Source organism: Babylonia areolata, chromosome 1, assembly GCF_041734735.1.
Source record: "Babylonia areolata isolate BAREFJ2019XMU chromosome 1, ASM4173473v1, whole genome shotgun sequence".
Taxonomy (NCBI): domain Eukaryota; kingdom Metazoa; phylum Mollusca; class Gastropoda; order Neogastropoda; family Buccinidae; genus Babylonia; species Babylonia areolata.
Window position 1 is genome coordinate 12,020,099 of NC_134876.1, and position 122,500 is coordinate 12,142,598.

General features: G+C 40.2%; 5 protein-coding genes across 9 annotated transcripts in view; 2 read left to right on the top strand and 3 right to left on the bottom strand.

Annotated features, from left to right (window-relative positions):
• LOC143291707 (ADAM 17-like protease) overlaps positions 1 to 10,759 on the bottom strand; it is a 19,319-nt gene extending 8,560 nt beyond the window's left edge. The window contains exons 1-7 of the mRNA XM_076601734.1: positions 10,720 to 10,759; positions 7,399 to 7,520; positions 6,716 to 6,785; positions 5,261 to 5,399; positions 3,431 to 3,532; positions 2,969 to 3,031; positions 1,019 to 1,095 (exon numbers count right to left, since the gene is read on the bottom strand). Of these exons, the coding sequence (XP_076457849.1) occupies positions 1,019 to 1,095; positions 2,969 to 3,031; positions 3,431 to 3,532; positions 5,261 to 5,399; positions 6,716 to 6,785; positions 7,399 to 7,520; positions 10,720 to 10,759 (613 nt within the window). The remainder of the gene's footprint in view (positions 1 to 1,018; positions 1,096 to 2,968; positions 3,032 to 3,430; positions 3,533 to 5,260; positions 5,400 to 6,715; positions 6,786 to 7,398; positions 7,521 to 10,719) is intronic.
• Positions 10,760 to 12,961: 2,202 nt separating this feature from the next.
• LOC143291175 (ADAM 17-like protease) lies at positions 12,962 to 31,713 on the bottom strand. The gene is made up of 11 exons (XM_076600892.1): positions 31,526 to 31,713; positions 23,806 to 23,941; positions 23,000 to 23,133; positions 22,309 to 22,397; positions 21,130 to 21,236; positions 20,355 to 20,434; positions 18,874 to 18,998; positions 17,090 to 17,182; positions 15,590 to 15,664; positions 14,026 to 14,164; positions 12,962 to 13,195 (listed from the first exon to the last, which is right to left on the bottom strand). The coding sequence occupies exons 1-11, from the start codon at positions 31,659 to 31,661 to the stop codon at positions 13,080 to 13,082; spliced, it is 1,230 nt and encodes a 409-aa protein (XP_076457007.1). The 5' UTR covers positions 31,662 to 31,713; the 3' UTR covers positions 12,962 to 13,079.
• Positions 31,714 to 34,405: 2,692 nt separating this feature from the next.
• LOC143279555 (uncharacterized) lies at positions 34,406 to 91,216 on the bottom strand. 3 transcript variants are annotated; one of them, XM_076583638.1, is made up of 22 exons: positions 91,108 to 91,216; positions 90,137 to 90,373; positions 88,670 to 88,798; positions 84,061 to 84,227; positions 82,554 to 82,656; positions 81,532 to 81,690; positions 80,934 to 81,019; positions 79,934 to 80,065; positions 73,795 to 73,920; positions 73,156 to 73,311; positions 70,911 to 71,067; positions 62,394 to 62,576; positions 61,007 to 61,082; positions 58,146 to 58,226; positions 52,730 to 52,894; positions 50,609 to 50,688; positions 49,799 to 49,864; positions 48,276 to 48,380; positions 47,090 to 47,127; positions 44,445 to 44,572; positions 42,718 to 42,818; positions 34,406 to 41,665 (listed from the first exon to the last, which is right to left on the bottom strand). In XM_076583638.1, the coding sequence occupies exons 2-22, from the start codon at positions 90,312 to 90,314 to the stop codon at positions 41,544 to 41,546; spliced, it is 2,538 nt and encodes an 845-aa protein (XP_076439753.1). In that variant the 5' UTR covers positions 90,315 to 90,373; positions 91,108 to 91,216; the 3' UTR covers positions 34,406 to 41,543. The 3 variants fall into 3 exon arrangements, with proteins under 3 accessions (XP_076439753.1, XP_076439760.1, XP_076439744.1); XM_076583645.1 differs by having other exon boundaries at positions 70,968 to 71,067; positions 80,904 to 81,019; XM_076583629.1 differs by having other exon boundaries at positions 80,904 to 81,019.
• Positions 91,217 to 91,402: 186 nt separating this feature from the next.
• LOC143279573 (uncharacterized) lies at positions 91,403 to 106,948 on the top strand. 2 transcript variants are annotated; one of them, XM_076583664.1, is made up of 9 exons: positions 91,403 to 91,541; positions 94,008 to 94,134; positions 97,009 to 97,141; positions 98,105 to 98,384; positions 99,668 to 99,782; positions 100,547 to 100,711; positions 101,235 to 101,349; positions 102,337 to 102,476; positions 102,870 to 106,948. In XM_076583664.1, exons 1-8 carry the CDS (start codon positions 91,501 to 91,503, stop codon positions 102,462 to 102,464), a joined length of 1,104 nt encoding a protein of 367 aa, XP_076439779.1. In that variant the 5' UTR covers positions 91,403 to 91,500; the 3' UTR covers positions 102,465 to 102,476; positions 102,870 to 106,948. The 2 variants fall into 2 exon arrangements, with proteins under 2 accessions (XP_076439779.1, XP_076439772.1); XM_076583657.1 differs by having other exon boundaries at positions 102,337 to 106,948.
• Positions 106,949 to 122,183: 15,235 nt separating this feature from the next.
• The window catches only part of LOC143279593 (protocadherin Fat 4-like), a 99,850-nt gene continuing 99,533 nt past the window's right edge, over positions 122,184 to 122,500 (top strand). The window contains exon 1 of one of the 2 annotated variants that reach the window (XM_076583667.1): positions 122,184 to 122,333. The gene's annotated coding sequence lies outside the window, so the exon portion shown is untranslated. The remainder of the gene's footprint in view (positions 122,334 to 122,500) is intronic. The other variant, XM_076583668.1, reaches the window with a different exon arrangement.

Genomic DNA, 122,500 nt, shown 5'->3' on the forward strand with positions numbered 1-122,500 from the left:
CATGTAAACCCACTGACATGACAGGGACACTGTGTTGAAACACTAACATGTAAACACACTGACATGACAAGGACACTGTGTTGAAGCACTAACATGTAAACACACTGACATGACAGGGACAATGTGTTGAAACACTAACATGTAAACACACTGACATGACATGGACAATGTGTTGAAACACTAACATGTAAACACACTGACATGACAGGGACACTGTTGAAACACTAACATGTAAACACACTGACATGACAGGGACACTGTGTTGAAACACTAACATGTAAACCCACTGACATGACAGGGACACTGTGTTGAAACACTAACATGTAAACACACTGACATGACAAGGACACTGTGTTGAAACGCTAACATGTAAACACACTGACATGATAGGGACACTGTGTTGAAACACTAACATGTAAATGCACTGTCATGACAGGGACAATGTGGTTAAACACAAAGATGTAAACGCACTGTCATGACCACGATACTGTAGTGAAACACAAACAGGCAAAACAAGCTCTGTAATATGTCTGCCATTGCCTGTACTGAATTCTATTCTCTCTCACAGACAGCAAAGTACAGACTCTCAACTGAGATGCTATTCAATACCAACATAATTCAAGCAAGCTGTTATAGATTCAAATGCAAAAGTTTTATGATATTCTTTATGATTATCATACAGACAATATCATAGTAAGTGCATGAATCAAAACAAATGCAGGGTTATTTTCTCATCATCATATCATATTGTTCATATTACAAGGTGATTGTGCTGTATTGTACTGTATATGTGTATGACAAAGAAGTGGCAAGGACAATTCAGAAATGAAAAGCATCTATCTATGTATGACACATGCACATGTGTCTGATTGTGAGCATGCACACAAGCATGATTAAACATGCTACAATTCTTGTGGATACACATGAAGCAACACATACTTTGTTCACTAAGCTGTACGGTTTACAAGTGAATGACACACCAATACAAAGCGAGTGGCGATGATGGTGAAATACTCACGCTGATCACAAGCACAGGACACTTTGCCCCGGGCCTCACAGAATGGTTTGCACACACCACTGCCGTCACACTTACCTCTGCAACAAACACCATCACATACCATGTACCTTTTTTTTTTTATTGACAAGACACTGCAGCAACCTAAGTACACTTCCACTGCTTCTTCTGATCTCATTTCAAACATCTGCAAAACACACACTATGAAGATAAAATGCACACACACACACACACACACACACACACACACAAATGCACTCAGACACACATACACAGAGCATATACCGTAAAGTTCGGTCTATTGAGCGCACTGGTATATAAGCCGCACCCACTAAATTTTGGAAAAAATTGAACTTTATACATACATAAGCCGCACCGGTTTATAAGCCGCACTTATTTCCGGTACCAGAACACATACTGATACTAAGAAAAGCTGTCGATACTGTAGGTTATGAAATAAACACAAGCGGGAACAACACAAAGAAAAGCAAGCGAAAATACTGCTAGTGCCACAAAAAAATAATAAATAAACACAACGAAAATAAGATCCATAATTTAGGGATAGTCACATTTATTCAACGTCATCCTGCTCACTGAATCCACTAAAATCTTCGTCTTCAGTGTCCGAGTTGAAGAGAACCAGCACAGCTTCCTCCGCCATCTTGTCACTGACTTAGCCTCGCTTTCACTTCATGAAGGTGGAGGTCACTGCTGGTTCGTCGCTTGCACTGTCGTCTGCTAGGTCGATCGCCTTCAATTTGAAGGCTGCATCATAGGCATAATGTCACGTTTTCGGCATGATGAGGGTGTATGATTGAGCAGAGTAGAACTGAATGCTGATCTGAAGGCTTTAATGTGTGCGGATTTGATTTATAAAACGTGAACAGTTAGCACACTATCCTGAAGCTCATCCAAAAATTCAAAGACAGAAATCATGATTCTGGTGAGCTGAAGGGCAGCTAAGAATAGATGAGAACATGACACTCCTGGGATCGTTAAAATCCGCAAATAAGCCGCATCATTGTATAAGCCGCAGAGGTTGAAGCTGGGGTAAAAAGTCGTGGCTTATAGACCGAACTTTACGGTACTCACAGGCCACTTTCTCCGTATCCTGTTCAATACATCACACCCACTCCCTTTCCTACTTCCTGTCTGCTCTCTCACCCCTCCTACCTTTTTTTTTTTTGGTCTCACATATCACTCTGTCTCTATCACTCTTTGTCTAACATCACATCTCCAAGAAACACAAGATCAGAATCCTGCATGCACTGGTATATTCCATCTTCCTGTATGCTTGTGAGACATGGATCCTCATGGCGGATTTGTAAAGAAGAATTCAAACCCATGGTAATGGGGTGTTATCGCAAGGTGCTTAACATCAGCTACACTGATCACACCACAATGAACAAATGTGCCAAACCATCCAGCAGCACACTGCACATTATGAAGATCTGCTGACATCAGTTAAGAACAGAAAGCTAGTTTGGTATGGCCACATAACAAAATCCAATGGCCTTGCTAAAAACAAAAAAAACATCCTCCAAGGAACTGTTAAGGGAGGGAGACGGAGGGGGAGACAAAAAAACGATGGACTGGCAACACTGCAGAATGGACAGGAAAACCATTAACAGTGACCCAGACTTTGACACACAGCTGACAGACCTGGAGGAATCTAGTGAACAGTTCTGTGCGGTGCCCAAATGACTCTTCACAGACTTGAGGGAGAATAACAAGTAGTTGAAGAAGATCACTATCCGTGAAAAGATGTAAAACCTGTGATCAATAATAACTTAATTATTCGCTTGTGCAAACAGTGACTTTATTTTTTCCCTGAAATAAAAAAAAAAATTAATGTAAAGCAGATAAATACAAATACAGACAATGGAACACACAAGCCACCAACACAGAAACGTGTACACATCAGCAGATTAAGAGCAACAGTTAATGACTCACAGGTCCAAACAAGGTGCTCCCTCGTCTTTGTAAGGTGGACGTGGACAGTCCAAACTGTCCCCACAAAGCTGCGTCAAGGAAAACCTGCCTTGAAGCAAAACGTTTAGAGACCCTACTATACTGCCTGACAGATTTACAAGTCAACAATGATGTATACCTGGCTGAAAATGCCAGAAATATTAAAAGCTCAGTGGCCGAATAATAATGCAACGGTAATCACAGTGTGTGCAAGTTACATACCACTGTTTAATTTATTTTGGAGGGATAAAATTTGTGGAACATGCATGTCAAAGCAGTTATTGTTCAATGGACATGAAAGATGATTGATAACTATGACAGTTATCATGATACTCATACTATGCCAATTCAATTTTACTTTAAACATCTAGAATGTTGAAAGAAATGACATCACTGAAGGCTGTACTAGTGGTACAGGTGTTTTACAGGTGATGAAAAGGATACGTGCAAAAGGAAGCGTTCAAGCAGGAGATCTCATTCTCCCCGAAACAGGGCGTCTTGGACAGTGCCATCTGACAGTCCTCGCAGCATTCGTGGTTCACCGGGCTGTTATCACAGAAACACCGACACTTCATCACAGTCTGTCCCTCCCTTCCTGTCATTGTCATACACTGCCTCATGACATCCCTCTCTCCCTTCTCATCATCAACAGACACTTATGTCAAGCTTGAAACCAGAGTGACAACACTCAATGTGCTCTGGTGATTGTACTGACTTAACGTCACAAATCAGTTCATGTTGCTTATTGCCCAGCCAATCAAAAAGTGGCCGGTTTCAAGGCTGGAAGCTGCTGCTGAGAAGGTGCAGAAGATAAGACATCTTAAAAGGAAATTTTCTATCTATAATTACGTTTAAATAACATACTTACCGTGACCCAACTAGTGCAGACTCCGGCAGGGGTCTGACATTCCTGTCCTGTGCAAACTACTATCCACCTATGCGGAGAAAATGAAAGCAACTATGGCCGATAACCTCCCGGAAGTAGGTAACCTCCCCTCTGTCCCGCTGGCTAGCACCCTCTTTTGACGGCAGCCATCATGACTCCTGTTCCTGTGCTCTCCATATGGCTAAGTTTCTTCATATTTTCTGTCTGTCTGTTGATTCTCTGGCATTCTTGTTTGTCAAATTATGTCTCCAACCAGGTCACATAATTATGTAGCTCGATTGGGCGATCGCGCTAAAATTAAGGTGCGATCGCAATCGATTCGCTGACACTCTGGGCCCTCTACTCCTGGCCCTCTCAACAACGCCAACCCGCCGCCTCCTCCACTTCCTCCGCTCCCTCTGGTCGACTCCAGAACTCCACCACCTCCAACACCTCCTCTGGTGACTTCTAGAGGTATGTTGCCACACACTCAGGTCAGTGTTGCCTTTAATGTCATTTTTATCCATCCGCGAACGCACTCGACGCGATCCGCGTTTTCTCGGCCCTGCCAGTCGGCAGTGTACGAGTCGACCTCCTCTATCTCTTTACCCATACCCACAGTTGCACCAGTGGAATGTGCCACAATCCCTTTGGGGAAATAAAACAAAATGAAGCAGAAAAAACCCAAAACAATGTATAAAACAACAAAGCCGAAACCAAAGGTGTGTTTCATTTGAAAAGACAAGAAAATAAAACATACAGTAATGTTGTTGTTTTTTGAAAGTCTGACTTTTCCTCCAATATATTCAGGTAACACTTTAACCAGACCAATACTTTATACTTTTACTGAGTCTTATGAACGAGAAAAAAATGTAACTCAACACTGCGTTTCTTCTTCTTTGTTCGTGGGCCGCAATTCCCACATTCACTCATATGTACACAAGTGGGCTTTTACATGTATGACCGTTTTTACCCTGCCATGTAGGCAGCCATACTCCATTTTCAGGGTTGTGCATGCTGGGTATGTTCATGATTCCGTAACCCAAGATCTTTAACGTGCGTATCTGATCTTCTGCTTGTGTGTACACACGAATGGGGGTTCAGGCACCAGCAGGTCTGCATGTATGTTGACCTGGGAGATCGGAGAAATCGCAACCCTAAATCCACCAGGTGCCGTTACTGAGATTCGAACCCGGGACCCTCAGGCTGTGTTTAAAAAAAGAGTATCTCTCTCTCTCTCTCTCTACACACACACACATATATATATATATATATATATGTATATACTGACTGCGAAAGATTCCCTTTCTTTTCAGTAACGTTCACTCCATTTGAAAGAACCCCCCCCTCCCTCTCCTGCCACCACCACCACCACCACCACCCCTGTCAACAGAACCGACAGACATTACCTGCAGGTTGACGTGCCAGACAGCTTACACTGCGAGGTGCAGCAGGGGTCAAGGCCAAACATCCCCAGGTAACCAGCGTCGCACTCCTCCCCCTCGTCTATCAGGCCATTGCCACACGTCTTCTGGTCGTCTGGGCTTTCTGTTGTTGTTCACACCAACCAACTGTACAGTTAGGCTCAGTTCATTTGGGGAGGAGAGAGGATTAGGGTGGGGGTGGGGTGGGGGATGGGGGAGAGTAGGGGGTGAGCAGGGTTGTTTTTCATTTGGTTTTTATGTTTGTTTGTTTGGTTGGTTGGTTAATTTGTGTGTGTGTGTGTGTGTGTGTGTGTGTGTGTGTGTGTGTGTGTGTGTGTGGCTGTGTGTGCATGCAGAAAATCATTTGGAACAATACCAAGCTTCTTTAAATTCTAAATTCCCGGCACATGAATACTTTTGATTATGTGTAACTGATACAAAAAAAAACCGACAAAAAAACACAGTGTGTGTGTGTTTACTGCTACATTTCAGCACCCACTACTCCCTTTCATCAGCCAATGTCTCAATGAGTATTCTTCACATAATCAACAAAGCCCCCCATTTCGTAATATAAACAGTAGTGGGGCTCAGATACGGTTTGCTACATTGTGAAGACAAGAGAGGCAAGGCCCTCAAGACTCACTTGTGACTGAGAGTAAAACACAAAAGCTTTTTATGTATTGAGTATAATTTCAAAATGTAACGCTTGAGATGAGAAAGATCAGTTTAAAGCAAATTAAGTCCTCTAGCATTAATTACAGAGTAATTTCCCTTTTTTACTATCTGCACCAAAACGTTTGCAAAATAAATAAAACTTCCATGCTTAGCAAAAGAAGTTCCTGTTTGAACAAAAAATGATAATAATGACTGCTCTTGCTGTTGGGTCAGAATATCAGATCAAAGTGCCAAGTTTAGAGAATACAAAAAATATAAATATAACAGTAAATGCAGTTTGCATATAATTAGGCTTCATTCTTTTATTTTTTTGTGCCCATTCCAGAGGTGCAATATTGTTTTAAACACGATGACTGGAAAGAACTGAATTTTTCCTATTTTTATGCCTAATTTGGTGTCAACTGACAAAGTATTTGCAGAGAAAATATCAATGTTAAAGTTTACCACGGACACACAGACACACACGCACACACAGACAACCGAACACCGGGTTAAAACATAGACTCACTTGGTTTACACAAGTGAGTCAAAAACGACAAAAAAACACAGTGTGTGTGTGTGTTCACTGCTACATTTCAGCACCCACTACTCCCTTTCATCAGCCAATGTCTCAATGAGTATTCTTCACATAATCAACAAAGCCCCCCATTTCGTAATATAAACAGTAGTGGGGCTCAGATACGGTTTGCTACATTGTGGAGAAAAAGTGTACACATCTGCTCACTTAGGGACCACACAATTCTGACGCCATACTGGGACACTGACCTTTGAAGCATCCCTTCGCTTTGCTGGACAGAACTGCTCCAATATCACCACGACTGCAGGGGGAAAATTTCTGGGGGGAGAAAAAATCACAAGAATTAAAAAGACATTGTCAATGCATTTGTTTTGACATTGTGCACAAATTCACCAATTAAAACTCCTGACCATAAGTTAATGTGTGTGACAAATACAACCAACCAAACTAAAGAATAAAATACAAATTAGTGTGAAACCATAACAATGTGATCACGAAAAACAGGATTTTTTTTCTAATCCCAGTTACTGAATTACTATGACTGGCATTACTCGTATGCAATCTGACCTTGATAAATCTGAATATTTCACTACATTATCTCACAAGGCAGTAGAACAATTTCATGCAGTTGATGCAGGTATAAACTTTAATAAAAAAAAGGGAATGAAGCATTATTGCCATTGTGTCACGGCTGTGTATATTACTACAGAAATTCCAGATGCTGCTACAAATAACTAGGACAACAAAGCATAAATTTATATGTGTGATGTTACACCAGATTATTTCTCAGTGCAAAGGGTATCTTAACAATGAAAAAAAAAAAAGACAAATCAAGACTTTGACACACACAAAAATATTTCATTATTGTCAGGATGTCTTCTCTACAGGTGGATTCTACAGAGCACAGCTTCTCACAGCAAAAAGCGCTCACATGATTGTTGGAGTTGTAGCCGCTGACGGAGTAAGCGTACATGAGGTATTTGCCACTGTCGAACATGGAGGATGGAGTGCAGGCCTCTGTGTCGGGGTCATGCTCTGCTCCCCAGTTGTGACCTGAACACAGGTGTTCCCACACAAACCAGCTGTTCTATTTCACTGTTCATCCTGGCCCTCTCAACATCATCATGCCCATGATTATGTAATAATAATAATAATAATTTAATTCAATTCATAAAACGCCTTTCCAAGTAAAACATAGAATAGAATAGAATAGAATATGTCTTCATTACCAAGTGTACCGGGGTCACAAGGAATACTGGAGGGACTAGTACATAAAAGGTACAAACATAAATTGAAAATCATACACAAACACAGATACAGCAGAATTTAGGACACATACATGTGCATATCAATATGAGAATTTGTGCACACACACACACACACACACATTTAAACATAAGCTGCATATCACATGCAGATGGGGCTGATGACTAGATCTTCAGGTAAGTGGTTGTTGATTGCACAACTCTCTTTAATCATACTGGATTTGTTTGAGAGACCGGGCACTGACTGCTTTGGGGGAAAAGCTATTGGGGAAGCGATTGGTTTTTGTCTTTATACTTCTGTACCAACGACCAGAGGGAAGCATCTCAAAAATCCCAAAAGCTGGATGTGATTCGTCCTGACTGACTGATTTTGCTTTTTTGAATAGCCGCTTATAATATATGTTGTCTAGAGAAGGTAGATCAGCCCCGGTAATCTTGGTGGCAGTTTTTACGATTCTGTTCAGGGCTGCAACTTCTGCCTCGGAAATGTTTCCATACCAAACAGTAATAGTGAAGGTTAACACGCTTTCAGTGACTGCCCAGTAGAAATCAACCATGATTTCTTTTCTAATTCCGACACTTTTTGAGGCACCGAAAAAAGTACCGGCGCTGTTGTGCTTTCTCGACATTTTTTTCCATATTTTTCTCCCATTTCAAATCGTTGGAAATGATCAGTCCGTGAAATTTATATTCTCTGATGATCTCTTCTTGCTTGTCTTTAATGACAAGCTGAGTTTGCTGTACAAAGTCAGTACCAATGATTAAAACATGCATTTAAACGTTAAAATGAAAAACTCACACACACATACACACACCAATACACACACAATAATCACCACAGACTATACACACTCATCATACATGTCATATGAAAAAGCCTAAATAATGCAATATCATATCACAATACTTAAAAACCCTCTCACAATACTTTTAGCAACTCCTGATATCACGATACACAAAAATCACACCACAATACTGGAAATTCAATTCCAACTCTTAATGCCAGTCACACACATCACAATACAATAAAAATCTACATTTCAAATTACAAAATTTAAAAGCAGTCACACATTACTCTGAAATAGGCAGTTATCTAATTTCACACCTCATGGGTCCACACTGAAGTAAAAACAGTCTTGCTACTTAAAAAAAAAGAAGATTTTTAACGTACTGACATTTCTGGGTTTTTTAAAACACTCTGGGTCACACACACACACACACACACACACGCGCGCGCGCGCGCGCGCGCACACACACATGAAAGAAGAAAATACATAGCATATAAAGACAGGAAAAAGATGAAACTCACCCAGTTCTGGTTGTCACCACCAGTGCATGAAACAAAAGCACAAAATTATTCTTCAAACTGTACACGCAGAGCAACAGTTTTTTTTTCTAGAAAACATACAGAATAAGGACACAATCGAAAAGTGTCTGTTTCTGAAAACTGCTGACAACTTTTTATCTCAAAATAACATCAGAAAATTTTCAGCAGCTGTGCTGTGGAGTGGACAACAAATAATGTTTGCTGTGAACACTGAAGTAAAGCAGACAGAATTTCTCCCTATTCTACAACTGTCACCAACAATCTTTTTCTCTTTTTCTTTGTAAGGGGATTTTGCCGTGAACACTGAAGTAAAGCAGACAGAATTTCTCCCTATTCTACAACTGTCACCAACAATCTTTTTCTCTTTTTCTTTGTAAGGGGATTTTGCCGTGAACACTGAAGTAAAGCAGACAGAATTTCTCCCTATTCTACAACTGTCACCGACAATCTTTTTCTCTTTTTCTTTGTAAGGGGATTAAGACCCAAGAAGGTCTGCAAATATGCTGACCTGGGAGAGCTGTAAAATCTCCACCCTTAACCTGCCAGGCACCAGTTTTTAGTTTCAATTTCTCAAGGAGGTGTCACTAAAGCTCAGTTTAATTTTCCAGTCAAACTTGGGAGAAAGAGCGAGAGCGGGATTTGAACCCAGACCCTCACAGACTCTGTACTGGCAGATGAACGTCTTAACCATTCTGCCACCTTCCTCCTACTGTCTGGGTTGAACTCAAACCCAGGACCCTCAACTGGAGGCAGCCGGAGTGAGTGCCTTTTCTGGAGTGGAGTCTGTCACAACGTCCTCCAGCTGCTGTTAGCCAGCATCTGCCCTCATCATTCGGAGTCACCATTAACATATGATGCAATGTTTCTGATCAATGTTTGTACTGAATACAGGTAAGTGACAGGTGTGTCCTTGACATGTGCTACCTTTTGAGCTTCACAAACACACCCTTGCTTATTAATCAGAGTCTACACTGATCTGTCACATAATTATTTGCCCATCATTCTACCTGTCATATATAACAATGTCTGTACGCATTGTGTCCCCATCAACACACACACACACACACTACACACATACTACACATACACACTACACACACATGCACTCACACACCACACAAACACTAACCGTGAGCAGTGACCAGTTGTGCCTGTTCCGACAGCACAGTGTCCCCATCAATACACACGCACACACTACACATACACACACACATACACTACATACACACACACACACACACACACACACTACACATACACACACACACACACACACTACATTCCCACACACTAACCATGGGCAATGACAAGCTGTGCCTGTTCTGACAACACTGTGTCTCCATCAATACACACAAACAACACATACACACATTACACACACACACACTGCACACACACACACTATACACACACACACACACACACTAACCGTGAGCAGTGACAAGCTGTACCTGTTCTGACAGCAATGTGTCCCCATCAATACACACACACACACTACACATACACATACACACATTACACACACGCTGCACACACACACACACTACACACACACACACTAACCGTGAGCAGTGACCAGCTGTGAGTGTTCTGACAGCAATGTGTCCCCATCAACACTACACACACTCACACTACACTCACACTACACACATACACTAACCATGGGCAGTGACCAGCTGTGCCTCTTCAACTGTCCCCATCAATACACACACACACACGTTTTTCATCATCTACCAAGCTAGCTCAATATGCTGATGATATTGCTATATGGATTCAGACATCCTTGAGGAAAAGGACAAGCCTACATTACATCAATTATGTACAGAAATATTTTCAGGGTGAACTTGATAGACTGAGCAGCTATATGCACTCTAATGGTTTTGAGTTTTCTGTAGAAAAAACACATTTGATCCTCCTGGTTATAATCCCAACAAACTATCACGATTTTTTTTGGGAGGACGTGAAATATTTTTCAAGTCGGAAATAAAATTTCTTGGGATCCTATTTAATTCAAAACTAAACTGGAAGAAACACATTGATTCAATGGTGACTAAAGCAGTTAAAAGTTCAAATTTCTTAAAAATTGTAAGTCACTCTCCTTGGGGACAAGACTCCAAAATTCTTTTACATTTAGCGACATCTCTCGTAAGATCAAGACTGACCTACGGTCAAGAAATTTTCTTTTCTGCTCCACCGACGTTTCTAAATAAGCTGCGAATAATTGACAGTAAAGCTGTGAAACTGGCTTTAGACGTACCTGTGCATACTAAGACATCAGAAGCCAATAATCTTGCGGGTATTCTACCACTAGATGAAATCAGAAAATTAAGGTCTGCTAAATACATTGTGAGATGTACAGCAGTGGATGATTTTGAGGAATTAAATATTAGGTCTGATATTGATTTTCCAAAAAATGCAGAAAATAATTCAAATGTACAAACCATTCGCACATATGTGTCAGATATTTTAAATTCTTCAGACATTGATTTGCATGATATGGCACCTCGTGTTCTGGTGCCACCTGTCCCTCCCTGGGAGTTAACAAAAGCAAACGTCAACATATGTGCTTCTGACACAACAAAAGAAGAATCTCCACATATAATAGCAGCATCTGTCAGAATTGAATTAGAAGAAAATTTTGATTATCATTTAAAAGTTTACACTGATGGCTGGGTCCTGGATGATAACAGTGCAGGATCTGGTTTTATCATTCCTGACCTAAAAACAGAAAAATCATATTATTTAGGTAAGGGGCATTCAATTTTTACAGCTGAATTGGTGGCCATCCTTATGGCTTTAAATCATCTTGTTGATATACCAATCATAGTAAGTAATATCCTATTTTGTGTTGATTCTCAATCTGTTTTTAAAAGTTTACCCCTTTTTGAGAATAATCAAAGAGAAGATTTACTGTTTGAAATTAGGTATTTACTGCACTCCCTATCTGTGAAGGGTACAAATGTTGATTTTGTTGGATACCATCCCACACTGGATTCCTTTATAACGACCAAGCAGACAGGGCAGCAAAAAGGGGAGCAAAAAATCATATAGATAGTATAAAAGTATATTGCCCATTGTCATACAAGGAAATAAGCAATATACTAGAAAGAGACTTTTATAGGTGCTTGAATTCAAGTCTAAAACCTCGTCAGTTGACTCTCTCAGACTATGGTCTGATTCGCAGACCAATTCTGAGTTTAGCTCTCAGACTATTATCAAATTCATTACGGACCAAATATTGTTCTAATGTCAAGTGCATATGCTTTAGTAACCTGACAACTGAGCATATAATTTTTGACTGTAGCTTGATGAAGCCTTATGTACACGAAAGTGTGTCTTCACAAGTGACTGAGAACACTGATGTTTTTGACTTTTTGCATTCATTATCAGTTGTTTCTCTTGTCAGTTTAATGACTTCTCTTTTACGAAGTCCTTTAAGTAATTTCCTGTAATTGTATTTAGATTTTTTTTTGGGGGGGGGGTCAAATTTCACCCACATTTCATCCTCATTTGCCCAGTTTCTCCCAACCCTCCATTCATTCACATCTCCCACCCCTTCTAACTGATAATACTCAAATGTATTCATAAATAGTTTAACAAAATGTCTTCAATCACCGATTTGTGTGACAGGACATTAAACAAAATTCCTCCACACACACACACACACACACACACACACTACACTCACACACACTAACCATGGGCAGTGACCAGCTGTGCCTGTTCTACTGTCCCCATCAATACACACACACTACACACACACACTACACTCGCACAAACTAACCATGGGCAGTGACCAGCTGTGCCTGTTCTACTGTCCCTATCAACACACACACTACACACACACACTACACTCACACACACTAACCATGGGCAGTGACCAGCTGTGCCTGTTCTACTGTCCCTATCAACACACACACTACACTCACACACACTAACCATGGGCAGTGACCAGCTGTGCCTGTTCTACTGTCCCCATCAATACACACACACTACACACACACACTACACTCACACACACTAACCATGGGCAGTGACCAGCTGTGCCTGTTCCGACAGCACTGTGTCCCCGTTACTGTTCTGCGTGGTGCTCCAGCCTGTGTTGAGCGCTGTCTCATGGTTTTCGATGTCGCGAGCTGCACATTTCCACCACTCACTCTAAGGCCTTAAAATGGACTTTTAAACTGCTTGATAAACTTCTGAAAAAAAGAAGAACAGTAATTCTTCCAGTGGTACAAGCTGTTTTACAAGCAGCGAAAAACCGTTGATACCAGAAGTGATCAGTTTAATCATGTTGGATGCTTGCTTTTTACATTTACTTCAATGGATTTGTGCAACTAGTCATTCTGGTGACACACACACACACACACACACACACACACACAGACATACACAGCACACCACAAAACAAATAAATACACCTGAACACACACACACATACACACACACATACACATGCTCAGGCATCTGGCCTGCACAATCTGAAAATTCCTCCCTCAAAAATAAACAATTGATAAATATTCACCAAGAAACCTTTTTTTCCTATAAAGACTACAACCTTTTATGTCCACTGATATTCAATAAACAAACTAAAAATGAATACAAATATATGACAAAACCAATCAATAAAACAATCAACAACAAAAACATCATTCTATTAACTCTTTCACCACCACAGGTGACTTGTTGACATCCAGGGGTCATGTTAACAAGACCGTTTTTCACACTGTAACAAAGCTGGACAGCTGCAGCCAGTTTCCCGCCAACAGAACGACGACAAACCTTTGCCCCCTGACCTAGTTTAAGTGAAAAAGTCCACTGTATTGTTTTGACATGAACATGACTGAGAGTGTTGTTTCCAAAACATTTGGCACTGGGGAGTGTTTTTCATACAGAAACTTGGCGGTGAAAGAGTTAATCCCCAAAACAAGGCATCACTGAGGGGTGATGCACCCCATCCACCCACTGGGGGAGCAGATGCCGCCAGCAGAGCCGATCGTCTCGGCGGCAATGTAGGCCAGGCCCAGAACATTGCCCGAGAACTGCTGATGTGTGAAGAGGTGAGCCAGGCAGAAGTCCTTGAAGTACAAGTCACGACCAAACATCTGAAACCATTAACACACACACACACACACACACACAAAACATGCCACACATGTGATGTCTGACATGCAATCAGTGGCTGTAAATATGTGTTGTGATTGGTGTGTTGACATGCGATCACTGCTGTCACTGTGTGTTGTGGTTGGTGTGTTGACATGCGATCATTGCTGTCACTGTGTGTTGTGGTTGGTGTGTTGACATGGGATCATTGCTGTGACTGTGTGTTGTGGTTGGTGTGTTGACATGGGATCATTGCTGTGACAGTGTGTTGTGGTTGGTGTGTTGACATGCGATCACTGCTGTCACTGTGTGTTGTGGTTGGTGTGTTGACATGCGATCACTGCTGTCACTGTGTGTTGTGGTTGGTGTGTTGACATGCGATCATTGCTGTCACTGTTTGTTGTGGTTGGTGTGTTGACATGCGATCACTGCTGTCACTGTTTGTTGTGGTTGGTGTGTTGACATGCGATTATTGCTGTGACTGTGTGTTGTGGCTGGTGTGTTGACATGGGATCATTGCTGACTGTGTGTTGTGGATGGTGTGTTAACATACGATCATTGCTGTGACAGTGTGTTGTGGCTGGTGTGTTGACATGCGATCATTGCTGTGACAGTGTGTTGTGGTTGGTGTGTTGACATATGATCATTGCTGTGACAGTGTGTTGTGGCTGGTGTGTTGACATGCGATCATTGCTGTGACAGTGTGTTGTGGCTGGTGTGTTAACATACGATCATTGCTGTGACTGTGTGTTGTGGCTGGTGTGTTGACATGCGATCATTGCTGTGACTGTGTGTTGTGGTTGGTGTGTTGACATGGGATCATTGCTGTGACTGTGTGTTGTGGTTGGTGTGTTGACATGCGATCAGTAGCCCTGTCTAGGTGTTGTGGTTGATGTTGATGCAGATCAAGATCAACACTGTGCCCACCACTGGCTTCACTGCTGATGGGGTCCTGTGGGAGCCGCTGAAACTCCTCCAGGTGTGTGTTGTGTGTGTGTGTGTGTGTGTGTGTGTGTGTGTGTGTGTGGCTGTGTGTGTGTGTGTGTGTGTGTGGTGTCTGTGTGTATGTAAGTGAGTGTGTGTGAATTGTCCACGTGTATATGTGTGTATGCTCCTGTGCAAGCATGTGTACGTAAATCCATCACATCCAGCACCCTCTGCATTTAACAGAACTTCCGCTATCAAACACATCAAACCCAAACTACACTATAGGAGTGGGCACTGGAAGTCCTTTTTTCTTCACACACACACTCATATTCACTCACACAAACACATGCACACACACACTCAACTATGTACACACACATCACACATACACACATAAAAACTTCACAAACACACACACACACATATACTGCACACACACACACATACTGCACACACATACACAGACACACACTACACACACACACATACACACCACACACCTGGAGGAGTTTCAGCGGCTCCCACGGAACCCCATCAGCATTGAAGCCAGTGGTGGGCACAGTGTTGATCTTGATCTGCATCAACATCAACCACAACACCTAGTCAGGGCCACTGATGTCAACACACCATCCACATCACATATTTACAGCCACTCATCACAAATCAACACACCATCCTCATCACATATTTACAGCCACTCATCACAAATCAACACACCATCCACATCACATATTTACAGCCACTCATCACAAATCAACACACCATCCACATCACATATTTACAGCCACTCATCACAAATAAACACACCATCCTCATCACATATTTACAGCCACTCATCACAAATCAACACACCATCCACATCACATATTTACAGCCACTCATCACAAATCAACACACCAACCACAACACACAGTCACAGCAATGATCACATGTCAACACACCAACCACAACACACAGTCACAGCAATGATCCCATGTCAACACACCAACCACAACACACAGTCACAGCAATGATCCCATGTCAACACACCAACCACAACACACAGTCACAGCAATGATCCCATGTCAACACACCAACCACAACACACAGTCACAGCAATGATCCCATGTCAACACACCAACCACAACAAAGTAACAGCAACTGATCCCATGTCAACACACCAACCACAACACACAGTCACAGCAATGATCCCATGTCAACACACCAACCACAACACACAGTCACAGCAATGATCCCATGTCAACACACCAACCACAACACACAGTCACAGCAATGATCCCATGTCAACACACCAACCACATCACATATTTACAGTCACTCATCACAAATCAACACACCAACCACAACACACAGTCACAGCAATGATCGCATGTCAACACACCAACCACAACACACCGTCACAGCAATGATCCCATGTCAACACACCAACCACAACACACTGTCACAGCAATGATCCCATGTCAACACACCAACCACAACACACCGTCACAGCAATGATCCCATGTCAACACACCAACCACAACAAAGTAACAGCAACTGATCCCATGTCAACACACCAACCACAACACACCGTCACAGCAATGATCGCATGTCAACACACCAACCACAACACACTGTCACAGCAATGATCGCATGTCAACACACCAACCACAACACACAGTCACAGCATGTTTTGACACTTCCCTGAAACTCCTAAACAGTTCAAACACACATCCTGGAGCTCACCATGACCCCCCCCCCCCCCACACACACCCCCACCCTCCTGCCTTGGCAACCATCATAAGCAATGTAAATTATTAATAAGATGATTGATTAGCAGGCAAATAAAAAAAAATCTAGTTCTGTTAAATGATTTTTGTGTGACTAAAAAGAAAGAAATCATGCTGCAATCACGCATACTATCCATTCTCTCCGTTTCCCTCCCACACATAAACACACACACACACACACACACACACACACACACACACACACTCACACGTACACACACACACATTTACCTCAGATATTTCAAACCCCAAGCCAGTGATTTCATAGCCGATATCGAAGACAGTGCTGCGATAGATGGCATCCACTCTTTCCATCACCGAACCCTGAAAAAAGGATGATAAGTAAAACACAGATAAAATCAGATCACCTCTCAAAGTATTAAGTTTAGCTTCTTGTGTCTGATAATCATCTAACATGTTACAACAAAATGATTCAGCCATAGTAAATCTTTCATGCCAGTTCAAGTAAGATCCTGGTGACTCCCAACTTTCACAAGATGATTCAGTCAATGTCCCATGAAAAAAAAAAAGTTTATCTATCTACACACACACACACATATATATATATATATATATATATACACACACACACATACACATTATATATATATATATACACACACACACACATATAGAAATATATCCAGAAAGAGAGAGAGAGAGCCAGACAGACAGACAGTGGGACAAACAGACACACACGAAGACACACAGACTCAGAGACAGAGACAGAAATAATCTGAGTTCTCATTGTAGTTTTTTAGATACGTACTTCAACAATAACTTTAAAAAAATATAGAAAAAAAAGAAGAAAAAAAGAGGTTTCGTTTTCATCTCTCCCTCTCTCTCTCTCTCTCTAATTCTCTGACTGTCTGTCTGTATCTATCTATTTGTATTTGTATTTCTTTTTATCACAACAGATTTCTCTGTGTGAAATTCGGGCTGCTCACCCCAGGGAGAGTGTGGCGCTGTACTACAGCGTCACCCTTTTTTTTTTTTTTTTTTTCCTGCGTGCAGTTTTATTTGTTTTTCCTATCGAAGTGGATTTTTCTACAGAATTTTTCCAGAGACAACCCTTATATTGCCGTGGGTTCTTTTACGTGCGCTAAGTGCATGCTGCACACGGGACCTCGGTTTATCATCTCATCCGAATGACTAGTGTCCAGACCACCACTCAAGGTCTAGTGGAGGGGGAGAAAATATCGGCGGCTGAGCCGTGATTCGAACCAGCGCGTTCAGATTCTCTCGCTTCCTAGGCTGACGCGTTACCTCTAGGCCATCACTCCAGTCTAGCTCTCTTCCTCAGAATACAAGAGGTCCCCATTTACTGTCTTTGAATGGTTTGGAGGGTCTGGAGGCGCCACGGCAGAACTGGTCACACACTGGACTTCTGATAGTGTTCACCAGTGATCAGGGTTCAAGCCCCTCTTTCGACATAGTGTTGACGGGCGCAATAGCCGAGTGGTTAAAGCGTTGGACTTTCAATCCGAGGGTCCCGGGTTCGAATCACGGTGACGGCGCCTGGTGGGTAAAGGGTGGAGATTTTTTCCGATCTCCCAGGTCAACATATGTGCAGACCTGCTAGTGCCTGAACCCCCTTCGTGTGTATATGCAAGCAGAAGATCAAATACGCACGTTAAAGATCCTGTAATCCATGTCAGCGTTTGGTGGGTTATGGAAACAAGAACATACCCAGCATGCACACCCCCGAAAACGGAGTATGGCTGCCTACATGGCGGGGTAAAAACGGTCATACGCGTAAAAGCCCACTCGTGTGCCTGCACTTATTTCTCCACCAGTCATGCTGTTTTACACATACGCACATGCACACACACACAACTAATGAATATTTTCTTAGCGCTTTCTCCACACACACACACACACTTGCAACTACACAAGTATACAACAACAACAACAAAAAACACACACACAAAAAGAGATCAAATACACACATACAAAACCCACAAACAATCAAACGACGATTTTTCCATGCGGTCCGAAAGGATCCAGTGACTCACAATGTAGGCAGCTGTGCTGTATATGTTGTTTCCGCCGATGAAGCGGTAGAACTTGAAGTCTGCCACCGCTATCACTCTGCAGGTGCTCCAGTTGTCCGGCACCGTGGCACGCTTCACTCGCGACTCTGAACATCATGAACGGTTGTGAGCACTTGTCTAGATGTTGTCAGCTCTAGTCTAACTCAATGGCTCTGAACATCACAAACTGCTGTGAGCACTCGTCTAACTGTTGTCAGCTCTAGTCTAACTCAATGACTTTGAACATCACAAAATGTTGTGAGCACTCGTCTAACTGTTGTCAGCTCTAGTCTAACTCAATGACTCTAAACATCAGGAACTGTTGTGAGCACTAGTCTAACTGTTGTGAGCTCTAGTCTAACTTAATGACTCTAAACATCAGGAACTGTTGTGAGCGCTAGTCTGTTGTGAGCACCAGTCTAACTGTTGTGAGTGCTAGTCTAACATAATGACTCTGAACATCATGAGCTGTTGTGAGCACTTGTCTAATTCAATGATAGTCTAACCGTTGTGAGCACTTGTCTAATTCAATGAAACGCAAAGCAAATGAATGACTGGACTTGATTTACATAGGGCGCGTAAACATTTCCACACACAAGTTGTGTGTTCACAGCACACACACACACACACACACACACACACACACACACACACACACAGAAACTATAATGCCTGCACAACTGATAACACACATATACACAAATACACACATAAACACAAACACATACAATGCAACGGAGTTAGAATTTTTTTTTTTTTTTAATTGTTTTAATTAAAAAAATTAAATGTCCATGAATAGGAGAACACACAAAGTCACCTGACTAAAACTACAGGTGTCTGCAGCTGAAGAGTTCCAACCTGGACTGGACACACCTGCTTGCACGCACGCACACACACACACACACTCTCTCTCTCTCACTACTCTCTCTTACTCAAACACACAAACAAACATCCACAGACACAAACACTTGTGAATGGAGAGAGTTACCACTCTTTACTATTTGTTAATCATTTCATCTCCTGGCCTCATTATTTGTTAATTTCCAACTGAAAAACCACAGAGGCAACCACGTGTTTCTTCTGTATTGTCCATGTGTTCTGTGTGGCTTGTTCAGGATTAAAGAGGCTATGCCAGTCTTGAATAAAAAGCTAATTTGTGTTTGCACATTTCTTCTGTCTTTGCTGCTGTGTGCACATGTCAAATGATCCATATAAGGGCAGGCCCGCGCTTCCTTTTGTGAGGAAGTGTCTGGGTTTGTTCCAATGTAACTTTTATTTACCTGTGTGCTAGCTGAATCGGTAGCGTAAGCAGCACTGACTTGAAGTTGTGTACCTTGTGAATGGAGAGAGTTACCACTCTTTACTATTTGTTAATCATTTCATCTCCTGGCCTCCTTATTTGTTAATTACCCATACACAGTGTTCATGAAAGACCAGCCCTAATTTAAAGTTAGAAAACATACCTTCTAATGTCTCAATGGTCATCCCAAATCTGGAATAAAGATCTGGATCATCAGCGTGACTGGCACCACAAAAGGAGGGTCTGGAAATGCAAAACAGACTTTTCTTCATTTTGTCTGGGACACTTTTCTTCCTTTAGTCTGGAGTATAAAAAAGTAAAATAAAATAAAATAAAATAAGGTAAAACCACCAAACTGAAACTGACAGCAGGAACTCAAAAACTAAACATATTTCCTATCAACAAAAGATAGCTTGATGATTAAAACTCAGTTGTAAACAATGTTGTTGTTTTTTTCAGGCAATTTTTGGTAACAGAAATGGGGATCCTTGACTGCTGAAACAGGCATCTTGCTGTGCCTCAAGAGATCTCTTTCTTCCATGCACAAAAAGCATTACTTTATTTAGCTAAACCATCTGCACTGATTTGAAAAAAAAACACAAGAAAAAAAATCAAGCAGATTCAACAAATTGTTAACAAGGTCCTGTCAAATTAACATTTTCAACAGTTCTGTTCAACATTCAACTTCTTTTAAAACAAACAAAGAGCTCAGTGTGAAAAAATGTCAAGGCGTTATGGCATTATCACAGGTTTTTTTCTAAACATGTTCATACATGAACAGCATTTCTGATGTCTGCAATCTCTGACACACTGAAGTTCAATGCGAGCATAAAATTCAAAATACGTATTTTGCTCATCCCCAACCATTTCATGACTGACGAACACACTAACAACAGTACATACACAGTCATTTCAGACTGAGTACACTGTGAACTTACCCTTTTCTGTTCTTGTTCTCTTCCCAAATGATGTCTGACGAACGATATGCTATCATCTTCCCGTGATGCTCCCCTATCTCCTTCTCCTGTATATGTCGCTTGGCTTCCTGGTGAAGCAATGCACAGCAATCACAAAATTACATTTACAACAAAAAAGATTGTCCACCACACACACACATGCTCCATTTCTGACACTTTCATAACCTATTCAATTCAAAATACTTTATCTGCTTCAACCAAAAACAGAAAATTTTCTTTAGGCTCACTTAAAATAAAATGCCCCTCACTGACACACCCTTCACTTATGATGTCTGACGAACGATATGCTATCATCTTCTCATGATGCTCCCCTTTCTCCTTCTCCTGTATATGTCGCTTGGCTTCCTATTAACTGGACTGAGAGACTTTTTGTTTTGAAAAAAAACACAGTAAAAATTTTTTTTTTTTTTTTTCTTTTTTCTTTTTTTTCTTTTTTTTTTTTTAAAAGAGAAGCATTCACACAGCTCTGAATCTTGTGCAGAGAAAAATCAAAGCACTTTCACACCAGTCATTTCACACGCATGCATAACTCTGTATCACAGCCCAACTTGTTATCACTTAATAATTTTCAATCCAAATCCAATAATGATGATCACAATGATACTGCATACTAATGCTCTATTTGCCAGACAGGGAATTGTGGCAATGAAAGTTTTAGATGCAAAAGTATCAAGTGTGTATTAACCGAATGTATAATATATGAAATGGAGTGCACCACTTAGATATATCTGTACACCATTCACACAAATGAAACAGATAAATAATGAATAAAGCATGGCTCCCAGTATTGTTTCAAAGGGGATAAAAACGAGAGAAAGAGAGAGAAAGAGAGAGAGAGAGACAAAGACAGAGAGAGAGACACGGACAAAGAGACAGAGAGAGAGAGAGAGAGAGGTGACAGATAAACTCTTCTTCCATTTGTTCAGCGCAAGGAAACAGACAAATGAAAACAAATATTGAAACAAAAGACTTACACTCCATGATACAAAACCCCAACAAATTCAAACCAGAGAATACACATAAATTCAGTATAGGTAAACATCACCGAAACACATGCACACGCACAAAAAAGGTACAAAAACATAACCTTGTTTAAATGCAAACATCTATGCTTATCACTATCTTGCCAAAACCACATACCTCAATTCCATATACAACTCCATTATATGTGATTCTTCCTTCAAACACTCCGTCTGAGAAATATCCATGGACATCTGACAAAGAATCATCTGCACAAACACATACACACACACACACACACACATGCACGCATGTACGCACGCGCACACACACACACATGGACTTACATGCACATGCATGAACACACACACACACGCACACACACACACACAATATAGATATTATTAAGTCATGTGGCACCACTTGACGTTCAATTCAATACAGGAAAGAGCAAAACTATATCAACTAGTTTTCAAAAAGAAAAAAGAAAATACAAATGATGTTAAAACATTTCTATCATATTAAATTTTGGCACATTATTTTCTTCTTTTTTTTTTTTTATCAACTATGCAATTATGTGTTCATACTTTCTTCAGAGCTATGGTCTTCAAAATAATTCATATGTTTCTCCACATTGAATGCCTGTATTAGTGTATAAATCCTAATAGGCAAGATCACCTTTTGCAAAAACACAAAACATTTGACTTTCATAAAAAAAAAAAAAGCCAAACGTGAGACAGATTATTCCGAAATAAGCTAATAAAGAAAACTAGAAAGACAGAAAGAAAAGAGTGGGAAAGAAAGGAGAAGAAGTAGAACAAAGTTTCAGTGTTTCTTCCAACAGCAGTGATGATCATGTCGTAGAATTCACCTTCACATGTGCCCACCAAAAACTGCTCGGTGTCAAAGTCGTTGACCTGATTTTCCCCTGTGCCGTCAACAACAACCAGACGGAAGGAAGGTGTGAACAGATTCTTCCTGGGGTACAGATGGCAAACTAACGTCCTGAAAAATAAACATAAAAAAACATCCCGTTTGTTTTTCACATTGTGCACTTCACAAAATACTGAACACATTTCACATTCGGGAGGGGTGGGGGTGGGGGTGGGGGGCAGAAAGTAAAAAAAGCCAAACAAGACTGAACCAAGTAGAAATGTTTGAAAAAAAACAACCCACACACAGTCAGACTAAGAAACATCATTCATAGCAGAACGTGAGATTAACTGAGATAATAATATAATTAAATATACTGTCAGTGGATAAATGCTTCCAGTATAGCCTTTTCTATCTCTGCCTCTCATGTTCTCTTTTCACTAGTAATCTCTCTCTCTCTGTCCTACTGTATATGGAATGTGGCCTGTACATGTCTTTATCTCTATGGTTTTGGTGTGTGTGTTTTTTCTCTGATTAGTTCTTTTGTTTTTAGTTTTGCCCACAGGGCTGGATGTAAATTTTTTTTTTTAAAGTAGTAATGCACTTTCCTCTTGAAATATAATTGTTTCATTTCTCTCTCTCTCACTCACTCTCTCTCAGTCTTTCTTTCTCTCCAAGTCAACACACACTACAGTACAATGCATGTGCAAATATGTAGATCTCTGCACATCTTTACATATCTACCACTTGGCTTTAATTACACAAAACAAACAAGGCCAAAGATGGAGCAGAAACATGGTTTACATGTTGAAAATTCTGATGGTCAGTTCGTGTCCCTGACGAGGCCGCTGGTGGTGGGGGCCCAGGCTGCGGCGTGAGCGGGCCAGGACATCGTGTGAGTGCAGCACCTCATAGTACCTCAGTTTGTCTTCCAGAGCACCTGCACAACAACAACGCTATTGTATTAATGTACCCCTGAAAACAGAGTATGGCTGCCTACATGGCAGGGTAAAAACGGTCATACACATAATAAAGACCACTTGTGTACATACGAGATACGAGTGAACGTGGGAGTTGCAGCCCACGAACAAAGAAGAAGTATTACTGTATTGTATTATATAACTCTTTTTTGTCACAACAGATTTCTCTGTGTTAAATTTCAGATGCTCTCCCAAGGGAGAGCGCATCGCTACACTAACAGTGCCACACATTTTTTGGCATTTTTTTCCTGCCTGCAATTTTATTTGTTTTCTTATCGAACAGGATTTTTCTACAGAATTTTGCCAGGGACAACCCTTTTGTGGCTGTGAGTTCTTTCACATGCACTGCTCATGGGACCTTGGTTCTTCGTCTCATCGAAATGACTAGCATCCAGACCACCACTCAAAGTCTGGTGGAGGAGGAGAAAATACTAGCAACAATGGGATTCGAAGCAGTGCACTCAGTTTCTCTAGTTTCCTAGGTGAGCGCGTTACCTCTAGCCAGTCTAGGCCATCATTCCACATCACACCATATCATTATTATTGACACTTTTAAGATCCTACATATCTAAAAGGAGCAGATGCCTCACCTTCACATGAACCCAATATGCTTATCAGGCCTTGAGAGAGTGACCAAGCTCTAGGCACTTCACAAACATAGCGTCATTTGCACAACAGGCTGCCTGCCTGGGTAGAGCCGACTGACAGCTGCCTTTAAGCGCTCATCGTTTGTTTCCTGTGTCATTCAATCAGGCTCCAGTCATGCATACAGACAATCACACACATATACAAGAAAAGTGGATGTCATGACGAAATTTTGCCGGGGACAACTCTCTTGTTGCTGTGAGTTCTTTAATGTCTATTAAGAGCATGCCGCACACAGGACCTCATCTTATCTAAATGACAAAGATCCAGACCTCACTAAAGGTCCAGTGGAGGGGGAGGAAATTCTGGCAAGTGTGGGAGGTTTAGGCAGACTGAGTCCAGTGCACATCTATTTTTAGCTGCCCATCGCAGCCCCCCGTTTCCATCCTCCACCCACTTCACACCACCCTCCTTGCAACATACCACCACTTTCAGGTTCCTTCCCTCACTCTCCTTCTTTGCATTCATGGCTGAAAATGCCAATGTACCCTCACACTGGTCAATGAGTGGGCTTTTATGTGTATGACTGGTGTTACTCTGCCACATACGCTACCATACTCCATTTTCCAGGGTGTGTGTGTGCTGTTTTTGTTGATTTTTTTTTTTTTTCAAATTTTTTTTTTCGAACAGGATTCTGACATTCCTGTTCCATGTTCTGCATATTATGCACACATGAAGGAGATTCAGGCACTAGCAGGTCTGACCATCTGTCAACCAAAGAGATTCCAAAAAATCTCCACTCTTAAACCATGATCAAGCGCCCAACAAGGATTTGAACCCAGGATCCTCATACTGAAAGTCCAGTGCTTTGACCACCCAGCTGTTGCACCCCTCATTCTATCACTCCCCAAATGCCAGCAGTCCACAGAACACCCTCAATATCCGGCCATCCACTGGACAGCACTGTTCACTTGCCACCACCCCCATCCCATGGGACACTACCTACCGTCGTACCGGTCAATGACTGTCTCCCCTATAAGATAAGATAAGATAAAACAAGAATAAGAAGATAAGATAAGATAAGAATAACTTTATTATCTCCAACTGGAGAAATTTGGTCAGGTGCACTATCACAACATAGACAAGTAAACAACATGGGGACCATAACTGTAAAAGCCAACAACAGCCCCTACAAATATTACAAAGATACAAATGTAAAAAATATCACATACATCGTTTCATACATACATCCACACACTGCAGGTAATAACTAGTATTCTTAATGTAAAAACAGAAAGAATTAAGAAACATTATTTGAATATAATTATAAACATAGCCTACTATACTGCACATTGATTATAATAGACAGATAAGATAAGAATAAAGATGAATTGCGGAAAACCACAACCAGATAATCAGCACACACCCGCACCGCACCCCCACCCCCCCCACCCCCACACACACCCACCCACCACTCACCCCACACACACGGATAACTTGCTTAAACAAGAGTAATAAACATATGTTCTCAAATAAAAGCATTTCACATATTCGCTTTTAAAAACATTGCAATTAATTATTACATCGTATGTAATATTACATGTGTAATAACCCCTTCCCTCCACCCTACCTACCCTCCCCCAACCCCACAGAGGGTGATCATCATGTTTCTCCAATGACAGCACCCTTTATGTTAATTTATAGACACCCAAGACCTTGACATGAACTCATTATCAGCAAGGAAGTGGAAAGGAAACTGAAACCAACATCACCACAAAGCACAATTATGTTAACTCGGATATGGTAGGGACATAGAAAGCGAGGTCGCGAACAGGAAAGTGTAATGTTCAAAATGAAGCTTCTGGGCTGAACAGGCTGCTTTGCTTAATGCTCCCCCCACTCTCCCCTGACCCTGTGTCAGTGTATGTGTTACCTCACAGGTGAACCACACAGCATGGGAGGTCCTGTTCCATTCCTCTTATGAATGTGTGTGTGTGTGTGTGTGTGAACAAAAGCTGAGATTAACTTTTCTTTTTAATGCAATGTCAATAAAAAGTGGAACAGGTTAATCACACACACATGCACACATGCCACACAAACAACACACACACACACACACACATGCATGCATGCACCCCCCTGCCACCCCCCCACCCCCACCCCCCACACACACACGCACAAATTTTGGCTGTAAAACTAAACAAAATCAAAAAGAGAAAATTATATTATATCTATATATATACATTCATCAGTTTAAGATTAACTAAAGCCTTCACAATAGATCATTTCTCAGTCACAAACTATAGAAAAATCTAGAATAACACCCAAAATGCCGACATAATTATGAGGAAAGAGTAGAAAGGGATGTGAGTGTGTGTGTGGGGTGGGGGGGGGGGGGATTCTTCTGACCAAGGCCACTGCACGTCTCTGTCTGGCGCAACCATGGAGACCACTGGTGCCGGGTTGGCAGGCATGTTGATTCCCTATTGTGCCCACCAGTACCACACCCACCCACCCACCTGGCCCTGTCATTATCCTCCATTGTGCTGTGACAGCGCACACATCAACTGTGTATCATGGCAAGCATTCCTCCCCTGGATAAAAATCAATTTAATTAAAGGAAAAAAATATGAAGATGATTTAAAAGCCATATAAATTAGTAATTGATCAATAAAAGAAGCATACATCCATCACACAGCAATGATCAAAATCACCTGTACAGTTCTGAGCAACAAGGATTATCAATCACAGCTTTAAACTGAATGCATGATTGTGAGATACTTTAAGCACAGTATTTAAACAGTTACCAGCTCAATGAATATCAAATAAATTAATTTGCAATCTCAAACCTCTAAAAAAAATTTTTTTTTTACCTACATCACAGTACATGACATCTCTCTCTCTCTCTCTCTCTCCCCCTGTGTGTGTGTGTGTGTGTGTGTGTGTGTGTGTGTGTGTGTGTGTGTGTGCCAGTAGAGGAAATTGGAAAGGTGATACCACAAATGTCAAAATGATCACAAAGCTGGTTGTTTGGCATTAGGGGGTGGGAGTAGTCGATCCCACCAAACACACACACACACACACACACACACAAAAGGTTTGGAAAGGAAAGGGTGGGAGGAGGGGTCATTGGGGAAGGGTGGAAAAGGGACAAGAGAAGGTAAGAGAGACACAGGTAAGGGAAAACAATAACATTTAGAGGGGGGAGTGGCCAGCAGGAGGAGGCCATAAAATGATAAATTACCCCTGAATATATCAAACTGCATTCTCAATCTAGAAACACACACACACACACACACACACACACACACACACACAAGCATCCTTGGCATGGATCCAAGGCACCTTAGATGGGAGGACATTCACACACACACACCCTGCCTCAAACTATACTGTGAAGGAACTAGCCAGTGTCTATATTTACTGCTGCTGCAATGACTTGAGCCTTGAACTTGACACCCCAATCTCAAGTGTTTGTGCCAGTTGTTGGTGGTGTTCAAGCTTCAACTGCTGTGCTGGAGAAATTTAACAGACACTGACACTGTCTCAGGATGACTGACTTCCTTGTCATAATATCAGCATCACTTTCACAGAAGCACAGTAACAACAACAAAAATTTTTTAATGAAAAGGTCTTACAACCTTTCACAGCCTTGGTATAGAAAAATGCCAACAGCAAAGTGAGAGCTGTATTATCAATGGTTTCTCCACTGCAATGGGAAATCATTTACAGCTTAGTCTTTTGTGAAGGACTATGACTCGCAAACTAGGAGGCAAAAACTGCACTGGCTCTTAGTGCTGCAGCCTTGGGGGCTAGGTGGCCTTTGGGAACAATCCCACCGCCTACTGTCCTAAAACCCTCTTGGCCAAGAGAGTGGGGATGTAAGTTGGGCAAGAGTCTCCACTGTAATCAAATTCTAGCCCAGAAAGTCGGGACAGCAGTTACCTCCTCTGCTGTTCTGGTGGTCAAAGTCGGACACGACTGACTGTCATACACAGGAAGATGGATCCCAGTCCTCTCCTTCCGCTGATTTAATCTTCCCTACCTGAGACAAGTACCAGTTCACGCCAAGGTGGAATGAGGAAAATCAGAGTAAAGTGCCTTTTCCAAAGATACAACACCAAATGGAGCCTCGAACCCGGGGCAGTGTTGAACAGTGGATCAACACCAAACCAACTCTGCCACAGCACCCCTCTTATTCAGCAAGATATATTCGTAGTAAGAAAAAATAAATGATTCAAATAACTTCACTGACTTAGCTCTAAATCTGACGGATATGTGTTCTGTTCTGAAGAACTAAACAGTTTTTTGTTTTCATATAACACTGTTAATAGCATTAATGAATGAGAGAAAAAAAATTAGCATGGAGAATCTAGGTTTCAATTACTACTTTTTAATATGATAACAGATAAAAAACCCAAAATAATTATTTAGATATTGAAAAAATATAACTGCTTCAAGGGATGTATATAACTGTTTGATGAAAAAAGCCTGAAATTATCTGCAGTAAACACACACACACACACACACACACACACACACACACACACACACACACACATTCAGTAATTTACACACAAACACACATTTCCATTCATTTGGACAATTATCTATGAAATGTAAATGCAAATGCGTGCGTGCGTATGTGTGTGTGTGTGTGTGCGTGTGTGTGTGTGTGTAGGGAAGTGGTTGATGGTGGCAGTGACAAGTAAATATATATGCCTTTGTGTGTGTTTAACTGACATGGGGAGAGAGAGAGAAAGTGAGTATGAGACTGCGAGTGATATTGAGACACCTAGGCAGAACTGAACCATGATCTTTCCATTCACATAATGTCTCCAGGGATGGACTGCAACTGATACACTACCCTTCTTTTTCAAACATTCATTCATTTATTGATCATTTTCATCTTGACAAAAGCAGACTGTCACTTATTAGTTTTGTACACACCCCTGAAGATACAGAAATAATCATAAAAAAGAAGTATATATTACCATTAGTATTGTCACTTTTGTACAGGGCTCTTGTAAACTGTATTTTCTGAGCCTGCTCTTCTTAAGTCTCACTCTCACACTGATCAGCACTTAGGCACCTTTGGTTAAAAAGTGTGTGGTTTTTTAAGTTAAAAGCAATTTATGTACTATAGCCTTTTACAGCCGTAAGGACAGTGAAGTCATATCCACTGTGTCTATGGCTCAACATAGGAAGGCAGGGCAGAATCCTCTCTGTAATGTCTACATGTTTTATATCAGTCTGTTTATATAAACAGACATGGTTACGATAAAGTGATTATTGGTAACCCGGGCAATTTAAGAACCCATATATATATATATATATATATAGTTGATGTTACTGAACAGATGGCATTAAACAGACTGCAGCTCAACATCCAGTCTGTTATTCTATTATATGAAATAACGGTGACTCTACACTCTCTTCCACTGCTTTAACTTTCCCTGGCTGAAATCAGGTACCCAGTATGTGATTCACACCTGGGTGGAGTGAGAAAAATCTGAGTGAAATGCCTTTCCCAAGAATACAAACTGAAACTCTGATCACTGCTGAACACTGGGTCAGAAATCCCACGCTTAACTGATTCTGACATAGCACCTCTGCCCCCCCCCCCCCCCTAACCCTCCCTTACCCTGCCCCCCCCCCTCCTGTCCACCTCCCCTCCCCCTCCCACCCCTGTTATCTACCTCAGATCAAGTTTAAATAAATGGTGGGTTCTGAAGTGACCAGTCAATCACTTCTTATCTCCATAAACCCTTCCATGTTTTGGTTACAGTGTCTGATAATCTGCTTCTACCATCAGAATACAGTTAATTGCTGTGAAGCAAATCAAGTTAATACAGTAATGACACAGGTTTCATTGACTCAGTTCTCAGATACCTTTGGGTTATAGGGCTAGCCCTTTAGTTTGCCTTTGCATTCCTGGAAGAATGATAAGGGTTTTTTTTCCTATCTATTGACTTTGTGTGTGTGTGTGTGTGTGTGTGTGTGTGTGTGTGTGTGTGTGTGTGTGTGTAACTGCATGCGTGTGTGCGTGCGTGTGTGTATACATGTGTGTGTGTGTGTGTGTGTGTGTGTGTGTGTGTGTGTGTGTGTGTGTGTGTGTGTGTGTGTGTGTGTGTGTGTGTGTGTGTGTGTGTGTGCGCGCGCGCTCCTGTGATTACCCCTTCCCCTCCCAATATACAGCAAAATTATTTTTGGTTCATTAAAATTTGTGGGCCGAGTGTTCTGGTACTGTGCAGTCTTGGTGAACAACAGCAAACAATGACATTATATTTAAATCTGAAATTCCTAAGTGAAATCTCACTATGGGGCAATAGCCGAGTGGTTCAAGCATTGGACTTTCAATCTCATGGTTCGGGGTTCTAATCACGGTAACGGCGCCTGGTGGGTAAAGAGTGGAGATTTTTTCCGATCTCCCAGGTCAACATATGTGCAGACCTGCTAGTGCCTGAACCCCCTTCGTGTGTATACGCACGCTGAAGATCAAATACGTACGTTAAGATCCTGTAACCCATGTCAGTGTTCGGTGGGTTATGGAGACACGAAATTACCCAGCACGCATGAACCACGACAGAGTCATGGGCAAGTCGATGTTGGTCGTGTAACGGAAAGAAGAAGATAGTACTTAACGGGAGTTAACCCTCCATCAGTCATCGAGATAGTTAACCCCACATTAGTCATCCAGATAGAACTTTGTGAAACACACAAAGATCTATACCTTATTACCTATAACTCCAAAAATATCGTCTGATCTCACGCCGCAGTATGCAGAATTAAACGCTAATGCATATCACAAGCAGTCGAAAGATTGTGTACAAGTGTGCTGATTACACCAATTCTAAAATTGTTGTTTCTATCGTCCATGCACGTTGTTTCAAGATCCATTTTGCCCTATGCTTCACATAATGATAATGACATTTTTATAGAACAGAAACGAAACTTACCCTGAGAGAAAACAAGGAGACATGTGGTCACCACCCAAATCAACATGAATTTGGACATAATCTTTGAAAACACTAAATCCGGTTGCTTGAAGTGATCATTTGTCTTAGATAAGTCCTCAAAAGAAGGAAGGCCCATGTTTAAGACATTCGTTGTCCGTTGTTTCAGGGTTTCTCTGGGCTACTTTCAGACTGGGCCAGTTGCCGAGCCAATCACGCTGGGTTTCCGAGCACTTCCGCAGTCAAGTTCGCGCTGTAGTAAAAATTGCCGCGTAGACTGACTACCATGTATGTGGACTGCACCTCCCCCCCCCCCCAACAAATAAATAAAACGTCATTGATCTCAAGCTTTACAACATCTCGATCTTATGGAGGAATGCCAATAGCCGGTTGTTAATGTTGATCGCGACGGCAACAGCATCTGTATTCATTACATGCAGCAGCCCTCCCTTACTGTATTTCATTGTCGTCGCCATCGTCGTGATCGTTGCTGTTGTTATCTGGTGACCGTTAGAAAGAGAGCGTTTCTGCTGGCTGTATACCTCGACAGGGAAATCCATGAAGGATTTGCTGCGCAATCTGGTACATCATGATGTTAATTTGGAATATGACTTTACTTGAGATACGTTTTTGACAAGCTCGGGTCACTTATCCTTCTTCTTTTCTTCTTCAGTGTTGAGGGCCCACAATCAGACTTGATTATTCTGGCACCTATAACACCTAGAAGGGTGATCAACTGAGGTGGTTGTCGGTATTTATAAACTAATATTACATTGTGTTTTTTTGTGTTTTTTTATGAGCACTTTCTGTGATAAATCAGTTTCCCGAGGAGCGTTGCATTACTTTTTCACTGCCTACATGATATCCTGCTAATCATGATAGATAGCTGCTGGGAGCAGAGCTGAGTTAAGACATAAATTCAAAGTATTGATACGTTTAAGGGGAAAAAAGGGGTGATATACAGAGAGATTCAAGTGTTTCCCTCTCAAACTCAGCTGCTCGTCTGATCTTGAAAGTCTCGGATCTCGCTGCCGTGACAGCCCGATATACTGTGACACTCTGGCCCTCTGGCTTCCAATATCTGAAACAATATGACTAAAGAAAACTTGTATATGTTTCAATTCATTGAATGGTTCTGCGCAATCGTACCATGCCTTTCTGTTCTTGTGAAAATTAACAGTACATTCCGCGGCCATGGCTTTGTCTCACTGCAGTGACACGCGCGCCGCGGGCACACACACACACACACACTGACATACATACGCGCGCGCGCGCGCACACACACACACACACACACACACACGTGCATGCACGGGCAATGGGGTCGATATAATTATGTTAAAATTTAAAAAGTGGAAGGAAAAAGTGCCCAAAGGAAAAGTTTTGTGTTTGTTGCGTGTATGCATGATCTGATCTTCATTAAGTAAGGTTTTGAGACGGTAATATTTTTCTTCAACGCACCAAATCGAATTATTTTCGAAATATTTGAATAAAAACATTTCTTCGCTAATCTATCCCAATATCATTTCTTTAAACGCCGACTCTCAAAATTTCACCCATAAACACCCATTTCTATTTGATTTCTGATTATGAAGAATATGTTGTTATGCTAATGGGGAAAACCCGTAGGGGAGATAAGTATGAATTGGGCTAAAACCGGTTAACATGAGAATTTTACCCCACGAGAAATTTACTCATGAGTAAAAAAATTTTTAAAAATATTTTTTGAAAATCCCTAGGAAAATTTTACTGTATAAGCAGACAAAATGTACTCAACCATGAAAAATCAAGTCTGCATGATTTCACTTTTGGAATACATTTATTGTGCAAGAATTTTGCTCCCAATCCATGATACCAGATAACTTTGTTATACCATTGATTTCTGAACTGAACCATGCGCAGAGTTCTGTTGTCGCCTGAGACAGACGGACGCCAGCAACCATTGATTTCACACACACATGTACCTGGACATATGCACACACATTCACAAGCATATGCCCCACACCTGCAAATATATGCACACAAGTGCATTAATTGGGTCTCTTGTGAGCATCGTGTAACAAAGGATTTTTGGATGATTTCACTCCTGTCTTTGACAAAAGGTGCATGTGGGCATCAGTCTCTTTGAAACTGATTTATCAATGTGAGTTACAGTGCAGGTTTAAAGATAAGCATGAGGACTTTGGTGTTTGCATGGGTGTCCAGTGGACTCAGTTCCAGAATGCAAATACGTATACAGACACATGAAAACATACACATGCTTGTGCATGCACATGCACACTTGTGCATATACACACTCAAATACATGCACTTACAGACAGAAGTGCATACCTGAATGTGCCCACATGCACGCACACACACATGAGCTGTCCTCACTGACATGGATGGTGGTGTGTCCCATCATTTTCTGCACACAGACACATTTCCATGTGTCTGGAGAAAGGTTGTTTGATGGAAGCCGACCTGGAGCAGCTTCTTGGGAAATTGAGAACCGTTTGTTCAGTGCCAGTCATTAAAGAGTTCTGGTCATTGACGTTTTCCCAGACCCATCCTCCTCCATGCCCCTTGGCCTGTGCTGTAGACTTTTCCTGGCGTATGTTTTTCACCTCACCTCCTCTCGAGAACACTGTGTTAGGGTCACTGGTCTCCCTCCTCTGGTTCTCTGTCACACCCCAGCTGTGTGTACTAGTGTGAGGCTGCTTTTGAAACACTCACAGAATGAGATCTGTGTGCAATATGCCAGTTTTGGAAACATGTTCTGTATTCGGTGGTTGGCTGTAAGCACAATACATTGTCAGAAACACACACACACACACACACACACACACACACAGAGAGAGAGAGAGAGAGAGGACATGTTCAAAAGAACCACAGAAGTTTAGTTCTCTTTGTAATCCAAGAACAAAATGGCTGCTTACAAATTCTGGCAGTAAGAAAAAGAAAAACAAATTAAAAGGAAAAAACATCAAAACAAGCGGTTTCTGGAGCAGCTCAGCCAATCATGACAATGATACACCAACAAGTAAATTTTAAGTCTGAAGTAAATAAAACAGTCAGCATAGAATCTTTCTGGTTACATGTTCTTAAAAAAGTGATCCACAACATCATCATTACAATTTCATAAAAATCATATCAGCATTCCAACTTCAACATCTGCAAGATGTTATGCTGGGGAAAAAAAGTTTAAAATACAAAAAAATCTAAAGCATAAAAGAATCATAGGTAATACACAGATCTGCACAAGTAATGCAGCAATTTCTGGCAGCACAGTCTCTTTGGCATTTATGCATGTTAAAGACTGGGCAGGAGCAGATGAACATTTGACCCACTGCTGCCCAAGATTAATAAAACTGATCAAACTTTTAAGTAGTTGAAGCCTGGTAAAAGAATGAAGAAGAAAAAGATCATGGTTTGTATCCTAATAAAGGAATGAACACAAACAAAAAATATATGATTTGGAAAAGTAAAAGATCATGGTTTGGGTCCAAATAAATGACAAACAAAATAACCATGGTTACACAATTTTAAAATCAAATCTGATGATCGCATTCCAACCTAAACATTCGCATAATGTGTAATACTTTCTTCAAGTTTGATTATCATTGTATTCCAGAGTATAACAGAATCAGAAAAATGTGTGTCTGCTTCAACTTCAGTATGTCTTGAAGTTTGATTATCAACGTATTCCAGTGTAAAACAAGATTAGAAAAGTGTGCATCCACTTCAACTTTAGTACGGTGTGTAAAATCATAAGGTAAGTAATATAAACTTTCATATCCTTTGTGCTATGATGATTCCAAGAGTCAGAGAAGGTGTATGATTCACATTCCAATTTCAGCTTTTGCATTGTGTAAATCAGAGGTCTGCATACACAACAAATATAATTATAGCTGCCAAGCCTTCCAGGTTTTTTTCAGCACAATTTTTCTTTCTGGTATATCAACAGTTTCCAGAAATAAAATCCAAAGAACAGACTTAATATACTGTATCAAAATGACCACACACAAAATTCCACTCCTTTCAGGTACAAGAAAGAAGTTTGTAAGGCACTGGAACAACACAGACAGAGATCTGATATTAACATCTAAAAATAAATAGGAATATGCACAGACAGTGGCCACATGTCTTGAGTTATACCACAAGAGCTACATCACAAGAACTGATAGTACCTTCCAATATTAATAGTAAAACATCTTTGCGTTATACCACAAGAACTGACAACACCACACATTACCTTTCAATAACAGTGGCAAAATGTCTTCAGTTATACCACACGAATTGACAGTACCACATATCACCTTTCAGTAACAGTGGCGAAATGTCATACCACAAGAACTGACAGTACCACACACTACCTTCCAATAACAGTGGCAAAATGTCTTCAGTTATACCACAAGAATTGACAGTACCACACATCACCTTTCAGTAACAGTGGTGAAATGTCATACCACAAGAACTGAGTACCACACACTACCTTCCAATCACAAGAAGAAAAGAAATAAAAGGATGGAAGATGACAGACATACACTTCCATGCTGTTTTGTAACACAGAATTTCATTGATAAATGTGTTTTAAAAAGTCACACACTCAGACTTCTTCATAGCATTCAGGAAAATTGGACAATAATCAAAAACATGATCTTTTTCTGTAGGTTCACATCTGCCACACTTCCTTGCAGTGTCTGTGTCATGAGAATATACTTCTAGCAGAAATGTTTTGACTTTTCATAATATAGCACACATTTATGTTGTAGACTGCTAGCAGGAATGTTTTGACTTTTCATAATATAGCACACATTTATGTTGCAGACTGCTAGCAATAATGTTCTGACTTTTCATAATATAGCACACATTTATGTTGTAGACTGCTAGCAGGAATGTTTTGACTTTTCATGATAGAGCACACATTTATGTTGTAGACTTCTAGCAGCAATGTTTTAACTTTTCATGATACAGCACACATTTATGTTGTAGACTTCTAGCAGGAATGTTTTGACTTTTCATAATATACCACACATTTATGTTGTAGACTTCTAGCAAGAATGTTTTAACTTTTCATAAAACAGCACACATTTATGTTGTAGACTGCTAACAGGAATGTTTTAACTTTTCATGATATAACACATCTTTATGTCGTAGACTTCTAGCAGGAATGTTTTAACATTTCATGGCATAACACACACTGACTCTTCATAACAAAAACAAATTCATTTTAACGATATATATATATATATATATATATATATACATGATACAGAAAATCCTATGAGAAATATACTCCCAGAGTACCTAAATCAATTTTGCTCATTTTGCAATGAAAAAAAATTCAGGAATCTAAATCTTCTTAGGATTTATAAATGCTGAATGATTCCATATTTTTTTCATCCATAAAACAAAATTAATACTTCTTGTTGAGACTAGTTATTTGAGTTACTGAAGATGCAAGTCTCATTGATCTTCAACTGTCTAAAAAAAAAAAAAAAAAGCTGTGGAGATTTAGGGTTCTTGTGATTATAAGCTTTCATCAAGGTAAATTTCTAGGTGAGATTAGTCTTGTAAGTTTTTGAAGATGCAACTCATAATGAGCTTCAACTGTCTCTTAAAAAAAAAAAAAAATAAATAAAAAAAAAAGCTAAGGTGATTTTGTATTCCTGTGACTATTATAGTTCAACATGGCAATTCAAATAAAAATACATTGCAATTTTTTGTCACTACTTGTAAACAGAATGATTAGTGTCTTTGGCATCTGCGAGTTCTTGAAGAAAGGACAAAAATAAAGCTAAAATTGAAGATTTATCATGGCACACAGGCAAATCATGACATGCAACCGAAAATCCGTATGTGCAAAGGCACATTAAAATAAAATCATATAATGTTATTAACAGTCTGTATAAGCAGACTGAGATACACAATGAAAAAACAATAACTCAGTTTCCGTCACCAGCACATGTGTACCAAGATACACATTCCAATTTACCACCATATTTGCCTACTAACAATAATAAAAACAACAACAACACACAGATACACACATTCACACACACACACAAACACGCCAATAACAAAAAACTACAAAAAGCAAAAGAAAAAAGCAAACAAATCAGTAATCTACTCTCACTTAATCATTATTAACCTCTTAACTGCTGCTAACAAGTATGTTCATCAGTGAAGACCACCACCTCACTAAGACAAGTCAGTGCTTACATGGTCAGACACTACTGATTGATTTATATGGATACTTATGTAGCACCTATCCTCGGTCGGAGACCAAGCTCTAAGCGCTTTACAAACATGGGGTCATTTGCACAACAGGCTGCCTACCTGGGTAGAGCGGACTGACAGGCTGCCACTGGGCGTTCATCAATCATTTCCTGTGTCATTCAATCAGATTTCAGGTACACACACATACACACTCAGACAGACATGTAACATTTTACGTGTATGTCCGCTTTTGTTTATTTACCCTGCCATGTAGGCAGCCATATTCTGTTTTTGGGGGTGTGCTTGCTGGGTATGTTCTTGTTTCCATAACCCACCGAACTATTCCCTGTTTGGATTTTCTCCTCTTTGACAGGGACTGAATAATTTTTGTTCAGCAAAATCAATGACACCACTGGTAACAGTAGTAATTCATACCACACTGATTTCTTCTTCTTCTTCTGCATTCACTCGTATGCACACGAGTGGGCTTTTACGTGTATGACCGTTTTTACCCCGCCATGTAGGCAGCCATACTCCGTTTTCGGGGGTGTGCATGCTGGGTATGTTCTTGTTTCCACAACCCACCTGAACGCTGACATGGATTACAGGATCTTTAACGTGCGTATTTGATCTTCTGCTTGCATATACACACGAAGGGGGTTCAGGCACTAGCAGGTCTGCACATATGTTGACCTGGGAGATCGTAAAAATCTCCACCCTTTTACCCACCAGGAGCCATCACCGTGATTCGAACCCGGGACCCTCAGATTGACAGTCCAACGCTTTAACTACTCAGCTATTGCGCCCGTCCACACTGATTTCATTTCACCAAGGTTCAACACTCAAAGGGTAAACAGATCATCACTGAAGCCAAGGAGAAGTTGTAGCTACATATCATAGCGGGTTTACTGGGAGTTTACATACAATAACTAGTTTACCTGAAATAAAACAGATCCAAACGAAACAAAAAAGGTAAATCAAACAACATATGGAGCCAATCAAACGTATCAGCAAAACACACACACACAAAAAAAACAACCACCAACAATGATACAAATTTCAAGGCCCAAAGTTGCCACCGGTGCTCAACAGCTAAGTTGATCTAAAATATAACAAGGGATAAAATGATGACACCGGATCATGTGCTTTAATTAAGAATACATGTTCAGTTTGATACAAGAACAAGTAAACATAGAGCAAAAAACAAAACAAAAACAACAAAAAAACCACACACACACACACACACACACACACACACACACACAAAAAAACACAACTGTATTCATATCTGCAACAATCATTTAACAGGAACTAGAAGCAGGTAAAATGGAAAGAGCTGTAAGTTTTTCAATATCTGAAACAGTGGAATGAATCTAATATTGAAACAAAACAGATACAAATTTCACAACTCAACAGAGAAGAAGGAAGAAAAATAAACATATTCTTTATACACCTGATTATGAATATTTTGAATCAGTCTGATGACAGAGTGGTGTTCCGAGGTGTTAACATTCATTTACCCTGTGTACATCTGATTACATTACCATACTATCAAGGTCATCCATAATGGCAAAACAAAATAATGCATATATATATATATATATATATATATAATCATGTGTGCTGTAAGGATTCATATGTTCTGCTTTCTATTTATTCTCTCATTTGAACAGCTCACTATTTCCTTTCACATAAATAATGCAAGATTGCAATACAAACATGTCAGGTTGTTTAGAATTTGCCTAATAGCAAGTACAAACTAAAACAGGAAATCTGTGTATCATTAGGCTGTGAAAGCACAGAAACAGCATTTTAGAAAACAATATATTTGTGCACAACAAGGCACTTCAGACTTCAATGTGTTTTGCTGCACAAGAACAAAGGCCCATTACGCTGCGAAAATGGAAGTGAGAAAGAAAGGCACTCAGAAAGCACTTGCTCTTCTGCTGCTGTGCTTTATCAGACAATGTAATTTGGTCCATAACAGTTATGTAATGATTTGTTTTCAACATGAAATGTAACGAAAATGGAACAAAACTGAGTGTCACTTATGTTCAAGATCCTGGTGATGATTCCATCGCCATCACAAACAGAGAAGAGAAATGATGTGATAATAACCACTGTCAGGCCTGAGATTCAAGATGCAAGCACTTTCATGGCACAATTTCATTCATAGGAAAGTGACATAACTTATGTCTGATCTCTGAACCACTTTATTGTAAAATATATTGGTAGTTAGGTTACATGATCCTGATCAGATACAAGGAAAGAATAGCTTTGTTGCCCCTCACAGAAGCCTGGGACATTTGAGCAAACATTCATTTTCATCACAGACGCTCTAACAGAAATACAGATAGAAATATATTAAAACAAATTCCGTGTCATGCCTGTCCCACTTTCTTCCCTTGATGCCCTCTTTATATCAGGTCTCTTTTGCTGAAGAGAAAACATCTGCATATCATAATTCTTATACAAAATAAAGAATTTATGTACGTTTTAAAACATATATGCATAACAGTCATGAAAATGTGCAGACAGATTATCACTAAAATGAGAATAATTAAGTTGAAAAATCTACATATACTTCCGACACCAGTGATAAACTTACAACTGGGTACACAAAACATCTTGTTTTCTCAAGAACATTAAAGCTTGCAGATTCAGGTTATGGACCTGTAGGGGTATTAGCCTTCTTTGATAAGGCTGCCCTTTATGCAGATTTTAAGAAAACTACAGATTCTAGGAACAAGCACGGGTCTTGCAAAAGCAAGTAACAAATCCATATCAAAGAAACCAAAAAGAAAGAAAAAAAATCAGTCAATGTGGCACATTTGGTTCTCATCCAAAACAATCATGAAAATGAAAACAAGCAATGTAAGAACATATTTGATTTTCTACCATTTGGAAATATGATTTTCCACCACAAAATGAGTTTCAAATCACCCTTTTAGTCATTTTCTGTTTGCATTTTCAATTCTTTTTTTCAATCTTTATAAATTTCTTTTACGAATTTCTGATGCTTTTTTTTTTTTAATTTAAATCAAAAAAACCCAAAACAAGACACTTTTGAATAACAAGACAGGTATCTAAATTTCTACTGAAGAATGGTCTCCCACCCTCATAAGTCATTTCAGAAAACAAAATCTAGTATTTCAGATGTCCTCAGGTTTTCCAAACAATTGTTTTAATGTAATGATGAAATCTGCAGGAAATTATCTTCCTCCGTAGTACAACAATGATGGGTGACTGCTGAAGAATTACCATCCAAAGTGAAATAATTTTCAGTTCTTGACCAAATTTGTTTATTTTTTAAGGGAAACATGAAAGATGACTTAGCCTCATTTCACCACGGATGATCACACATGTTGCATGCCCTCCCAGTGTCTGTCAGTATCAACTGTTAAATGCATGTCCTGATACATAAGCTAGGGTAGGAGTTACCCATACACAATCCCTCCCTGCTATGAGTCTATCCAACTGAACACAACTGAAAAACAAAAAGAGGTGAAGACACGTCTGCGTGTCAGTATGTGTGTTTTGTTCTGAGACAGTGAACATAGTTTTGGCACAACAAAACAACACCAATCTCTTGAAACAGTCTGAGACTAAAATGACAAAATCTTTTCCATCAACAGCTGTTGTCAGAATCGCAAAAAGGAAATAATTTGAATGTTGATGTTCAATGCTCAATACCTGCAATACTGTAAACTGATGCATATACTTGATATCTACAATACTGAAAACAATTGATCTCCATTTTCTCAGAAGCGCTGGAGAGCAGCAGCCACACGCACGGTGAGCCACAGGAGCAGTAAGGCGATCAGTGTGACAGGGGGTTGGACTCCAGCCAGAAGACTTGCTGCTGCACCAGGGCCACCTTGTCCTTCACTTCCATCCAGAAGGCATCTCGGTCGTCCTGGCCCGCCATTACCGTCACCGTCGCTGTGGCAACCAACACTTGGTGAATAAACAGCAGGCAAATAGCACCACTTGGACATGGATATCAGAGTGATCTGAACAATCAAACAGTCATTCACATAAAATGTTACATGTCTGAGAGTGTGTGTGAGCGTGCCTGAAATCTGATTGAATGACACAGGAAACATATGATGAGCTTAATAAGTGGCGTCCTGCATATATTGGATCAGAACAGGTACTGCTGAATACCACAAAAGTGACTCAGCAATAGTGCAGGGTCTCCTCTTGTATGGCTTCCTGCTGAACTAACTTTGGAAACTCCCTGTGGACTGCAGGTGCTGGGACAGCAGAAAGCGAATCTGGGTATGGCTCCATGTAGGGAACTTGGGATGAGCAGCATGTGAATAATGCCAATGAACTGGTGCAGAAGAGATGTCTGGGAGCTAGTCTTTTGGATCAGATAATAATCAATGCCCCTTGTGCATCATGTGCTTGGCACTCATAACAGAACCCATGGCAAGAAGAATGCTGTCACTGAAAAATTCTCATAAGGCCTGACTAAGCCTGTTGAGTTACGTTGCTGGTCAGACATCTGCTAAACAGATGTGGTTTAGCGTGTATGGATTTGTCCAAATGCAGCGACGCCTCCTTGAGTAACTGAACTGAACAGAACTGAAAAATTCTGTGGAAAAAGAACTATGACATAGAAACAAACATACACATAGACAGGAAAAAGAGAAGAAAGAGCATGGAACAGCAGTGTGGTAACATGCCTTCCCCAGGAAGAGCAGTCTAAAATTTCACGCTGATTTAAAACCTGATTAGAACATAAACTATCCATCATATCGCCACATTCCTTGCTAAATCATTCTGTCTGAAGACTCTCTTCTGATCGGCAAAAAACATGGGACCACCAGCACTGCTGTCACTAACGCCCTTCCCTGTAACATATATCACAAAGAATATTCTCCTCTATAATCAAATTCTCGCCCAGACAGTCAGGACAGCAGTTGCCTCCTCTGCTGTTCTGATGGTCATAGGCGGTCACGACTAGACTATCATACATACACACATACCACTGTGTAGTCCAGCATGTGTCACCATGTCCTGTCGCTCCTTCAGGTACTTCATCTCCTGATCAACATCCATCGTCAGGCCGGGCTCTCCCAGCAGATGTCTGAAACAAACAATGTTTTTTTGGCTGTCATATTTTGTACCAAAGAGATGCTAAGTTTGGGTGTACTACTTTTAAAAAAAATATCTTTGTTTAGGCCTGAAAGAAGGGGTTGCAGGGAGGATTAAAAAAAAAAATATCCCAAAGAAACAAAACATCAACCATTTCCCCTGTGGATGCAATATGCATTACTTCCTAAAACATAAAATTACCCAATAAAATTTTTCAAAAAAGTTGCTTTGAGCAGAAAAAAAGGCCATTTGATTTGAGTGTGGTTGTATTTTGCTGGGCCATTTTTCATTACATAAAAGCAAGCAGAGAATAAAACAATGTTAAAAAAGATATTAAAATATCTAAACAATTATCACAAGCAGAGAATAAAACAATGTTAAAAAAGATATTAAAATATCTAAACAATTATCACAAGCAGAGAATAAAACAATGTTAAAAAAGATATTAAAATATCTAAACAATTATCACAAGCAGAGAATAAAACAATGTTAAAAAAGATATTAAAATATCTAAACAATTATCACAAGCAGAGAATAAAACAATGTTAAAAAAGATATTAAAATATCTAAACAATTATCACAAGCAGAGAATAAAACAATGTTAAAAAAGACATTAAAATATCTAAACAATTATCACAAGCAGAGAATAATTAACACAAGCAGAGAATAAAACAATGTTAAAAAAGATATTAAAATATCTAAACAATTATCACAAGCAGAGAATAAAACAATGTTAAAAAAGACATTAAAATATCTAAACAATTATCACAAGCAGAGAATAAAACAATGTTAAAAAAGATATTAAAATATCTAAACAATTATCAAACAACAAACAGTCTTAACACAGGGATGGTTTAAAAGAGGCAATCTGGTATATGGCAATGACTTACAACAGTCAAAATAAATCATGCATCAGAAAATCATGTCACGGTTAGTGATAATTTGGCATCTAGTGGAAATAAGCCTGTTCTCTTTTTCATCTGACTTCGGTGTATGATGACTAAATTGTGATATTACATGACACTGGTCACTTTTATGTTGCTGCTGCATCATCTGCCATGGACTGCATACTTGTGCCGGACAGCAGGAACAAAGGACTTGCACATGTTACTGCCACACACTGTCTGAATGTAGATCTCCTGATACATACCAGACACCTGTTTTCATATGGAATCATGCTGTGTGGTCTTTCAACTGTGCATGATAGTGGACTGCCCCCCTTGGGCCATGTGGAGTGTTGACCAAGAGGTAACACGTCCGCCTAGGAAGCGAGAGAATCTGAGCGCACTGGTTTGATCCCCACACGCACCAGTATCATCTCCCCCTCCACTTGACCCTGAGTGGTGGTCTGGATGCTAGTCATTCGGATGAGATGATAAACCTAGGTCCTGTGTGCAGCATGCACTCAATGCACGTAAAAGAACCCACAGCAACAAAAGGGTTTGTACCTGGCAAAATTCTGCAGAAAATCCGCTTCGATAAGAAAACAAATACACATGGAGGCAGAAAAACGAAATGCTTTCTCCATGGGGAGGGCAGCCTGAATTTCACACAGAGAAATCTGTTGTGACAAAAGTGTAATACAACACAATACAATGTACAGCAAGATGGTGGTCACCTGAATGTGACAAGGGCATCCTGGGACTGCAGAGTGACAGTGATGATGATGAACTTGTGCAGGTTGTTGTTGTACTTCTGGGGATCTTTGGGACGCACCTCCCACGGGAGCACCTTGTGTCTGCACGACTGTGGAATATAATATACATATATAGTGTTTTGTTCAAGGTACTTTTAAGTCCATAAAATGAAAATACTAAGTCTGATTCTAATGTTTACTGTTGGAAACATTTTTGTGATCCACTTTCCTTGCAGCACTTTTGTAATAGTGTGCAACTGTGATGCTAAACAAGAGAGGCAAAGCTTTCAAGACCCCATATGGTACCTACTAAATCCAACGCTAGAATTATGGCATAGACAAAAAAAAGGTAAAACAATACAGATCATCTTGCAACAGGACATTTCAAAGTGTACACTGTTGTGACCTGTGCCTTTCATTGCCAATGTGGACTTTTCAAATGAAATTAAGTTTTGGTCATAACTAATTAATGACCCACGTTTGATGAAAACTCTTAAGAAAACCCAAGCTCTATAATATTTCTGTGTGTTTTTTTTCCATTATGCCATGTTGTGACTTTGAATTCCAATTCCTGCTTTATAGGCTCAAGCACTGACCGATTTCTTTGTTTCAAACATCAAAACATCATGGCAAAAAGCAGCCAAACACTTCTCCCTTAACAGCGAGGAAGATGACAGGAAAACTGGTTTCAGTTTTCAAGAACAAAAGGGCTCAAAGCACAGGTTATTTAGTTCTGCAGTGTCTATGAGTGCTCATTTGAGTAAAAAAAAACAAAAAAAAAAACAAGAGAGGCAAGGCCTTCAAGACTCACTTGTGATACAATTAAAAAAAAAAATCTAATCATTAAAATGTGTTCTGTATTTGTTATTATAAAGCTTTGGGTTAAAAAAAAAAAAAAAGAAAAAGAAAAAGAAAAAAGAAAAGAGAAAAAAAAAAGGTCCTGACGGCAGATTTGAACCCCGCATGTTCGGGTGAGAAGAAACTGTCTTACCCAATACACTATCATGGCTCCTTAACTGACGTTCAAAAATTTAACATTTGAACATGCTTTTTTAAAGGGCGATAAATCGATTGTGGTATTTGCAATGAGAACGCTGTTTAAATCATATTATTCTGGTGTATCTTGGGCACTCAAAAATCTTTAAGGGCAATTAAAACTTCTTTTTAAGTCCGCGGTAAAGGAGACGTGGCTATCGCCGCAATCACACTGCAATATTTAGCCATTTTCTCTGGATCTAGATAGATGTACAAGTTTAGTTACACCCGCCGGGAATGTACGACACAGTTGATTCAATTTCTTTTTTATGTTCATTCTAGTTTCATAGTTTTAAAGTTGATATGAAAATTGATTATTATGTTAAACTAATAACATGTAGAGCCAAGTACAAGTACTTCTAAATGTCTTATGAAGTGAAAAGGACTTAATTTTGAGAAAAGTCAAGACTGGAAATTTTTATGTTTCATCAAGGGTATTAACTCTCATGGTTTATCATTTTTAACTGTGAATTCTGACTAATTTTGTTGATATTTTTAAGGCAGTTTGGGGCATAATCCAGTAAGTGATGAGGCGTTCACAAATCTTTCTCTGAATAAATATTTAACGGTCTCCTTCTCCAACTTTCCATCACATGTTATCATGTATTGTCGACTGAATATAGGATTGAACGGGCAGGTCAACAACTAGAAACAAAATGGCGTCCTTCACGTTCGCGAAGATTATGAGCACGCACTTTGAATATGTATAAATATGTGTACGCAATTGATTTTTGCCCATGACCTTCAGGGCTCAGCCAATAGATCAATAAAGTCCACTCGTAGTATTGATTTTAGTATTTTCCGAAAAAGACCACTTCGGCGAATGAACATAGTGAAAGCCCTGTACACTGAGAGTAAAACACACAAGCTTTTTATGTACTGAGTATAATTTCAAAATGTAATGTTTAAGATAAGAAAGATCAGTTTAAAGCAAATTAACCCCCCTAGCATTAATTACAGATTAATTTCACTTTTTTACTATCTGCAGCAAAGACATGCACCAGAAATATAACTTCCATGCTTAGCAAAAGAAGTTCCTGTTTGAACAAAAAATGATAAAAACGACTGCTCTTGTTGTTGTGTCAGAATATCACATCAAAGTGCCAAGTTTAGAGAATTAAAAAAATAAATAAATATAACAGTAAATTCAGTTTGCATATAATTTGGCTTCTTTTTAAAAAAAAATTTTTTGTGCCTATCCCAGAGGTACAATATTGTTTTAAACAAGATGACTGGAAAGAACTGAATTTTTCCTATTTTCATACCAAATTTGGTATCAACTGACAAAGTATTTGCAGAGAAAATGGCAATGTTAAAGTTTACCATGGACACACAGACACACACAACTGAACACCGAGTTAAAACATAGACTCACTTTGTTTACACAAGTGAGTCAATAAGAAGAAGGAAAAAAAAGGCCTTGTACCATTGAATGAAACTGTTCAGGTTTATTACTTAGAAATAATCATCTATTTTTGTCCTCAGCTAAAACACAAAAAAATAAGGTAATAATAAATAATTTATATAAAGGAAATGTGGGAAGACTATGAAAATACCATGGAAAGCTAAGACAAAGAGGGAGAGGAACGTACCTGAGCAAACAGCTGTGATGAAGACTCAATCTCTCCATCTGAAAGTATGCATAAAAGAATTACACAGTGACCACGTTTGCTCTGCATTATCTATCTGTTATTGTCCCAACGCCTTCCTCCATTGCAGTATTACCCCTTTCCTCCCTTCACCAAGACTAAGGAGGAGGAATAGAAGGAGAAATGATGACAGAGAGAGAGAGACAGGCAGACAGACAAGGGGAGAAGGGGAAAGAAAATAGAAAAAGGGGCATATTTTCCCAGAAACAAAATACATTTTTCCCGAATACTTACCTGACAAAACTAAACACCCTGTCCTTACATGCATGCATAGCTCAGCAAAAAATTTTCCCTATTAATTTTTCATCTCACTGGGCTTATAGGGTGGATGCTAGGAACTCAAAGCATATTGCTGTGAACTTGACGCAGGCAGAAAGCACAGCACAGTCACCCACACCCAGCTAGAAAGGACATGAATGTAGCTACTGCCTGTGGTGAACATGACCATGTGCCAGACGTCTGGGCACCACGCGATGGGAAATGTTGGTCTGAGATGTGGCTCTAGAAACCATCACTTTCATCAATCATGTGCAGTCAACTGGCAAAGAGGTTCAATCATGTGCTGTCAGCTGGCAAAGAGGTTCAATCATGTGCAGTCAACTGGCAAAGAGGTTCAATCATGTGCAGTCAACTGGCAAAGAGGTTCAATCATGTGCTGTCAGCTGGCAAAGAGGTTCAATCATGTGCAGTCAACTGGCAAAGAGGTTCAATCATGTGCAGTCAGCTGGCAAAGAGGTTCAATCATGTGCAGTCAACTGGCAAAGAGGTTCAATCATGTGCAGTCAGCTGGCAAAGAGGTTCAATCATGTGCAGTCAACTGGCAAAGAGGTTCAGCAAGGGCACTTCAGCATGTCGGGCAAGTTGACAAAAAATGAAAAGTATGCAGAGGAAGACCATGATGGGAAGTATGTATACATAAGAGGACAGTGTTCAAAGCATTAAAATTTACAAAGAATATACCTCCTCTTTTTTTATGCTACATTGTGAACAAAGAAAATCTTATGACCTTACCAAACAGGTGCCAGTGCTTTTTTTTTTTTGCTTTTGCTTTTTTTCAAAGAAGCAGAATCCTGATGAACCCACTACAACACCAGGTAAAAACACCAGGTACAATGGCAGGTTTTCTCACCGTGAATGATGGTGGCCCAGTCACGAGCAGTGGTCTCCATGCAACTCAGCAGGCTCGTTATCGCAGGGGTGGGACACAGCAACAGCACAGGCAATAAACGGGTTGCTGAAATTGCAAAATCCACATTATGGTTCCACTGAGTGAGACTGAAACTCATCTCTGTTCTTCAGCATCGTATCAGTCACAAACACTGCCTAAAAATCAACAACACACACACACTCAGGCGTGCATGCATGTATCCCCCCCCACCCCACCCCTCAACACACACACATATGTGCATACAGTGTTTTTTCTTATTTGCTTGTATATCTTTTAAGCTGTTGAGACAACTACCTTCCCATTCAGACTGCACTGTTAATATTGTGTCATAAAATAAATATTTTTGTGATTTTTTTTTTTTTTTAACAAACATTTTCTGTTGCCTGTAACTTGATAACTGTTTCAATGCTAAGGGAAATGTAAGCAATAAAAAACAAAACAAAAAACAAACACAGCAACTAAAATAAAATTTTAAATCTCAAACAAGAGTGGCAAGGCCTTCAAGACTCACTTGTGATAAATTAAGTCCCCTAGTATTAATTACAGAGTAATTTCCCTTTTTTACTATCTGCACCAAAACGTTTGCAAAATAAATAAAAATTCCATGCTTAGCAAAAAAAGTTCCTGTTTGAACAAAAAATGATAATAATGACTCCTCTTGTTGCTGGGTCAGAATATCAGATCAAAGTGCCAAGTTTAGAGAATACAAAAAATATAAATATAACAGTAAATGCAGTTTGCATATATTAGGCTTCTTTTTTAATTTTTTTGTGCCCATCCCAGAGGTGCAATATTGTTTTAAACAAGATGACTGGAAAGAACTGAATTTTTCCTATTTTCATACCAAATTTGGTATCAACTGACAAAGTATTTGCAAAGAAAATGGCAAAGTTAAAGTTTACCACGGACACACAGACACACGGACACACACACACACACACACACAGACAACCGAACACCGGGTTAAAACATAGACTCACTTTGTTTACACAAGTGAGTCAATAAACTTAAAAACACCAATAACAACAGTGAGAAAAAAACGTTAACACACACATTAATTCAGCAAGTGTACATACATATTTCAGACAAATCCTAGCCAATATAAACAAAAACAGCAACAGCAACACAAATACTACTAAAAACCTCCAATAAACGTAACTGCAACAACAAGAGAAGAAGGAGAAGCAGCAAAAAAACTAAACAAAAAACAAGCAAAAAACTTACACACACATTAATTCAGCAAATATACATTCATGTTGCAGACAAATTCTCAGAACCCCTTCTTCTAGCTTGAATGTGTATGGTGTGCTGTACTTCACTCTTTCTTCCCTTCTTTAAGACTTCCAAACAATGCTGTACATGCTTACATTCATCATATATCCTGATGTCAGCCATGTCCACAAAGACAGACATCTGCAGAGCTTATTGCTGACTTAAAAGACACACTCAAACATACACCACCAACGAAACATGCCCGTGAGTACCTTTCATTGGGTAAACCGTTGTGTAGTTGTTGAAGAAAGAATGCTGTGGTCGCACTACCTCTCGACCTGTTCAACAAGCATTCTGTCAGCACAACAAATACGATCCTCCAAAATGACATGTACATATGATACAGATGATACAGCTTACAGTCATCACACATGTCTAATGTCCATTCAATGATTTCCCATGGGTTAAACTTAAACGAGGTCTTAAATGTCAATACTATAGAGTGAGTGTTGTCCTTAACAGTAACCAAAACTGAAACATGTCTTTTAATACTTTTTCTTGCTGCCCATCTTCCTGACCTTCTCATGAATTGTTACAGAATTTGTGAATTTAAAAAAAAATGTAAATGATAACCCAAGGAGATAAAGATGCAGTAAAGCTATTGAGATCCAGGCTGGGTTCAGACTGCATGACAAGGCTGTTACATGCTTCCATATATCATATACTCTGATGTCTGAAAAATACATCAAGCAACATTCAAAGTTAATGACATCATCCCAAATATGTAAAGAAATTGGCACATGAATTTAAAATGTTTGCAGTGGCATTTACTGACACTTTAAGAGGGTACCATTTTGCTCACTGTTCATGAAATACCTGCATTTTGTCTTATTTTAAAGACAGACTACTTCTTATCATTCTATATCAATCATTATGAGTATTGATGATTCAGGACAGAATACTTATCATCATATTTGATAAAATCGGTTTGTATATTGATGACTTCGGACAGAATAGATCTCGATCATGTGAATTAATCACTAACAAATAAGCACTAATTAAGCAGCCGGGTTCTGACTTACGTATTGCATATTTTCTTTCCAGAGTGAGAGGCTTATTAGAGGCATCAGATGTGTTGCGGCGAACCACCTTTCCACTTGTACTGAAAAAGATCAATAATACTGTTATGTTCTATATTGATGAGTGAAACAAACTGCATGTATTAACCAGTTCTGTGCCAGAGAATTTTGTAAAAATAAAAATTAAAAAAAATTTTTAAAAAAGTGCTCTCCCCTTGCCAGGGAATTTTGAGGATTTGAAGGTAATAAATCACAAAAAATTCTAGCACAAAAGCTATGGGTGATACAGAAAGAAAGTAAATGTTTTTGTGAAGGAAAACGAGTGTAGATTCTGCTTCTGGGCTTTTTTTCCCCAATTAGGTTGATTGTAGGTAACTGTCCAGGCATGTAAAGTCAAGATATTAATTTTTGTGCAACAAAAAAGTCTATTTCCACCTCTACATAATGACATCCATAAAGAAAAGAAACAAAATACAGCTAGAAATAGCAAGCCTACTGTCAGATTATACCTGTAGAAGAAATTAAAACAGGCTATAAGCTTATGAAAACAAATCACAGCTCTTGCAGACATGTAAGAAAATCGCTGTCCCAATAATGACAAAAGTGAGTAAAGTCAACGTAAATGGTCAATCACAGTCCCAGAAACTGAACTGGCAAGCTTTTTGACAGCAAAGGGCATTCGCAAGTGAGAGGGTGAAGTTCTCTGATGACATTAACTCCCTTCAAGTTGCACGTGAGCCGATTAAAGTGTCTGCTGAGCATCCAGTTTGCCACCTCTTCAAACAAGTCAACCATCTGGTTTAGTGACAAAACGCATTAAAAACAAAAACATAAGTGTTTCAAGTCCAGTGCACGTTCAACTGTGCATTTCATGAAAATCGTGAAGCATTGGTGGTTGTCTGTTTCCTGCCGTATGCATTGTGAGTTCACTGGCCAACCAACTGCCACACCCACTTCACACCCTCTGGCTAGCACTCGACCTATAGTCTTATATCACTTCTTTCCCTCTCCTCCCCCTCTTCCAATGCTCGCTGCAGGTATTCTGTCGGTCATAGCCACTTGTTAAAAAACGCTGTCTGATAGGACAGACAGACTGAACTACCATCAAATGGGCTGCCAGTTTCACCATTGTCTTTGTCATTCACCTTCATATTCAAACCAACCATCAGACAAGAGAGATCCATCTCCATTGCTATGGCTATCCATATTACAAGCACAGCTTTCAAAATTGTGTAAATCTGCTGACTGGGACCACTCCCTTTACTGGACAAAGTTTTCAAATGCCCCCTTTTTTTTTGTATATGATGCAACCCCCTTTCCATGCGCTTTCCATGTGGTCCAGTTAGCAAATTATTATCAAGTAGAAAGGGGTCTTTTACCTGATGCCTGTTCATTTAAATAGTATTTTTATAATAGAGACACATCGTTTGCATCAGTTTGACATGGTACAGTATATGACACCAAACTAACTGTTCAGAGTCTGTTTATGTGAATTAAACCAAACTCCAATGAAGGAAAAATCGGAACATATGCAGGTCATCAGTGGACGTCTTATAGGCACTATGGCAATACTTTTTGTAGGACGTCAGCTGACGTCTTACAGGCACTCAACTGGTTAAAAACCTAAATTAAGCAGTGAAAAATAAAGCATATAAACAATAACTGTGCTCTCCTTAAAAATGTATGCAATCAGACAGCATAGGTTTGCTTCTAACATTTTTTCCATACACAAGCCAGGTATACAATGATGGTGCACATGTTTAAGAGAAAGTAAGAAAAAGAGAAGAAATGGGAGTGTGTTTGAAAGTGTATGTGTTTGGGAGATTGCATGTGTGTATGCATGCATACATGTGTGCGTATGTTAAAAAAGCATGCATATATACATTTGTGAGCACATTAATGCATGAATAAATGGGGCAAAAAAATTAAAAAGTATGCTTTCTCTTTCTCTCCCCTTTCACATGCTCACAAATGTGCATGCAAATACACAAACACCCAATTTTCCCTCACACACACACACACACCATATACTATTTCTTGTTAGATTAATCAATATCATGACAAACATAGCCACATACAAAAAGACACAAGGCGCATGAATGCACAGACACTCAAAGTGATTACCTGTCAGGGTTAGGTATGTAGCCCTGCTGGTGGGGCCAGGTTTTCCCACTTGTTCTGTCCACCCTCATCACTTTCCACTTGTCCTCATCAGTGTGAATGACATACAGAATGTCACCCTCCTGCACCGCTATAGTGTCACCCTCACCATCCTCCTTCACGTTGGACCTTCGGCACAAATCATACCATCATCCTAACTACAGAGATAAAAGTAACAACAACCATAACAAACAAGAGAGGCAAGGCATTTAAGATCAAGACTCACTTGTTATACGGACTTTATCGAATAAAGGAATCATTGGAAGAAAAAATAAATAAAAAGAGGAGAGAGAAAAAAATCATCAAAAAATGTGTTCTGTATTAAATGTTATGAAACTGAAAAAAAGAAAAAGAAAAAAAAAAGATGCTGGATCGGAATTGAACCATGCAAGATACACTCAGAAACAAGAAGATTTAGCACAAGACCAAAGTGCATCTGACCACTGTTATCCAAAATAATATTCAAAGTTTTGTTTTTACTAGTGAAAGGTGATAAAATCGTTTAGCACCGTGTTAGTTTGATAAATCTCAATTATTTAATATTTCTTTTTTTATGTTCACGATAAAGGAGACATTGAAATCACCTTAGGCACAGAGCAACATATTGCTGTTTTCTCCAGACATGCACAGACCAGCGTACGCAAGGCCTACCGAAACTGAGAATGCTCTGCCTTTGGGGTGCCGTCAGTTCAATTTTACTTATGACATTCATTCTAGTTAATTCAGTATCCACTCTAAAATATTCATGTGCAGTAAACATGTTGATGGTGTAGTTCATGTCATTCTAAGTGTTCTGTCAAGAATTTGTTGCGTTTTTTCCTTGGAAAAAAAAAAAGATTTCACACCATCTTTAAACCCAAACAAGTGTTCAGGCAACTAATTGGAAAGAGCTTATACATTTTTTGGATTTGAAACATCAACAAAATAAACCGTTCATGATCTGGACATACAGCTTAATCTGGAAGACTTAAAACTTAGCATTGGTATGAGTGGAAAGAATTTTTTCACTATGTTTATTCCAAATTTGGTATTGACAGACAATGTATTTCCAGAGAAAATGAATTTGTTAAAACTGACTACAGACACACAGACAGGCAGGCAGATAGACAGACAGAAAGACACACAGACAGACACATAGAACCAAACACCAGGTCATTACATAGCCTCACAAGTGAGTCAACAACAATCTCTATCTACAGCACATTAACTAAAACACTGCACTATATTAATAACAATAACAACAACAACAATCTCTGTCTTTTGTACATTGAACAATACATTGCACTATATCAACAATCTCTATCTAAACAAAAACAAGAACAATCTCTATTTACAGCACATTAACCAGTACATTGAAACATATCAACAACAATAGCAACAACAATTGTCTATCTAAAGCACATTAAAAACAAGAACAATCTCTATTTACAGCACATTAACCAGTACATTGAAACATATCAACAACAATAGCAACAACAATTGTCTATCTAAAGCACATTAAAAACAAGAACAATCTCTATTTACAGCACATTAACCAGCACATTGAAACATATCAACAACAATAGCAACAACAATTGTCTATCTAAAGCACATTAAAAACAAGAACAATCTCTATTTACAGCACATTAACCAGCACATTGAAACATATCAACAACAATAGCAACAACAATTGTCTATCTAAAGCACATTAAAAACAAGAACAATCTCTATTTACAGCACATTAACCAGTACACTGAAACATATCAACAACAATAGCAACAACAATTGTCTATCTAAAGCACATTAATTAAACAAAGCACTGCACTGACAACAAGAACAAAAACAATCTCTGTCTACAGCACTTTAACCAATACATTGCACTACACTGACAGTAATAACAACAATAATCTCTATCTAAACAATAACAATCTCTATCTCCAGCACATTAACAAATGCACTGCACTATATTAACAACAATAAAAAGAACAATCTCTACAGCACATTAACAAATGCACTGCAGTATATGAACAATAATAACAACAATATCTACAGCACAATAAATAATATATAGTGCTACATTAAAAAACAATATAAACAATCTCTATCTAAACAATGACAAGAACAATCTTATCAACCAACACACTGCACAATATTAATATCAGTGATGACAACAACGTCTGCAGCACATTTAACAATACAATGCACTGCACTAACAATACCAACAACAATAATAATCTACAAACATTTACTAAAAATCTGCACTATATTTACAACAATAAAAACATCTGTCTACTAACATTTACTAAAAATCTGCACTATACTGAAAACAACAACAATCTATATCTAAAAACATTTACTAAAAATCAGCACTATATTAACAACAACAACAATCTATATCTAAAAACATTTACGAAAAAATCTGCACTATATCAACAAAACAAGAGCAATCTGTATCTAAAAAACATTTACTAAAAATTTGCACTATATCAACACCAATAACAACAATCTCCATCTACAAACATTTACTTAAAAATCTGCACTGTATTAACTATAAGAACAATCTATACCTAAAAATATTTACTAAAAATTAACACTATATTAACAACAATAACAAAAACGATCTCCACAAATATTTCCTAAAAATCTGCACTAAATCAACAATAACAACAACAATCTCTATTAACACCACTTTAACGAATTCATTGCACTATAGTTTCAAAAAACAAAAAAAACCAAGCAACAATAATTTCTACCTACAGCATATTAATTAAACATTGCACATATCAACAACAATAACAACAATCCTCATTGCACTAAATTGGTAACAATAACAACAACAATCTCTATTCACAGCACATTAACCAATACATTGCACTAAATCAACAACAATAACAACAACAATATCTAAACAATCACAACAACAGTCTCTATCTACAACACATTAACTAATACACTGCACCATATCAACAACATTAACTCACTCGGGATCGATAGTGTTCACTCTTGCTTTTCCCTACAGATGGCCACATTGTTAGGGTTTGGAAAAAAAATCACATAAAATACAAAACATAAAGTAACTGAACTGGCTGTACTTGACCCACTGACCCCTCTCCCTCGTGTGGACACCACCCCTCTCCCTCTTCGCTGCCTTCCGAATCTTGAGTCACTGTCAGTACCTTCTTGCTGGTAGTTTTCTTCACTGCAGATACTTTATTCAACATCTTCATCATCCTTGTCAATGTTGAAACCTTCAGTTTCGAGCATTTCAATCACTTCAGCAGCAGTAAAAAGCCACTGTTGTGATCAATTTTGCTCCGAAAATTTCCAGTGTATTGCCTGCGACACCATTTTCGATACGTATGCAGATCAGCTTGTCATGTGGGGGGCCAAAGTCAATTGCTCGCCGGCGAGCGTGTTGTTACGGAATCTCACAATGAAACTTTCCATTTGGCCCTTGATACGTTCGCAATGCCCGGTGTAGCTGTGATTGTTATGCTACCTCATAAGGAAAACTTGGAAAAAATTTTAATTGTTGAAACTGCTATCGCATTCTGTCATCCGGAACTGCACCTTATATCAGGAACGCTATAGCGTTCCATCGTCCGGAGTGAGTTAACAACAACAGTCTCTATATACAGCACACTAACCAATAAAATATTAACAACAATAACAATATCTACAGCACATTAATCAATAAACTGCACTATAACAGTAACGTTAACAACAACAATATCTACCTAAAACACTTTAATCAATAAACTGTACTTTATTAAGAACAATAACAAATAACAATCTCTACAGCATATTAACCAATGTACTGAAGTTCTCAATTGGTTTTCTTCAAACCTATCCAACTGCTTCCAGATTATCTCTGTTAACAATTCAAAGTCTGATCCAACCCTGATCTCCTATGGTGTGCCACAAGGCTCTGTCCAGGGCCCCGTTCTGTTCATTCTGTAAACTGCTCCTCTTTCTGATGTCATTTCTGGTCACTCTGTTCTCCACCACTCTTTTGCTGATGATGCTCAGCTACAAAATTCTGCAGAACCTAACCAAATAGCCTGATTCAGTCATTGCAAGATTGCATTCTTGATGTTATATCTTGGAAGACATTCAACAAACTGAACTTAAGTGATGACAAAACTAAAGCTATGATTATTTCAGTCGGGTTTCTTTCCCTGCCTCTATTGTGGTTGGTGATGTCACAGTTCAGTTTTCTAAATGAGCAAGGAACCTTGGAGTCATTCTTGACCCAAACCTCAGTGTGCACATTCAGGTGGTCAATCTGATAACTACAGTCAATTGTGAACATCACAATTAACTCTATCTGTCAGTACCTCTCTGTTGAAACTAAAAAAGCTCTTGTTTCTGCTTTTGTGCTGTCACAAATCGACTACTGTAATTCTCTTCTGACAGGCTGTCCACATAAACTTCAGCGAATTCAAAAACTTCAAAATAATGCTGTCTGTCTGACTCTCAGAATCCCATGTACTGGTCACATTTCCCCCCTCCTCCCTACTTTACACTGGCTCCCCATTGAAGTGAAAATTAAATACAAAGTTGCTTGTCTCTGCTATTCTGCTTTCTACTCCACAGGACCTACCTATCTTTCTGATCTTATCAATGCTCACACTCCCTGGAGAACTCTTCCTCTGACTGCTACCTTCTGAAACTCCCTTGTGTCAATACAAGAACCTATGGTGAACATTCTTTCCTTTTTGCTGCTCCTCACACATGGAACAACGTTCTTCATCATATCGGTGCATCTGATTCTATCTCTGCCTTTTGCTCTTCACTAAAAACTCATCTTTTTAAAACCTGTATGAGCACTCTAAGTTTCCTTCTTCTCCAGCACCATCCTTGTCAGCTCACTTTGGATGCATGACAAATGAGAGAGGGATATTAGGGGGGAGGGGGTCAGAGGGTTGGGGGGGAGGGAAGGGTTTTGAGATAAGAATGATCATGAATGATTTATGTAATTTGTAACTTTTTCTTTCATGTAAAGCGCCCTGAGCTCTTAGAGAGAGAGGAAGGGTGCTATATAAATGTACATTATCATTAATATCATTATGACATTAAAAACAATAACAACAATATCTATCGACATCATATTAGCAAACAGCATTGTATCAAGTATAAAACATACATCCTGAATGCCGGACATCAATGTGCAACACACATTCTTGTATCAGTTATCTTCATTCCATTCCCCCAAAACACTCAATATCTTAACAGGTTTATCACATGACAACACTGATACGAAACACAGTGAACAAAAACCCTGAGAACTCTGACTGGATGAAACCCTACAAATCAATGGTGGTGTTCTCTAGAGACCTAGCGGATCTGACAAACAGGTGGCCTGATGAGCACTGTGTAAGCTGCAAACCTGCTGGCTGACCTGATGAAGAAGTTCCCTGTGCCAGTTCTGCTCTCCGAACTCTGCTGTGGGGCTGCAGACCGGGCAGTGGCTGGCTCGCTACTGAAAAAAAATATAAATCACCATAATTAATAACACTTATAATAATGGATACTTATTGGGCGATTTCCTCCCTTAAAGGGAGATCAAAGCACTTTGGAATAAACATTAAATACATACACACACAGATGCTGTAACTTATAAAAGGAAGAAGAAGAAGAAGAAAAGAAGATGTAATACACAAAAGCATATAACAGATTCAAAGGCTACGCCTATTTCATTACTTAATCACACACACACACACACACACACACCCACACCCACAGACAAACACACAAACATTATTGTCATCATGTTAATGCTACATGTCTGCATAAGTGTGTATATGTGTGTGACCAAAGACTGATTGAATAAAACAGGAATCGAATGGTGAGCGCCCAGTGGCAGATGTCTGCTGACTCTACCCAGGTAGGCAGCCTGTTGTGCAAATGACTCTATGTTTGTAAAGCACTCAGAGTTTGGTCTCTGACCGAGGATAGGTGCTATACAACTATCCATATCATTGTCACTGCTATCATTAGGGAAACAACAAATTAAACACAACACTACAGATCTGGACTGACCGAGGATAGGTGCTATACAACTATCCATATCATCGTCACTGCTATCATTAGGGAAACAACAAATTAAACACAACACTACAGATCTGATTCCATGTGAACAGTTCTGAACATTCCTAGGACAGCCACAAAAAATGCAAATACAGAAAGAAAAATTTAATTTGTGAAACTGATGGGCTTTCATTATTTATATATGTATTACCTCCTGAATCCAAAAAAGACGTTACAGATCAAGAAAAAGTGATACTGCAGAGTGGAGCATTCCCTCACAAACGGTTTGAATAACACCTTTTTATCACCTTGAACTAGACTTTCCTCTGACCTTGTCTTTCAATAAGGGTCATGCTTTGGAGTGACAAATCACTGTTCTGACCCAGATGAAAACCAGAACATTATGAATCTGCAGTGTTCTTTTGATTATATTGTGACCTTGACCTTTACCTTATGATCCTGACCCTCCACAGCTTTATGCTCTCACCATGACCAATCACCAGACTATACTTGATGAAGACTGGATACAAGAACTAGCCGTGGCGAAGTGGTTAGCGTTGCGGACTGACGGCTGGGAGGATGTGGGTTCGAATCCCAGCGGAGGTGGGTTTTTTGGCCCGTGGCCAGCTCCTACCCAGAGTGGAGTGTGCTGTCGGCTTAAATGGGGAGACTGGGACCACACAGTCAAGTGTCATCCACTTCAAGGATGCATCTTTGAGTGCGTTGCTCTAATTACCTGACCAACACTGCAAGAGTCTTAGTCTCAGGCCTGGTTAATGCCGGGATATCATTATGACAGGAAGAGTAGAGTACAGCCTTGTCACGCAGTCCCAAACCAAAATGAACCTCCATAGCAACATCGTCATCATCATTGTCCTCCTCCTCCTCCATCATCATCAATATAAACAAAACAGTCTCAAAGTCTCTGGTCTTTCATGCCCTGCTCTCATGCTGACCTCAGTTTCGATACCCCTCCACTTCTGTGCTTGGGGCGAGTCCTGTCAATGTCTTCAGTGTCAGCAGATTCACGGGGAGCTGTTGTTTGAGGGATGTGGTGGCGGTCTCCACTCTGGGAGGGACGCTCACTCAGTCTGGCTCCGCGACTAAGCCATTATTTCGTTAGTAGAGGGCTTAGTAGGTGGTGTCCTAAGTACGTTAAATCAGAACAGGCACCACTGAACACCACCGAAGTGACTCAGCAGCAGTGCAGGGTCTCCTCTGGTGTGTGGCCTTCTGGTGACCTAACATCAATGGCTTCCTGCGGACTGCCGATGCTGGAACTGTGACAGACGAACCCGGGTGTGGCCGTGTATGGGGGAATCTAAATGAGTGACGTGGTAGTAATGCCACTGAAACGGTGCAGATGATGGGGCAGCAAAAAACAACAACAACAACAAAAAAGACTGGATACAAGAGCCTAGCTCTATGATGACAAGCTGCCTCTAGTTTCATCATGCTGTGGACTTGACCACTGAATTTCAGTAGCACCCATTCTCTGACCCTGACCAGTCACTGTGCAACGTTTCATGACCATTCAGCACATGACATAAGTTCTATCATACCTACAAACTGTTTCTATTGTGCCATGTTATGACCTTGACCAATGACATCTGACAATGGACTGCAAGGTCTTCATGAAGTGAGCTGCAGAAAGAATTTTATTCAGTGTTCTGCCAGGTTTGGCTTCTCTATCAGATGTGATAACTGAGAAAATTTAGTATGTAGGCACCCATCCACCAGCCTGTTTTCCTATTTGCCCACCCATCCATCCATCCTGCGGTGTGTGTGTGTGTGTGTGTGTGTGTGTGTGTGTGGATCATAGTGTGAGTATGTGCATCATGGTATGTGTGTCTATGTGTGTGCATGTGCACATGTCACAATTTACGTTTCTGATATTTTTCTATCACATATAAGTGATTTTATGATCAAAGCATAATTTTGACATACATAATGTTTTCCATTTTGTCATAGAGCAAATCCTTGAAATTCCATGCTGAGAAACTGTCTATTTCTGACTAATCTGAGCTAAAACAAAATGTGACAGGATTCATATTATGATTACAATTCATCAGCTGTCCATTGGCAGTCATGAAGCATTTATAAATATTTGTAAAAGATAAACAGATTATCATTTATATCCATAAATAATAAACACGTGATTAAAATGGAAAGAACAAACAAGCAAAAAACAAAAAAAACCAACAACAAAAACAAAAAAGCAAAAACAAGTACCAGATGTCATTCATGTAAACAATATCAAAGGTAGATGATGACACTGATGACAGCTCTGACACAGTGCTGGCCACATCTGTCAAGAAAAACGTTCAGAAATTTGTCATTATACAAATAAACACAATCTGCATCATCATCTAACAAACACAATATCATTATACAAATAAACACAATCTGCATCATCATTTAACAAACACAATATCATTATACAAATAAACACAATCTGCATCATCATTTAACAAACACAATATCATTATACAAATAAACACAATCTGCATCATCATTTGATATAAACAATATCATTATATAAATAAACACAATCTGCATCATCATTTGATATAAACAATATCATTATATAAATAAACACAATCTGCATCATCATTAATTTTAAGAAACACAATATCATCATACAAATAAACACAATCTGCATCATCATTTAATAAACACAATATCATTATACAAATAAACACAATCTTTATCATCACTTAATAAACACAATATCATTGTATAAATAAACCCAATCTATATCATCATTTAATAAACATAATGTGTGCTCCGTTGGAGATCATGTCACATGCATTTACTGAAAAGATCATACTCATAGTGTGTGTGGTGTATGCAACAGCTGATTGGCTGGAGCTTTGCACTGTCAATCTGAAGGTCCAGGGTTTGATCCCAGTATCGGCACCGGTGGGTTAAGAATGGAGTCTTTTCTGATCTCCTAAGTCAACACATATGTAGACCTGCTAGTGTCTCAATCCCTTTTGTGTGTGTATACACATGCAGAAGATCCAATACACACATTAAAGGTCTTGAAATTCATGTTAGCATTTGGTGGGTTATGATCATGAGCACAAAAACAATCCAAACATGGGAGTTACAGCCCACAAATACAGCAGCAAGCGTGGGTTGTGTTGTTTTTCTTTTTTTGTTTTGGTGTGTGTGTGTGTGTGTGTGAGTGTGTGTGTGTGTGTGTATGAGAGTGTGTGTGTGTGTGTATATATACATGCGTGTGTCTGCATGTGTGTGTGTGTGTGTGTGTGTGTGTGTGTACGTGTGTAGGTGTGTGTATGTGAATAATGCAGCAATAACCTGCTGCTTCCAAGACCCTAATCCTAAAATTTCCAAACAGAATGAAATGCTGAAATCGATGACATTCACACGAGTGATGTTTGGGTCAGTCGCACACATCTTGGTGCAGTTTTCCTTCCTGCCACAGATGTAGCTGTTGGCACTGCCATAAAGATGAACGGTTCTGAAAAGCGACTGTTTTGTCATCACCACAGAACAAAATGAATTCTGTCTGCCAACAATACTACTTGGTACACATACATCAACAATACCAAGCATTAACAACAAAAACAACAAATGTTTTACGGTTGCTGACCATTGTCACTCTCATCAGCTGATTCAGCATCTTCTGGTTTCTCCTTCTTCTTCATGGAGGTGGATACGTTGACAGTCAGTGAGTCGTGTCGGTTCACACCACTCTGGTTCTGGGACGCCGGGTTGATGACAGACTCAGGCTGAGAGGTGCCGTCAGGCATGTTGCTCTGACTGCTGCCCTCCTCTACACACAAGGCATGAGACAGGAACTGAAACCATTGGGGGAGGGAGTGTTCCTTGCTTTTTCTTTTTTTTTTATGTACATACGGAGGATGAACTCTGTGTGTCAATGAGTGTGTGTGTGTGTGTGTGTGTGTGTGTGTGTGCATGTCTGTGTGAGAGAAAGAATGTGTGTGTGTGTGTGTGTGTGTGTGTCTGTGTGAGAGAGAGAATGCGTGTGTATGTGCATGTGTTTGCACATGCGCATGTGCATGTGCGTGTGAGTGTGTGTGTGTGTGTGTGTGTGTGTGTGTGGAATACTGAGGAAAGTGAGATGGACAGACAGCTAGCAAGATAGTTAGTTAGCTAGACAGACAGATAGAGAATGAGAGGGAGAGAAAAGAACATGGAGGAAAGAAAAATAGAGAGAGAGTGACAGAGAGGAGGAGGGACAGACAGACACAGACAGAAGACAATGACAAAGCATCTAATGATAAAAAAACAAAGAACAAGCATACACTACTACAGACAGACTGTACCATGCTATAAATAAAACACTGACAGCCATCAATGCTGAAACAGTACTTACATGCCTGCATGCATGTGCGCAGTAGTGTTGCTCTCTCTGCCTCAATCTCATATTCGTGTGTGCAAACAAACTCGCAACATACTTAGACACTAAACTTACACCACAATAAGCAATCAAATGCATAAACAAGTGTATGATGCAAGAAATGCAAAACACATTTTCTTGCAATAAGATAACGACTAAAACACACAGAGAACCAAAAAGGAAAAGTGAACAAAAATGTCAAATGCAGATTGGATTGATTGCAAATACTGTTTCGTCACAACAGATTTCTCTGTGTGAAATTCCAGGTAGTCTCCTTTCTTGTCCTTTTTTATTTATCTCCCTTGTTTTCAAGTCTGTAGATTTCTTTTACTACCAAAGCAGACTTATCTACAAACTTTTTTGCCAGGGGAAAAAAAAGTTTGAATTGTTCTTATTTTTCCTCTGGAGAAAGAGCAAAGAAATGTTAATGCTCAATTTTGTGGAGGATGAGACAACATCAAATCTACAAACCTTTATAAACCCAAGTTAATTTTTGGATACTTTTAAGACCTTAAAAAAGTACTTCAGTTTCTCCAAATGTTTCTGAACCTTTAATGACCATATGAACCCTGCCTTGATGTAGTGTAACAACTTCACATGTAAGTGTAGTCTGAATCTATTCTAATTTTTCCTTCCCAAATAATCTATTATTTTCAGTAGACCCACAGTCTTTGGTGGTAGATCCTCTGATTTGCTACAGCCAATGAGTGAATGACTGTACTGCTCCAACAGAATTTAAACCGCCACAGTGGTGTACAAGTAATCACCATCCATCAGATGATACCAATGCATGCACAGATACAGATCTATCACAGGCCTGAACTGACTGACTCCTAATCCAGACCTGCTAGGAAAAAAAGTATATAAAAAAAAGTAAGAAGCAAAATATTAAAAAAAAGAAAGGGGGAATGGAAGCAAAAACTACACTAAAGACAACACAACATAAACCTGTTCATGCTACATTTGTCAATCCACAAGACCATAAACATTAAAAAAAATATTGTAGCATAGCTTCTGCATCAAGAAGAAAATATCTTAAATAATCAAAGTCAAAAAGTGCAGAAATCACAGTCATGTCGGTCATGTGTGTTCGTGTGTGTATGTGTGTGTCTATTCATTCAAATATGCATGTGTTCAAGTGGGTCCATGTGCATCATTTATATACAATATGCATGTGTGTACTGCAGCAGCAGCAACGCCCCAACAGCTCGGACAATTTCCCTGCCCTCATCGCAGATCCAAACTGGGGCTCCATTTCAAAATGTGAGTCCACATTTTTCCAGTTCATCTCTAGTTTTAATGACTACCTTGAGCAATTTGATCTGGCAGAAGACAAGCACAAAAGACGAATGGACAGAGCGTTGGACTTTCCATCTGAGGGTCCTAGGTTCGCACCTGGTGGGATAAAGGGTGAAATTCTCTTGGGGGGTTTTTTTCTTGTTTTTTTTCTCCAAGGTCAATAAACATTCACCTGCTCCAGCCTTCATCCACTTTGTGTGTTCACACAAACAGAAGATCAAACATGCACATGAAGTTCCTGTGATATCTCTCAGTGTTGAGCAGGTTAGGGAAACACAAATATGTCTGGTGTACATCTCTCCAAAAAGAGTAAAGGTTGGATAAAAACAGTCCAACAAGCAAAAGCCCACTTGCTGACATGAAGGAATGTGTGAGTTACAGCTGATGAATGCAGAAGAACCAGCAGTGTACAGCAGCTTTTTGCCACTCACTGACCCACACACACAGAGTTGATCCCTCTTTGTAGCTCTCCACAAGTGAGTCATGGCAGTGCATAAGCTACTGAATGAAAGTTAATGCTTTCAAAAGCAAAATAACAGTGAAAAGTATATAAAAAAAAAGGGCTCAATTTTCATGTTTAGTGTTATTTCTTTGGAATATCTAACTGTGTTAATTTCAAATAATGGCGATTTTCTTTAGATGTTAAAAGCCACTTTGCTATATAGCCCTGAAATGCAATGTACAATGCGCTTCAAACAGCATGTCAGAAAGACCATCCAATTGGTGTTTTGTTAGACTTATACAGAATCATTTTAGGGATGTGAGGTGGGTAATAAAAAATCTGGATAAAAATTTGATGAAGAAAGTGTTTCACCTGAAGTGAAGCACAGATCTGATCTATTAGAGAGCTGTAGATCTGCATTCAGTATATAAGTACAAGAGGGTATGGATAGATGTATCCATGTACAACTGTGTTTGAGTGCTTTCTGCAAAAAGAAAGCTTTTACAACTTTCCACTTATGGAATTAAGAGAAGAAGAAGACAGAAGCAGACAGAAAGACAGACAGACAGACAAAGACACGGAGAAAGAGATCAAATACAATGATTCCCTCGGCGTTAGTGAATTTCAGACTAACCCCTTCACTGCTAGTACATTTTGCTATGGCCTGTGCAGAGATTTTCAGAAAAACAAGAAAATCATGCCAATGATTTTAATTTGCTTATATTTCAAAAAGTACTGAAGATAAGTGCATAAAAGTATATATCAAACAAGAGAGGCAAGGCCTTCAAGACTCACTTGTGATACACTTTAAAAAAAAAACCAAGCTTTTTATGTATTGAGTATAATTTCAAAATGTAATGTTTAAGATGAGAAAGATCAGTTTAAAGCAAATTAACTCCCCTATCATTACAGAGCAATTTCCCTTTTTTACTATCTGCACCAAAACGTTTGCAAAATAAATAAAACTTCCATGCTTAGCAAAGGAAGTTCCTGCTTGAACAAAAAATGATAATAATGACTGCTTTAGCTGTTGGGTCAGAATATCAGATCAAAGTGCCAAGTTTAGAGAATACAAAAAATATAAATATAACAGTAAATGCAGTTTGCATATAATTAGGCTTCATTCTTTATTTTTTTGTGCCCATCCCAGAGGCGCAATATTGTTTTAAACAAGATGACTGGAAAGAACTGAATTTTTCCTATTTTTATGCCAAATTTGGTTTCAACTGACAAAGTAGTTGCAGAGAAAATGTCAATGTTAAAGTTTACCACAGACACACAACCAGACAACCGAACACTGGGTTAAAACATAGACTCACTTTGTTTACACAAGTGAGTCAATGAAAGGAAAATGAACCAAGATTTTTTTTTTAATACTCACATGTTCAAATAATGAGTCAATCTGACAGAAAAATTCCATAAAATGCATTAATAAAAAAAAAAAATTGGGACTGTCATTCCATCATGTAGGTGCTACAATATCAACCAGTCTTTCTTGTGACTGTTGTGATCAACCACACACACTGTCAAGGCTAAGCAACAGTGTCTAGGTACATAAGACTCCAATACAGTCCACACAAAGAATGAAAAGGGTGTACTCACCCAGGATCTATCGCCAGTAAAAACACTGTGTGTGGTACTTGCAGAAACAGTCTTCAAGACACAGTTCTGATTTGCTGGAGCAGTCTGGGCAGTAGAACCCCACATCCTTTCTTTGTCCTTTCTTCCAGCAGACTCTGCACCTCCTTTGTGGCCAGGCCTTCTGTGGGGTAGGTAGGATGAAGTGTCGTCCACACAAGACAAACAACGTGGTCATCTTTAGCAGTGTCTTGGTCTTGGTCACCAAAAATCATGGCACTAATTACACCCTTCTGAAGTCCAGGAGCATACTGCTGTTGCCTGCTTTTTTTTTGTAGAGGATGTGTGCATTCAGCATAGCAATTTGTAGAAAATGCACATACAGCTATTTGTACCACTTCAGGGTTTTCCTTGTGACATCGTAGGGCTGCAGCTGTTGGTCATGATGGTCCATGGCACCCATGTTTTTGTTGTAATCCAGAATTGCTGGAGGATTGTTTACTGCCCTTTGGTCTTGCTGCTGCTGGTCTTCAGCTGTAGGTTTGTGGCAAGTTGTCAACTCCAGATGGTCCAGGATGAACATCATGATCATCACCATGCTGCATACCTGAAACACACTGCATAAAAGACTAAGTTTGTTGAGTTTTTTGGATTTTTTTTTTTTTTTTACATATAAAAAGATCATGAAATGGTACCATTTTATATCTGATTGCTTTCAGAAGCTGAAATACAAACACACACACACCTACTCCACCCCCCACCCCAAACCCCCAACACACACACACACTGAAACTGGTTCATGGTATGCTACACCCCCTTCATTCTCTCTTTCTCATACAAAACAAAATGACAACACACACACACACACACACACACACACTTCTACAAGTGTTGCATTTACAAAGTAATTTAGGCATACAATTTTGTATATCATTCTCCGATTTCAGTTTTATAAGCATCATCTCTTCCCCCCCCCCCCCCCCTCTCTCTCACACACACACACACACACAACAACAACAATAACAACAACAACAAACCAATACAAACTCGGAAACGAACACACAGAAAGCTCAAGGCGAGCGACACACGCTGGAGTGATGGCCTAGAGGTAACGCATCCACCTTGGAAGCGAGAGAATCTGAGTGCGCTGGTTCGAATCACAGTTCAGCCGCCAATATTTTCTCCCCCTCCACTAGACCTTGAATGGTGGTCTGGACGCTAGTCATTCGGATGAGACGATAAACCAAGGTCCCGTGTGCAGCATGTATTTAGCGCACGTAAAAGAACCCATGGCAACGAAAGGGTTGTTCCTGGCAAAATTCTGTAGAAAAATCCACTTCGATAGGAAAAACAAATAAAAATACACACAGGAAAAAATACAAACAAGAGAAGCAAGGCCTTCAACACTCATTTGTGATACACTTTAAAAAAAAATCCAAGCTTTTTATGTATTGAGTACAATTTCAAAATGTAATTTTTAAGATGAGAAAGATCAGTTTAAAGCAAATTTAAGTCCCCTAGCATTAATTACAGAGTAATTTCCCTTTTTTTACTATCTGCACCAAAATGTTTGCAAAATAAATAAAACTTCCATGCTTAGCAAAAGAAGTTCCTGTTTGAACAAAAAATGAAAATAATGACTGCTCTTGTTGTTGGGTCAAATATCAGATCAAAGTGCCAAGTTTAGAGAATACAAAAAATATAAATATAACAGTAAATGCAGTTTGCATATAATTAGGCTTCATTTTTTTTTTTTTTTTTTTTTGTGCCCATCCCAGAGGTGCAATATTGTTTTAAACAAGATGACTGGAAAGAACTGAATTTTTCCTATTTTTATGCCTGATTTGGTGTCAACTGACAAAGTATTTGCAGAGAAAATGTCAATGTTAAAGTTTACCACGGACACACAGACACAAAGACACACACACAGACAACTGAACGCCGGGTTAAAACATAGACTCACTTTGTTTACACAAGTGAGTAAAAAAATGGGTGGTACTGTAGTGTAGCGAATCGCTCTCCCTGGGGAGAGCAGCCCGAATTTCACACAGAGAAATCTGATGTGATAAAAAGAAATACAAATACAAATACAAAACAATGAGCCAGCCAGCAAGCCACGCCCCCTTGGGCTGTGATGGTCAGACACAGTACCCACGTGATTGACTCTCTCTCACTCACACACACTGATCAGTGACTGACGAAGCCACTTACCACAGCTAACACATTCAAAAAACACACAATGCAGTCCACGGCTGCTCAGCCGAGCACAAAATCCGGCTCTTTAGTTGGCCGAGCAGCATCTAGCGTCTTGGGTCAAAATTTTTTTAATGCCAGACTTTCCCACCACACTCTGTACTGACCGGCACATTCGCCGCGGTATTTCTGGCCCCGCGCGCCAAACTGGGACACTGCCTTCTTTGTTTCACTCAGCCCCGCGGCCCCCGCCCCGCTCTTCCCACCTTTTCACAGCATCCACACATTTCCTGCAGCGATTACAGAAAGTTGAATTATTGCTATTCCTGGTTGTATTATTGGAGTGCAGTTTGATTTGATTTACACAATTTCATTATTTTATCAACATCATCGTTTCATTTTTTTTTTTTTTTTACCTTAAAAATCTTCGTCTTTCTCGTGGAATGAAGGGCACGGCAGTGCCATAAGCCGACAGACACTCACCCCGCTCTCCATCCCCCTGCTGCTCACTCTCACCATGCTACAGTGTGTTCATTTAAACGTTTGTTGTGCAGCCAAGAAAAATCGCACAACTCAAAAGGTAAGCTAATCTGCATGCAGGCATGCTATATGTTCTGTGTGTATTTACGATGTTATTTTGCTAAACGCCTGTTTTCTTAGAGAGGGATTTAAACTTAACGATTTTTGCGATCATGTTTCTGCTTATCCTTCTCTTCTCTTTCTTCATTTATGTTTCAACCGTTGCCGCAACAACCGCTATGTAAGAAAACATATTGTGGTTGGAGTCAATGGAAAGCTTATTTTGTGTTCTTTTTAGAAAACCACTTCTTTAGTCGTTATTTCCGATCCATCCGAGGAGATGATGCGCGAAAGAAACAAAGCAGATTTACCGCCGAACAAGCGTACAGCGAGTGCCGTTGGCGCGGCCTGTTTGTCAGCCGCGTTTATTTATATCCATGCCCTACTTCCTGGGTTCACGAACTTTCGCAGGGCCAACTAAAGTGCCAGCACTGAACACCCGTGAGTCATATTCATTGTTACAACAAACAGAAAGCAAATAATAAACTGACGAACCTCGTAAACACCCACCTGCATCTTGAATCAGCTGAGCTTGTCTGTCTTCAGTTTTGTCAAGCAACTCCACCTCCCACCCCCCCTCCACTGTCAAAATCAGCGTCTTCGGCATCAACTTTACACAGTTCTATCTCATTCAGTCCACAATCTTCATCTCCACTGTTTGCATCGTGAAAGAATTCTTTCAATACAAGTGCAAGTGTTGGGGTTTGTCTGCGTTCAGCCATGGCTTTGCAAACACAACTTGAGCTTCATACAAACTTGCAAAACTTTCGCCATAAATATGATAATCCAATGAATAATTTTAGCTTATGGAACTCAGGAGATAAAGAGCTCTCAGGGGAGCTAATTTAATGGTTTGCAGACTGTATTTTCTGTAATGCGGGACTCGAAACATAGAACGTTGTAACATGACGTATGGCGCATGTCAATACAGCATTGGTGAGCGACATTTCATGACATACGCCGTATGTCAATAGTGCAGTCAAGAGGTTAAAAACAATTTTCGGTTCATAATCATTGCTGATGAACTGAAATGAACTTCAGCTTGGAATGTCATAAAACAAATACTTTGCTCATAGCAAACTGTATGAACAACAGTCATCTCCAGCAAACACCTGGTCCTTGCAGTCTGCTAACCACAGCAACCAGACATTAGACAGTATCTTTGACACAGCCAGTGCTGCCATGGCCAACTGTATCAACTGTAAATGTACTCTAAAATTACTCTGTCTTTTCTTTTGTGTGCTTGTGTAGATCAACGACAGAGAGAGCAACTTGAAAAGAAGTGCACTTTATTGGACATTTTCACAATCACAAAAGAGAAACACACTTTACTGAGCATTTTCATCAACAAGAATATGGATCAAATGAAGGAAATAGTAGTAGCTAGCTGAACCTTTTTATGTGATATGACACTGACATGTATGTGTGAACAGAGCTAGGTGGGTGGCTTATGAGCAACAACAAAAAATAAAAGGATACAACTGAAACGTTCAGTTTTTCATAACAAAAAACTTTTCATTTTTACAAAACATGAAACAAATCATTTAAAGAAAGAAAAAAAGCCTAAAAAACAAAAACAAACCACTAACAGCAACCACAACCACTGCCACACAAACGAGCACAAAAAAATCAAACTTGAAGCAACAGCAGCATACCATGGTGAATTGCAGCAGCACAAAAGGAGGAAAATCTCTTAAATGGGTCATCTTTACCCAGTGATGTGCATGGAGAAAGACAGGGACGACAAGGGGGACCAGGTCGATCCTTCATTCCTGGCAGCCGATGCCGGGGAGGTTTGTCCAAGGGCTCACCCTGAACAACAACAACAGATCTAATTTCTACCTGGACTCCATTCACGCTCAGTCAGTAATGCAAGTTCAGTGGGAACAGCTGGCTGGAAGTCAGTGCAGTAAATACATTGCACAAATGCTGTTCCATTTTTTGATGCTGGCAAAAAACAGAAAAAAATAAGCTTGCTCACTGAAAAGTATCAACAACAAACAGTTACCAAACTGACATAAAACATACCCATCATGCAATTTGATCACTGAAAAGCATCAATGACAAACAGTTACCAAACTAATATTATACATACCCATCATGCTATTTGATCACTAAACAAGAGGCAAAGCCTTCAAGACTCACTTGTGCTTTGCGCTTTATCCAGTCAAGGAATCATGAGGAGAAAAAAAAAAGAGATTTAAAAAATCGTTGAAAAGTGCTCTGTATTAAATATGATATATAGAATAAGCTTGGTAGAGAAAAAAAAAGAAGAAGAAAAAAGGTGTGTGGGTGGGATAGAACCATGCATGTTTAGTTCTGAAGCAACCAGACTAATCCCCACTGCTGCGGCGCATCTGATGTCATTTGACTAAATTTGATTCTTAAAGCAATGTTGACGTTTTCTTCTTCGTGCAAAAAATAGATCTGATTGTAGTGGATGTAATAATGCTGTTCAAATCATGTTTTTTGTGTGTTTTATTTCATCTTGATTATTCTTTTATTTCAGCGGTAAAGGAGACTTTACTATCCCTTCGAGCCCACCACAACACATGGTAGAACTCTAGATCCGCACGAACCAGTTGAGGCCTACAAGCTGAAAGAAACTGCTATCAATTCAATTTTTCTTTTATGTTCAATCCAGTTAATTCAGTGTCCACTTTAGAAAATTTTTATGCAGTAAACACATCGACGGTGTAGTTAGTATTACTGTATGCATTCTGTCCAGAATTTGTATTTCTTTCCTTTTAACCGCGAACACGAAAAATGAGGTCATGCCTTCGAATACAACCTACCTGCTTGCTGTTGGCCAAACTCAGTGGGAAGCGGTTTTTAGAATTTTTGGATTTTGGAACAAACCTCAAGGAAATAAACCATTAATGATTCGGAAAAAATGGGTTAACTGGGAAGACTTACAACCTGTTACTGGTATGACTGTGAAAATTTTTTTCATACTATTTTTAAGTCAAATTTGGTATTGGCAGACAAAGTATTTCCACAGAAAATGGCATGTTAAAGTTTACCATGGACACACACACACACACACACACACAACCGAACACCAGGTTAAAACACAAGTGAGTCAAAAAGCATCAACAACAAACGGTTACTAAACTGACATAAAATATACCAACCATGCTATTTGATCACTAAAAAGTATCACCGATAAATGGATACCATACTTTCATGAAAAAACATTTTTAAAAACCACTTGTGATTGAAATTTGTGAAGAAAAAAAAAAGCATTCATCATATGAACACAGAATCAAGAAAATATTACCTATCTTTACTGGGTGAATAATGTGTCTTCCTTATTTTACCATAAACGTTCTTCACAAAAATCTATTGCACTGAAGCACCATTATGATCAAGAAAAACTGTGCAAATACTTTTTCCCATACTGAAGATTTGACACTCATAAGAAATGCATAAAAAAGTATTTACCACTAGAGGTTTTTCTTTCACTCACCAGGCTACCTGGCATCACACAACTTGCGTTAAGTAAATGTATGCTGACTTGAGAAATCAAACAGGCTTGAGGGAGAATTATCTCCCTGCTGATCCAACAAACTTGGCCGACTTACTTTGACTGGAGTGAATCTACCCTCATCTTCTTCATTGTCTGTGGACTTGAACTCCTACATTCACTGCCATCAACATGAGGGGTTTTAAGATTTTTTTTTTCTTTTTTCATAACAAGCAGTGTCCACAATTTTAGTCAGCACTCAAGCTTTGTCTGTGTAATAACTCCCCTAAAGAGGGACATCGTTGGAATGGTGCCATGCTGTGACCCGAGTTACTCAGACTGAAGTCATCTGGTCAGTATCAACTGTCGCAAAATTAACAGTCACTGCTGTTTAACTGTGCTGTTCAGACACAAAAAAATGTAAGAACACTTACCGGTATACAATACCGATGGTCTTGGCGGAAATGTTCATAGCTTTCTTGCAGCTGGTCATAGCGGTTTTCCAGCTTGTGCTGTTGCTCAAACTGTTTCTCGTTTATTTGTGACATCTCCCACATTTTGGTCTGCATGTGCATGCGTTCCTCCTCCAACTGGTCAAAACGAAAACATAAAAAACGTTACTCCTTTTTCTTTAAAAAAAAAAAAAGGACATAAAAATGACAATGACGATAAGCTCAAAAATCATATTTAAAAAAATAACAGTCTTCTATCTTATGGATAACCTCAGAGCTGTCAGCTATACAGGAAAATGCATCATTCAAAGGCCTCCAGCTTGTTCTAATTTTCATTCTCATATTTACAATGTAGTGTGAAAAGACATTATTTGTCCCTTTTATTTCTCTTTAATTCGCTTATTTCTATTTCATTTTATTAAGGGGTAAAAGGACGTTTTCTCACAATTTATCCACTCAACACGCTCACCCATGTGCATGCGTACTGACACACACACACAAGCCAATGCTTGCATATAAAAACTTGCATATATGTGCACACACACACATACTCATGCATGGAAGCATGCAGACACGCACATGTGCACCTACGCAAGCACACACACAAACACACACACTCACCTTTCTTTTCTCTTCTTCCAGTTGCTTGATTTTGCTGAAGTACCGTTCAATCTTTTGAGAAAATGTTGCCTGCCGAGTCTCCAGAGTATTTTTGTCCAGCTCAAGCGCACAAACACACCGATGCAGCTGTGAACAAAGATCAGACAGGTATTGTTATCATCATATTGATACTTACATAGTGTCTATCTTCTGTCAGAATAGTTATATAGTGCCTATCTGTCAGAGACCAATGCTTTACAAACACTGCGTCATTTGTTTAACAGGCTGCCTTCATGGGCTGAAATGACTGACAACTGCCTGAAGGCATTCACCATTCTTTCCGGTGTTATTCAGTCAAGATCCAGTCAAGCGCGTATGCACGCACATGTATATCAGAGTAGATTTTATCACAAAATTTGCAAGGGACAACCCTTTTGTTGCCATGGGTTCTGTCACCTGCACTAAATGCTTGCTGCATACAGGACCTCGGTTTATTGTCTTATCCAAATGACCAGCATCCAGACCACGACTTGAGTGATGGGCGAGAAAATTCTGGCAAGTGTGGGTACACTGCATTTTATACTTACACTACAAATCAAAGAATGTTTAAAATGATGTGAGGAATTAGAACAAACATAAATTTTGAGCATATCATTTTAAAAGAGGATACAGGTTGTACATCTCTGAAACAAGAGAGGCAAGACCTTCAAGACTCACTTGTGATACACTTAAAAAAAAAAATCTAATCGTTAAAATGTGTTCTGTATTTGTTATTATAAAGCTTCGGGTTAAAAAAAAAAAAAAAAGAAAAAAAGTCCTAACCAGATTCGAACCCCGCGTGTTCGTGTGAGAAGAAACTGTCTTACCCATTACACTATCGTGGCTCCTTAACTGACATTCTAAAATTTATTATTTGAACATACTTTTTTAAAGGGCGATAAATCAATTGCGGTATTTGCAGTGAGAACGCTGTTTAAATCATATTATTCTGGTGTATCTTGGGCATTCAAAAAATCTTTAAGGGCAATAAAAAATTCTTTTTAAGTCCGCAGTAAAGGAGACGTGGCTATCGCCGCAATCACACCGCAACATTTAGCCATTTTCTTTACATCTAGGTAGATGTACAAGTTTAGTTACACCCGCCGGGAATGTAGTACAACACAGTCGATTCAAATTCTCTTTTATATTCATTTTAGTTTTATAGTTTTAAAGTTGATATGAAAATTTTGTATTTTGTTAAACTAATAACATGTAGAGCCAAGTACAAGTACTTCTAAACGTCGTATGAAGTGAAAAGGACTTCATTTTGAGAAAAGTCAAGACTGGAAATTTTTTCGTTTCATCAATTCAAGGGTATTAACTCGCATGGTTTACAATTTTTAACTGTGAATTCCAACTGATTCTGTGGATATTTTTATGGCAGTTTGGGGCATAATCCAGTAAGTGATGAGGCGTTCACAAATCTTTCTCTGAATAAATATTTAACGGTCTCCTCCAACTTTCCATCACATGTTATCGTGTATTGCCGATTGAATATAGGATTGAACAACTTGAAACAAAATGGCGTCGTTCGCGTTCGCGAAGAATATGAGCACGCGCTTTGAATGTGTATAAATATGTGTACGCAATTGATTTTTGCCCATGACCTTCAGGGCTCAGCCAATAGATCTATAAAGTCCACTCGTCGTATTGATTTTAGTATTTTCCGAAAAAGACCACTTGGGCGAATGAACATAGTGAAAGCCCTGTACACTGAGAGTAAAACACAAAAGCTTTTTATGTATTGAGTATAATTTCAAAATGTAATGTTTAAGATGAGAAAGATCAGTTTCAAGCAAATTAAGTCCCCTAGCATTAATTACAGATTAATTTCCCTTTTTTTTACTATCTGCACTGCCCCAAAACGTTTGCAAAATAAATAAAACTTCCATGCTTAGCAAAAGAAGTTCCTGTTTGAACAAAAAATGATAATAATGACTGCTCTTGTTGTTGTGTCAGAATATTATATCAAAGTGCCAAGTTTAGAGAATAAAAAAATATAAATATAACAGTAAATGCAGCTTGCATATAATTTGGCTTCTTTTTTTATTTTTTTGTGCCCATCCCAAAGGTGCAGTATTGTTTTAAACAAGATGACTGGAAAGAACTGAATTTTTCCTATTTTTATGCCTAATTTGGTGTCAACTGACAAAGTATTTGCAGAGAAAAAGGAAATTTTCTATCTAAAATTACGTTTAAATAACATACTTACCGTGACCCAACTAGTGCGGACTCCGGCAGGGGTCTGACATTCCTGTCCTGTGCAAACTACTATCCGCCTATGTGGAGAAAACGAAACTACGGCCGATAACCTCCCGGAAGTAGGTAACCTCCCCTTTGTCCCGCTGGCTAGCGCTCTCTTTTGACAGCAATATGCCATCACTAGCGCAGCGAGCAGGGAGAACAGGAAGCGGGAAGGACGGGAGGGTCTTAAATTTGGGTCACGGTAAGTATTTTATTTAAACGTAATTTTAGATAGAAAATTTCCTTTTAATTACACATACTTAACCGTGACCCAACTAGTGCAGAATAGTGCGACAAGGTGGAGGGCTCGCCTGTTCTACTGTCTGTGTGCTGTGATGGCCTGTTGAGCAACTACCACAGAAGCGATGCCTCTTGAGCCATTATCCCGCAGGTGTGTGACGTCTCTCTGGTAGAAGTCGATGAGCCATCATCCCAAAAGCGAAAGAAGTCCCTCAAGTAGAATTCGACGAAAGTAGAGTGTACTGTGTCACCTAAGGATATTGGTGCGGGCAAAGAAGACAGAGGTCCGCAGCTGTATTGTGGGGGAGGTCTGTGGACCACAGCTGTGCTGAGAAATGTAGCGCAAAGAAAATCGGGTCGGTGGGTTGAATCCACACTTTTCTGAGAGCCCTTCGAATCAAAGGAAGGGAAGGAAACATGTACCCTTATAGGGTTGTCTCATTTGAGCGAGGTTGAGCGTCAATGCAAGGAGGTGCACATGTGGTTTGATCTGATGATTCCACATCAGATGTGGGCCGATAGTGGAAGTGATTTTTGTGTTTCAAGGAAACTGTGGCACAAGACAGAGGTAGGTCGCCATGTTGGGCTTGCCTTAGGCATGACAACCAGATCTGTAGAGCTCCTCCACGCGAGCTGACAGGCGATGGGCGCTCCCCCTACCACTTTTTTGTCGTTGCCAAAAAATGACAGCACTGGTATGTTGCCCATGCATAGAATGGCAGACATTTGGCAACAAAAGACTTGATGTCTCTGGTGTCTCTGGGACAGGGTTGTGTAATTACCCAGGTAGGTACCATCACGAAGGGGCATACAGAAGGCTTGGTGGCTTCTCTACCTGAGTGTGGCATGTTGGAGCAACCTGCAGAAAGTTGGTGGCAGCCAATGGCTGGATTGGATCAGGCTGTGGAAGTGCATTTCATGCGCCCACAGGTCACTGAGTCTCATTCTGTGGTGCAATTCCAAATGGAAGAGGGTTTCCATGGGGAAAATTTTTGCTGAAGGTTGTTTAGTGAGAAAGGGGACTGGATCCATGACAGGCCTCTGGCTGTGTGTGGTGCGCACTGAGTCTGGGATGGAGCAGGGCGGGGGCAGGGAGGTAAGTGGCTCAAGATGTGCTGTACTGGCTATTTACATCAAAGCACTGATCTGACATACTTTTTCTGTATGGCCAAAAGCAAAGTGAGAGCTGTGGTTTCTTAATTGCAAAGGGAAATCATTTGCAGCTTAGTCTTTGATGAATGACTATGTCTCTCAGAATAGAAGTCAAATTGCACTGGGACTTAGCGCTGTAGCCTTGGGCCTAACTAGCCTTTGGGATCCGTCCCAATGATGAGTCCTAAGGCCCTCTTGATCGAGGGACCGGGGATGCAACTTGGGCAAAACACTCTCTACTATAAATTGTATAATCGAATTCCAGCCCGAATAGTCAGGACAGCAGTTGCCTCCTCTGCTGTTCTGATGGTGACTGTCGTACACGACTGATTATCATATATTGTTCCTAGGAGGACACCAATCATGCTTGGGTAAATCAGGAAACAGCTGCTGTGTGCTTGAGGGATGAAGGTGTCCACCATGCAGGTTATGTTGCAATGTAAGGAAGCCGGAAAGAGTTGACGGGGTCTTGTGGTGCAACCGTGTGTCTGAAAGACATGGTGCTTGCTTCCGAAGTGACAACAAAGTCATCCTCTGACAGGCCCTTGACTGAAGGCTGGGGCTCCATGATGGGATAGCCTGCCTAGGCTAGAAACCCCTGGATGTGTCTCATTGGAAAGACAGTGCTTGAGAAGGAATGCCCCTCTGTAACCACAGCAGTGGTTGTGTGTTGAGGCTGAAAGGATCGGGCAGGGAAGACCAAGTGCAGAAAGTGCTTTCAAACGCCAAATGTTTGAGACGTTGATGCTGGATCTTTGTTCAAGAAAGGTGGTGGGGCGAACTGATGTGCCTGAATGCGGCATCTGCCATGCTGGTATGAGTGGGCAGAAAGGTACACCCCTGCAGCTAATGGACGGTTCGTTGTGCTTTGTGAGACGCATCCGTCCTCGTCAATATGCCTTTCTCCCAAATGTAGAGGAAAACAATTATGACCCAGGCCTTCTGCTACAAGAGAGGAGTGGAAGAGATGGGCTTAGGGTGATTGTCTCCTGCCCAGTGGGCAGTTTTTGGGTCTGCTAAAACTTCGAAGGCAAAGATAGACACCTCTTCATGGGCAGGCTGGCTAGGATGTAGGGCCCGTGTGGAGCTTGCTGAGACGCCATTAGTGAGATGGGAAACAGCAGTAACCGGCGGTGTGGCAGATGGGGTCATCACCGCAAAGTTTGAAGGGACCATGCACGCACCTGCACTGTTGGCGAGGGGCTGTCCCGGTAAAGGGAAGTAACTGCGGAGGGTCACCGGCAAATGTGCCGAAGCAGGAGTTGTCTCCCTTGGATCGGAAAATCGGGACAAGGGGAGGGTACACATGCATGGGCCATTGTCCCCTGGTGGTCCACCTTCCTCCCTACCCCTGGGGAGGGCATCCCTAAGCGCCTCGGTCGCCATAGGATCCGAGACGGAAGAGGCATGCCGCGTGGGGGGGTGCGTGAGCCAATGTCACGGCCGCCCCCACGGACGCATCACACATAGGGCCCAGTCTAGCGTGCGGATCCAAAGCCAGTGTATGGTGTTGTTTTCCCAAAGGGGTTATGGCACATTCCATTGCTGACATAGGAAAAGTGATAGAGGAGATCGACTCGGGTGTCCTGCCGACTGGCAGGGCCGAGAAACGCAGATTGCATCGAGTTCGTTTGCGAATTGAAAAAGGAAAGCATCAATGGCACCACTGACCTGAGTATGGGGTAACGTACCCCTAGAAGTCACCGGAGAGGGTGCAGGAGGTGGTGGAGGTCTGAAGTCGACTGGAGGAAGCGAAGGAGGAGACGGGTTGGCGTTGTTGAGAGGGCCAGAAATAGAGGGCCCAGAGTGTCCGCGAATCAATAGCAATCGTGCCTTAATTTTAGCCTGATCTCCCAATCGAACCATATAATTATGTGACCTGGTTCAAGACAAAATTTGACAAAAAACAAGAACTCCAGAGAATCGACAGACAGACAGAAAATACGAAAAAACTTAGCTGTATGGAGAGCACAGGAACAGGAGTCATAATGGCTGCCGGAAAAAGAGGGCGCTAGCCAGCGGGACAAAGGGGAGGTTACCTACTTCCGGGAGGTTATCGGCCGTAGTTTCGTTTTCTCCGCATAGGCGGATAGTAGTTTGCACAGGACAGGAATGTCAGACCCCTGCCGGAGTCTGCACTAGTTGGGTCACGGTTAAGTATGTGTAATTAAATGTCAATGTTAAAGTTTACCACGGACACACAGACACACACACAGACAACCGAACACCGGGTTAAAACATAGACTCACTTTGTTTACACAAGTGAGTCAATAAAAACTTGTATGGATATGTGTATAAACATGGTCAAAAATATACAATTTTTGTGCAGTTTATATAGTAATTTTCTTCATGTAAAGAGAAGCTGGTAATCCAATGAGAAGTTGCACAAATGCTAAAATATCACCCGTTTGCCCATTCTCTCTACTTTCTAAAACAATGCTATATATTCTACTCTGTGTGGTGTTTCAACACTCTCTCTCTCCACCTGATCTCTTTCATCCTTCTCCGTGTCCAGCAGATTCTGCATGTAATGAAGCTGTTCACACAGTTCTCTGTTTTTTTCCTCCATGTTCTTCATGTCATCTGTTAGGATCTCCAGCTGATGCTGCAAATTATTCTGAAACAATGACAAGAGTTCAAATGTTACAATAATATGCTAAGGTGATGAATTGAAAAATGTTCATCTCATATCTTTCCATTACTTTCTTTAAACTTTCTTAAAATGTTTTTTTTTTAAATATATTTCTTTTTGTCCAAAGATTAAGCAAACGTATTTGTTCAGAGATATGATCTTGCAAGAAGGAATGATAACATTTGCATGTTAATTTGTTCATTCATTCAATTTCTTTTTCATCTATTTATTCATCATTTATACAATTATTTATTCATCTAATTATTTATTTATCTATTTATTCATTATTTGTTTACTTACTTAGCTGTTCATTATCTCAAATATTTTAAGATGTGCAAAACTACTGACCACCTGACAATAGCAACTGATCATTCTGTATGTACATTTACAAACTACAAAGTTTCTTTTCTTTTCTTGCACACCTTAAGAACACTGCAGATTGAAAAGGGTCTGGTGTGGAGATTAGAGACTGGTGAGAAAAATTCCCCAAATTCTGAAGAAGCTAACACATCTTTTTCCAAGCAAGCATATTATGGCCGAGTCTAAAAAAACAATTATTATGTTGAGATCTGGATACAGCACTGACAGTTTCCCTCACCGATGTAAGATTGGTGTTTAGAATGTTCTGACATTCTATACCCATGCCCTTGTTGTCTCACTGGAAGAAAGCCCCACGATCACAGCTAGTGAGACACACTGTGCATCATCAATTTAAAATGGCAAGACTACAAATCAGATTATCATTCATCAGCAATGGCTCTCTTGATGAATCCATCAGGCAGATAGCTGTGAGAGACAGGACAAAGAACCAAGCAGATGTTACCTGTTTGGCAGCATTCTGTGCCAGGACTACCTGTGCTGCAAAGCCTTGTCGCCGGGTCCTGGCCTGGCTCAGAGACTGCAGTTTCAGAGACTCCTTGCGCACATGCTCATATTTGGCTGTAACATTTCAGCAACGACAAAGCAGTCACGTAAGAATCCGGGAAACCAAACAATCAATAGAGGGTCTGTGAAAGTGCAAATACAAAAAAAAAAAAAACATGGTAAAACCATTGTCAGTTGTTCCACTGTGACACAATGACTTGAGGATTTGAGTTTGTAATATCAGCCAAAAATCAGTTCTTTAAAAATATATTTTAATCCAGTAATTGCCTTCTTAGCAAACTGAATAACCATGCCAATTATGTTTTCCAAGAACTATTCTCTCTTCAAACTTTGAAAAAAAAAAAAAAACAAAAAAAAAAAAACCAACAAATAAACAAATAAAACTCAATCTATTCCATTTCTACCCCAACAGGACTTTTCATTAATCTATACTACACAGACTGATACCCACTATTAAGCTAATCTTTGTCAACAAAACATCTAGTCCTTCATAAAGGGCACTGATGAGCCAAGCCCAATAGAATCAGAACAGCTGTGTATTCCGTTTCAGTCCCAGATTACCTTACCTCTAAGATCACTTTCCTCTCTGTCTTTTCTGCTCAGCTCAAAACTCTTCTCCTGGATCTGTTGAGTCATTTCATCCAACTTGGCCTGCAGAGATGCTTCTTGGTCACACTGTTTTCGGAGATCCAGTGTGAGAGTTCGGATCTCATGCAGAAACTGTCCTGTAATGGGGAAAAAGATACTGAACATTATTTCATTACCTATTCTATTGTGCACAATGTGTGGCTTATGAAGAATATGCCACCCCGAAAAGAATGACAGATATCATAAATTAATTTTAGCCTGATCTCCCAATTGAACCATATAATTATGTGACCTGGTTGAAGACATAATTTGACAAAAAACAAGAATGCCAGAGAATCAACAGACAGACAGAAAATACCAAAAAAACTTAGCCGTATGAAGAGCACAGGAACAGGAGTCATGATGGCTGCCGGAAAAAGAGGGCACTAGTCAGGGAGGCAAAGGGGAGGTTACCTACTTCCAGGAGGTTATCGGCCATAGCTACTTTCGTTTTCTCCGCACAGGCGGATAGTAGTTTGCACAGCACAGGAATGTCAGACCCCTGCCGGAGTCTGCACTAGTGGGTCACGGTTAAGTATGTGTAATTAAATATCATTTTTAAGCCATCCACTTTTCCATTAGATGGCTAGAATTCTATGAAAAAAAACAAACAAAACAAACAAACAATTCAATTCATCATGCTTCTATTTAATCAGTAATCATAAAAAAACATGTGTGACACACACACATACTTCTTTCATGACAGTTAATTGCTTGTCATTAACACACATATACACAAACCAAGAGACACAGACACACACAGACACACAAATACACTCACACAAACATACAGTCTTGCACACACATATATGGACACACATACAATGGTAACATATGCAAACACACACACACACACAGACACACACACACAGAGTTCCCCCTTCTTCATCACACACACACACACACATACATACATACCCTCTGACTCCCCTGTACACAAACATACATAAACAAAACTCACTGTTCTCTTCTTTGATTTCCTCATTCTTCAAGGTCAGCGTACGCAATTTTTCTTTGTTATGTTGGTTATCTCTTTCATACTTCCGCAGACGCTGATTCTCTCTCTAGAACATAAACACAAGAATCCCAGCGCCTTATACAGATTTATATATGAACAATATGAAACGATTCAAAACAATGCAATTAGGTTATCTAATGTACGTCTGCTTGTGCTTCTACTTTTTTTAGTCTACAAACCTGACAGGTAGTTTGTGTGTGAATTCATCGGTTTCAAACAATCTTACAATCAGAAGTGTCTCAACCTGCACTGGCAAACACAGATTTGCAGTATCTGAAAAACACATCCCATGGTTTTAGAATCAACAATCTAAGCAGACAATGAAATCAACTCATCAATTTTAAATACACTGACAAAGTATTCTATGATTTTTCAGTTATCAACTAGAACTGCATCTAAAAAAATTTTTTTTTTTAAATCCATAATTTACTCATCAACTAATCTGCATCTAAAAAAAATAATAATTGAAAATACATAATTTACCATCACCATCAATAAGATCTGCAACTAAACACAACTTATTTAAAAACCTGCCCACAAAACCATTTTTCCAAGACAGCAAATTAACAAATGCCAAACCCAGGTCATTGTTCAAATTTTATAGCTCTTCCACCCCTCACTTCCTCCCATCACCCACCACACTTCCTAACAACAATAACAAAAAAATTTTAATCCAAAAAAAACAAAACAAAACGTAACACCTCCCCTTTACTCCTTTCAATTTGTTACAGTGTTGACTCAGAATTGAGTTAGAAAGTGAAATCTAAATTGAAAAGACAGAAGCCCAAAGATACTGAACATGAACAATACAAAGTATTGGAAGGCACACTCAGATAAGCCAGATATCTCTGTGTTGCTGTCTATTGCTTCTTTCCCACATATAATTATAATTATGGTTTAGATTCAAGCATCATATTCTCAGAATAGCACATTCCAGTACTGATTCATGATTTAAAACATGTGATATTAAGCAATGCAGCCGTATCAAACAGTTATATTTCCACATAATCCAATAACACTTACCCTCCCACAATTCTCCCCCTCTCCCCCCAACCCTCTCTTCTTTCCTACATTTTCCATTAGATATTTTCTCAAAACAATCAAATAAAACTGTTGAGAATTTTATACATTCTTGAATAATTAAATTGGGAAATAAAACAAAAGAAAGAAGTCAAGTAATTTCTTTCAGAAAGAACAACCAGAATACCCAACAGAAATGTGTGAGAGAAAAAAGAGAAAAAAAACAAACAAGAGAAAGATAGAGATATAACCGATTTCTAAGGTTTTCTAATCTTTACAGTCTCATAAACAATGGAAAGTTGTGTATACATTCTTGAGAAGTTGACTTTGGAGACAGAAAAAAGAGGAACCCAGAATAAACAAGTGAACCAGTTTGTATGCTTTCTTTTCCCCCCAAGCTTTACTTGAAATCTCACTTTCAGACTCATACCTCTAAATCCTCAATTTCATTCTTCTGATGTTTTAACATGGCTTCCATGTCTTTGATCTGATCAGCCAAGTCTTCTTTCTGGTTTTGGAGTCGCTTCATGTCCAATCCAAACGTCAGCAGCTGGTTCAGGTCACAGGACAGACGACTCTTGGTGTCCTGTCTGTAAGCTGAAGTAACAGGACACAGGCATGAGAAACAGATCTTAAAGCACAACAATACTGCTTCATGTTCGCATCTATCCATCGAACATCATATTGCGGGCATAAATAAAAGTCAAGACTGCGTTTGTGACATTAAAATTAAACTTTTCCTCTTCAAATGAAATGAAATTATGTTGCTTAGAGCATCGCCGACCACTAAGGCCATCTCAAGGCTATCGCCACGTTAATACCTACTACAGGGGTAAAAAACAAACAATTAAAACGAGTCACCACTTCAAACTTTCCACTCAAAGTTTAAAAAACTTCCATAGTTTAAAACCTTCAAATCTGATTAAAAATGTTCACTTCTTTCAAGAAGTCCATCAGCGCCCACGGAGGGACATTACGAAACAAGGTCTTCAAAGAAACCGCCGTGTAATATCTGTGTCTAACGTCATGCAGATCCCAACAGTCAAAAAGCACGTGTTTCACGGTGAGAGGCTCATCACAGGGAATACATCGAGGGGCCTCTTCCCCCTTCAACAAGTAAGAATAAGTAAAAAAAAAAAGTGTGCCCCACATGCAGTCTGCACAGCACAGACTCCTCCTTTCTGTTCTTCATCCCTGAAGGGAGGGTCTCTTTTAGGTCTGGACGGATCTGGAAGAGCTTGTTGTCCGTCTGGGTGTTCCACTCCTCTTGCCAAAGATCCTAAACATAAGTGTTCACCTTCTGCTTCATGTCTGTGTATGGTACAAAGGATCTCGATAATTCTTTCTTTGCAGCGTTCTTGGCCAGCTGGTCTGCCCTTTCGTTACCACGAATGCCAACATGTCCAGGAACCCAGGCCAACACAACCTCGTATCCTTTCTTCGTTACAAGAGTAAAAGCTTCGTAGAATTCCAGCAGTTTGGGATGAGTGAGATTCCTGCAGGTGATCACCTCCAGGGCTGACAAGGAGTCGGAAAAGATCATGAATCTCTTTTGTTTCGAAGAGAGAACCATTTTTACCACCAGAACCAGTGCGGTCAGCTCCGCAGTGTACACTGAGCTGTCAGACAGGATGTATTCCGTTGAGGGCTCGTCAGGAAAGACGGCACAAAACGCAGATGCAGCAACTCCGTCCTCTGACTTGGAACCGTCAGTGAAGATTCTTTGGAAAGTGGGAAATTTGTGGCAGAGTTCTGAAAAGTAAGTTCTGTAGGCCAGTGAACTGGTGGAATCTTTATGGTACGAGGCCAGATCGAATCGGACCTCAGGTGTTCTAAAAGTCCACTGAGGGCTGTCGGGGAACTTGGAGAAGTCTGAGATGCCACCGACATCCAGATCGGCATTTTCTATGTGCGGCTGAATGCGGAGTCCAAGAGGAGGGATGCAGTTTGGGTTGTCTTTAAATTTCTTGTTGAAGGGGTTGTTGAATACAACGTCGTAAGCAGGGTTTGTAGGTTCAGAAAACAGTTTCAAGTAATAGTTTAGGGTCAGCTTCAGTCTGCGGTTGGAGAGAGGCGGTTCCCCCGCCTCTGCATACAGGCTGTGTACAGGGGTGGTGCGGAATGCACCTAAGCTGAGACGGAGCCCTTGGTGGTGTATAGGGTTCAGCAGTTTCAGGTAAGACTGAGCTGAGCTGCATACTACACTTCTGTAATCCAGTTTGGACCGGACCAGGGCTCTGTAGAGGTGCAAGAGAGTTCTCTTATCAGCACCCCAGTCCGTGTGTGCCACAACTTGGATGATGTTCAGGGCTTTTTGACAAGATATTTTCAGCTGTTTGATATGGCTGAGGAAGTTCAGCTTTTGATAAAAAAACAACCCCTAAAAATTTGGCTTCCTTGACAGCCGGGATGGTGGATTTTCCCAGATGGATTTCAGGGTCCAGATAGAATTGGCGAAAGTTATGTAAATGAATACACTCAGTTTTGGAGGACGAAAAGGTGAAACCATTCTTCTCTGCCCAACACTGAATTTTGTCCACGCAGAGCTGAAGCCATCGCTGGATGCTGGCATATGTGCTGCCAGTTGCATACAGGGCGAAATCGTCCACAAACAGCAAGCTGTCCTATCCCTTCTGAACCGACTGAACGATGTCGTTAATTTTGATGCTGAAGACAGCCGGTGACAGAATGCTCCCTTGCGGAACACCCAGCTCCTGCTTGTGAATGTCGGACAGGGTGGTGCCGACCCTCACCTGGAATTGTCTGTCTTGCAAGAAGTTGTGGATGAACTGGGGTAGGTGTCCTCGGAAGCCGAGCTTGTGCAGGTCCGAGAGGATTCCAAATTTCCAGGTGGTATCGTAAGCTTTCTCTAAGTCAAAAAATATGGCCACCACATGCTGTTTGTTTACAAAGGCATTCCTTACAGTGGTTTCCAGATGAACCAGATGGTCAACGGTAGATCGATGCTTGCGGAAACCGCACTGTTCTTTCGCCAGAAGGCCGTCGGTCTCTAGTTTCCACATCAGTCTGCCGTTGACCATCTTCTCCATCAGTTTGCAGATGCAGCTGGTCAGTGCTACTAGGCGGTAGTTGGAGGGGTTCGAGGGGTCTTTTCCCGGTTTTGGCACCGGGATTATGAGGGCTTTCCGCCAGGAGGGTGGAAAAAAGCCTGTGATCCAGATGTGGTTGCAAACTTTGAGCAGGGTGTCCAGACAGGTTTAGGGAAGATGTTTTAAAAGTTTATAATGGACCTCGTCCATTCCTGGAGAGGAATCCGTGCAGGTCTGAAGGGCAGATTTTAATTCATTCATAGTGAAAGGAAGGTTGTAGCTCTCTGTGTTGTCGGAAGAGAAGTTGCAGGGTGTTTTTTCTTTCAGGTTTTTGGTTTTGAGAAACAGAGCAGATTTGTTGGCAGATCTCGAGTTCAGTTCGACTGTGGTGGCTAGCAAATTAGCAACTGCTTTCTTCTCTGTGACCAGAGCGTCTGAGAGTTTAAGATGGTGAAAAGTTGGGCAGACGTTTTTGCCCTTAATTTTTTTTAAAACCCTCCACACTTTCTTCTTGGGTGTGTTGGAGGTTAAGGAAGAGCAGAAATCTCTCCATGATTTTCTCTGGCTCTTTTTAAAAACATACTTGGCTTTTGCCCTCAGCTGTTGATGGGTTCAAACGCTATCAGTCTCCGGTCTCCGAAAGACGCGTCGTTGCACTCTCTTCCGAGACTTACGGGCCTCCCGACATTCAGCGTTGAACCAGGGCGTTCTTGGCATATGAGGCTTGGAGGTAGACGATGGGACTGCTGCTTTGGCGCAATCTAAAATGATCTGTGTCAGAGTGTCAGCAGGATCCTTGCTTTGTAAGACTGTTTCTTCTTGCAGCTCCGCTCTTAACTTTGTGGCAAAAATTCCCCAGTCGGCTTTGTCCTCTTTATCCTCTTCAAAGATAATCATAAAGGCACACAACTTCAAGACACTGCTGCTTCATTATTCCCATCAGATTGCTTGTAGGTATATAAAAGGTGCAGAGAAACAAACCCACAGAGATCCCTAGAAAAACAAGTAACTAAAGAAGTCAACAAAAGTTAGGAATACAATAAAAGTGGACATGGACAAATGTCAAATCAGATCACTTTAGTTCATTTTACCGATGGTTAACCCAATTAAGGCCCCCGTGGCAGAATCAGGCATTGGGCTTCTGATCCAGTGTTCATCAGTGGTCAGGGTTCAAGGTCAGGGTTTGAGGTCCTCTTTCAGTCTGGCGCTGTGTCCTTGGGAGAGACACTTTACTCTGATTTTCTTCATTCCACCCTGGTTTGAATGGGTACTTTACTTGGGAAAGGTAAAAATGGCGGAAGAAGAGGATTGGGCCCAATATTCCTATACCCTGCCGTTCACACATTGGATATGAATTCACTGCCCTTGTGGCTGTAAATGGCGATGGGACCTTTAACCTTTTAAAGTAAACCCAGCTATGTACCAAATAACAGCAAAAAGGTCTTCACTAGTACTGAACCACTTCTTGGGAACAGACCTATTTTAATACATTGACTCATGATCAGTCAACCTTCACTAGTACACTCTAAAAACTTAAACTGGTCCAAACAGTGAAAAGATTAAGAAAATATTTCAAAGGTAGCAATAAATCAAGAAAACAAAATTCAGCACGGTAGTGTGGTAGTAATTGAATGCTTATCATGCTGTGGGCATTGTTTCCGATGAGTACGACCAACGCTCTGCCAGAAAGTCCTGCTACAACACTGAACACATACAATGTGCTCAGCTACAATTACAAATTTATTGATGAAGTGATCATTAAAAAAAAAAAAAACAACTAAAAAAAACAACTATAGACTTAAGTTCTACAAAGTAGCCACTAAATCTGCTGAGATCAAATTTATAATTGATAACTAGCTATTGTACCATGGAAGAAAATTGTACATTCAAATGAACTGAGACAGAGATGGCATTTTAAGTTGGTGTTCATTTTCATGTTGTTTTTTTCTGAAATCATATTATCAATGATGGGATCTGGAATGTACTCACACTGAGGAGGGCTGTTTGGTTCTTGCCGAAAAACCTCACGATACACATGTGGGTATTCCCAGCCAAGCTGCTGAAAGAACAACTTGATATTTTCTGGTCCTTTGGTGCGTATGATATCTAAAAAGCAACCTGAAATGGAGTTCAGAACATTGACTACAATACATTAACACTGTTACAACAACTAAATGAATTAGTATTCATGACAGTGCACTGACAATCCTCAAAGATTATTGTGACACACACAAATGCCTGTGTGCACACACGCACACACACACACACACACAAATTGACACATGCATACAAGAACATACACATAAGTGTACACACACATACAATCTTACATGTAAATTAGCACAAACATAAACGCACATTTGCAAACAAACACACAAACAAACAAACACATAATTATGATACCTATGCACACACACACACACACACACACACACACACACACACGCACACACACACACATCACAGAGTTCCTATACACACACTCATACAAACACAGACTTTTAAGTTGTAAATCTATCAAAGTCAAGAAATTATCTATAATTTGCCTCAATCTACATCTCTCCACTGACCCCCCCCCCCTTCCCCCTGAAGTCAGTCTCTTTGGGGGATGGAGGGGGCGGGGGGGTAAGGGGAGGGGTTGTGCATGTGATTTTTTTTGCTGGATCATCTCCATAAGGAGAATCCAAGAGAACACCTCATGGCTGTTGCTGATGTCTGTTCCAGTTACCAAGAACTATAGGGAGATTATCAATTATACCAGAGCAGATGCTGTCATTAAGTTTGATCCTGACATGGCTTGCGTACCTGATGTAGTAAAATCATGAAATGGACCTCCACTGAACTGCAAGGAATTTAGATTATTTACTCAAAAACCTTGGTTTCAAAATCAATAAGGGTATGCCTCTATGGAGCAGAAATATGTGCATTCCGATGCTGAAGAAAATAATTAAAAATGCCCAAAAGAGGATGGGAAATTGTGGCAGCAAGAACTCTTCCAAGTAACTGCATAACTATGAAGAAACAAAACACAGAAGCACTGGTGTCAACCCAGCAGATGTTGTCTTGGTATATAGATGAAGTTTAATGAGTTCCCATTCCCAGATGTAGATGTTCTTTCAGATGAAGATCATCGAGGTCAGATGCCACAGCAAACTGATGATGAAATTCACCAACATGATGCCACAATCAGTGACAATGGAACAAAGATGAAGAGTTATGCCTGTAAAAAGGGTATTTTGTCATTCTGAGATGCGTTTGTTTTCATTTTGAAAATGGATTTTGGCTTTCTTGTAAAGTAATAAATATACAGCTACTCTGGTTCAGTCTCCTGAGTAATGATTAAAACAACACACCATCTGCATTTGTAGTTTGCTGTGTGGACATGACAACACTATACATGGAAACATGCATATGTGTACCTGTGTACACTTCTGAAAAGCTCATAAGGATACTTACGCATTCTGGCTCTTCTGGTCTGGTTGATGAAGCAGTTTTGAACAACCTGACAATCGTCCTCAGACAGGACTCTGTGCTGACGCATGTAGTCAAGGAAAACTTCTGGGTCTACAGACTTCACCATCACCCAGTGGTTGTCCTCCAACACACTGAGGTAAGTCTCAAAGTCACCCTCCATTTTTTTTTTTTTTTTTTTTTTGAGAGAAGAGGCTCCTCTTTGCCTTGACTTGCTTCCCTCTATGTAAAAGCAAAATCAAAAGACTAAAGTTAATAATAATAATCTCCTTGCTGCACAGGCATTTACTGATAATCTTCAACAAAACGGCTTAACATTGAAACAGCAAGGAAACTTGATCAGCAAACAACTGATGTTTGGAAATAACTTAAAAGAACAAGTATTGTTTTTTACTTTCATTTTTTCAAGTACATGAAGTACACAAAAAGAGACCAAAAGAAATCCATCACACACACACACACACCACACACACACACACAGAGTTTCAGTTTCCCAAGGAGGCATCACTGCACTCGGACAAATCCATTTAAATACGCCACACCATATCTGCTAGGCAGATGCCTGACCAAAAGCAGAACACAGCCACCCAAGCTGCTTCAATCTTCAAATTGGAAGGTCAGCCGTCATTACTGACTATTAATGACCTCAGTTGAAATATCAGAACCAGCAGTCCAATGGGCTATGAATGTGATATTTCAAGTTTAATTATTTTTTTTAAAGGCAGGGCAAAATAAATATGACCATCAATAGATATTTTATATCCGTGATTGCAAGACTGTGCCACTAGGATTGGAAAAAATCAACACACACAAAAAGAGAAAACGTCATGCGAATATCTACATATCTGACTGTAAACTTTCTAGATGTGCATGCAGTCTTAACCTTCAATTGTGCATTTCGAGGGCAAAATATCACACTTTCAACACGATTTTGTTGTTGAAAGAAAATGACTTACCTGCTTTCTCAAAATGTCATCAAAATGATTTTTCCTCCAGAACAAGGAAAATCGTCTGCTAGGTTTTCCTGTGAATATAAACTTCCTTGTCCGACATTTCTGTAAAGCTGATTGGATGTTTGCCGGGGAGGCATTAGTGTTGTGGCACAGTTTTAATTCGTTGCACTTGTTGCTAGTTGTACATCTATATTTTTAATTGAAAATAGTATTGACATTTTATTTAATGGCAGTATTACTCAAACGAGTCATTGTAAAAATAAACATTACTACAAATAAAATTGCAACAAACCCTTAAAGGATCCCGAATTTCCGGTGCATTTCAAGAGACGCCATTTTGACAACTAAGTGCAACGAACTGCGGAGAAGGAAATATTTTCAAAGTTTGCGTTTGAAATGGGTCGAAAGAAGAAGAAGGTTTCGAAACCGTGGTGCTGGTATCCTTATGACATTTGATTGAGAGTGGTTCAATTTTTGAAACATATATGTTTTGCGCTATGCCTTTTTTGTGTTAACGTCGTGTCGTGCCATATTTACTTGGGAATTAATCAACTAATCATTTACTGCAGTCATGTTAGTATTCTTTGTGACAGTTTGTTCCAGAAGGCATATTACGATTTTTCGTTTGTTCTGCATCTCTTCGATATTTATATCCATTGTTGAGCCTGGGTATTGCCCTTTAAACCTTCATCTCCGATATTTGTATTTGGGAAGCTGTCAAGGCCAGAACAGCATATTGCACATAAGATGCCACTTGCCAGCTGACGTCATACAAAAATTGCTGCCATAGATGCCCATCGACGTCCTGCATCTATTCCAAATTTTCCTTCATCAGAGTTTGGTTCAACGAACACAAGAACATATTTTAAATAGTCTGAATAATTTAGCTTAATGTGTCTGGAATACAAGCATACTAATTAAAAAGCATAAGTCAGGTGGAGGACCCTTTCTTCTCAACAATGTTTTGTTAACTGGACTTTGTTGAGCACTCTGGAAAAGTGGGTTTTAGCCATATGCAAAAAGAAAGTAGGATTTTTGTCCAGCTAAGTCAGTGGCCCCGGTCAGTTATAATTTCTGTGCAGATGATTATCATCTTTATGGTAATAATGATGAGAGATGCATCGATCTTGTCTGTTGATTGGTTTGAATTCAAAGGTGATCATGGCAGTGACGAAACTGACAGTAATGTACGACGCTTTGTCCAGCCCATCTATCTCAGATAGATCAGATTTGAGCAGGTGACATTGACTGACAGTAAGGGTGCAGTACTTTTGTATAATTTAATAATAATATGGTATTTATATAGCGATGAATCTTGTGCAGAGACAAATCAAAGCGCTTTCGCACCAGTCATTCACACACATGCATAACTCTAAAACTGTAGAAACTAAAGACAAGGAAGGGCAGGCAAGGGAGGCTATTTTGGGAAGAGGTGGGTTTTAAGGCCAGACTTGAAAGAGCTGAGTGTGAAGACTTGACAAAGCGAAAGAGGAAGTTCATTCCAATCGCAAGGTCCAGAGACAGAGAAAGAATGGTGGCCAACGGTCAAGTGTTTGAATCTGGGTATGCGTAAACAGAGTGGATCCGAAGCCGATCGTAGTGAGCGAGATGGAGTGTAGAGGTGAAGGCAGCCGCAGAGATAGGAAGGGGCAGTTTTGTGAATGCATCTATAACATAGAGTGCTGATCTTGTACTTCATTCAGTGTGAGACAGGGAGCCAGTGGAGATGTTGCAAAAGAGGAGTTATGTGCTCAGATCTTTTCTTTCTGAGGACGAGTCGGGCAGCAGAATTTTGTATGCACTGAAGGGACTGAATGGATAAAGCAGGCAAACCAGACAATAGAGTTACAGTAGTCAAGGCAAGCGAGAATGAGAGAAACGACAAGTCTAGATGTTGCGTCAATTTTGAGATGGGGGAGAGGAGAGTTGAGTGGTGTAAGACATAGGTTGAAGACTAGACAGAAGGCATGGTAAAGTGAACTGTATTTCAGTCTTAATCTGGCAGGAACTGGCCAAGAGCCAATCATCCACAATTTTGATAAAGAAACCAAGGCTGACAGACAGTGGACTTAATCTGGGGATTATTTTTTCATGCTTTTTGTCACTGGTTTGTTGACCGACTCCTTAGTTAGCTTCCCCCTCGAAAGGTGGAGTGCTTTTATCTTTTGTGTTGAAAAGAAATAAGAAATAAAAGCTTGACTGTTCAGTTTCTGAGAACATGATTGACTTTTCATCTTGACAGAAGCTTCTGTTGTCTGTTGTAGTTGGGACAATTATTGACTTAATGTACATATCTGCAAGCTTTATCATATGGTTGTTATCATAAACATATAACCTATTTTATTATCTTCAACAGTTATGATTTGACTATCACTGTATAAGAATGCTATTTCCTGTTGTATTTTGTATTCTGTTTGGATGTCATAGTATGGAGGCGGAATTAGACGTTTTTGGTGCACAAAAATTTATCAGTATCAGTTTGAAATGCGTAGTTATCTACAATCAAAATAAATGGAGAAAAAGCTCAGATTCAGAATCCATATTCATTTTCCGTCACAAAAACGTTTACTTTGCTTCTATATCTTGTACAGTTTTTGCACAAGAAAAGTAGAAATTAAAATGAAAACAACCCTGAATCCTCAAAATTCCCTGGCAAGGAGAGCTCTAGCATTTAAAAAAAAAAGATTCTCTGGCACTGAATCAGTTAACCGCCTTGAAACAGACATTGTAAAATACTCTGTTAAATAAGTTAATTGTTATTAATAATGATAGTAAACATGTATTTGTTATCTCTGAGTGACTAAGTCACTGATTTAGTGTATAGCATTAAGCAGTATGATTTCTTTTAAAGTGTTTCATCGGAATGTGTTGCACCTTTGAAGTTTTCTTTAACTGATCACAAGGTATTGTAATCGGGAATTTGATGATGAGAAGATTTTGATCCAGCACCAAAAAGCCAAACATTTCAAATGTCACATCTGTCACAAAAAGCTGTATACTGGGCCTGGGCTTTCTATACACTGCATGCAGGTAAGAATGTAACTTCTATGGATTGTTTATAGTATATATATTCATGTTCAGTTTTTTGTTGTTTTTTGTGTGTGTTTTTTTTTTCCATTTACTAAGCAGAACATGTTGTTACAACAAGACGAGGAATGATCTAAGATTTACATCAAAAGTGCTATTTTATTTTTTGTTGTAACATAGATATTTACTATTTGTATTGTTGCCATTGTTTTGATTTGTCTCTTGTGTAGTTGTACTGTCTTAGGTGAATTCAAAATAATTTTATGTTTGCTTGTAAAGTTTGATGTCATATCCCCCTCTTGTATGCTGGTGAAATGCGGGATTGTCAGATATTACTCATGAGTAGTTCTTTCATTTTCTGAGAATTTACCTTGTGAATGGAGAGAGTTACCACACTTTACTCTTTACAAGTGTTTACGGTCTTTCATCCTCCCCTTCCGACATACAGTTTGGTGTGTCACAAGGCTCCATGCTTGGGCCCATTCTGTTTGTTCTGTGGCCTGTACACAACCGATTTCCACCATTGTGAATCATCATTTGTTGTCCCACCACAGCTTTTCCAATGACAACCAGCTGTATCTGTCAGGAACTCCCATCTCTCCATCCCTCTCATTGACTCTACTCAGGCCTGCATCTCTGATCTGAAGATGTGGATGCCTGAAAACAAGCTTAAATTAAAATTTTTAATTAGGATAAAACTGAAATCATGACTATCACCCCACAAAGACTTTGCCACTCAGTCTCTCTTCCTTCCTCAGTCTCCCTCAGTGACACCGACATTCCTCTTTCCTCTTCTGTCCGCAATCTTGGTGTCATACTTGACCAGTCTCTTTCCTATCAACAGCATGTTGCAAATATATGCAAACTGTGTTACTTTGAAATTCGCAGAATTGCATCCATTTGTCATCTGACTGAAGATGCAACCAAAACTCTCCTCTGTGTCTTTGTGCCGTCCCGCTTGGATTATTTTAATTCTGTACTTATTGGTTCACCCAGCTACCTCATTGTTAGGCTTTAGAAAGTTCAGAAATATGCTGCTCGTCTTGTCTTTCGTTCTGTAAATTTGATCACATCTCTCCTCTCCTTCATGCTTTACACTGGCTCCCAGTACAAGAAAATTATTTACAAAATAGTCTATTGAGGCTTCTGGTCCACAGTATCTTCCTGATCTCATTCATCCTTACATACCCTCTTCTTCTTCTGACACCAGTATGCTTAGGATCCCCCCTGCTCGAACCAAAACGTATGGCCAACGCAGTTTTTCATTCCAAGACCCTTTCCTTGGAATCAACTTCCTCAGCCTCTCCGTCACTCATCTTCACTGCAATTTTTCAAATCCAGTCTGAAGACCCATCTTTTCCCCTCCTGATTAATTCTCAACAGCTCTTCCCTTTCCAGTATGAACTAAAATGACTGAGTGAGTGAGTTTTGATAGTTTTAGAATTTGTAGGTAGTATTTTTTATTGTGTACTATTTACAGTTGTGTGCTATGACTTGTGTGTGTGAATGCGTGTCACAGTGTGGATGGTGGGGGGGAATAATTTTTAATAATGTTTGGTATCTTGTGTTCTGTGTTTCCTTTGATATACAAATATGTGTTCTATTTGTAAACGCCTAGGGTTTATTTTCAAGATTAGGCATAAATGCTCATAATAATAAGTATTATTATTATTGTAAAAAAAAAAAATATAATACTATTTCAAGTATTTGTTAAATCGGTTGGTCTGGCCTCATTCAGTCATTGTTTATTAATTTCAAGTCGAAAAACTATGGAGGCAACCTTGTGTTTGTTCTGTATTGTCTGTGTGTTCTGTGTGGCTTGTTCAGGATTAAAGAGTTTATGCCAGTCTTGAATAAATGCTAATTTCTTAAATTTGTGTTTGCACGTTTCTTCTGTCACTGCTACTGTGTGCACATGTCAAATGATCGGTATGAACACAAACCCGGCGCTTCCTTTTTTCTTTCTTTTTTTCTTTTTTTTACCTGTGTGCTAGCAGAATGGGTAACGTTACTTGAAGTTGTGTACCTTGTGAACGGAGAGAGTTACCACTCTTTACTATTTGTTAATTGATCTCCTGGCCTCATTGTTTATTAATTTCAGTCAGTGGCAGAAGGGATGGAGGTTATGATAATGTGATAGAATGAGTGGGGTGGGGAAGGGTCAAAGTCCAGCTATGTTGAAGGGTCCACATGTATTAAACTAACAGTAACAGCACTACCTTTCTCTCCTGGAACTATGCCCCAACCCTGGTCTCTAGTTTTCACTATCATTCTGTCACCTCTCACTATCCTCTCAAACTCCTGTATAATAAGATATGTTTACAATATGAATGCCTAACACACACACACGGACACATACGATATGCACATACACACATACATACACAAATCATAAAGATAAAAGATGTGTTAAAAGTACTTTTTTTTCTTTTTTAAGCCATGATATTTCTGATTTTAGACCGACTAGAAACATTGTTTAAACTTCCTTTTGGTTTTTTGTGTGTGTGCACATTTGATGTGTGTAAGTTGCTGAAACTGAGTGAAAGCTGGGCAAGTACAAAAACCATTCACCATGATTCAGGCAAGTGAATTTTCCGCTGACTTGCCTGACTGGGCAGTTGGAAAAAAAAAGTCAGTGTTGAGCACTGATTATAATAGTAAATAATGATGTTAATACTATTAATAGTTATGATATTAATTGTCATATGTTACAGGGTTGTTGCTACAAAAAAAGGATAAAAGGGGGGGGAAAAAACAAGATAAAAAGGCAAAGAAAGTTTAAAAAAAAAAAAAATCAAACTCAACTCGTGTCCTTTATATATAATTTATAGAAATTTTTTAATTAGTTTTTTGATTGTTGTTTGTCTTCTGTTTTAGGTGCACAAAGACAAAGTTGATAAGGTACCAAATTCTATACCTGGCAGAAACAACATTGAAATAGAAATTTATGGAATGGAGGGCATACCAGAAGAAGACCTCAAAGACCATGAACGAAATAAGAGTAAGAAAGGTAAGTTTTTATTCTTATGTAACTGTACATAGAGAATAATTCTGTAATTGTACATTGTGAATAATGTTGTGGACAATCTAGCTTTGTTATTTTATTTATTATGTCTGTTCCTCTTTTTTTTCTTCTTTTTTCCCTTATTTGTGTGAATCTTTTTTTTAGGATTTTGAAGACTCTTGAGACTGATTTTATTATTTTTTTGTTGTGTCATCTCTGCATGACGAGATAACTCGTCATGGCAAGTATGTATGCTTTGCTGCCTGCATGACGAGATAACTCGTCATCGAAATATTCTGACTTTTCCCTGGTTTGCATTCACTTCCTTGGCAAAAATAGTGGTAGCTTTAGCCTGGGGAATCTCTCTAGATTCTATTCATAACTAGAAACCCCATCTACGTCATGAAGCAGTCCTTTATTTGAACGTTTTGGTTGGGTCACTGCCCAAGTGTTTGCCTGACTTCTCTCCTCGCTCGCTCAACAAAATGTCGGACTGACACCGTGCTCAGGACATGCAATCGTGACGAACTAAATCAACCATGATTTCTTTCTTTAGCTGATGCTCAGAAAGAATTGAAGCGTAAATTCGAAGGAGAAGATAGAGATGAACATTTATAGGACGATCTGATAGAAAATAAATGAATAATGAAGAGAGTGGCCAAGATGCGACTGTCATTGAGTGATGCCGGCTGTACACATGTTAGCAGACGACAAATGACCAAATTAGCAGCAGAGCGATATTCTTGGCACACAGCCAACGCGGTCTGATGAGAACTGAATCAAGTGACCGTGTGAGGTTAAACAGAACAGAATGTAATGTTGAAACCACCTTAAGGATGATTGTTATTCATTTTAGTGTTTGATCAAGAACTTATTGTGAAATTGCAAACGATCAAAACATTATTTTGTAACAGTTGGCATTCACAATACAACATGTGTTTCTTGAAGGAAATATCTCTTTCATTTCAGATGAATTGAAAGGAGGTGATTCTCCCGATGAAGACGACGGCGGCAGCAGCAGCACACCACAGCCTGCTTTTCCCAGCAGTATGCCTCCTGGTCCAATGGGAGCCATGGCTTTTCCCAATCCAGGGGGCATGCCTCCAATGCCCCCTGGCCCTATGATGGGCCCAATGGGCAATATGGGGCCTATGGGCCCCATGGGGCCAATGGGTCCAATGAATAATATGGGAAACATGGGTCCCATGGGACCAATGGGTGGCAATATGGGCCCAATGGGTAACATGGGGTAAGCATAAGTTAACTTTCCTTTTTATTTTTCTTAAATGAAAAGTACCATACAATGATAGATGCACTGACGCCGAAAAAGAAAAGAACTTGTGGACTATAGTAATGAATGGATGAGTTGTTTTTGTCTAAATGATTGGAGCTTGTATCAGAAATTCAAGTTCACACTGATCCCTACACTAACAGCTTGACTTGGCGTTCTAGCTCTCGGGTCTTCACAGCCCACAACCAATGGCGGGTTGGGGGGGAGTGTAGGGGGTTTCAGAATGGGATAATTTTTTATTATTTGAAACATGAAATAGTGGAGTTTCTTGGTTGCTCCCTTTCAGCCATCTTGAGTGACTGGTGCAACCACCATACCCCACACGCGCTCTTCTGAATATTTGAATGTAGGCTGCCCCTCCTGCCCACACAGCCAGCTGATTTAGTCCCTCCTCTCTGCCAGTTGACACAGGCATCACTGCAGGCTACCCAAAGTCTTGTCCAATTTCTGTAGCCATGGCATTATTGAAGCATGTCTTGGTTTACTAAAAGGCACACTGGCCAGGTATCTGTCTTAAGTGCAATAGGTTTTCTGTTGGGGTTATCTTACCCTTAGCTCCTGGTTCAAAAGCCTGCCTTGGGAGCATTGGGGGTTAGGTTTTTCTGGTATTCAAAAACAGATTTCGGTATAGTTTCCTTCTCTCATACTATTAATTTGACTCATATTTGGGGCATAACTTAGCAGTGCAGTGATAGGCATGTGCATGATGCTCTCTGGGGGGGTTGTGGATGGGAGCATACTCCTCCCTGATTATTTTTCAAGGGTTATTCCTCTAAATCCGCTGTGTTCAGCCTGGGGGAGCGAGATGCCCAGTTTAATGATGCTATCTTGTAAAGGATGTGATTCTTCACCACAGACTGAACGATCTCCTGTAGCTAAAACTGAAGCTGGTACCATATCCCACCTGCCCCTATGGAAAGGAAAACAAGACAGCAGAGTGGTTTTCTGAAACTGCCCCCTGTTCAAACAGGCAAGACAAGATATGTTGCCTATATAATAACACGCCACTCAAATCAAACAAACAGGAAGAGCTGGAAAAACTCATTCATTGCTAGAACTGTACTGATGGTATGGCTGTGAACGCCAAGATGAAGTCCAGTTTCTGAATATGATTTTTATTGTAGCAGTTGCTTTTCCTGATACTCTGTAGTTGTATGACACATACAGATGTTTGTTTTAATGTTTCTTTTCAACGTTTTTAGCAGTATTTGTACCACTGTATGTGTGTATTATATGTTCAGAATGCCTCCCATGCCACCCCAGCCAATGATGCCTCCAGGCAACCAGAATATGAACATGAACCAAGGAGGGCCAGGTCCAGGTCCTTCAAAGCCTTTGTTTCCAGCGGCTGCTCAGGTGAGTCCTTTCAGTTTCACACTGTCAGCATTTGAGATACACATCATAGACTTGAAATATTTGTCAGTGGATAAAAATCTGGCTTCTCAGTTGGAAGTTTGTCTTGGAGTATGTAGATTTGAAAAATGTTGAGAAAGTTGTGGGCAGTTTTCTTCCCCCCTGCCATTAAAGAAAAAGATTGTTAAAGCAATATAGCTATTTGTGTGTGTGTGTGAGAAAGTATAATTACCTAAAAATATTGGAATGGATGTGTGTATATGTTTAAATCCCGCAAATGTGGTTTCATTACACTTAAACTTGACTCACTGTGTTCTTTGCTGTCTCTTAATGTTACCACTTTATGTTCTTTCAGTTTATCAGAATGAAGAAAAGGGTGACAAATAATGACAGGGGAAACATGATTATGTATTTGTGTCTGGGGGGTTGAACATGTACTTATTGATACCACACAAAACAGCTTGACGTAACTGTAAAATATAAATAAAATGTAAATGTGGGACTCTTGCAGATTTTTGCTAACAGAATTTAAGGTTTAGGAAATCAAAGCTGCATTTAGCAGATATACTTGAAATACTATTGAAAATCATGTCTGGGACTGCTGCAACTTGGGAATGATTTTTTCTGGTTGGCTGGTCTGAGTTTTAAATGTGAGCACTCGCCACTGAAATGAATGCAGGTTTTAGGGAAAGGTTTGGAATTAAGTAGAATAGTTGTAGTGAAAGGAAAAGTAAGCAAGTGGCTTAACCGTTTAGTTGTAATTTCAGAGTGGTCCGACTTCAACAACTATTGGTCCTGTGAAGCCTACATTCCCAGCGGCAGCAACAGTTTCTGCTTCTGCCACAATAACTGGTGCACCTACTATTAAAAAACCGGAAGCCAGCTCAGGTTTGACTTCCAAACTTATCCATCCGGATGAAGATATTTCTTTGGTAAGTACTTTGTTGCCCCTTTTTTTGTATGGGTGGGAGTTTCTCTCCACACTTCCACAGGCATTTCTTCAGATCTGAGGTTAGTTTAAAGAGCATGGAAATCATTTTGTTTTTTCTTATAATGTCAGCAGACTTTCCATTGAATTTGTTCACATTACTTCAAAAAGAACCATTGAAAGCATTCACAGTAACATAATCATTCATTTTGCTTATTATGTAACAGAAACAATCTGTTATCACAGGTATGAAACAATACTTGCTGAATGATGTTGCTAGAGCTGTCAGATGTCTTGAGATTGTTGATTATATTTTGTTGGTTTTGAAAATGCTACATATTCCATGGATGCATTTTTTTGACACACATTGCGAATTTGATAATCAGTGCAGTGGCCTATAAATCCCTTCCTGTGCCCATGTCCAAATCTGAATAGAAGATAAAATTTTGCATTTTTAACAAAGTGCGGTTTTGAATCACTGGAAATTTTCTAAGCAGTTTTACTGATACTAATGGTTGATGTTGCAGGAAGAGAAGCGGGCCAGCCTTCCCAAGTATCAGGCTCGGATTGCCGGCAGCATGGCAGGAGGAAACATGAACATGAATCAGAATATGAATCAGAACATGAATCATCCCATGCAAGGTATCATTCATCATTGTTATTTGCAAGTCTTTTAAAATGACAATGGATCATTTATGAAATAAGCTGTAATTTAACCTGTGTGGAATCATGTTAGCTGCATTACTGCTGCTGCTGAGTGTGCTCATCAGTAAGCAGCTATTTTCCTTATAATGGGAGAGGCTGAAAGATCAGTTTCTGTTCTATATCTATTCAGTCTGTCAAGCTTGTACTGAAGTTTGTGTTCACTTAACCCACAAAAAGAAACAGCTATAGTGCCATGGTGATAGTATTTCCTTTAGTGTCAAAGGGAAATGATTTGAGGCTAGTATGCAGAATGATTAATTGCCCTTTTACCGCTACTGAACTGTTTTTTGTTGTGAGGGTGGTCCTCAGGCTTAAATTTTTTCAGGCTGGAAAGAGCCAGGAGAAGAACCTTAGCTCCCCATGATAATAATGCAAATTTCTGTTAGCTTCATTATCTTTTGATAGGCAGTAATTTTTTGTGCTCAGCAGTACCTTCTTATCACAGAACCTCAGGAAAGTTTTATTTTGAAAGGTACTAGGAAACTAAGAAGATGCGGTAAGTTTGTAATTTGTTAGACTTTATGTTTGTTTTTTGTGAGAGAAAATCTGGTATGAAAACAAGTGTTTCTTCAATTGAACACAGTCTGTTTTAAAAGAATAATTTTAGGAAGAACCATATTTAATTAACAGGTTTTTTTTAAAATTGTGCTGTGCTTTTGTGTGTGGATTTAATGCCATTATGAGCTATGATATTATACCTTCTCTTTGATGACTTTCCTGTTTTTATGTGAGGTGGTTGTGGTTTTGTTGTCTTTCGTATTTTTAGGTGGGTTGGAAATGATGAAAAGTGTCTAGAAATACTGGGGTTCAAGACAGAGACCAAAGTGATATACCCTCTAATTATACTTGGTTGATAGCTGCATGATTACTGTATGTGAAAGTGTTGATTTTGACTGCAGTATGAAGTTTTGCTTAATCTTTCAGGTGGGATGATGGGAGGAATGCCTCCTCGAATGGGCATGCGTCCTCCTGGCCCTCCAGGACCCTACAACATGCCATTCCGACCGGGGCCTGGCATGCAGGGACCCCCTCAAATGCGTGGCGGCTATTAATCTCCATCACACGTTAGTTACTGCCTCTATGACATCATGTCTGTTGTAACAGTAAATACTGGGATAAACAGCGTTTCCTTTCTTTTTATTTTTTAATTTTTTTTAATGTTCTTGTTCATATTTTGATATTTCAAATGAAACTTTGGTACCAGTGACAAACATTTGCCATGTGTGGGTTCAAGTTGAAGAATTAAGGTTTATCTGTGGGTTTGTCTGGGATGTGGAAGGGGGTAATTTGAAGCTGAGTCAGAAAATATCTTTGATTTTTTATGTACATTGATTTTTTATGAACATTGTTTTTCTATCATCACTCATAGATTATTATTTCTCTGAATCAAAAAGATGATTGGTGTTCATTTGAAGGCTATTAACTCTGACTTTTCTTTGTTTCTTTTTCCCGTCAAGCGATGAGGTCACCTCGTTGAGCCCTGGTTGGCTAACAAGAATTGACAAGAGACACGGTTAAATGAGGGTAGGATCAGTGAGAATGGGTGTGAAATTGTCTTGAGTGTGTGTGGAGAGCGTGGAATAGGGGAACCATGAGAGCGGACGCGTTTCAGGCAAGTGCATCACAGTGAGCTAGCTTGCTGTTGGGCAGAAAGCCCCCAACTGTGGTTGGTGATGCAGCGTTTTTCTTGTGTGTTTGCTTTTGTTCCTTTCTGAGGGTTGCTAAGTCTCGGTTGAAGCAGTGATTGGCCAGGTTGGTGCGTCACAGTGGGTAGACCCACTGTTGGGCCTCTGGTCCCCAAAGTGTTGGTGACGCAGAGATTTTGTATGACAGCATGACAGTTGCTCTAGACAGTGATGCATCTGTGTTTGTGACATGCCTGGTTGTTGTTTCTCCTCTGAATAACATGTAGTGCCCTTAATATTTTGCCAGTATTGATAATGATTGATTTGCTGGAGATCACACCCATGTTGAGGATTATTTTAAGGTGAGGGTGAAATCAAGGCATGTGGTCATGATCAGATTGTTTCTTCATATGCAGTGTTCTTTGTCATCCAGGGCAGTGTTTCCAGTTCTACCTTTGGATTCAGAATAATAACAGGAGAATGGATCTGTTGATCTATTTTACATCTTAATTATCTATACACATTTTGTTCTACATAACAGAGAGATTGAAACACATCCTGAATTTGTTCATACTTGTTCACAACTCGTTAGATTATTGACCTTCTAGTTTGAGAGGTTTGAAAAATGTCAGTGATTATTAACTACTTGGTAAAATTTGATCTCATTTAGAAATTTATATGGCAAAGAACACTTTGTCTTAATTTGTGTTCTTGCACAGTTGATCATCACATCTCTTGGTCCTTTCTTTTGGCATAGGAAGTAGTGTTAGTTCCTTCTTTTAATTTTTGAAGACAGGTGTTTGCATTGCTGCTGTTCATGCTAACTTCTTCTCACTGAGGATTGTGTGCATGCTTGTGTAAGCTCCCTGAAAAGGTCTGTTCCTGCCAAAGGTATGTGATTCCAGAACCTTTTTGTTTGCCCATCTTTGTTGTCTGCCCACAATTGTTTAGCTGTTCACATTTAAACCTGCCAGATTCCCCAAGCATTAGGTAATTGCAAATGCATACATTTATATTTAATTACACATACTTAACCATGACCCACTGGTGCAGACTCCGGCAGGGGTCTGGATTCCTGTCCAGTCCAAATATATTTACATTCATTTAATGTCCATGGTTTAAGTTTGAAGATTAAAAAAAAAAAAAGGAATGTGAATGTTTTGATTAATGACAGGGGCTGTCAGCTTCAATGGACAGATGTTTATGGGAATAGAATCCGATACCTACATGCTCTATTTATTACTTAGTGTCAGTGTTACACATTTTCCAGCAGTCAGTCAGATCCCTTGAGAATGGTCCTGCTGTCAGCTAATTTCAGGTTGAAAAAAACATGGATGCCATCTGTTTCATAAAGTCAGTTAGGGCACTGGCTGGCTTTCTTCTAATCCATAAATGGCATAGCATGTGAGGTGTTGAAAGTCGGTGGACAAATTTCAACGATGAGATGTTAATCAACAAGGTGGGATATTAGAATTTTAAAATTTGGTATATAGATGAAGGTTGTATCATTTTTATTACAGAAACTGTTCCAGTGATCACGTAAGTCTGTAAATTATTCTTATTTTCTTTCTGACTGTCTTAGGTTGTTGTTGTGTTTTGTTTTGTTTTTGTGTTTTTTTCTAAATTATTTTTTTTGTGTGTGTGTTGTTGTTTTTTTTAAAGGTAAATTGAGCTTAACAACAATTGAAGTGTATTTTCCACCACAGGTATTGTTGGCAGACTTTTATTTGATCTTTTCCTGAATACAGACACAGGCATTTCAGGTAGGTGGGCCCATGTACTGGAAATAATATTTCACTGTCTATGATTTAACAGTTTTTAAGTATGAAAAGGGTTCTTTCTCGTTGTATACAATTTACAAATAATAGCACATCTTGCCAAGAGTTTTTTTGGGGGAGTAAAATCATGTCATTATCTTCCGTTAGGAAATTGTGGAACAAGAGAATTCAGTAGTGCAAACATTGAGAATTTTTGTCAGATTTGATTTCAAACAATTCACTGACTGTTAGCAAAACTATATTGCTATGACTAGTGCTGGTTTTTTTTCTGTCTACAGAATGAGGAAGAGCAAACTGAAAATTTAATTTTTCAGTTGGAACAGAATGATCAGGTGCAGTAATTTTTTTGGTGGAAGATTTGAAAGTATTCTGCAAGCTAAGATCTCTGTCAAGGAAGATTGGAATGTCAGTTCTGCTGTTCAGAATGACAGAAAACAGACATACTAGATGCAGCTATTTGTTTTGGTTATTTAGTGGGAGCTACAAATTTCTGTGGGCTTTTTGTCTTGTAAATTTCAGTTAGTTTCCTTCGGTAATTGGTGTCCACTCTGACTTCCATATTTATGTTTCTTTTCATCATCTTTATGTACGATAGATATTCAGATGCTCCATAACAGGTGGCACAAATTATGTTGGATATCAGTCACTTAGCAGTTGGCTTCATTCTTTGGAACAGTCCACTTCTGAAATCGGCATCATGTTCTGGATACTTTATTAGAATTTGATTTCTAAGTATTTTTGTTTTCCTTTTCATTTGGTATTGGTTGTTACCCTGATTTTAACGTGAAGTATGTGTGGTTCATGTCAGTTTTGTGTGTGTGGAGTCGCATAGTCTGTGTTGTTCAGGTGATATTTGCAGAGAGGAGAATGAGGGAGACTGGTTTGTTATTGTATTTTGCCATTGATAAGCTGTTCTGTTTTGTGTACGGTTCTTGCTTAGTAATTCATAAAGACATAACCTGCATCTTTATTAAGTTACAAAGCAAGAACAGCCCACTACACAGAAAGTTACTTGACATAACCATTGGCAAAATACAAGTACAAGCGTTTTTAAGGCCGGTTTTTTGTGGGTTTTTTTCTTCTTCTTTTATATAATAAGATCATATTGTTAGTTGCTATTAACAACTTTTTTTTTTTAAGTGAATAAGATGCTTATGCTAAGTACCCATAGAAATGTGTTTAGAATTGTTTCTCAGAATAGTTTTTTGGCAGTCATCACCCTTGCAAAATAGGACACATGGAGGTAAGGCAGACAACATGCTTGCGCACACTCAACACACAAATACAAGACCAAAAAAAAGAAAGTAGACATCATTATTTTAGATTCAATGTTTTCATTTGACCGAATACTGAATAATGTCTCTTTCAGGTTTTACTAAACAGCTGAGTTTTGCATAAAACTGAAGATGGCAAAGCCAGTTTTGTAGAAGTATCACTACCACTTTGGTTTTGATTCCAATAAACATATTAAACATTTTATAGAAAAATGTGCCTTGGGAAATGGGGTGGAATTTTCATTTCAAAGGTGTATTGCTTGTTGAAGAAGGTAAAGAGAGGTATGTCAGTCTGTGACAGGTCACCAGACCTTACCTATTCTTGTTTTCTTTGTGTATGATTCCTGGGGACTAGGTTTTTATGTTTGAAGTATATTCCAGGTAGCTTTATTACCATAGCTGCATTGAGTTGTGAAGCGCTTTAGTCTCATACTTAATTAACCAGGAATGGGGATATTAAAGCAGAACCTGCTACAAAGCATGATAAGGGGCTGCAGTCTGCAACTGTAGTAAGTCAACAGTGAGGTGAATGTGTGTGTTGTAGGAAAGAGAGTGAACCTTGATTAGATACTGATGTATGATCTTCTGAGAACAATGTCAGGTGTTAACATTTGTCCGTTAAATGTCCTGTCTCATGTCCGTCTCAACAGTAAGTCACCAGTGAGGATGTGTATGCACGCCTGAGTGAAAAGAGAGTGAATCTTGTGCAGATGTTGATGCTATGGTGTTGTTGAAGAAGTACAGTGTCAAGATATGTTTGTCCATGGTTCATGTGTGTGTGTGTGTGAATGTTGTGAGCACCATGAAATGTTAAAATGTTTTCATGTCCATTTATCAATAAATATTTCTTACCATACAATGGTGTCTGTTTCTTTCATTGATTTCCTAGTGTGTGTGTGTGTGTTACATCAGTTAAAAAAAAAATGACATTACTTAGCTGTGACATGAAAATTGAAAATTATTTTTAATCAAATTGTCTCCCAGCAAAGTAATATCTCAAAGTAAATTTGTGCCTATTTAGCACCCTATTATGGGGGGCAAACTTCATCATTGGTACATTCTCAGCCACTTAAAGTTGATATTAGGGAGGGTTTGCAGACCCATTCATTTGATTTCCATTGAGATCCCCTGTAACGTTTAATGAGAACCATGTGCATATGCACGTCTCTATTTTATGGTTTTTTTTTTATCACTGAAAGGCTAAGATTTTGACATAGAAATTGTTTTCCTGATGAAAGGATTCAGCAGAACAAGTTTGGTGATTATTTTTGCAAGTTTTCAAGATATATTTGGTTTTGTAATTACACCCATTATTTTAGTCTTTAATGTTCATTTTGAGCATGTTTCACATAACATCTCTGCCATTTCATATTTGAACTGATCCATTTATAAACTGCTAAAAGTTGTCCGGACACAGGCAGTGCAAACTAAAGAAAGAAAGTGACGGTGGTGGGGTGCCCATGACATTATCATATGACCTACTTCTCACTCTGCAAGCGATGAAAGGTCCCCTTCAAAAGGGGGCTTGCAAACCCCTCCCTATTGATTACAAATGGTGACACTGCAGCAGTGCATAGTCTCGGTGGCTTTACTGCAACCTTGCATTAACCTTCGCCGCACTGAGCTTCTGACTCGAAGATTCGTCCCAAGGTGGGCCTCTCAGACCGACATACCGCCAAAGAAGCAATGGGCGGTTTACCCCTTAATAATCCCAGCGTGGGCCTGTCAGACCCACAGGGTTGCAAAGCAGGCAAGCGAGCGATAGGGCCTAGGGCTGAATTTCAGCCATCACCGGTGCATCTTGAAACAAGCATGGCATCACAAGCATCCATGGTGGAAGAAGCAGAGCGAGAACTTCGCGCTGCTTTGGGTGTATTGGGGTAAGTAATTCGATCGCCCATGTTGCATCCTTGTTATTATTTATTTGTGTACACTTTTAAAACATTTAAGAAATCCTGCCCGTTTTTTAAATACTTTAAATACTTTTCGTGTTGTGAAGTTAGTTGCATGAACTGTTGCCGAGTTTCAGGAGGCAGCATAGCAACACACATAGATCTAGCGCTCTATTACGCTCTGTGTGTTATAGGGGACTAGTTTATGAATATCCATTGTGTCTATGGCTAGCAATGGCTGCAGCAACTTATCGAAATTGAATCTAAACTATTTGCGCCCTAACAATATGCATTGTGAAGCTGGTTGTCTGCAGGCAAGCGATGGTGCCACGTTTTCAGTAAATTTGGATCCCCTTTCAAAAAAAGCCTTTTCCAACAAAAACGCTTTTGGGGGATTAGTTTTTATATATGACACTTTTGCATCTATTGTTATATGTTTACATATGATGTATGTATCATGCGAGCTCAAGTGCACAGATTGCTCTGCATGTGTGTTGTGGGAGCTAAGATATGCATGATTGATTGTGTGTGTGTTTGGGGTGGAAATGTGTTTATATGTGTATTTGGGTGGGCGCTGGTGGTGGTGAAGTGGCACAGCCGTGCATGTTCCCTGCCCCTGGCCTTCATTATAGCCCTCTGCAAGTGACGCCCTACCTCCAATGGCACAGAAGATGACAGGGAAGAACAGAGCAGAGAAGAACAGATGGCACAGAACATGACAGAGAAGAACGGACAGCAGAGAAGAACAGATGGCACAGAAGATGACAGGGAAGAACAGACAGCAGAGAAGAACAGATGGCACAAAAGATGACAGGGAAGAACAGACAGCAGAGAAGAACAGATGGCACAGAACATGACAGAGAAGAACGGACAGCAGAGAAGAACAGATGGCACAGAAGATGACAGGGAAGAACGGATATCAGAGAAGAACAGATGGCACAGAAAGATGACAGAGAAGAACAGACAGCAGAGAAGAACAGATGGCACAGAAAGATGACAAAGAAGAACGGATAGCAGAGAAGAACAGATGGCACAGAAAGATGACAGAGAAGAACAGATGGCACAGAAGATGACAGGGAAGAACTGACAGCAGAGAAGAACATATGGCACAGAACATGACGGGGAAGAACGGACAGCAGAGAAGAACAGATGGCACAGAAAGATGACAGGGAAGAACGGACAGCAGAGAAGAACAGATGGCACAGAAAGATGACAAGGAAGAACGGACAGCAGAGAAGAACAGATAGCACAGAAAGATGACAGGGAAGAACGGATAGCAGAGAAGAACAGATGGCACAGAAGATGACAGGGAAGAACTGACAGCAGAGAAGAACATATGGCACAGAACATGACAAGGAAGAACGGATAGCAGAGAAGAACAGATGGCACAGAAAGATGACAAGGAAGAACGGATAGCAGAGAAGAACAGATGGCACAGAAAGATGACAAGGAAGAACGGATAGCAGAGAAGAACAGATGGCACAGAAGATGACAGGGAAGAACAGATAGCAGAGAACAGATGGCACAGAAAGATGACAGGGAAGAACGGATAGCAGAGAAGAACAGATGGCACAGAAAGATGACAGAGAAGAACAGACAGCAGAGAAGAACAGATGGCACAGAAGATGACAGGGAAGAACGGACAGCAGAGAAGAACAGATGGCACAGAAAGATGACAGAGAAGAACGGATAGCAGAGAAGAACAGATGGCACAGAACATGACAGAGAAGAATGGATAGCAGAGAAGAACAGATGGCACAGAACATGACAGAGAAGAACGGATAGCAGAGAAGAACATATGGCACAGAAGATGACAGGGAAGAACGGATAGAGAAGAACAGATGGCACAGAAAGACGACAGGGAAGAAGGATAGCTCCTCTCTATTTCATATGTGGGTCTGAGAGGCCCACCATTGGACGAATAAGGGTATTGGCCTTTGCTCCTCTTTCTCATATGTGGATCTGAAAGGCCCACCTTGGGATGAATCAGGATAATGAAATTACATCATTAATTACACCTTTCTTTTATGATGTAATAATTCCAAATTTTGTCACCGGAAAGGGACTTACGAGTCAGGAAAAGTCAGGAAATTTCATAACTGTAGCTTTAATAGTTCCGGAAATATGGGGACTTTAATGCGGCTGTGGGTCTGACAGACCCACTCTGTGCGGCGAAGGTTAATTAAGTAGTTTATCAACTTCTGGAGCTGAGACTGTATTTGGAACTCTGTACTTGAAACTTTACAAGGTGTAACAAAGCTCATGAATTGAATTTTAGGCATGGCCCGTTCTTCCAACCCAACCTTGCTAATCAACATCTGCTACAGAGAGTACATCAAATTCAAGAACTAAAAGGAAGTAAAAAATCAGAAAAGATTGTGCACATGAACATGCTTGAAGGTGAGCTTGCAAACACATTAATATTTGTGCACACACCACATTGACAGATGGACAAGAAAGGGGAACAATTCTGAAAGAAAATCTAGTGATTAATTGCAGAAGCAAAGTGACCGAAAAACAATAAAGATATCTATATGACATGAACAGAATTAATAATACCTTTCTGACTATTGTCAGATCAAATTCAAGACATTTAATTAATCCACTTGAAAATTAACTTGTGCAATCACAGGCTTGTTTCTGATATATAAAAGACATGATCATGTGCCCCATAGAAAGAGATTTGAACTTGCAAAATATCCTTTATAGCTGTTGATAGACTAAAACAAGCCCTACATACACACACTCAAGACAAAGTATTGCACATCAGTATGTATGGGATCGGTGGTCAGATTGGTAGAGCGCTGGATTCTCCCTCAAGTTCTATCCCCATCGCACCTATTCTGTTGAGGGTGGATATTTTTCCAATCTCTGAGGTTAACACCTGCAAGTGCCTTGACGTCCGTGTGTAAACACACCCAGATGAACAAATGTGCACATATAATGTCCAGTAATCCATGTCTGCATTGGGTGGGGTTATGGCATACACTCCACACCCTGAAAACGGAGTATGGCCGCCTGCATGGTGGAGCAAGTAAACAAAACGGTGAAACACAAATGTTATATGTCTGTGTGTGTGTGGGCATGACTGAAACCTGATGATCACTCAATGGCAGTTTTCAGCCAGCTCTACCCAGGTAGGCAGCGTGTTGTGCAAAAGACTCCATATTTGTTGAGCACTGCTTGGTCTTTGAGGATATGCGCTTTACATGTATCCATATCATATAATATGTTCAACTAAAAACATCCAGCAAATAAATTCATATCAGTAAAGTAAACACACACGCACCACATCTCACCAATAAATTCAGTAAGTTTAGATTAAGATGCATGCAGCCTATTTAAAAGATAGGAAATATCACTCCTGACTTGAGTTTATAGTAATGCTTGTCCATTCACACACACCAGCCAACCGGTTAAAAGTTTCAGAGTCAGGTGCCTTTGTCTCAGTATTGTGTACGTGGCTGCTGATTGCGTTCACTGCTTCACTCGCTGCGTTGCATTGGCTTTGTGGTGAATATAAAGTGTCGGATGCACGTGTGAAGATTTCCGTGGCAGTATTACGGCCTCATTCCAAGGATCATGAACTCAACACAAGCGCGCATTGTCTGTACATGACAATGTCTTGTTTGGGTGACAGCACTGTTGATAAAACGGATACCCTGCCTGCCCCCCACACACACCCTCTACTTCCCTGCATCCTCAGTCAAACCCCCCAGAATAATGGAAAGCCATCTTAGGAAACCTGTTCATCAGAGAAATAGAACTGTTAAGCCGGGTTTCTGCAAATAAAATTTTGAAATTACTGGAGTAGAAGTGTAGGCTGAACATTGGGCCAGTTTGTTTCTCAGTGATTACATTGCCCAGGATCACAGATGGTAGGTTGGGTTCACCTGTTCTGACCTTGTTGCTTGCTATTATTTCTTCTCTCCGACCTCGTCTGTGGGACCTCACACAAACAGCAGCAGCAGCTGGATTACCACAACACATTTGTCACGGCCATACATCATCTTGAAAAAGTGTAAAATAGGAAGCACGAGGAACATGTCCTCCTCCCCCGCCCTCCCCCTCCCCAAACAAAAAACAAAAACAAAAAATCGCTGTAAACACGAGCTTGCAAAAACACGGTGTCCCTCTTTTATCGCAGCGCCTTTATGATTTTGTATCGAGACAGTCGCTTCCACTGAAGCAACTGTTGGTATAAATTTGTACAGTTGCCACCATCACCAAATTGAATGAATAGAGCATAGAACTGTATTGCTCTTTTGTCACTAGATTTCTTAGTGCGAAAGCTGGGTTTCTCTTCCCAGGGAGAGCGTGCTGCTATGCAGTGCAGTCAGTACCGCTTTTTTTTTTTCCTGCAACTATTTTCCTATCAAAGTGGATTTTTCAACAGAATCTTGCCAGGGACAACCCTTTTGTTGCCATGGGTTCTTTCACGTGTGCTAAGTGCATGCTACACACAGGATATGTTTATGATCATCTGAGTGATAAGCGTCATACTTGAGGTGGGGGGAGGGTGGGAGGTGGGGGACCTGGGTAGGGGAAAACTGCTGTGTGGGGGATTCGATCCCATGCACTTAGATTCTCTCGCTTCCTAGGCGGACGCATTACTGCGGGAATAGATTATATTGGTGGTTAGTATGGGACAGTTGGTGGTTCACGGAAGAACAAAAAACCTGTTTGGGAAATAGACCTTTCTGTTATGTCAAACTCACTGCAGCTCAGCCACTCAGCACAACTTCTTCCCTTTAATCTTACCACAACCTCCACCCCCAACACACACACTCTCGTCACCATGGACCACAGCAAGATTTAAAAAAATAAATAAATTAACCAGCCGCCGCGGCGAAGTGGTTAGCGTCGCGGACTGACGGCTGGGAGGACGCGGGTTCGAATCCCAGCGGGGGTGAGTTTTTCGGCCCGTGGCGGGCTCCTACCCAGGGTGTGCTGTGGGCTTAAATGGGGAGACTGGGACCACACAGTCGAGTGTCATCCACTTCAAGGATCCGTCTTTGGGTGTGTTGCTCTAATTACCTGACCAACACTGCAAGTGTCTGTATCTCTCAGGCCTGGTTAACGCCGGGATATCATTATGACAGGAAGCGTAGAGTACAGCCTTGTCACGCAGTCCCAAACCAAAATGGACCTCCATAGCAACATAGTCATCCTCCTCCTCCATCGTCATCAATATAAACAAAATAGTCTCAAAGTCTGTGGCCTTTCATGCCCTGCTCTCATGGTGACCTCAGTTTCGATACCCCTCCACTTTCGTGCTTGGGGTGAGTCCTGTCAATGTCAGTGTCGGCAGATTCATGGGGGGGGGTGTTGTTTGAGGGGCGTGGTGGCGGTCTCCACTCTGGGGGGGACGCTCACTCAGTCTGACTCCGCGACTAAGCCATTATTGTCGTTAGTAGGTGGTGTCCTAAGTACGTTAAAAAACAGAACAGGCACCACTGAACACCACCGAAGTGACTCAGCAGCAGTGCAGGGTCTCCTCTGGTGTGTGGCCTCCTGGCGACCTAACATCGATGGTTCCCTGTGGACTGCCGACGCTGGAACTGCGACGGACGAACCCGGGTGTGGCCGTGTATGCGGGAATCTAAATGAGCGGCGTGGGAGTAATGCCACTGAAACGGTGCAGATGATGGGGCAGCAACAACAACAAAAAAATTTAAACAACAAAAAAAAAGAAACGTGACTTCAGAGAGAAAGCTAACAGATCGTTAATTTCAACTGTACACTGTGACAGAAAGTGTAATACACATGAAGCGTTACACGTGGAAAAGACGAAGTTATAGTAAGGTCATTGCGACTGTCTGACCTGTCCAAAGAGACTCCATTTCCGACTTGGTGGCAGCAAAAATGTGAATGAATGTCTGGCCAACACAGATGAGTTCCTGTTTGCATATGCAAGTATCAGTAATGCACGATCACGCACGCATCGCACTCGCTCTCTCTATTACGTCTCCTATGTGTGTATTTCTTGATGCACGTGTACGTGTATACACCTCTCCTAATGTTTTGTCTCTGTATACCCTTCGAATGTGGATATTCTGTGATATGGTCGACTCCAGTTTCAAGAACCCTCACACGTACTAGAAAGCTAATATTTTCACCCGCTGAATGTGTTTATTATTATTATTTAAACAATCAGGTGTACGATACTCGGTTATAAGGAAATATCGACAATAAGAAAATGTTTTGTTTAACCAGGAAATTATTTCACATATTTGTCAGAAAATTTTGGCTGCAGTAAAGTTTTCTTTGTAAGAAACTTGCTGTATATTCTCAGGAAGCCATTAATGACAAGGTTTTGTGAAGAACATCACAAGACCAGAACATCTTTGCCAAGCACCTGTAATTTCTAGTGACGCGGGACTTGACTGAAAGTTTGAGCAAAGTTGTGGAGAGAAACAAGCGGCGTAAGGCCTACAGTGCCTCAGGAGAAACAATAGAAATTAAGCCAAAGAAAGATATAAACACAGATCAACGAAACAACTGCGGAAGATTGCAGTTCCCACATAAGAACTCATCTAATGTCATGAAGATTGTACCAAATCCCCATGTGACCTCTTCCTGATTGGTGTCAAAATGATAAAGGACACTGAAGAACATGGATACGTTTTTCATTTAAACAAATGACCGACAACTAAATGAGCGGATTGGCGAAACGTGTTGCTAGTGGTCAATATCCAGGATAATTCATCTATTTAAAAAAAAAAAAAAAGCAACACTTTCCTGGTGGTTAGATGTACAGGTCTGTGGCGGCGACGCTACTACCAACAACCATTTTACTGAACTTGACAGTTCTAGAAAATGGTCATACCCGCCGCCACACTTTCCAACACCCGGAGTAGAGATTAGTAAGAGATCTGCTTTCGGAATATCTGTCAATACATAGCGTAATCTTTATTTCTGCTTCAGATGTTGAAGCTTGAGGAAAGACTGAAAATGAAAATCAATTAATTCTTCGTTGTGAACCTGTATACACAACAATCCTCCACGTTCGACCCTGAGTTACGGTTAGGAAAAGGTCTACATTCGGAATCTCCTTCGGTACTTAATTTAGTCGTTATTTCTGCTTTGGATGTTGAAGCTTGAAGAAAAACTCAAATCGAAAATTTATAAATTTCTTAGTTGTGAACCTGTTTACACAACTGAACAATCCTCCAAATTCGAAAGTTCGATTTAGTTCTTCCCCTCACTAAAATTCTCCGGGACATGATTTTCTGGAGCTAAAACGCTTTGAAATGCGTCAGAGCATTCTTGTATGAGAGACGTTAGCGACAAATGCAAACATGCGCACGTATGTGTGTGTGTGTGTGTGTGTGTGTGGCACGGGGACGGACAGCCCGATCGATGAGGTTGATAATGAGAATGTCATGTTCAGAGCTCATGCCTTTTCCGCTCTGAAACAAGGCCGAGGAGGGTTAAGGGGCTGGGCGGGGGGCGGGGGTGGGGATCGGGACGGGAGAGAGGGGGCTAATCAATAAGCACAGGTAGAGAGCAGTGGAGAAGCGAACAGAAAAGGGCTGCCACAGGTACCGTCCCACATGATGCATGAGACTGCTTCTGTTCGTCCTGTGCCGTGTAGTGCCGCCAGCGTCACAGGCAAGATGAAAGAAACAGGCCCACATTCCTGGCTGGAGGTGGACATTTTAAGTGGCGATGGAGGGATGGGTGTTGATGGCAGCCTGCCTTTATATATTTTTTTTTTTTTTTTTTTTTTTTTGGGGGGGGGGGGGGGTTCCCAAGTTTGTGGGCTTTTGATGGGAAGTTGGCAATTCATGACAGACGTGATATAATTGAACTGAATCATTTCTTGCTTGAACCTTTGTTCAATACTGTGTGTGTGATATGAATGATGTGTGTGTGTGTGTGTGTGTGTGGTGTATTGAAAAATTATATAAAACAAAACACAATGATAACAACCAACAATTACCCTTTTAAGCTGGGGCCGGAGGGAGTGGGACTGTTTAATGTATACGTAATAAACTGTTAACCTGTTCTCTAAGACCATTCGATATAGTGCGGACTAGATGTGTGTCCTTTTCTCAGTTTCTGAATCTTTGAACTTTGAGTCCGATGATTCTTTAACTGTTACAACAACAGTTTTTGCGCTACACTGACCCAGCCGGCCCCGCCCCCGCCCTCCTGTCTTTCGCAACATTTCGCTTTTTTAAGTATTTGCCACACACACAGTCATTGGACGCGTCACGTGACTGCTTTGGTTTTAAAAAAAAAAATGGTAAAAATCCATATAGTGACACTTGAATAGTGTTTGGGGAGCAAGGATAGGACAGGGCTAATTGCATTAGCACCCACCCACACACCCGGATGCTTGCACGAGCGACACAAACTCCCAAGTAAGACTCCTCACCAGCTAGATTTACTCCCTTCCCACCAACCTACCTCCACCTCCGATTCTATAGTCCAGTTCGTCATGTAGAGCATATTCGGCGTCCAAGTTCACCTAGTCTGGGTTATAACGTGCTGCGGAGTTCAGTATCAGTGCTGCGATTGGACGTCATAAAAACCTGGAACCAGTTGTTTTTTGTTGTTTTTTTTTACCAAGGTGTATTATCGCGGACCACAGGGGTGAAAATCAATGAGAAATCAGTGTTCACTGTCGCCATGGTCTCGGGCAGGACCACTCAATATACTGTCGCTGCGTGGTGGGACAGATGGACGTGGTCATGTGTCAAGTGCTGCACTGTGGGTGCTGTGTTCACAAAACGTCCTGGATGCCCCTGCCTGCATATCTCTGAGGCTGGACTACTACTGCTCGACGGTACGACCGCTCCACACACAGTGACAACAGCGATAAAAAAAAAAATTAAAAAATGAGTAGCAAGGCAATGTACATATGTGTGGATTTTCATGGAAAAATGAAACAGCGGTAAGTTACACATTTGTTAATTGTGTATGTTTTGTCACTATGCTTTGATTGTAGACAATAGCGCGCGCGCGCATGTGTGTGTGTAAGTGAAAACCATCACGTTTTCTTATTGATTCCATCATATCCTTTTGACCTGTAAATTAAAAGACCGTTATCGGAAGTGATGGGGAACCATTGATTCTTAAAATATTTTGTTCTCGCACAAAATATTTATGTAAATGATATTCAGATAAGCATTTGTACATAACAGTCAGAAGCAAGTAAGCGTTTATAAATGATAATCAGAAGCAAAATACAAACGACAAGCAGCCAACCAAACAGAACGTCAGACAAGAATGATGAAAAAGCACAAAGTGACTGGGGACCAGCGATGGGGATGCTGGGAGGTGGCGAGGGTAACGTAAAGGTAACAATAACATAACTAATGTCGCTATTTGACGAACCTCCACAACAGACATTCAGTGTCAGTCAGTCTCGCTTCATTCAACTTTAAGGACCTGATAAATACGAGACGCATAACTGTGCAGTTTGGTCTTCACCACACACATGTGGTATCTCAGTAACCATCAAGGTACGGTTTTGTGTCACAAAAAATGTGAACACACACACACACACACACACACACACACACACACACACACACACACACACACATCCACCCCCCACCCCACACACACACCTCCCACACCCACCCACCCACACACCTGAGAATAGGATGATCATAGACACAATGACTTGTGGTTTAATAGCTTTCACAAAATCACTAGGATGTTGGCGGAATATGACTTTACAAGCAGTCGGAAAACGTGTGAGACAGCAGAGTTGACTATTAAAACAATGTGCTCAGGTGAGCAGACTGTTATACATAGCCAAGAGTTATCGATTTCATAGATATGTCTTTGCGTTTGTTGACATTTTCTGACCATTACCATGGCAGCAGATATTAGGAGGCTTTGTCTCGGACTGCTGCCCCATTGTATGTGACTGGTTCGCGCTCAACTTACGGGAGTTTACACGATCTCGCCCTTTCACACACACACACACACACACACACACACACACACACACACACACACACACACACACACACACACACACACACACACACACACACACACACACACACTCGCGCACGCACTCACGGACGCACTCAGTGAGAGACAGAGCCTGCAAGAACGCTGATTAAATATATTTTGCAGTCAAGATGCTGGGACGGGTTTGCTCTGCCAGTGTGTGTGTGTGTGTGTGTGTGTGTGTGTGTGTGTGTGTGTGTGTGTGAACTGCATTTGTTAGGTATTTTCTAAACCGTTCCCTCTGTCTGTCTGCTTGCTTCTATCTGTCTGTCTGCCTGCCTGTCGTGACACTGTGATAATGTACATACGCATGAAATTATGAAACCCTTTGATGTTTATACGGACATTCCCGTTTTCGATATGAGTACATGCTGAGTAGGCTTTAACATACAGGCTGTACTCGATGTTTCATAATGAGTCAAACGCTGGTAGGGGATGCAGGATCTTTAATATGCATATGTGAAGTTCTGCACGCGCGCGCACGCATCGTGTATACAAAATTGGAAAATCAAACTGAGCGTCTAGTCATTCGGATGAGACGATAAAACGTGGTCCCGTGTCCAGCACGCGCTTGGCGTACTGGAAAAGAACCCTTGGCAACAATAGTATTGTCCCCTGGTAAACTTTTGTAGGATAAACCCACTCCAATGGGTACACAATATGCTTGCACTGAAGGTCTGCATAGCGCGTTGGGTTGTGCTGCTGTCAGGTATCTGCATAGCAGAAATGGTGCAGCGTTTATGGATGCGACCAAATGCAGTGACGCCTCCTTTTTAAAACTGAAACTGAAACTGAACAGCGATGCAGAATTTCTCGTGTGGGTGACCTTCAGAGGAGGTTACGTTGATAAATTATGTAATCTGCTCGCGTTCTGTGATTGCGACAGGACTGAGACTGAGACAGGGTGAGACTGAGACAGGGTGAGGCTGTTTCTGGGAAAACCAGAACGAGCGGCATGGGAGCAACAGCATCTGGTGTATGACGTGAAGTGAGCTAAGAGAGATTTTAAAACTCTCTCACCAACCAATCAATGACAATTTCCCGAGAACAGGGCTGAATAAACAAACCTTGATGTGTCGGCCACAGGCTATTCATTAGTTCCGCTTCACTGTCAGTCCTGTTCGCTATGTTCTCGCTGTCACCGTTGTCCACCATCCCAGCCAGCACACCGATCAAGGTAGCGGGTGTAATTGTGGTCATTAATTGATGGAAGAAGACATTAGGGACAGGCCGCGGGGCATTGACTGAGCGGGAGAAAGGTTTCTCTGGGGATCACCACACTAAGATGGCCACACTGACGGCCATGGCGGCCAGACTATGTTGTGATGCTGTCGTCCCGATTGGCCTATTCCCGGTTCTCCTGTCACTGAATTGGTGAACCTGACTCGCTTGTTCCCACTTTGCTTGCATTCTCAGTTGCTGTTATACATGTGTGTGTGTGTGTGTGTGTGTGTGTGTGTGTGTGTGTGTGTGTGTGTGTGTGTGTGTGTGTGTGTACGTTCTTTAGTTTAGCGTCTTTTCACTATCAGTGATAATAGATATATTTAAAAAAAAAAAAAAAAGAGGAGGGGTTGGGGAGGGGGTGGCGCGGGAGGGAGAGGAGGGGGAGAGAGAGGGAAGAGGAAAACTAGAAAAGGTAGAAAACTACCAAAAAATGCATAACTAACATGCAGTTACATTTAACAGTGTGTGTGTGTGTGTGTGTGTGTGTGTGTGTGTGTGTGTGTGTGTGTTTCTTCATTTATTGCTGGCCCAGTCTCTGTGGTGACCTGACGGCGTGGACTTTGGAACAGTAGGAGAGAATGAGAGACAGACAGACAGACGGTTACTAGGCGAAACGGGAACGGCAGATAGGCGAAACAAAGAGCAAAACTCTCAAAGAGGGCACTGAGCGTGGCGACACGATCAAAGTGAAGGCGAAATGGGAATTGGTTAATCAATGAAACCTGGCTCCGGTGTGATACTCTTGGTTAAGACGCTCATCCCACAGTGTTAGTTTTAGTTTCAGTTTGGTTAAGACGCCCATCACCACAGTGTCAGTTTTAGTTTCAGTTTGGTTAAGACACCCATCACCACAGTGTTAGTTTAGTTTCAGTTTCAAGAAGGTGTCAAAGTATCCATGCACGCTAAGCTCAAGATGGACACACTGGTCAGTGTTAATATCGTCTGGAGTTTGACTCACCAAGTTTGGAGTTGTTTTATCAAGGAATGACAGCTACCTACAAGTTGGAAGCGTTGTCTCCTTATGTAGCTCTCTGTTGGCAGCTACTGGCTGTCTGCAGTAAAACATAAATAAATAAATAAATGAAAAATAAATAAATAAATAAATAAATAAATAGAAAGATAATATCGATCCCACGCTCGATCAAGCAATCCTCAAAGTTTAGACTTTCAGAATCGCAGATGAACCAGTCGTACAGACTTGTGACCTCATCGATATCCTGACCAGTGCGATGTCGAAATCCACGTCGACCTACGCGTGTGTACACGATGCGGACATTAACCTGGAGAGCGACAAAAGCCAGTGGATCGATGGAAAAGCTGTTTTCATTTGGAGGGGTGGGTGGAGGTAGAGGTGAGAAGGATGAACTGATAAAACCGAAGAGTGGTATTCAATGCATTGTGAAATGCTAGTCCTACGATGTTGCTGTTATGGGGGTCCAATCCTTGTGAAAACATGTATGCATCGGTTTCTTACGAACAAACGCATCTCCACCAAGTTCGGTGCATTCAACATAAACTGATCACATGATGGTTTATACATGAAACAGGCGTGCTCATTTCCACACCACTTTCGTTGATCAGACATGTAGGTCAAACCAGGAGGCCTGTCACAGGCCAGCATGGACATGTTGGGTTGTAGAATTGCAGTTATCTATCTTGTCAAAATAAAATTCTCAAGTTTGTGAAAAAACATTTCTCCTTTCAAGACTATTTGGTGGGTGTACACTTATGCCTCTGTTGCTTTGGATATAGTAAGTTCGGATCAGCAGATTGCAGAAGTTTTGAATTGATTATACATGCCCTTTCTTCCCACCCGTGAATCAGTCCCCCCACCCCCCACCCCACCCCCTCTGACGAAATGATGTGTTACACTGGGCTATGAAAATGTGTTCCTGGAGATTTCAAAGGGATAGATTATTATTAAAAACGGGTTATTTCTTGGGTTTTGAAGAAGAAAAAAAAGACATCCGTGTTTTGTCTGTTTTCAATCTTATTCCGTAGTCAGAATCCCCAGCACCTACTGTTGAACTTGAGTCACACATACGTTACCTCGTATCTTTACGTGTCGGCAAATCGATCAGCTGAAATGAAATTTCTGCGCACCAAAGAGACGATTTTACTGAATAATTCACAGCACTGTCGTGCATGCCTCTCTCTCTAGGCCAGAGCAGAAACAGAAGGCCTAGTGGTGACTGCCGAGGAGTGGGGAGCACCATGAAATATTCACACACCAGCAACAGGAAGGAAGTGCCAGCCATGGCCAAAAGGAGGTGAGGATTGATACGTGGCAAGTCAGTGACTTCTGTTTTCTAATGTCTCGACAGACTCATACCTACTATGTGAAAGTCGGACTGCTTTCACCGGGAGTAGCGTGCTGCAATAGTGTGCACCACGTTCTACTGACTCCTAGATTATATATTTTCTGTTTACCCGTCCCATCGATTGTTGATAAAAGTCAAACAACCGCAAACAGAAACTAGCTTCGAACAGGTAATTTCTTTGACCGTTGCCTTGTTCCCTTTGTCAGTGTCGACTTAAGAAAATACAGCACAGCCTGGTTAATCTCACCTAATCGTCTCGTCCACTGACTGACGCACAGGAATCACTTCTCAGTACGTAGAATAGTGAGGAACAGATCTTTCCTGCATCCGAAATTTGACTGACCCGGGACTTTTTCCTTACATTACGAATGCCCTACCACTTGGCCAGATAATGGTTTCAGCTGCTCTGTCATGGAGAAAGGGTTGAATATGGAGAGAGAGAGACAGAGACGGAGAGACAGACAGAGACAGACAGACAGAGACAGAGAGAAGAGAGACAGAGATAGGGACAGACAGACTGAGACAGACACAGATAGAGGTGCGCCTATTCGTGACCAGGAAGTGAAGGTCGCCCAAACAAAGCTTCCCACACTGTTAAAAAAGAAGGGTGGTAACTCCGACCTGCAGCGATAAGATGTGGTGGGAGCGAACTTCGACTTGACTCGCCGCACCTTTTTAAAGTCGTCTGCTGGCTTTCAGTCCTTGATTCGTTTGCGCATTTTATGTCTGTTGGTGTGGTGTGTGTGGAAGGGTTGCTGCAAAGCTCATAACTGAGGTCTTTTTAAGTTGGTGGTGGAATAGTGGTGGGCGGTCGATAAGGGACACTGTTCAGGTAAGCAATGCTCTTTCTGTCTCTTTTTTCCGCCTCAGTCTATACCTGTCTCTGTCTGTCTGTTTATCTGTCTGTCTGTCTGACTGCGTTTGTCTGTCTTTCTGTTTTCTCTGTCTCTCTCTCTCTCTCCCCCCTTACCCCCACCCCCACCCCTTGTGACTTTTTAA

Bases quoted from the DNA above. Each gene is read 5' to 3' on its own strand.
- LOC143291175 (XM_076600892.1), bottom strand. From the start codon at position 31,661: ATGGGCCTTCCTTCTTTTGAGGACTTATCTAAGACAAATGATCACTTC. The intron at 23,134-23,805 runs GTAAACCATGTT...TTTATTTTTCAG, and splicing joins ACCATCAGAATTTTCAACAT to GACGTTAGTTTGCCATCTGT. The intron at 21,237-22,308 runs GTATGTGGTTTT...TTGCTTCACCAG, and splicing joins GAGTTGTATATGGAATTGAG to GAAGCCAAGCGACATATACA.
- LOC143279555 (XM_076583629.1), bottom strand. From the start codon at position 90,314: ATGGAGGGTGACTTTGAGACTTACCTCAGTGTGTTGGAGGACAACCAC. The intron at 81,020-81,531 runs GTAAGGTAATCT...GAAATGTTACAG, and splicing joins AGAGGAAAGTGATCTTAGAG to CCAAATATGAGCATGTGCGC. The intron at 73,921-79,933 runs GTGGAGAGAGAG...CTTTGTTCACAG, and splicing joins AGAAGGATGAAAGAGATCAG to CTGCATCGGTGTGTTTGTGC.
- LOC143279573 (XM_076583657.1), top strand. From the start codon at position 91,501: ATGGGTCGAAAGAAGAAGAAGGTTTCGAAACCGTGGTGCTG. The intron at 98,385-99,667 runs GTAAGCATAAGT...TTATATGTTCAG, and splicing joins GGCCCAATGGGTAACATGGG to AATGCCTCCCATGCCACCCC. The intron at 101,350-102,336 runs GTATCATTCATC...TTAATCTTTCAG, and splicing joins CATGAATCATCCCATGCAAG to GTGGGATGATGGGAGGAATG.